General features: G+C 53.9%; 6 protein-coding genes across 9 annotated transcripts in view; 1 reads left to right on the plus strand and 5 right to left on the minus strand.

Moving 5' to 3' along the window:
- APLNR (apelin receptor) overlaps nt 1–3,405 on the minus strand; it is a 3,835-nt gene extending 430 nt beyond the window's left edge. The window contains exon 1 of the mRNA XM_045786678.2: nt 1–3,405. This exon is cut by the window's left edge and continues 430 nt beyond it. Within this exon, the coding sequence (XP_045642634.1) occupies nt 1,775–2,917 (1,143 nt within the window). The 5' untranslated portion in view covers nt 2,918–3,405 and the 3' untranslated portion in view covers nt 1–1,774.
- Nucleotides 3,406–41,830: 38,425 nt separating this feature from the next.
- Nucleotides 41,831–66,064, minus strand: CNOT12 (CCR4-NOT transcription complex subunit 12). Of its 2 annotated transcripts, none has more exons than XM_045786680.2 (12): nt 65,913–66,064; nt 62,842–62,950; nt 61,172–61,805; nt 59,694–59,763; nt 54,180–55,694; nt 50,123–52,230; nt 44,533–44,899; nt 44,122–44,272; nt 43,874–44,010; nt 42,990–43,147; nt 42,723–42,795; nt 41,831–42,290 (listed from the first exon to the last, which is right to left on the minus strand). In XM_045786680.2, the coding sequence occupies exons 2-11, from the start codon at nt 62,933–62,935 to the stop codon at nt 42,735–42,737; spliced, it is 5,295 nt and encodes a 1,764-aa protein (XP_045642636.2). In that variant the 5' UTR covers nt 62,936–62,950; nt 65,913–66,064; the 3' UTR covers nt 41,831–42,290; nt 42,723–42,734. The 2 variants fall into 2 exon arrangements, with proteins under 2 accessions (XP_045642636.2, XP_045642635.2); XM_045786679.2 differs by lacking the exon at nt 65,913–66,064 and adding an exon at nt 63,276–63,419.
- Nucleotides 66,065–67,035: 971 nt separating this feature from the next.
- Nucleotides 67,036–76,920, minus strand: SSRP1 (structure specific recognition protein 1). Of its 2 annotated transcripts, none has more exons than XM_087854863.1 (17): nt 76,822–76,920; nt 76,196–76,348; nt 75,080–75,265; nt 74,417–74,522; nt 73,939–74,129; nt 73,604–73,834; nt 73,357–73,460; nt 73,125–73,253; nt 72,636–72,857; nt 71,830–71,902; nt 71,280–71,418; nt 71,105–71,150; nt 69,291–69,420; nt 68,732–68,902; nt 68,480–68,568; nt 67,768–67,954; nt 67,036–67,515 (listed from the first exon to the last, which is right to left on the minus strand). In XM_087854863.1, the coding sequence occupies exons 2-17, from the start codon at nt 76,247–76,249 to the stop codon at nt 67,444–67,446; spliced, it is 2,130 nt and encodes a 709-aa protein (XP_087710989.1). In that variant the 5' UTR covers nt 76,250–76,348; nt 76,822–76,920; the 3' UTR covers nt 67,036–67,443. The 2 variants fall into 2 exon arrangements, with proteins under 2 accessions (XP_087710989.1, XP_045642639.1); XM_045786683.2 differs by having other exon boundaries at nt 76,196–76,331; nt 76,822–76,886.
- Nucleotides 76,921–78,999: 2,079 nt separating this feature from the next.
- P2RX3 (purinergic receptor P2X 3) lies at nt 79,000–107,184 on the plus strand. The gene is made up of 12 exons (XM_045787042.2): nt 79,000–79,130; nt 86,079–86,214; nt 86,635–86,706; nt 86,941–87,004; nt 87,713–87,806; nt 88,107–88,184; nt 88,799–88,940; nt 89,426–89,562; nt 102,665–102,758; nt 103,060–103,125; nt 103,742–103,819; nt 104,272–107,184. The coding sequence occupies exons 1-12, from the start codon at nt 79,012–79,014 to the stop codon at nt 104,383–104,385; spliced, it is 1,194 nt and encodes a 397-aa protein (XP_045642998.1). The 5' UTR covers nt 79,000–79,011; the 3' UTR covers nt 104,386–107,184.
- Nucleotides 107,185–109,522: 2,338 nt separating this feature from the next.
- On the minus strand, nt 109,523–113,551 carry PRG3 (proteoglycan 3, pro eosinophil major basic protein 2). The gene is given in 7 exon segments (XM_045786509.2): nt 109,523–109,583; nt 110,337–110,446; nt 111,262–111,314; nt 111,317–111,389; nt 112,061–112,376; nt 112,814–112,866; nt 113,474–113,551. Coding segments are annotated over 7 exon segments (744 nt in total).
- Nucleotides 113,552–118,141: 4,590 nt separating this feature from the next.
- On the minus strand, nt 118,142–121,296 carry PRG2 (proteoglycan 2, pro eosinophil major basic protein). 2 transcript variants are annotated; one of them, XM_045786684.2, is made up of 7 exons: nt 121,228–121,288; nt 120,875–120,907; nt 120,584–120,653; nt 119,641–119,951; nt 119,214–119,345; nt 118,609–118,720; nt 118,142–118,313 (listed from the first exon to the last, which is right to left on the minus strand). In XM_045786684.2, the coding sequence occupies exons 3-7, from the start codon at nt 120,639–120,641 to the stop codon at nt 118,255–118,257; spliced, it is 672 nt and encodes a 223-aa protein (XP_045642640.2). In that variant the 5' UTR covers nt 120,642–120,653; nt 120,875–120,907; nt 121,228–121,288; the 3' UTR covers nt 118,142–118,254. The 2 variants fall into 2 exon arrangements, with proteins under 2 accessions (XP_045642640.2, XP_087710991.1); XM_087854865.1 differs by lacking the exon at nt 120,875–120,907 and having other exon boundaries at nt 121,228–121,296.
- Nucleotides 121,297–122,931: the final 1,635 nt, after the last annotated feature.

A 122,931-nucleotide genomic window follows, 5' to 3' on the forward strand; every position in this document is an offset into this window, starting at 1 on the left:
AAGAACAAAACCTGGAACATACACACCCCTGCCCCCAGCTGACAAAGGCCCCGCCATCAATTTTGTCCTTGAGGCCTCGATGGTGGCGTGAAGTCAGGCCCTCAGCCCTGCTGCAGCTACTCCCGTCACGGTGCCCAGCCCCCCAGCCCAGCAGGGGAGGCCAAGGGGTCCCATCCTGATGGCGAGGTGAGGAAAAACCCACCCAGTGCTTTTCACCCCAGGCAAGAAGGCAGCCTCCTCAGGGAGAGGGCCACAGGCCCTGGAAAAAGGGAGAGTGGCAAGAAACACACTCATAAACTCAGAGCAGGGTGGGGAGGCGTGGGGAAGGGGCCGAGGGAAGCTCTTACCCCCTCCTGCTTCCCTCATGGAACTAGGAAGGGTGGGACCCAGCACACCGGGTTTCCCCAGGCCTTGGGGAACAGATCTCCCCAGAGGGGCCCCAGCACTAGCATAGACTTCTCTCTTAGGCACGGACCAGCCGTCAGAGCCCCCAAATCCAGTGGGGGCGGGGTGGACTCATTTTACTCTATATTGCCTCAATATGTCCCTCTTCCCTCAAGGATATTGTGTGAAGAGTGGAGAAGTGGTAGAGAGTAGGGGGGTAGTTCACCCAAGTGACGAGTGACTTTCATCCAGGTATACACACGTGTACACACACACGTACACACACACACACGCACGCACACACATAATTCTTGGCACCCAGCAGCATCAGTGCCTAAGAAAAGTGTCCTGCCTGTGGACGCCAGGCTGTGATACAGAGGACTGCAGCTCACAGTTCGGGAGGAGGCTGGAGGGGTGAGGAATTGGAGAGGGAAGCCAAGCAGCATGTAGACTAAATACGGACTCCCTTCTTCCTCGATGTTCCCTTCCCAACTCCCCACTGGTATAATGACACCAAGGAGCCCGCTGTCCCTTCACCAACCCGTAGCCTTCTGATTGCCACAGGAAATAGAGGCTGAAGAGAGGGTCTAAGAAAATCTGCAAAAAGTACATCTAATTGGCATCAGGGAGGGGCTGCAGGAGGGGAGGCCCCCTTTCTGGGATCCTTAGTGCCTGAAACGACAGTGAACTGACCCAGTTTGCAGGAAAGTTCCGCAGCTCCCAGCTGCAGAGCCTGGAGCTAACTTGGCTGACACCAGCCCTCCCAAGCCAGCCCCGATCCCTGCTGCACTGTCAGGGAGCCCGACAGAGCTGGAGCAGGGGCCATGTGTGCAAGCTGCAGGATTCTTAACCCTTAGGAGCCCTGCAGAACCAGGAGGTGAAAGGAAGGAGGGATTGAGGGAGGAGTGTGCTATGGGAGAGGGGGTTGGAGCCAGCAGGTGCGGATTCAGAGTGGAAAGTGCAGATAGAAGGGAAAGCAGGGGCAGAGAGAGGAGAGAGGACATTAGGAAGAAAGGAGGGAAAAGAAAAAGCTGGCGATCCAAGAAAAGGAGTGGGGGCAACAGGCTTCAGTTTAGACAGCCTGACTTCCCCTGTTTTGTACAAATGGGGAAACTGAGGCTCAGAGAGGTTAAGAGTCTCGTGCCAGGTCCGTCTCACAGATACAAAAAGGCCAAGCAGGAGTCCTCAGGGCTCAGTCTCCTTCCACTAAACCGCAAACGTCTGAACAAGACTCAAGGAGGAAGGAGGACAAGAGGGGGCAGGGGGGCAGGGAGAAGGGAAAAGGGTCAAGTGCAAGGGAGAAGGTGCTATCATGCTACCTGACTCTGAGAGAGCAAGGGCAAAGGCGGGGGCAGGGCGGAGGGCACCGGGCTCCTCTCGGACCCCCACCCTAGTCCACCACCAGGGTCTCTTGGCTGTAGGGGATGGACTTCTCATGCATCTGCTCTGCACCCTTCCCGGAGTTGGGCCCGGGCCCCTGGCTGTGGCCGGAGGAGTAGCTGGCCGACTTCTCCCCACTGCTGCCGTGCGAGGCACCCCCGCACCCGCTCCGGCCGCAGCAGAGCACGGAGGTGCAGGCCTGGCGGAAGCGGGGGTCGAAGAAGGCGTAGAGGAAGGGGTTGAGGCAGCTGTTGACGTAGCTGACGCAGGTGCAGTAGGGGAAGACGTTCATGAGGAAGATGTCGAAGTCGCAGGGCCAGTGCAGCAGGCTGCCCAGCATGTAGAGCGTCTTCACCAGGTGGTAGGGCATCCAGCAGAGCGCGAAGGTCACCACCAGCACCACGATGATGCTGAGCAGCCGGCGCCGCTTCCGCAGCCCCTCGATGCGCTCCTTGCGGAAGTGGCCGGCGATGGTCTGGGCGATGAAGAAGTAGCAGGTGAGCATGACGGTGAAGGGCACCACGAAGCCCACGGCGGTGGACGAGACCCCCAGGCCCACCTCCCAGGCCCACTCCGAGCTGGAGGTAGCCACCATGGAGTAGTCCATGTAGCACTGCACCTTGGTGCTGTTCTCCAGGTCCCCGGTGGAGCGGAACACCATGACCGGCACGGCCAGGAGGGCAGCCAGCACCCACAGGACGGCCGTGGCCGCGGCCCCGCTGACCCGCAGCCGCAGCCGCGCGTTGGCCACGGGCCTCACGATGGCCAGGTAGCGGTCGAAGCTGAGCCCGGTGAGGCAGAAGACGCTGGCGTACATGTTGACGAAGATGACGTAGCTGCTGAGCTTGCAGGCGAAGGTGCCGAAGGGCCAGTCATAGTCCCGGTACGTGTAGGTGGCCCACAGCGGCAGCGTCACCACGAAAGTCAGGTCGGCCACGGCCAGGCTGGCGATGAAGATGTCCGCGGAGCGTCTCTTCTCGCGGCTGCTGCGAAACACGGTCCAGAGCACCAGGCCGTTGCCCGTGGTGCCCAGGAGGAAGACCAGCACGTAGATGGCAGGGATGAGGGCCCCCGAGGACTTCCAGTCCGTGTACTCGCACTCAGACTGGTTGTCGGCCCCATAGTAGCTGTCGAAATCGCCAGCCTCCTCCATGCCGGGCAGCGGAGAGAAGACGGGCAGGGGGGCCCCGGGTACCAGCTCCGGGGCTGTGGCACCAGCTCCGCGAGGGCCCCGAGCTTCTGGCGGGAGCCTCAGGGGGCGGGTGAGAAGGGCTGAGGGTGTCCAGAGCCCTTCCCAGCAAGCGGGAGGAGCTGCCTCCGGATTCTGGAGGATGCGGACTCCTGCAGACTTCCCTCCACCCTCTCCTGCCTTGTCCTGGCCTCCGCTAAGACACTTCCTTGCGCCCTCCTGAGTCTCTGTCTCCTCCTTGTCTGGTCACTCCCTCCTCCCACCTCCAGACCAACCCCTCACTTGGGAGTCTTAAGATCTTTAAGTTACAGCCCACTTGTTTTTTTCTTTCTTTCTCCTTCTTCTCCCTGGGCAAGTGGACCAAACTGAGCCCTGCTGTGCTGGGCAGAGTATTATCTGGGGTTTGCAGCAGCTTGCTCTCCTCCCGGCCCCGCCTTCACCCTCTGGCTACCACCCACCTTCTCCCCAGCCTCTATCCCTGGTTTCCTCTGGCCTTTGGAGCACCCCTTCCCCAGTCCTCCCCACCATCTCACTCTCACCCCCTCCCATCCACTCTAAATGGGGCAAATTATGCAGATTGAAATCCAGCTGAAGCTGGAGCCTGGACGGGTGGGGGGCAAGGAGGGTGTGAGATTTCGCAGGATGCTCTGACCATCTGGCAAGCCCTCCTGGCAGGCCGGTCTGTCCCCTCGGGTCTGGCCCCCACCCTCCCTTCCTGCCCTCCCAGCCCCCACCCAGACCAGACTTCACTCCTCCCTTCACGGTCATCCTCCTTTACTCCTCCACTTTGACCCCCTCTCTGGGAACTTTCATGGTTTACAGACACGGTTAAGGGGATTTCTCTAGAATTCATAAGCAGTTGGCAGACTGCAGTTTGCAGGCGGCCTAGGAAGGTTTAGAGGGTTAAGGACAACGTCCCAGGAGAAAGAAAACCCAGACAAAAGTCATTAAATCGAGTCATTAAATCTGTGGGGAAACTGAGGCCTAACGAGGCAAATGTCTTGCTCAAAGTCATAGGATGAGTCTCGTTACCATTCTGTTGTTTGCTTTTCTTCTTCTCCAAGCACCTGAGGTGCTTGCCAGATAGTAGGTAATCACTAAATGATTGAGTGAGTAAATGGATGGATGAACGGGGGAGCGAGTGAAAAGAACCGGCCGTATGTGCTAAGAACCTAAGTGCATTTCAGTCTTTGGGGACCATGTCTCTAGGAGACCATGCAGCCAGGGCAGGAGGCAGAGAAAGGGGGCGGCCACTGAGGGGCTGCTGTGGGCACAGTCCCACACAAACTCACTTTGCCCTGTCTGCTCATCTTTCCAGGACCTTTGAGCAGGAAGAGGGAAGGATACACAAGACGTGATTTTTAAATATACCCCCTAAGAGTAGAGAAGTCCGTCTAAGGTTGGGCAGGGATAAGATGGGACGAAATGAGGACATAAGTCATAGCTCCATCCAAAGCAAAGGGCTTATAAAACCAGAATCCCTTGTCTCGAAGGAGGGTTGGTCAGGAAACCTTCTGCAGGGGTCTTAAAGCCAGGGCCTCAAACTCAAATACCCGTAAGGACCTGGTTAAGAGTCTTCTACATCTTATATGTGCTTACTATCTCTTTTAACTGGCACAGCGGCTTTCGGAAGTAGGCTCCCTTACTAATCTCCACTTACAGACAAGGAAACAAAGGCACGGGGAAGTGAAGTAACTCGGCCAAGGTCACTCAGCTACTTAATTGTCAGAGCCAGAATTTGAACCAAGGCTTGCGCACATGCGCTCACCCTCTAAGTTCTCCTCCCCGCCCCCCAAAAAAAAGAAAGAAAGAAAAGAAAAAGGAAACTCCAGCCCTTTCTAGATTGGGGGTTTGTCATCTGCTGAGCATTATAGAAATGTAGGCTAGCACTAGGACACCTGTCATTTACTCTAAAAGAAGCTCTCTTGAGTGAAATTTTTTAAAGATTGATGAAAATATTTTAGAGATCCTCCCCACTCCCCCACTCCCCCGATTGAGAGGTTATGAGAACCCTGGCCAGGCAGTAGTCTGTACCCTTAAGATTGGCACCATAACCAGATCCAGAAACTGCCCTGTGGACGGCCGTTCCCAAAGGGGATTCCTGGGCACCCGAGGCCCAGGCAAGCTAACAGGACCCAGCCTCTGGAATCTTGGAAGTCTGCAAAATGGTGGTTAGGACCCAGAACAGGAGCCTCCCGGACCTCATAGTACCCAGGGTAGGAACTGTTTGGGGCCCGCGTGCTCCAGCATGTTCCTCTGATAGAAGTCTGTGCAGGTGGCAGAATGGCTTTCATTAATATGGCAGGAAGCTTGGGTGAAAATGGTTAACCTTCAACCATGTCAGATTACCTTAGCCTTGACCTGTCAAAAGGGACTGGAGAGGTGTGCAGGAACCAGTTTGTCTCAGGTCAGGTCACAATTGATGGCACCTGTTACGAATTAGATTGACTGCTCAGAACCTTCCAGGATAAAGGCCAAGTACAAGGCCCCCAGGTAATCCAGATCTTCTCTGGCTCTCCCAGAAAGATGTAGGCACCAGGGCCCTTTGCAGCTAGGAACATAGAAGGAGAGCCAGTGAGCTTGGAGTGTTCCCAAAATCAGGTCTCTCCCCCAAGCCGTTCCCACTTGGATCCTGAGCAGGATAGAGACCCCGTGGGAGAGGTATGGGCCCCATGTCTTTAGTCCTCTGGCCGCCAGACTCTCTGCCTCTGAGGGAATAAGAAGTGGTTCATCTCACCAGAGGAACCAGACTAGTTGAAATGGGAGGGAATTGGGGGCCAAGACTGGGAGGGGGCTACTAATTAAGGCTGGACTGGGTGAAGTACAGATACTATCTGTGGCCTGAGTGCCCCCAGCAATGGCAGCCCGAAACGAGCAGAATCAGCCAGCCTCACTGCTCACACGGCCTGGCACCCAAGATCCCCGTCCATCCAACACAGAAGACAAATGTTTAGTGAAGGGGACCAATAGCTGAAGGCTGATCTCACGGGCCCCCAGGGCTCCGAAGGAATTCCTTGCCAGACAGAGCACACCTGGACAGACACCTGCTTTCATTTTGGTCACCCCCTCCCCCACCTCAAGCTGGAGCCTGGTAAATGCCTGTTGAATGAAAGCTGTAGGAACACGCACTCAAGAAAAGACAGGAAAGGCTGGGTCTTCCCTCCAGGGCTGCTCTCCTAGCCTTAACAGGGGCAACGTTTTTGCTACATTGATCCGGAATAATCAGCCCTGAGCCATCTGGCAAGGCCGCAGCTCGGGCAGGGCTGTTGGCAGGGTCCCCCGGGCTGGCCTGCCCTGGAGAGGCTGACCGGTTTCCCCGGACACTTGGCCCTTTCCCGGGTGATTTCTTCAGGGTATTGTGAGGAGCCTGGCATGAACGGCTCCTGTCAGAGCAGCACCCCAGCCCTGCTGCGGGTCCCTTTGAGGAGAGTCCAGACTGCTGGGGGACCTCTGGAGTCAGCGATTCAATAGCCCTCACCCACCCTGCCCCTGGGTTTGTTCCTGGCCTAGAAATGGAGACTGGCTTGGCCCCACGCCCGTGACTGTGTGTGTGGCTGTGCACTCACGGGCAGGGCTGTTGTGCTGTGGGTACAAGTGTGCATTGGTGTGGGCACGCTTTCGGGAGCCAGTGTATGCTGGGGTCAGGGACTGGATAAGCCTCCTGCTTAGAGGGACAGGAAAGGGTGGTTCACTGGAACTGGATCTCTCCAAGGGCTTGGGATGAGGGAGAAAGCGCAAAGCCTCCGGTCTGCAGGGACCTGCCCAGACCTTGCCCCAGGCTCTGGGTGGGGGACATCAAAGTGCAAGCTGTCTTTCTCTGCCCCTTGCTGACTTCTCACCTCCTCCCCCAGCCCCGCTCCAGCCCCCTCACTTCACAGGTCTGCTTTGAACTCACCCAGGGCCACAGGGCCTTTTCTCCCCTTCCCAAGAGAAAGCACAGCTGTCCTGAACAGCTGGTGGTGTTATCTGAGGGGAAGGGGAGGGAAGGACCGGGATGGGGATGAAACTGGGCTGCCCAGCCCACTGTGGGATTCCTTTCCCCTTTCTTCAGCCACACAACGCCCCCTTCCCCGTCCCAGCCCTGTGCACACTCACGCACACACACTCACTCACAAGCCCTACCTTAGCGGCTTATCTGAGCAAAACCAAATGGCCAGCTGCCTCTGACAATTAAAGCAGAACCACACCCTCCAGCCCCTCAGCAGTCCCTTCTCCCCTGGCCATTTGGTGTACTTCAAACTCCCAGGCGCACTCCAAACACCGAGGACACCCGGGGCTCTGGGGACAGCAAATGCAGGAAAACCTGCTGGCCCAAGCACCAGGACATGTAAGTTCCAGTCCCATCCTGTCTACTAATTCATTCATCCTGCAAATATTTATTGAGCAGCTACTATAAGCCAGACTCCAGCCGAGACCCTCGGCATGCACTGAATTGTGTGACCAGCTCAGCCCACGTCCCTGGTTCCCTGCACATACGCACTAGAGGTAGAGAGCAGACCAACGAGCCCAAGACGAAAGAGTCAACGATCAGATAGTGAGAAGAGCGGCAGAGCAAGCTCACCTGGCCGTGACTTAGGATCAACGGCAGACAGGGTGGACCCCCAGAAGAGGGCCTACTTGGAGTGGCTGACCTTCTAGCTAAAATCTGAACTAACCGTTTGCTGTGTGACCCTGCACGAGGCTCTGCCCTCTCTGAGCCTCAGTGTCCCTTACACGTACATGAGGACATTGAACCAGCTGGTGATTCTGGGAACTGTGGCCGTGGCTCCCACAGGTGCTTGGAAAAGTGGATTTCTTGCTAACGGGGTTAGGACAGGGAGGCAAAATGAGGTCAGAATCCGTTCTCCCTGCCATGGCACCAAGTCCCACCTAATGGGTTGTTTATTAGGCTGTGAGTAACTGGGATCTGAAAGCCTTTCTTTTTTTTTTTTTTTTAAGATTTTATTTATTTATTCGACAGGATAGAGACAGCCAGCGAGAGAGGGAACACAAGCAGGGGGAGTGGGAGAGGAAGAAGCAGGCTCAAAGCGGAGGAGCCTGATGTGGGGCTCGATCCCATAACGCCGGGATCACGCCCTGAGCCGAAGGCAGACGCTTAACCGCTGTGCCACCCAGGCGCCCCTGAAAGCCTTTCTTATCTCCTCAGCCACCCACTCACCCCCCACCTGATATTGCCCCCCCCATTATTTAGCACACCTCCCTATACAAGGTGTGACCTCCAGTAAATGTGTGGGGATCCTTTCTCTAGGCCATTGACCCCCCACACACCCAAGCTGAAGCCCCAGAAGACAGTAATGGGGTGGGGGGCAAGGAGGTCACGTGCGGGCAGGATCAGCATTTCATCAAACCTTTTGGAAATGGCGCACCCCCCACCCCTTCATAAGACGGCCCTCTCTAAATGTCAAGGCCCACAGGCTTGGATTTTCACAACCCGTTTTGGTGGCCTGGTTCCTCCCGGGTGCTCAGGACGGCTTTGATGAGTAAGAACTGAGAATATGAATTAATTATAATTTCACAAGCAGAGTGGATTAGAGAAACAGAATCCTTCCAAAATGACAGCTCACCGCTGGGGGAGAAGGGAGAGCAAGCCAAGCGGCTCTGCCGGTGCAAAGGCTCGCGCCAGTCGTCCGTTGCACACACTGAGCCTTGCTGAGGAGGAAAGGGAGGCCCACGGGGGAGAAGGGAAGTCATCCAGGTGTCCCCACCGGGTCAGACCCACCGTCCCCCGTGCCACTCGGCCTTCCCCTCCCATCCCTAAAGATCAAGTCCAGAGGAAGCCTTTCTCCTTGGAGCTCACTCGCCTTTGTTAGCCTGACAAGAGGGCTTGGGCAGGAGGCAGCTAGGACAGGAAACAGAGCGGAGGCCGGAAGGAGGTCAGGAAGAGGTGGACAGGACCCTGGCCCCGCTCACACCCAGCCCTACCAGTCTTCAGGAGAGCAACAGGGTGTTTCCAAAAATATTTACAGTGAGTCTAAATTAATGAGCTACTGTATCAGCACTGACAATGGGAGGATGTGGAGCCAGCCCTGCAGGGGAGAAGACCAACGCCAGCAGCCCATCGGCTGCACAAGGGATCTGGAGCTTGGGGAAGGACCCCCCACGACCACTAGAGGAGGAAGTCAAGCCCTCCACCCTGGGGCCAGAGCAGGCACTGGAGATAATGGCTCCCCATCCCTGCTGCCCGGACCACAGCCTCCCCGGGAGCAGGAAGACTTCCTGGACCCCCCACGACTGCAAAGAGCATCACCAACTTGCCTCCCTGCTCCAACCCAGCATGGAGATCTCCTCTATTGCACCCCAGTCTGAGGGCCATCTAGGGGCTTCTTGAATACCTCTGCTGACCAGACACTCACTCCTGCCCCTGGGAGCCCATTCCCACTCCAACCAAATACAGCACTGCTCATTCACCAGGGTCACGTCAATAGAGCAGAGGGGTTCAGAGCACAGTGCTACCGCCCACAAGTCACGTTGCCATGGGTAAAGGAGCCATTTCAAGGCTCGGTTTTCTCATCTGTAAAATGGGAGGTGATAGAATATGTACCTAATGGGGTCGGTGTGAAGATTCGACACGAGGTAAAGTACGCAACACGGGGGCGGGGGGCACGTAGGCAGAAGACAAGGCAAAAGTGCAGAGATGTAAAACGAAGCGTTTCTTTCTTCATTTTGCGTCTCTGCAAAACATCTTGGGGCTGAGGTTAGATACAGCTGGAAAAGCCAAGCACCATTCCGCTGCCATTAAAGTGGCACCGAAGGGAGCCTGGGTGTTTCAGTCAGTTAAGCGTCTGCCTTCGGCTCAGGTCACGATCCCGGGGTCCTGGGATGGAGCCCCACATCGGGCTCCCTGCTCATCAGGGAGCCTGCTCCTCCCTCTGCAGCTCGCCCTGCTTGTGCTCTCTCTCTGTCAAATAAATTAATTAATCAAATCTTTAAAAAAACAAATAAATGAAGTGACACGGAAAAGCTCAACCTGTGCTGTCCTGTGTGTTCTCTGCTCAGCAAAGGTGGCTACTGAGCCCATGCAACGTGGTCAGGACCCGTGGGGAAGAGCTACGGGCATAAAACACTTGCTGGGCTGGACAGACTCTGCACAAAGACAACGTAAGACATCTCATTAGCAGTTCTTTATATTGATTACTTGTCCAAATGATAATATTTTGAATAATTGGGGTAAACAAAATATGTTATTAAAATGAATTTTACTTGTTTCTTTTACTTTATTAATGTGGCTATTAGAAAATTTTTGAATATATATGTACTTACATATCATGTTCCTGCTGGACAGCACTGAGCTAGAAATCAGCTCTAAGCTTTAAGACGCCCACTCCAGAGGCACCTCGGTGGGGGGTTCGAAAGGGGAAGTAAATGCAGTTGTCCAGACCGAAGTTCTGTATTAAGGGGAGGACTCAGAATTTTTTTTTGGGGGGGGGGTCGAACGGCACAACCCAAGAAGGATGTGATTTCTTCTTCCTAGGTTAGGGTGCCAAGTAAACACGACTTCTAGTAACAGGTTAAAGCTTATCACATCCTGATAGGTAACGTTGTCAGGCACTGCAGAAGCACCTCTAAACGCTTCCCCAACGTAACTGTCATTAAAATTTTCTTTTATTTTTGTTTAAAAGTTCATCAGATAGTTTCCATTGTGATTCCCATTTTACAGATTAGTAAACCAAGGTTCGGAAACTTACATCGCGGGCTCAGGAGCACTTGGCTTACGAGTAACAGAGAGGAGACGGAGGGCTGCCATCAGGGCTCACAGGCGAACATTCACAGGGCCATGACAGCAATGGAATAATTTGCAAGACCTGCAAACGTGCTTCGCACTGATTACGAGAGTAAACTCTGAGGGAAAAACACTTGAAACACCTGGTTTCAAATCCTAGCTCTGCTACTATATCCCTCCGAGCCTCAGTTTCATTAACTCTACAATGGGCTAATAGCACACTGTGGTGGTCAGAATCATGAGACATGAGACAAAAGACTAGGTCTATGCCCGGCAGAGAATTGCTCCGCAAACATTGCCGATTACAGTGATCTTACGTAAATCCTCACAATCACCCCATGGGACCGGAAGGGTCAATGAAAATGAAGAGGAATGATAATATTCCCAGCTTACAAATGCAGAAACTGAGGCACAAAGACATCGAGAAACTTGTCTAAGCCCTGCGATTCCTCAGTATTGGAAGGAGAATTCAAACCCAGGATGGCTGGCTCCCAGGTCTGCAGTCAACAGTACGGCATGTAGTTCATTATCTCAAACAATCTGCGAAGTCCTATTTTTTTTCTTGTTCTTTTTTAATGGCACTTTCTATCCTAGTTTCTTGAGGTATGAAAGTTGCCTGCTGTAGCTGCCCAGCGTTTTGATGGCAGCCAGTGGGACGGTCCCCAGCTTGATGTGACCGCAGAGAGGCTGCCTCTGGATGCCGCGGAGCTCCGCTGCTGGGTTTCCCGTGAGCGCCAGGGCTCCACAGGTACCGCAGGGATCCGGGGCAACCTGCCTTTGCCAAGGAGGCATGAAGCCGTTACTACAGCATCTCCTGCCCCTGGGACTGCTCGGGGTCTAGGAGTGGTTGGGGAGATGGAAATAGGCACTGGACCGCAGTGTCACTACCAGACCAGAGCACAGGGCGGCCTCCCAAGCTGTCCCCTGGCCCGGCTGGTAGCTGCTGTGTGCTTGTGACCTGGGAGATGCTGACATCTGGTGGGGATGAGCTGCTACTCAGCCTTGACCTCCCCTGAGCCTGATTCCCAGCCCTGGCTTGCCTTGCCCTGGGGGCAGAGAGTCCCCAGAGGGCTCAGGTAAGCCAGACCTCCCCTTCCTCTGGGCTCTCACGGCATCTGGCATTGCCAACCCCAGAATCTTCCAGCTGTGGGGTTGTGCTAAGAATCCTTAGCACAGGGGACGTACCCACAGTCCAATCAGCTGATGATTCTGAGCCTAAGTGGATCCTAGCTCCCAGCTAGCACAGGGGCCCGGGGTCCTGGAGAATCAAGCACTAGGTCCCTACACCCAGCACAGCGTTTCGAGCTACATGTTATCTCCTGAAATGTGGTTACATCGCGCTGTAATTATCCAATATCATATTATGACACTCATGTAGGAAACGAAATGTTCTTGTCATTTCCACTTTGGGTGAAAACCAGAGACACTGAATCATCCTTGATGTTATTCGTGACACTTCCTCAAGCATGTCACCGTGTAAAGACATATAAAAAGGGGAAATGTAACTCTCTGATTAAAGAAAATTATGGACTAGAAAAACACTCAGGAAACTTTTTAAAATAAACTGACAACTGATAAGAAAAAAGTTGGTCCTGAAGTCCCTGGAGGCAAGACGCTCATTGCTGGGCACCCAGCGCCACCTTGTGGTAACTTGCACAACAACACCCTCAGCCTCCATTTGGCTCACGTAGCCATCGAAGACTTGTTGAGAACTTCTTGTCTGAACCTTTTGTCTCGACGGACTTTGTACTGAAATGTCTCCCGCTACACCCACAAATTTTAACATGGAAAAAAGATGGACATACAACTGAGCGGGCCCGAGCAAGAAGTATGAATATAGAAATATTCTTCATTTGGAACCCCGCCAAGCTATTGCAACCCAAGCCCAGGGACCCTGGAGGCTACATAGAAATTTAACTAAACATAATTTTTTCTACGGTGTGTGGGCTCTTTCTCTTTTCCTCTTTCTCTTTCTGGAAAGATTTTCCTATGTCTCAGGCAGCAGCCGCTGTGATAAGGCAGGTGAACTTGGCACAGAGGGGATGGGGGACAGAGCCAATCAGTGGCCGTGCCAGGGTGGGAGCTCCAGGCTCCCCATGACTGGCTCACGTAATGAATGAGTGTTGCCTTTTCCTGTGTGGGGATCCTGTGCTAAGCTCGGGGATGAGCCCAAACACTACCTAGCCCTCTACCTTTGAAAAACAGAGACTAGTGGGGAAGCCCAGCGTCTGCTAACTGACATAATGAAAAGTGAAACTGTAGCAGTGAAAAGCAGTGAAGGAGAGTTATATCCACAGCCAGAGTTTTGGGGTCTGACACTTAGAGGCTCCAAGTACAGAAAAGACTATGATCTCCTCCACAATCAATTTTTTTTTAAGATTTTATTTATTTATTTGATGGAGAGAGACAGCCAGCGAGAGAGGGAACACAGGCAGGGGGAGTGGGAGAGGAAGCAGCAGGCTCATAGCGGAGGAGCCTGATGTGGGGCTCGATCCCACAACGCCGGGATCACGCCCTGAGCCGAAGGCAGACGCTTAACGACTATGCCACCCAGGCACCCCGATCTCCTCCACAATCAATTTAAAATTAAAACAAACAAACAACAAAAAGACAAGTGTAATGAAATCCCCAGAAAGTCTTGTCTTGTCCATGATGACTTCTTTGATGTTATTTTCTTTTTGAAAAGTTAAGTAGCATGTTATGAAAAATTAGGAGTGACTCTGTTTCATTAATACCTGAAATACCAAATACATACTTAGTCTGCCTAGTGAAGAATCCAGGACCAGATACATATATAAGAAGGGTTTGATCTAGTCAGGAAAATCAAGAAACACTCCCCTTGAGGAAACGATCACTGCCCTGAGAGCTTCAAGACGAGAAGACAGGTCGGAGAAAAGGATGATGAACAATTACAGCCAACCCTGGGCAGAGCACATGCAAAGGTCCTGAGGCAGCCGGAAGCTTGGGAAAGCCGAGGCCAAAAGTAGGCGTGTGAGGACAGTAGAGACTGTGTTGCAAGAGGAGGCTAAGGGCCAGGCCACATGGGACTTTGTGGGCCAACTTGAGGAGTTTTGCCTTTATCCTCCCAGCAGTGGAGAGTGGTAAAAGGATTTTAATTTGTAGGGCATGGTGACAAGATCTGGTTGGTGTTACAGAAAAGGCACTCTGGCTGTGGGTGGAGAATGGGTATGAAGAAGGACAAGAGTTCAGTTAGAAGACATTTGTCCCCACGAGAGACGATAGAAGCTTTAAGAGTGTGGTAGTCAAAATGGAGACAAGTGACCAGATTTCAGAGATATTTTGGATTGGATCTAGGTATAGGGAAAAGGGAGATGTCAGGGTGTGTCTTAGGTGTCTCACTTGCTGGAACCAAATGAATGGGGTGTCACTCATGGAAACAGGGTGCGGCAGGAAGTGGTAAGTGAACCCTGATATCTATTTTCTCCTTCTCTATTTAGAGATTGCATGGGAGTCTTATCACAGGTTCAGATCTTCTCCAGTTCCCCTGCCCTTGTCCCCACTCCGCAAGGGCTCTGATGAACTTGAAGCAGGTGGTCTGGCAGCTCCTCATCTCCGGCCCATGCTCTGCCTCCTGGCCTCCCACTCTTGAGCTCCTCACGCCCACATCCTTGCAGACATGCCAACTCAGAAAAGCAAGACAGCACCCCAGGGGACGAACTATTGACCAATGGGAAACAAGCCAGCGAAGAAATCCTTCCTGCATTCTCTCCCAGAGAGCTGGTCCTCGGGAGCAGTTTGTACAATTTACAGTAGTCGTCCTACAGATTGGCCAACTCATAATACGCACGCTCATCGTATCTCTCCCTCCCTCCGGTGCCACTCGCCTGCGACTTACTCCTATTCCCTGGGAGTTGGTTCCTTAATAAAATAAGAGCACAGAAGCCCCTGCCTCAAACGTTGCCCCGAGGGAAACCCAGTCTAGGCGGTAATATGTCCCCTCATGTGTTAACTCGGATCACGGCTGCATGACTAGAGACTGGCATGTCCAGCCTCCCTCTCTGCAGCTTACTCTCTGACTGTCCACAGGGTATGGGTAGAAGTGGTATGTACTTTACCCGGGTCACAGCCTTTAAAAGAGACATTGCTTACTCTTCACTTCCTGGAACAGGAACATGGGCTAGTGAGCCGGCGTTGACCATGTGGATGAAGACAAGATGTGGAGGAATGGCAGGATAGCTGGACACCTTGTGGAGGAGAGCTGAGCCACACACAGTCTTGTCTCACAGCTTCACTCTACCAGAATGAACGCACAGGAAGACGAGGTTTGGGGAAAACCCACGAGTCCAGTTTCAGACATTGTGTTTTTGAGCAGCCTTTGAGAAATCGGAGTGAAATGGCAAATGAGATGTGAGCGTGGAAGTCAGAGGGAAGGCCTGGGCTGAAAACATAAGTTTGCGAATCATCTCCCTCTTCTTTGTGGCTGGTAATGAAAGTCTCGATGTGTCTGAGGTGGTCTAGAAAGAGGGCAGAGAATGAGAAGAGAAGGGAGCCTGTAGGAGGGAGCTTTTAAGATGGCCCCAGTCATCCCCACCTCCTGTATTGAGGCCCTTGTGAAACTTCCCTTGAATGTGGGCTAGACCTAGTGACTCGTTCTAAAAAACAGAATATGGGAAAAGGGATGGGATGTCACTTCCAAATCAGGTCACAAAAAGACTGGCTTCCATCTTGGGTGCCCTCTCTCTCAATCGCTCACTCTGAAGGAAGTCAACCACCATGTTGTAAGCTTCCCTATGGATAGATCCTCACGGCAAGGACCTGAAGGAGGCCTCTGGCTAATAGCCTAGGAGGGACTGAGGCCCTTAATCCAACATCCTGTGAAAACATGAATCCTGCCAATAAGCACATGAGGGAGATTGAGAGCGGATTCTAGTTCTGGTCAAGCTTTCAGAATATTATTCAGCCCCAGCCAATACCTTAATTGCAGCTTTGGGAGACTTCACTCCAGAGACATCTAGCGAAGCCACAGCCGGATTCCTGATCCAGAGAAACCATGGGATAATAAATGCTTGTTTTCTAAGCTACCGGGTTTGGGGATGATTTGTTTCTCAGCAATTGGTAACGAAGGCAGAGCCCATGCTAGAGCCTTGAGGATCTGTACCCCTTTATTTTTTTTAATAATTTTTATTTTGTTATATTAGTCACCATACAGTACATCCCCAGTTTTTGACGCAATGTTCCATGATTCATTATTTGCATATAACACCCAGTGCACCACACAATACGTGCCCTCCTTAATACCCATCACCAGCCTATCCCCTTTAATGGCTGGAAGTGGAGAACATGCCAATGGAGGAGGCCAAGAGCAAGCAGCCATGGGCATAGGAGGCAATCCAAGTGGGTGCCAAGGCACAGAACCCAAGAGAAGATAGGAAGGGTCAGCAGTGTTGGGATGCCACTGACAGATCAAATAAGACAAGAGACAAGTACTTGATGAACGTCGAGATGTGGGGATACCAGTGACCTCTGGATCTAAGCTGCTCCCTCAGGACCAGTGGGCCTGGACAACCTGTTTAGAATGATTGAGGAGAAAGCTGGAAAACAGGAAGTATAGAATTTTACTCGAACTTTGACAGTGAAAACAAAAATAGAGCAGAAGTTAGAGCAGGACAGAATTTTTTTAGTGGCAAAGACTTGAGCTTGTGTGAAAGCTAAAGGGGGCTTCCAGGATGGCAGGGTTTGGAGTGCCATGGACCCACTCCTCAGGAAAGAACCATCACTGGTGAAAATCATTAAAGCCAACCACTAGAAGTCTCTGGAAGTTGTCATAAGGGAGGATAGCAGACAAAGAAACATTTATTTAGGAACTAGATCTCAGTAAATACTGGGAGAGTCTATGAAACTTGAGCTTCCTTCCCCCATTCTTCATCCCAACAAGACAATGGAAGCTCCAATCTGAGCAGGTTGTGTGAACAAAGTGGGCCTCCCTCTCCAGTAAGTTCCCAGTTGAGAGATAGAGTATTTAATGGGGAAAGGCAGACTGCTAGCATTTCCCCAAACTCCAAGAGGCAGAGGCTAAGCAGAGATGGCCAAGCTATCAGGGGCTCACTTCCTCCACTTCGTCCTCACTCATAGATCAGAGTCTTAACCCCAGACACAGCAGGCTAAGAATATGGGGGCCTGATTGCCCTCTCTCCAGTTCAGTTTCAGGATGGAGGTTCCATACCAGGAGAAGCAAGTCGAGAAGACTTGAGGCTGCCATCATCACACAGTGCCCCGCTCCTAAGTCAGTCACTCCAAGAGAAGTGACTGTCCCAGCCCTCACCTCTGAAGAAATGATTCAGAGATTTTACCTAGGATGAGAGGCAGTTAATACAAATGGAGAGCTCCAAAGCTCTTCCCAGAGAGACTGAATTTATTTGAAATGGAGTGTGGAGAATTTCAAGCCTAGGAGTGCTCACAGAAGCAATGCAGATTTTGGTGGCAAGCAATGAGGAGGAGTCTAGCAGCTCCATTAGAGCAACAAGCTAAATCCCAGGCCAGCTGGTTTACCAGAAGCAATCAGGGTAAGAGACAGCAAAGAAGAGCCTTCCTGGGTCAGAACAAACCTCAAAGACTTGCCTGTAAAGCTACCTCTGCGAAGGTGCCCAAATCTAACTGGATCAGACGGCAGAGCAATATACGCCCCCAGGGCATTGTCAACAACAATAGAGCAATCAGAAGAAAAGGAGCGGAGGCCAAGAGCTAGACGCAGTAATAGCAAAGGCAAGAAGGTTAATAGAGATTTTAGAGAAAGAGAGCATCAAAGACAGCCCTGCTAAAAGCCACCATCCCGGGGTGACTGTGTGTAACCTCAAAGCTACGCTCTGTGATGAGCAACATCAGAGGCTTCATATTAAGGCAGAAATATAATTTGCTAAAACAGTTCAGCCAAGTCACTAAACAAACACATGAGCAACAACAGAAACAAACCAGAGAGGGAGAGAGTATCGGTCTCCAGAGCTGCTACAATATATCACCTAAAATGTCCAGACTTCAAGAAAAAATTACAAGACATGCAGAGAAACTAAAAAGTGTAGCCCATGCAAGGGGGTGGGGGAGGGAAAGAAGAAGCAACAGAAACCATCTCTGAGACAGCCCAGATGTCAGAGGTAACAGACCTCAAAGCAGCCGTTATAAATACGTTCAGAGAAGTAAAGGGAATCATGCTTAAAGATGTAAGAGACATGATGACAATGTTCCATCAAAAAGAGACTATCAATAAAATAAATAAAATCTGACGTTAAAAAGTATGATAGCTGGGGGCGCCTGGGTGGCACAGCGGTTAAGCGTCTGCCTTCGGCTCAGGGCGTGATCCCAGTGTTATGGGATCGAGCCCCACATCAGGCTCCTCCGCTATGAGCCTGCTTCTTCCTCTCCCACGCCCCCTGCTTGTGTTCCCTCTCTCACTGGCTGTCACTATCTCTGTCAAATAAATAAATAAAATCTTTAAAAAAAAAAAGTATGATAGCTGATATGAAAAATTCACTAGAGGGAGTCAACAATAGATTTGAACTGACAGAAGAAAGAATCCATAAAGTTGAAGATAGGTTGATAAAGACTGTAATCCAAAGAACAGAGTCTCCAAAAATAAACCCTAACATTTACCATCAACTGATTTTTGGCAAGAGTGCCAAGACAATTCAATGCGGAAAGGAAGATCTTTTCAACAAATGTGAGGACAACTGAATATACACATGCAAAGGAATGATGTTGAATCTCTGTCTCACACCAGAGAAAAATAACTTGTAATGGACCCAAACCTAAATGTAAGAACTAAAACTATGAAACTTTCGAAGAAAACGTAAGTATTCATGACTTTGGATTAAGCAAAGTTTCTTAAATATGACACCAAAAAGCACAAGCAGTAACAACAAAAAAATAGATACATTGGACTTCATTAAAATTGAAAACTGTGCTCCAAAGAAGACCATCAAGAAAGTAGAAAGACAACCCACAGGAGAAAATGTTTGCAACCATGTATCTCATATATACTTGTGTGTCTACAATATATAAAGAATTATTATAACTCAATAATAAAAAGACAAGCAACCCAATTAAAAATTGTCAAAGGAGGGGGCACTTGGCTGCCTCAGTTGGTGGAGATTGCAACTCCTGATCTCAGGGTTATGAGTTCAAGTCCCACATTGGGTATAGAGATTACTTAAAAATAAAATCTTTAAAAAAATTGACAAAGGATCATAATGGACATTTTTTATATACAAATAAGTGTGAAAAGATGATTAACATCATTAGCCATCAGGGAAATGCAAAGCAAAAGTCACAGTGAGATTCCATTTCACACCCACGAGGAAGGCTGTAATAAAAAAGACACACAGGAGGGATGCCTTGGTGGTTCAGTCAGTTAAGCGTCTGCCTTTGGCTCAGGTCATGATCCCAGGGTCCTGGGATCAAGTCCCAAGTCGGGATCCTTGCTCAGCTGAGAGTTTGCTTCTCCTTCTGCCTGCCACTCCCCCTGCTTGTGCTCTCTCTCTCTCTCTCTGACAAATAAATAAAATCTTTTTTTAAAAAAAAGACAATTAACAAGTGTTGGCAAGGATGTGGAGAAATTGGAAACCTCACAGAGTGCTGGTGGGAATGGAAAACGGTACAGTCACTTTGGAAAACAGTCCGGTGGTTCCTCAAAAGGTTTAACATAGAATTACCATATAACCCAGCAATTCCACTCCTAAGTATATACCCAACAGAAATGAAAACGTCCATACAAAAACATGCACACAAATGTTCGCATAAACATTATTCCTAATAGCCAAAAAGCGGAAACAAACCCAAATGCCCATCAGGTAAAATGCTGTATAGCCACACATGGTATATTATTCAGCAGTAAAAAATATACAAAATAAAATAAAGTACTGATATATGCTACAACCTGGATGATTCTTGCAAGCATTATACTAAGTGAAAAAAGTCAGTAACAGAATCACACATTGTATGACTCCGTTCATTTTAAAGCATCTGGGATAGGCAAAGCTACAGAGACAGAAAATGTATTAGTGCCTGCCCAGGGCTGGGTGGGGAGAGGAGGTGGAAGGGGAATGATTGCTAATGGGAGAGGTGCAGAGTTATAAATATGCTCTAAAATTGATTGTAGTGATGACTGCATAACTCTGAATACATTAAGAACCGTTACATTGTTACACTTACATAGACGCATTATATGTATGGCATGTGAAGCATATCTCAGTAGAGCTGTTATTTACAAAATAAAAGCCAACAGAAAGGATCGGGTGGAAAGGAGGGAACCAGATGAAGGCAGAAAGGGATAAAGGACAGTCTAGGCGAGGGAGCTGAGCAAGGCAGAGGTGGAAGGACTCCCTTTCAGCAGCAGGAAGGTTACCTATGAGCAGGGCCAGCTTCACGGGTGCACAGTGTCTGCACTTAAAAAGGCCGCGTGGTGGTTTTCTGCTTTGTGGTCAGTGTCTGGAAATTCTTAATGATGATTGAACAAAGGGCTCCACATTTTCATCTGGCACTGGGTCCCACAAATTAGGTAACTTGTCCCACTCTATAAAGAACTATCCAGAACCCGGTGATGAATGACTACACAAGTAAAAGTGGCTTCTATTCAGCTAGAAGTGGAGTGGGGGGGATTACAAAGCTCAGACTTAGATTAACCCAAGAATGAATCCTCAGATCTTCTCTCTCCCTACTACCATCTATCTCCCTGGCCTGCTTACTCTTACTTTACACAGAATTTCAGTAAGAAACTGGGGTCGTTTTCTTGTTCAAATAGATCTACTGGGAAGGAGGAATGAGGCTTCCCCACCCCACTGACATCTGGCTTGGCCATGTGACTTGCTTCGGCCAGGAAATGTGTCACTTCTAAGCAGAAGCCGTGAGACCCAGCACGTGGCTTACCAGGGTTTATTTTCCTCTGTTACTAAAGCAGTAATGCCCCAGATACAGGCCGCCCTATCGGCCAGATGCTGGGATGAAGATACCATGGGGGAATGCTACAGCCAAGCCGGAACTACAGCGTGTGCAAGAGATCTTCGTTGCTTTCAGCCGCTGGGATTCTGCAGTTGTTTGTGACTGCAATGTCACCCACCTTATACGGACTAGTCAGAGTGGCCTCTGTTTTCCAGGACCACATCCACTAAGAGCAACACATTAGGACATGCTCTAGGGCTTTTCGCTCACCTCTACAACTGACTTGACCCATAATATGTATTTGTTGCATTCATAGTGGGGAGCTTTTGTCTCGTCTGAGTGCTATCCAAACTCCTTCGTCTGTGTTCAGAACTCCCCGCAACCAAACTTGACGGCTTTATCTCCCACTGACCCCCCAAACGACTGATCTGCTCACTCATCACACACTTTCCATCTGCTCATTCATTCATTCTTTTATCCAATGTATACTGGTACCCAGTCTGTCGGGGGGACTGTGTTAGGTGCAGAAATGTTTACCAGAAGAGTTCTCCCTGCCCCAGGGATTGAGTCCCCAGACCTTGGTCATGCTATGTCTCTCTGCCAGAAGCATCCTTCTGACCCCTCTCTCTGCCTATTGGAGCGGCTAACCATCCTTCCAGACACAACCGGAAACCCCACCTGCTAACCTGCCCATCACCCCATCACTCGGGAGCAGCCTCTCCCTCTTCTCAAATCCTGCACTCATCATTTTCTTATAAATTACTCGGCAATCAGTTAGATCCTGCCTGACGGCCTCTCTCCTCTTGTGCTTTGAAGGGCTATTTAAATCTCATTATTAAAACATTTATACTTTCTTTTCTCGCGTCCTTAAATAGATGCATAGAAGAAGCACACTGCTTAATACAGACTTAATTAATTAAAGTCGAGTCAAGTGGCCCTTATTTATTTCACATGTCTTGCTTATATTCGGCCAACTTTTGACCTAGAAAAATGGCATCCTCCAACCTAATAGTTCTATGGAAAGCAACCTGTTGGTTTTGGAGACCTTTCCGTCGCTTGGGTTCTAGGGAAGAATGCACGCGACGAGTCCTAGAAAGGGGCTTGTTCACTGCCTCTCCTGCTCTCATCCTAAACCTCAAAGGCCCCAGGACCCCAAAACTATACCACCCAGGAGAGTGTGGGTAGGTATTAGGGGAGAGAACTGTTTCTGGAACATCAGGTCCTTCCAGCCTTCCAACCAACCCTTCCCTCTCATCCCAAATTAGGAATGTCTCCAAAGATCCAGCAGAAAGACAAGAAAACCGAAAGAAGGGGAGGGTGATATGTGCAGAGCGTTCACTGCGTGCTGGGCATTTGGGCCAAGCGTTGCTTGCACACGTGCCCACTCAGTCTTCTGAACAGCCCTCAGACATGGGTGTTCTCCATTTTCCAGAGAAGGAAGCAGTCTTGCAAGACACGAAGTGCCATGCCCAAGGTCACTCAGCAGCAAGGACCAGCGTCCCTGTGTCTGGGACATCCGTGTGGCCAGGCCAACCGTAGTTCTCTGGGAGTATTTGCCAGTCTGCAAAGCCTCTCACTAGCCGCTCACAACTGTCCCGCTCTGTGGGCACGGTCTCCGTCCCGCAGATGCTGCGCCAGGCCCCCGAAGACGTTGAACTTCACCTCTCCCATCGCGCAGGGAGTGACAGGCCGAGAGCCCCAACAGGGCACAGGAATCCTCCTCCTCAGCCCGGCCAACTTGGCACAGCTGAGCTGGCAACGGGGTGCTCACGCCGTGCGGCTGCATGATTAGAAACGGCACGGCCTGAGCTTTACCACTACCATTTTAAAGACGATTATTCAGTTATTTCAGCTAATTAAGCCTTGACTGCTGGCCAGCTCAGCTTCCAGCTCAGAGAGGAAGTGCGGGAGCTTGGGCTCGGCTTCCCCTGCAGCTTTTCTCGCTGTCTTGCTGGGGCTGGAGAGCTCGGGGCCTGAAAGGATGAGGAGGAAGGGGAGCAAGAAAGGGCACTCAACCTACCACCACCCATCAGGGAAACGGGAGGTCTGGTGTCCGTCACAGAAAAATCCCCTATTCTCAGGACTGGGCAGCCTGTTCTCTACAGGCCCAGCGGGGAAGAGCCTGGACTGGCTCGAAGCCTGGGTTTAAGGCCAGGAGCAGTGCATTGCAACCTGGCTTAGTAGCTGCGGGGGTTTGGAGAATCCCGTCTTTACTCCCCTGCGTGCCATTGGAAATGTCGCAAGAGCATCTCCATCAGGAGGCAGGAGCCTAGTGCTGTGTGTTTTAGTACGGCAGCCAGGAGCCACATGGAGCTATCTAGATTTTAACTTCAATTACTTAAAGTTTAATTAGATTACAAATTCGGTTCCTCCGTCACACTGGCCACATATGCGGGCTCTCGGGCTAGGTACCAGATAGGCACCTGAGGACCATCTCCGTCAGCACAGAAAGTTCTCCTGGACTGCACTGCCCGGTGATGAAAGGTGTGAGCGCCCGTGCTCGACTCACCGAGGCAAATCCCAGCACCACAGCTTACTGGGAGTCTTGGGCAAATTACTTAATCTCCTTATCCTCAGTTTTCCCATCTATAAAATGGGGAATTACAGGGCCAAGCTCACAGAGCTGTTGTAAAGACTAAATGAGAAATATACGTGAGGCACGGAGAAGAGTGCCGAATCAGGGTAAAGACCCCATTGTCGGCTCTTACTACGTAGATATGAGGCTTCAGTCTTACAAAGTGGTTTCACATGGGCACCTGGGTGGTGCAGTCGTTAAGCGTCTGCCTTCGGCTCAGGGCGTGATCCCGGCGTTCCGGGATCAAGCCCCGCATCGGGCTCCTCCTCTGGGAGCCTGCTTCTTCCTCTCCCACTCCCCTGCTGTGTTCCCTCTCTCGCTGGCTGTCTCTCTGTCACATAAATAAATAAAATCTTTAAAAAAAAAAAAAAAGCAATTTCACAAATGCAACTTTACTTGCATTTTACGATGAGTCCGAGGCTGGCAGGGACAGGAGGGATCCGCTGAGCCATTTTATAGAGAGGCAAACTGAGACACAGAGGTGACGTGACTTCTCCAACAGGTGCCAGAACCAGGACTTGACCCGAGTGAGTAATTCAACAGCTAAGATGCGTGGATTCTTTCATGCCCGGTACACCGAAACATCTTGGCACATCCTACTTCAGCCTTCGCCTAATCTCATGAGGCCAGGAACATTTGTCTCATGTTAAGAGTGATGTTCTAAGAGGGGAGTTATCCTAATGCTCTCTGGCCCTTACTCTGTGCCAGGCACCCTTCTAAACATTCATTTAATCTCCACAGCAGCCCAATGGAGTAGGTACCCTTCTTATTCCCATTTCAGTGATGAGAAAGGTGAAGCACAGAGAGGGTCGGCAACTTTCCCAAAATCACACAGCCAGGAAGTGGTGGAGTCAGGACACGAGAACCCAGAAAGTCTGCTTCCAGCCTAGTTGGAGAGATGTCCCACTTCACTCACCCAGATCCCAGCACAGGTGAAGGAAGCAGGAGGAGGACAAAGGCCCTTTGTTCCCAAGGCCTGTCTCTCTTTCCCGCTCCATCACCAGTGTTCAAGGGAGAAGAGTGCAGGCTGCTCTTGCGGCCTCAGGGGGCTGCAGGTGGGAGGTGGAGCAGATAGGAGCCTGCCTCGAGGTGTGTGGCTGTGACCCATGGGCCCAGGTGCCTTTCTGTACCTCTCACTAGGCCCCTGTCTCAGTCTGCTTACGTGGCCGGGACAGATACCAGGGCCTGGGGGACTCAAACAACAGACATTTATTTTCTCAGCTTGGAAGGCTAGAAGTCAGTGGAAGTCAAGGTGTCAGCAGGCTTAGCTTTTTCTGAGGCCTCTGTCCTTGGCTTGCAGGTGGCTGTCCTCCTGTGTCTTCCCTCTGTGCGTGTCTGTGTCCCAATGTCTTCTGCTTGGAAGGACTGGCATATTGGGTTAAAGACCAACCCCAATGACCTCGTTTTAACTTAGTGACCTCTTTCAAGACCCTATCTCCTCACATTCTGAGGTCCACGGCATTAAGACTCCAACATGGATTTGGGAGGTGGGGGGGGAACCCATGACACACCCTGTCTCTCTCCATGCTGCCTGACCCACGGAAGAGCCCGTGGGAGCAGGTCCTGGGGCAGAGCTGTGGGGAGCAGATGAATGGGGAGAAGGGTTCCCAGAAGGAAAGTGAAAACTCTGGGAACCAAATGACAGCCTAAAGCACACTCCACCAGGGGTGATCGGGGTGGGAGCTGAGCGGAAGGAGGACATTGGTCATCATCCCTGTTTGCTGACTGCCTTCCCTCTGCCAGGCCCTTCAACAATTCTCCTCAGCGAACCTCCCTCAACAAGCCTGCTAACTGAGTGTTGTTACCCCATTTCACAGATAAGAAAAGTGATAGCTCAGTTTAAAAACCACCTGGCATTGGGGCACCTGGGTGGCTCAGTCAATTAAACGTCTACCTTTGGCTCAGGTCACGATCCTGGGGTGCTGGGATCAAGTCCCGCATCGGGCTCCCTGCTCAGCGGGAAGCCTGCTTCTCCCTCTGCTGCTCCCCCTGCTTGTGCTCTCTCGCTCTCTCCACCCTCCCCCACCATCAAATAAATAAAATCTTAAAAAAAAAAAACCACCTGGTGTGAGAAAGCCCTTGGAGTTAAGGATCATGGGTCTTCACTTCGCAGGTAAACAGCCCAATCTTCTGTTGTGTTTGGTTGTCTTGCCTCTTCTCACCACGGAAACTTCGCAGATGCTGTTCCCTTCTGCCGAGGATGCCTCCCCCTCCCCACTTGTCCTGCTTAATTCCTGCTCCTCCTTCCTCTTCGGAGAAACATCCCCTACATCCCAAAGCCAAGTCTAGCTCCACGGTTACTTGTTCTGACAGCACCATGATCCTGCCCTGTACCCACAGGTGATTCTGAGAAGTCAGGTGCCCCTGCTCCCCCCAGACTGTCAGTGCCTTGAGGTCAGTCACCGTGTCCCTACAGCCCCAGTACCCAGGACAGTATATGGCATAGAGCCCCATAAATGCCTGTTGAAAAGAATGAATATTACCTCCTCTCAACAGTCTTACTTAACATGCCTTTCCCACTGAAATCCAGGCTTCCTTTCTCCTCTTAGTGCCCATAACAGTTTTTATTTTATCTCAGCACATCTTACGCTGAACCACTCTAGTTATATCTGTCACGGTCTCTCAACTATGAGTCTTTGGGGCTAAGGCTCAAGTCCTATTCATGTTTCTATCCTGGGAGCCCAGCTCCTAAGCTGGTATAGAGTAAACAACTGTGAACTGGGAATGGAAATGCTTCCTGGTGGTGAGATCCCGCCATCTGCTGTTCAGACAGCCAAAGATGCTTTTTGGAGAACCGGTGTAACAATCAGGACTCTCAAATAATTGAACCATTCAGGCGGCCTTCAGGCATGGTTGGATCCAGGGGCTCACACACAATGGCATCAGGATGCAGCCTCTGTTCTATCAGTCCTGTGTTTTGCTATATTAGCCTTAGGCAGATTTCCACCTTGGACTTACTGGTTCCAGAAGGTCCAGGCCCATATATCCTCCTCCTTGTGGGTCTTGTCAAAAGAGAGATTCTATATCCCAAGGGTGCAAACAAAAGTTCAAAAACTGAATCCTACGGGGCCAGTTTGGTCACATATCCACCCCTGACCAATCACAGTAGCCTGGAAGAATTGATATTGTGAGTGGTCAGGCCCCTGGACATGGAGTCAGCCCTGCTGAACCCACAGGTTTAGAGCTGGCTCAGTAACCAGGAGACAGGAAAATAGGTGCTGGGTAGACAAGACCCACCACGTTTCCTGTGACCAGCTTTTCCCACTCTGTTCACCTGTGCTCCCCGGAGGCAGCCAGAAATGTCGCTGCAGACTCTCGATGCCCCTTCCCACTGCCTGTGGCTCTGAGATTTCAGTAAAGCACCGCCCAGCTTCCCAGACCCGGTGGCCTGCAAGCCGGAGACCCCCTGACCACAGTGCCCGGGATAGAGTCCACCACCCCTCCCCACTGAGCTCCTCACACAGGGGAGAACGGGCCCCAAGGAGAGGCACTTCGCCTTGATGTGGTTTCCTGTTGCTGCCCTTCCTACCGAGACGTCACTGGCCTTGGCTCCCTTCCTGACTTTGCTATTTTTTCTAGCTCCTGAGAAGGAGGCGGCAGGAATGGGAAGCGTTTCTCTAATAACCTCGGCTTTTCAGGCTCTCTCACCCTGTTGGTTATAGACTCCCTCACATACAGAGAATGACATTTTTTTTTAATTTTTTAGTTTGTTGGATGGGTGGATGAATCCATTCTAGGTGCCTCAGGACTCCCTATGTCCTTGTCTCCTACATTTTACCATCTTAGGCTTCAGATGACTGTAAGAATGGAAAGCACTTCTCTTTGCCCTGAAATCGGCCTCCTAGTCCTCCCTTAGCAATAACAACGACTGAGATCGAACATAGCTAACTTTTATCAGGCACTTACCCTCATTTAGGCACTGAGCTACGCACTCACTCCATCTTCCAGCAGCCCCATTGGCTGGTCTGGGCGCTGTGATCGCCTGCAATGTAGAGTTAAGAAAACCAAGGCTTGGTAGTCATTTGTCCAAAGCACACAGCCAGTCAATGGCAGGGCCAGAACTCAAAGGTGTGGCCCTAACCGCTATGTGACAGGGCCCTGTGATCAGCTCCATCACACCAATGTTCTCCTTCTCCCCTAGCATGACACATCTTTACTCATGCTGCTTTGCCTGGAAGAGGGTCCTCCCTCCTCCCCTCTGTGTAGACCGATGGCAGGAAGTATATTGGTGGGGACAGTGCTAGGCTACATTGCTTCACCAATTAACCCCCAAACCTCAGGGGCTTGCTACAACAAAGACCCGTTTCTTGTTCATGCCACACACTGCCGTGGGTCACATGGCCTTCCTCTACCTTACAGATGGCCTCCAACGGGACAGGAGACACAGAAGGGGAGCATTAGCTCTTAACTGCCTCTGCCTAGAAGAAACACATGCCTCCATTTCCCTGACCCCAACCAAGAGTGTGTGGACATTTGGCGAACACACCCTGTGTTTGCCACAAATGTACCACGCAGCTCCTGCCCGGGGGCAGGCAAAAGGTAAAGACAGCCAGCCAGTACAGATAGGAGCAGGGGTGAAGGTGAAAGGGCCAGGATCCAGGCTGGTGGTGGAGACGTGGGGACAGGTGGGTAGGATTTGGGGACTAACCATGTACCGCCAACTCCAGACCCCAGCTCGGGGCGGTGCTACTTTTCTACCGTCCTGAAGAAGTCAGCCACCGCTGAACTTGGCTGAGGCTCCTATCTAGGTTTGGGGCCGCTAATGACAGGATTTGACCTGAGCCAAGGGAACAATGTAATAAGAATAACAATCCCTGACTTTCCAAAGTTTAGAGTTTACAAATCAGACTCACAGCCAACATCTCATTTGACCTTCACAATAACCTTGTGACGTGGGTATGCTATCTCCATTGTCTGGTAAGGAAATGCAGAGAGAGATGATGTAACAGACCCGATTCACACAAAGCCCATGCGTGCTAGAGTCCTTCTCCGTGCCAGCTTTCTGGGTCCACGCTCAGGGCTCTTCCGCAGCTCAGCTGCCTCCCGTGCAAATTTCAATGGAAATTGACCACATGAAAATGAACATCAACAGGATTTGGACTCAGGAGCGTGGGTGCTCCGGGCACCACAGGGAAGGGCAGGTGCTCGGGCGGATCCCAGCTCTGCCACCTGCTAGCTGGGCGAGAGGGGCAAGTCGATCCCTGTGGGCTCACCGTCCTCACCTGGAGAAAAAGGATGACTGGTACCTAGCCCATAAGGTGATGCTGGAGAATTAATGAAATAAGGAATACCGAGAGATGCCTGGGTGGCGCAGTCGTTAAGCATCTGCCTTCGGCTCAGGGCGTGATCCCAGCGTTCTGGGATCGAGCCCCACATCAGGCTCCTCTGCTGGGAGCCTGCTTCTCCCTCTCCCACTCCCCCTGCTTGTGTTCCCTCTCTGTCAAATAAATAAATAAATAAAATCTTTAAAGAAAAAAAAAAGGAATACCGAATGCTTAGCACAATGCCTCACTCCACATCAGAGCTTCATGAACACGGAATAAACACTGAGCGATGCTGCTGATCCTTCTTAGAGATAAAACGATGTCAGTATCCCTTCCTCCCCGGCGCATGATCGCGTGTCACTGTGTTACACTGCGCTTCGGCCAGAGGACAATCTGACCCCCTAACCCAGCTGCACATGCAGCTTCCTACAAGAAGAGAACATTCTTCAAAAACAAACAAACAAACAGGGGCTCAATGAGTTACGCGTCTGACTCTTGATTTCCACTCAGGTCACGATCTCAGGGTGGTGAGATCGAACCCTGTATGGGGCTCCACACTCAGCAGGGAACCTACTTGAGATTCTCTCCCTCTCTCTCTCTCTCTGTCCCTTCCCCCACCCTGCTCTCTCTCACTCTCTCTCAAATAAATAAATCTTTTATAAAAACACATTTTATGTATGTAAAAAAGTATGGTTGGCATACAAAATTCTGTAACTATTTAAACCATACAACTTGATGAGTTTGGGAATACGTACACACCCGCGAGACCATCACCACAACCTATGTAGGCCACAAACACACCCATCTCCTCCAAAAGCTTTCTCCCGCCCTCATTCTGTGCGTGTGTGTGATGAGAACACTGACCCAAGATCTACCCACTTAGCACGTTTTTAGGTATATAATAGAGTATTACTAGCTATAGGCACTATGTCCTACAACAGATCTCTAGGACTTATGAATCTTGTATAACCTAAACTCTGTACCCCTTACTTAACACTTCCCCATTTCTTCCTCCCCCCAGCCCCCCAGCACACACCATTCTACTCTCTGCTTCTCTAAGTCTGACTACTTTAGATCCCTCATGTAAGGGGTATCAGGTAGGATTGTCCTTCTGTGTCTAACTTACTCAACATAACATCCTCCAGGTTCACCCATGTTGTTGCAAATGGCAGGATCGCCTTCTTTTTTAAGGCTGAATAATATACCTTTATATACATATACACACACATACACACACCATATTTTCTCTTTTTTTTAAGATTTAGTATTTATTTGAGAGAGAGAGAGAGTGAGGGGAGAGGCAGAGGGAGAGGAAGAGGGAAAGAATCTCAAGCAGACTCCCCTCTGAGCACAGAGCCCAACGTGGGGCTTGATCTCACAACCCTGAGACCATGGCCTGAGCCAAAATCAAAAGTCAGACGCTTAACAGACTAGGCCACCCAGGTACCCCATGTACCATATTTTCTTTATCCATTCGTCCATCCATGGACATTTCAGTTGCTTCTGCATCTTGGCTATTGTGAATAAGGCTGCGATGAACACAGGGGTTCAGATAGCTCTTAGAGATCCTGATTTCAGTTCCTTTGGCTACATACCCAGAAGTGGGATTGCTGAATCATATAATAGTTCTCTTTTCAACTTTTTGAGGAACCCCCATACCGTTTTCTTTGGGGATCGGCACTGGTCATTGACACCAACCCCTGGCCCTTCGTCTCAGCTTTGCTGCCACCCAGGGGCCATTTCATGCCATGCCAGGGCTTGTCTCCAAGTGTCCCTTTCAGGACAGTAGTTCTTGAAAAGAAAGTGAGGGTGGAAGGAAGAAGAAAGAGCATCTGAGGACACGCTCGAGGAGCCACGAGACTCTAAGAGTTGCAGAAGTCCCACAGGTGATTCTGCCACGTGCCCCCACCCTGTGCTGTTAGGGACCCACGGACTGAGGCAAAGCTCCAGAAACAAGGAGGGGAAGGGGAACCAGGACAGTCCTGTCTGTTTCCACCAGCACCAAGAACACATGTGAGCTGTTGCTTCCAATGGGGCTTCTGCTCCGCCTTATGGATGAGCCAATGTTTTGTTTCTGACACAATTCTCCAGCCAGTGAACCCAGGAACAGGGAAGCTAAGAAATGGCCTTTCCTAAAAATTCGTAAAGCAAACCACAAGAAGGGACTCGTATCAAGAATATATAAAGAACTCTGACACCTCAATAATAAAAGACAAATCAGAAAAGGGTCTAAACAGACGTTTCTCCAAAGAAGACATACAGAAGACCAATGAGCAAATAAAAAGATGTTCAACATCATTAGCCATCAGGGAAGTGCCAAGCAAAACCACAAACACGCACCATTTTAGTTACATTGGATGTTGAGTGTCTTGGTTCTTTATATATTTTGGATACTAACCTCGTATTGGGTATGTCATTTGCAAGGATCTGCTCCCATTCCATAAGTTGCCTTTTAGTTGTGTTGACTGTTTACTTCGCTGGGCAGAAGCTCTTCATTTTGATCCCAAGAGTTTATTTTTGCTTTTGTTTCCCTTGCCTCAGGAGACAGATCTAGAAAAATGTTGCTATGGCTGATGTCAGAGAAATTACTGCCTGTGCTCTCTTCTAAGATCGTTATGGTTTCAGGTCTCACATTTAGGTCTTTAATCCTTTTTGTGTGTGGCGTAAGAAATGGTCCAGTTTCATTCTTTTGCATGTAGCTGTCCGGTTTTCCCAACACCACTTGGTAAAGAGACTGAGAATAGCAGTGCTTTTGTCGGGAACATCTCTTGAGTGTGCTGGGGGCTGGATTACACCCTTTCCTGGCACATACCAGAGACTGTCTGAACTCCCAGATATCCTATACGCTCCCCACTTTGGGAGGCTCTGATAGGGAGGCAAAGGTGTGTGGGAGGAGTCATACCCTTATGCCTTTTGCTTTTGGGGGATGGGAGAAGCAGAGAATTAGTTGACAACCGGCCTGCATCAGATCAGAGCAGGTCTGAAGAAAGGAGTAAGGATGAGGGCCATGGCAGGGCTGGGGGCACGGAGGGCTCAGGAAAGCAGATTCTCTTGCCACTTCCCAACCACTGAGAAGGTTTAACTCTGCCTTCCCAGATCCAGCTCCTTCTCACCCCATCTTCTAGTTATAATCGGGGGAACAAATTATCCCAAAACTTAGCAGCTTGCAACAGCCATTTTACTAGGCACCTGTATTCCACGAGTCAAGGATTTGGAGAGGGCACAGGGTGGACCGGTGACCAGAGGGGTGAACTGTCTCTATTGCATGAGGTCTGAGGCCTCAACTGGGTGGATGTGGAGGCAGGGCATGATTTGACAGCTGGAGGCTGGAATCTTCTAGCGCCCATTCCCTCGCATGTGAGGTGTCTTGCCTGGGTAGACTCAAGATGGACTAACAACAGAGCGCCTACATGTTGGCCTCCCCGTGCGTCTTGGCTTCCTTGGAACATGGCGGCCGCAGTCTTCCAAGGTGGCCCAGTGCTTCAAGCCCCAGCGTTCTAGCACATCAGACAGAAAATGCATCACCATTTATGCCTGAGCCTGGGAAGTCCAAAGCATCTTCCCCATACACTCTATTGATCAAGACTGTCACAAGCCCACCCAGATTAAAGGGCACAGATGTTCCGACAGGAGGAATGTCAAGAAGTTTGGGGGTCACGTTTCAGGGAGGAGGCACGCTCAGTAGCATACGTGGAGCAGACTCTTTGAGGAGGATCTTGCCTGTTTGCAGCAGAATCCAGTGGGAGAACCTCTCAGATGTAATAGTGAACAAAAGAAGCCAGACACGTAAGAGTGCACACCAGGACCTGAACAGACATTTCTCCAAAGAAGGCCTCCAGATGGCCAACAGACACAGGAAAAGATGCTAAGTATCACTCATCGTCAGGGAAATGCAAATCAAAACTACAGTGAGATATCACCTCACACCTGGCAGATGAAAAACACAAGAAACAACATGTGTTGATGAGGATGTAGAAAAAGGGGAACCCTCTTGCGCTGTTGGTGGGAATGCAAACTGGCGTAGCTGCTCAGGAAAACAGCATGGAGTTTCTCAAAAAATTAAAAACAGAACTCCCAGGGCACCTGGGTGGCTCAGTTGGTTAAAATCCGACTCTTGATTTCGGCTCAGGTCATGATCTCAGGGTCATGAGATCAAGCCCCGGGTCGGGCTCCAAGCTTGGCGGGGAGTCTGCTTGAGATTCCCTCTCTCCCTCTCCCTCTGCCCCTACCCCCACTCATGCGCTCTCTCCCTGAATAAATAAATAAAATCTTAAAAGGAATAGAATTACCGTTCGATCTGGTAATTCCACTTCTGTGTATTTACCTGAAGAAAACAAAAACAGTAATGCGAAAAGATACATGCACCCCTGTGCTTATAGCAGCCTTATTCACAATAGCCAAACGATGGAAGCAGCTCAGGTGTCCATCTATAGATGAATGGACAAAGAAGACGTGGTCTAGGGGCGCCCGGCTGGCTCACTCCGTAGACCATGCCACTCTTGATCTCAGGGTCATGAGTGTAAGCCCCACACTGGGCGTAAAGCTTACTTTAAAAAGAAAGAAAGAAGATGTGGTGTATATATGTATATATACAATGGAATACGACCCAGTCACAAAAAAGAATGAAACCTTGCCATTCACAACAACATAGATGGATCTAGAGGGTATAATGCCAAGTGAAGTAAGTCGGACAGAGAAAGACAAATACCATAGGATTTCACCCACACATGGAATCTGAAAACACAAATGAACAAAACAACAACAACAACAAAATAGAAACAGACACATAAATATTGAGAACAGACTGGTGGTTACCGGAGGGGGGGGAGGGGGGTACACTAGGTGAAGGGGGAGGGGGTAAGAGGTACAAACTTCCAATTATAAAATAAAGAAGTCACAGGGATGACAAATACAGCATAAGAAATAGAGTCATGATACTGTAATATCTTTGTGTGGTAACAGATGGTGACACAGTTATCATAGTGAGCGTTTCATAATATACGTAATTGTGAATCATTACGCTGTTCCCCTGAAACTAATATGTCATACTTCTAGTTAGCATTGTTTAAGAAGGGTGCATACTGTAGGATTCTACGTATGCGACGTTCAAGGATAAAACTAACCGATGGTCAGAACAGTGGTTGTCTGAGGGTGGGGTACAAAGGGGTACGAGGAAGGGAGCCTTCTGAGCTCCGGTATGTTCTGTATCTTGACCTGAGTGGTGGTTGCCCAAACGTATTCATGCCTAAAAAAAACGTCATGCTCTGCACTTAGAATTCATGAACCCGACACACTAGGTCAATAAAGGATTTTGAAAGGCATTATGTAGCAGGAGCACTCAAGCCCATTCCCTGCTGCAGGCAGCTCTGTGTCCTAGGAGAGTAGATTCCCAGGCCTCCCTGTCCCGGCTGGTGGGTGGAGCAGGAGCTCGGAGGCTCTCCCTGGGGGCCAGTCGATTCCACCCCCTTCGCTGGCCCTTCTGCCCCTACTTCCTTCTCAGTTGCAAGATCCCAAAGTCAGTGCTGGAAGGGCCAGGCCCTTAGGGAGTTTATTCCCCCTCGTTTTATGGAGGAGGAAAGCAGGAGGCAGAAGGGTGGCCTGGCTTGCGTGTGTACCACACCAGGAGAGGCGGGCAGCCTAGGACCAAGGCAGGCAGCCTGGACCACAGACCTCCTAGACTCCCAGCCCAGGAGGCCTCACCACCGAGGGGCAAGGCCCAGATGCAGAACTCCACTCCCTCCCCTCCCGACCCTCACTGGAAAGCTGAGCTCTCCAGTGACCCATCCGACTCAGATTAGTGAGGTCTTTGTACAGCCCTGCCCACCCAGATGGGAGTTTCTGGAAAGCAGGAAGGTTTACTACTAGATAGGATGCTGGGACCCACCCAGCTGGGTGGGGCTCCCACTGGGCAGGGCAACCAGCCCCCGCTGGCCCCTCCTTGGGCACGATCCAGATGACGCGCTCTGAGGGCTATGAGCCTGAGCAAGCTCACCGCTCCCAGAATTTCCAGCGCTTTGGGGACAGGAAGATGAGATGCTTTCACTTTCCAGCGGACCTCCTCCGGAGGCCAGAGCAGGTGCGGGCGTCCTTAAGTGCTGAAACGCAAAGCTTAGCTGGGACAGTCAAGGCCTTTCCTGATCTGACTCATCCCATCCTCAGCCCGCCCTCCCGCCAGGCCCATTTCTGCGTGTTCCACAGTCAACTCCTGTTACTGGCTGAATTGTGATCCCTGCCCAAATTCGTGTGTTGTCCTCATCTCTATACCTCAGATGCAAATACCTATATTTGGAGATAGGGTCTTTAAAGAGGTAATGGAGTTAAAATAAGGTCCTATGGGTGGGCCCTAATCCAATAAGACTGGTGTCTTCTTTAAGATTTTATTTATTTATTTATTTATTTATTTATTTATTTATTTATTTGAGAGAGAAAGAGAGAGAGCACGGGCAGGGGCAGAGGGAGAAGCATACTCCCGGCTGAGCAGGGAGCTGGATGTGGGACTTGGTCCTGGGACTCCAGGACCATGACCTGAGCAGAAGACAGACACTTAACTGACCAAGCCACCCAGGCGCCCAAGACTGGTGTCTTTTGTAAAGAAGAGTTTAGGACACCGAGTCTCACAGAGGAAAGAGCACGTGAAGACACAGGCAGATGGCGGGACTGTCTGAGGCCTCAGAGGAGACCCACCTGCCAGCACTCTGATCTCAGCCTTCAGCCTCCAGCACAGTGAGAAGCCGTAGTTTAAGGCACCCGGTCTGTCGTATTTGGTAATGGCAGCCTGGACAGATCAAGACAGCGCTCACCGTCGAGAACATCCCATGCTCACACCTGGCGTTCGCCCAGGCCGACCCCCCCATGCCACCCTGGGTGAGGCCCCTCCCTCTTCCTCCCAGGCTCTGACAAATCCCACCTTCCAGGCCTAGCGAACTGCTCAGTGCATTTCCCTCCAGGATCCCCCGAGTCAGCAAACTGCAGGGTCGGGCTGGGTCCACATGTCGCCACCGTAATCTCATCTCCAGGACACCGTACTCGAGGTTATGGCCAGAATTTTACCCCGAGACAGGGGCTGTTCCTGCCTTATCTCCACAGGCCCAGCGTGAATACCAGATGGCCCGATAAAATGCCTGCTGGATGGAACTGAATCGAGGAGTTTGCCTAGGGCCTCAGCACAGCTGCGGCAGGGAGGGTCCCCGACCCTCAGACCCCATAGCTTCCCTTTGGTGCCTCTGCCCTGCTTCCCGCACAAACTGAGAAAGCCTTTAAGGTCAGAAGAAATTAGCACTGCCTTAGAGATTGTATATTCTAAAACAGAAGCCCATGGGCCAGGGGGAGGGGGCAATGCTTAACCCCCAAATATGGGTTGTGAATGATGACAATACAGGCTGCCAGGGGCTGCAAACTGCAGACTTTAGGGGAGGGAAGTCAGTCCTTTCCCACCTTCCGAGCACCCAAAACTCAAGTCTATGGTTCCTTCTCATGCTGGGTAAGGCCAGCCCTAACCTGTTATGTGAATCTGAAGGACAGTGTGTGTGTGTGTGTGTGTGTGTGTGTGTGTGTGTGTGTGTGTAAGGGAAAGAGAGAGATGGGGATAGGGATAGTTATGGGTGGGTCCTGGGGTAGAATAGACCCCAAACTTACCTGCGGGGTGAAGCAGGGATAGAAGCTTCTGGTACCCTGGGGGCGCCTGGGTGGCACAGCGGTTAAGCGTCTGCCTTCGGCTCAGGGCGTGATCCCGGCGTTATGGGATCAAGCCCCACATCAGGCTCCTCCGCTATGAGCCTGCTTCTTCCTCTCCCACTCCCCCTGCTTGTGTTCCCTCTCTCACTGGCTGTCTCTATCTCTGTCAAATAAATAAATAAAATCTTTAAAAAAAAAAAAGAAGAAGAAGCAGCTTCTGGTACTCTGGAGAGAACAGCGTCTGAAGCTCGGACAGGCCTGGGGCTTGACATCTTAGCTGATGCAGTGAGCCAAACATTTCGATGAGAGGACCCAGCAGAGCCGCTGGCCCTTGCTGCGTGCCCGTCATCCACAGGGTGCTACCCTTTTCCTGACTGGCTGGACCTAGTGGTGAGCCCCGAACACAGAAAGAATCCTGTTTGGGGCCAGACTGGCAGGGGTTAACAAAGAAAGGCAGGTTGCTTCTCGAAAACAAAGGGCTGGGTCAATAGATCTGCAGTTGCAGATCGATGAGGGCAAAGGCTTCACTGGCTCTGCCAGTGTCTCTGAAACCTCTAGAACAGAGCAATTCAGGAAAGCCAGGCTGAGGCTTGAAAGGCCTGTGGTATATCTGTCCTGGGGCCAACATCCTCAGCACCCAGGGCTCCCTCTCCCCACCCAGAGGACCCCTGGGGATCAGACTCACACTGGGCAGAGCTGGAAGGACCCCAGGCATCCTCCACCTACGTTCTTAATCTGGGGTCCGTGGTTAACAATTCAGCCATCTGTGAACTTGGACTGAGGGGAGAGATGTTCACACGCCTGTAACTGAAACTTAGCATTTTTTTCCTATTATGAACACAAGCATCAAACCACAGAAGAGTCCAGAGTACCTAAGGCTTTGTCACTAAGGATAATGACAGGTTTTTTCATAGCTCATTAGTCATTGCAGTATTCTCAAAACATTGTTAATATGACCACCTCAAAATTGTAGTAGCGATTGGACCTACCACTGGATTTTGTTTGTGTTACTAAATAAATACATATACCACAAATTTGTTTTTTAATATTTCGATAGCTGTGTTTCAGTATAATTAGTTTCCTTTGTGATCCTATGTATTTTATCGGCCTACCAGAAGGGTCCATGGCACAAAAAGGGCTAAGAACTCCCACTGTGGTTCGACACCCATTATAGATGGGAAATGGGGGCCTAGGGGAGGCAGTGTTTTTCCTGGATGGATGGATGGATGGATGGATGGATGGACAGACAAATGAAAAAATACCACAGGAATAACAATAATAATAAACCTCACTGACTGCCTCTCCTAAGCCAAGCATGTTTTCAAAGCAATTTAAGCCTTGGGGCGCCTGGGTGGCCAGTCGTTTGGGCATCCAACTCTTGATTTCGGCTCAGGTCATGATCTCAGGGGTCATGAGATCAAGCCCCACACTGGGCTCTGCACTGGGCGGGGACCCTGCTTAAGATTTTCTTTTTTCCTGTCTCTGCCACTCCCCACTGCTCACGCACTCGCTCATACTCTCTCTCTCTCAAAAATAAATAAATCTTAAAAAAATAAAAATTAAGCCTCACGACAGCCCCATCTGGAAGATGTTATGTCCCCACTGCACAGATAAGAAAACTGAGGCATAAAGATGTGAAGTCCTGGGGACTAGGCTAGTCAATGGAAGAGCCACAGTTGAAACCCATGAGCCCGCATTCTGAACCTCCCCGCTCTATGACTAACCAGGCCGAGTACGCACGATTTGGTCCTGAGCTCTGGAGTCACAGACCAAGGTCTCGATTCCAGCTCTGCCACTTGCAAAGCTGCACGACTCTGGGCAACTTACTTCTGCAAATCAAAGTTTTCTCGCCTGTACATGAAGACAGGAACATCGTCTCCGTCACTGGGTCGTCTGGATTCACCAGGCATGGGACGCACCCAGCACAGGGAATGGCGCATACTAAGTACTCAAGAGTTTGGTTTTCGTGGATGAAACTAAGATATAGACGCATTTAAAGTGGTAATGGGTGCCCGCGTGCTAGGAGCTCCAGAAATGATGAAAATAAAAGTGTCAAGGCTAACCCAGATCCCAGCTTCTGGCAAGATCCTTAGGGGTCAGGAGTTAACAAGAGCCCATTGGGACTTTGCTTTGGGGCTGAGGGGAAAGGTTGAGACTGCAAGCACTCGTGTGACTGCGTCCGAGCTAGGTCTTCCTTACCAAGAGTACAGCAGGGAAGGGGACAGGACAGCTTTACAGCAGGAATCCTGACAGCACCGCCTCGGCCAGCGGGGCACAGTTACAATGAACAAATGACAGGGGGGCCTGGGTGGCTCAGCCGGTGAGGCGTCAGAGATCGGGCCTCAGGTCAGGCTCCGTGCTCAGCAGGGAGTCTGCTTCTCTCTCTCTCCCTCTCTCTCTGCTCCTCCCCCTGCTCACTCTCTAATAAATGGATAAATCTTTTTTAAAAAATGAACAAATGAGAGGTCATGCTGAGACCAGGTACCGTCAATAGAATGAGAATGGCACTTTCCTTCTACCTCTCGAAAATCTCTCATCCCTTTCTAATCACAGGAAAACCATCAGACACTCTCACATTGAAGAACGTACAACAAATTACCAGACCAGGACTCCTCTCCACCGTCAAGGTCACCAAAAACAAGGAAGGTCTAAGAAACAGTCCCAGGCTAGGGGAGCCTAAGGAGATGTGACAACTAAACGTAATCGGGGTGTCCTGAATGGGATCGTGGAACAGAAAGGGGGAGGCTAGGTAAAAACTAAGGAATGTGAATCAAGTGTGAACTTGAATAAGTAATAATACACCAATATTGCTTCAATAGTTGTAACAAATGCATCATACGAATGTAAACTATTACAATTAGGGTTAATTAGCTGTGGGTTGAGAGGAACTCTCTGTATTTTTGCAACATGTCCATAAATCAAAATCTATCCTAAAATTAAAAGTATTCTTTAAAAAAAAAATGTTAGCAGCGTATCTGGGCAGCGATGTTACAGGCAGATTTCTGAATCTTACTTCTCCGCGTTTTCTGGGTGGTCCACGATGAGTGTTCTGCTTTTGCCATCAGAAGAAAATTCAATAAACTTTGTTTCAAAAAAATGAATGAATGGGTGTTTGGCCCTTTGGAGACAGTGCTATCTAAATAAAAGTATAATTAGAGTCCTTTCTCTGGCAGCGATTAAAACCCACTTTATCACTCTGCGCCCAGGAGGCTCTAGCCACGAGGGCCTGGCTCGCTCCCCAGGGCAGGGTGGTGTGCCTCTGAGCCCTGCCAGCACTTTTCCTGTCTGTGAGCAATCAGCACTTGCTGGCAGAGGAAGGGAGGGAGCCGGGCGGCTGTAGCAGAGGCCAAAGGGCTTGTCCCAGGTGAGCCCGTGCTCTGGCTCAGTGAGACTCTAGAGGCAGAGAGATCCTGTCCACCAGCTTCAGCCTGTTCTGGGCCATCGGCTAAGGAATGACTGCTCCATCAGAACCAGCCTGTCTCCAACCCTCTCGGGACAGGCAGTGACGACGGCAGATGGCTGGACCGCATCTGGGGACAGGACACTGGAGGAAGGTCCTAAGTGGGCAGCAACCCTTCAGAAGATTCCCCCCAACACCCGCCACCCAGATCCCAAGGACACCATGGGCAAAGGCCAACTTGTTCTCAGGCTCAGCCCGATCCAGAACCCCAATTCCAGCTCCTGGGTGGCAGGGAATGTGGGACCACTCCCCAGGCTCCACTCCGGTTCAGTTCCCAAAGGCTTCCTCTGTCATCTGGAATCCCATTCATATGTGGCCGGGCTCTTGGTGAGGGTCTCAGGAGCAAGGAATAGGGGAGAGACGGTGTGGAGACATTTCTAATGGTTATGAGATTGGGACAAGGTTCTCTGAGAAGGAACAGCTTGGCTTTCTAACATGTAGGAGAAGGGTTGAAAAAGGTTTGATTCCTTTATAAACACACTGAGCTGTTGCCTTCGGCCCAAAAGGCGGTACATTTACTCTAGTGACTCTCCCAGAGCTCATTCAAGTCTTCAGAAAATGCCTCCCGAGCCACCTTTGACCAAATTGATCAGCTTCTTGACTGCCCGAAGTATTCCCCAATGCATGCATCCAAGTGCCTTTCAGCTGTTTCCAAAATCCAAATCCAGGCAAAAGACCAACAGCACCTGCCCCTGAGGCCACTCCCGAGAACCCCAGACACAGCCAGAGAAACGGCAGCACCACAAGAATGTTACTATCCCAGCTGTGGTATTTGCCACACACCTGCCTTTCTGGTCAAAGCTTGAGTGGGTTGCCCTCTCTCCTAGGCTCCCAACAAAGGTCCTGAACCACTCCACAGGCAACGGGTGAGTGTGGGACACCCCCGCCCATACACCAGATCTGGCTCTGCCTTCCCTGGGAGCGGGCCCATCTCTTCTCCCTCCCAGCAGAGCCTGGGCACTGGGACAGCCCAGGCTCCATTTGTCCCACTAATGAGTCTTAAGTGTTTGGCTTGGGCTCCTGCCAGTCCTACTCCTACAAGGCAAAGAGAATGGGGGAGAACAGGACAAAGCTCATGCCAGCTCAGCTCTGCTGAGCCCTCGGAGGGCTGGCACTGGGGTTGCCTGGCACCGACTCACCAGGTGCTGACTTGGGGCCCCCCTTTCTTTCCCCTCTATTTCAGGGGGCTTCCCAAAATGCAGATTCCTGGGCACAACTACTGGATTGGAAGTCTGGAGGTGAGCCCGGGAATGTGCATTTCAGTAAGCACCCCAGGAGATCGTGATGCCTGACGAAGGTTAAAAACCACTGCTCTGGGAGGTCCGTGATGCGAATTCCAGGCTAGTGTGTATGTGTGTGTGTGCATTTTTCTAGGCAGTCCACAGCTTTGGTCAAATTCTCAAATTAGGTCAATAGCCCCCATACCTCCCTAATGGAACATAACGTAACGTAATGTAACGTAACATAACATAACAACATAACATACATAACAACATAACGTAACATAACAGAGCAGGCTAAGCTTTTGCGAATGGGATGATTTCCAAATTCAGGTGCAGCTCTGATCTCTGACTCAGTTCAGACCCCATCAAGGCGAGGCCCACAGGAGCCACTCTTCTCAGCAGCCTCAGAGAAAGCGGTTGGCAGGTCTGGGGAACCGGCCGAGGAGGATGTCAGGGCCCGGTGGACACTGCAGGATGCATGGACTAAACGGGCCCTCAGGGATCACACAAGCCAAACCCCCCGGCAAGAAGGCTGACTCTTCACCAACACCTAGTCCTCTGTGGCCACACAGCTAAACTACACTCCCAATACAGTACCCCCTGCAGCTGGCGGGGGCCAGGAGTTGAATTCTGGCCAATGGAAGAGTCTCCCGTCCTGTGGTCCCTGTGGGAAGGCTCTCCCACGAGACCCTGCCCTCTCTGCTGGGGGCTCGGGGGGGCGGGGGGACTCCAAGGCCCCTGCAGATAGCCGAGCCACCACAGGGAGGAAGCTGGGTTCTAAACGACTGCAAGGCGCAGAGCGTGCCCACCACCAACCCAGCCTGGACTGTGCCATGAATGGAAAATAACCCTGTGTGTGTTCAGTTACTGGGATTTGGGGGTTGTCTGAATCAGCAGTCAGCCTCCTGTCACCAATGCGCCCTCCTCAGTGACACTGAGCCCACGAGTGCAAGGGAGGCGAGTGTTGAGTGTCCCAGGGAGCTCCCGGTGGGCCAGGGCTAGAACCAGCACTCCCCAGCGATGGCCTTGCACGGGGACGGGGCACCACAACCACACACCACAACCTGGGCAGCACCAATTCCCAAAAAACTTTATTGTTTCAAGTGGTAAAATGTTATTGGTCTCTGTGGGGCACCTGGCAGGACGGAGGGAGGCCTGGGCTGGGGGATGGGGCTGGGGCAGGGCTCTGCCCATTACAAAAATCAAAGGCTTTTATAAAAAATGCTATAAATTGGTATCAAAAGAAAACCCGAGGGAGGCTGGAGGAGGAAGCAGAGAGGAAGGTGTAAAGAGAGCGAGGGAGGAGGGACCAAAACCTTCAACCACTAATGCCTGAATCTGGTCAGGAGGGAAGGTGGGGGCAAGGTGGGAAGGGAGGGGATACAAAGTGCATAAATGTGCCTCCCCAGACGCTCCTCAGACGTGGAGGGGGACAGAGGCTGCAGCCTGGGGCCTGGTGGGGCTCCAGCCATCTCCTCGCCAGGGACCCCACACAGGAATGGGCACTGCCTGAGACTGCCAGATGGGAAGGACCTGCAAAGGGGAGGGGAGGGAAGGGGAGGGAAGAGGTCAGCAGGGAACACTGTGACAGCCAGAGGAGCCGCCTCAGCTTCCTCTCCCTGTGCCCAGTCTGGCTCCCCCAGCTGAGCCTAGCTGTAAGGAGGGTCCCAGCTGGGGCCCTTGAGCCCGGTAAGTGACGCCAAAGGTCCCAGACCGGAAGGGCTGGCTGACTCCACTTGGGCCAGCCACGGGGCAGGGGGCGTGTGGGGACCGTCCATGAACCCAGGGAGGAAGGCAGGATGGAAGCCCTCCCTCCTCATCCATCCCAGGCCAGACAATGCCTGTTCTATGGGCAAAATCTAAGGGGAGTCAAGGGGCCCAGAAAGGCCTAGAAGAAGGTACGGGGCCTCCTGAACCGTCCAGGGCAGGCCATCCTCACCCCCGAGCCCGGGAACCCACCCTCACCTCGAGGACTTCTCAGACCTTCTTCTTCTTCAGCTTCAGGGCTTGTAGCCAGTTGGGCGATGATCCTTCTGACCTAGACGGCACAGGGCAAAGGTCATAAGGCAAACCTTAGGAAAGGTGAACAAAGTGAGGAAGTGGCAGGGAGGGAAACCCCGCCCTCCAACCGGAAGAGGGAGTCTGTGACTTCACTGCAAAGCCAGAAACTCTAGTGCCCACTTCACATAGTTAATTCAGGCCAACCCAGTAAGGCCAGTCAAGGTCACCTACCCTGAGGATTTCTCTGGCTTGGGAGGTAACGCAAGGGGCTTCCCCAGCCCCGGGACCTTGCAGGACTTGGAACGCTGCACCGCGGACTCCTTCTGGCTCGGCTTGCTCTCCACAGGCTCCCCCTCCTCAGCTGAGCGGTTCCGGGGGCGCAGCTTGGCCTGTGAGACGAGCGCCAGTGCCAAGAGACATCAGAGGAACAAGCGGGAGGATCCCCAGAGGGCACGACCTTCTCCCCAGAGTACGCCGTCCCCAGAATCACGCACAGACCCTGCTGCAGTCCTTCTACCCAGATGGATGGGAAGTCGCTTAAAGATAAGCCTCCAAGAGCTGAGCCTCGCCCTGCACAGAATAGCTGCTCGAAAAGATTCTGCTACACTGACTTCAGACTAATGGGGCTGGACAAAGCCAGTGATGACTTCGCAGCCCTGGGTCTTTGTTCATTCTGTTCCCTCTGCCTGGAACACCTTCCTGTCACCCCACCTTCCACAGCCAACTCCTACACATGCCTCAAAGCCAAGATCAAATACTTACATGAGGCCTTCCCCAATATACCCTCCCATCCTGCACCGTATGACCCTTAGGAAATAAAGCCCAGCCCTTATCTGTACCTCCCCAGTGACACCTGAACACCTCCCCCTTCACCAGAGCTAATCAGAGACATAGCTTGTGTCCCCACCCCCCACCGCATGAAGTCCTGGGACACGAATGCCTTGTTCTTCCTTCCGTCCCACTTAGCACACAGCAAGGCCCTCAGTGGAGAGCAAAACGACAGGAGGAACGGGAAGAAGGGCACAGGGAATGGAGGGATGGATGGATAGACAGAAGAAACGCTGGACGCAAGGTGGCTAGTGGATGGATATGCTGGCTGAAGGATCAGATGGTACCTTCAGGGCTGACGGACTCAGGCCAGGAAAGAGGTTGACTTTCAGCCCCCTGGTGCCCAAGGACATCCGTGTCCGGCGGTTCTGGGGCTCCTCCACCACCTCCTCGTCTGAAGACGGCACCCGAGAAGCTCGAGGCTCTGCAAGGGCCCAGAGCGGGGCCTCAGCACAGCTGCCAGCCCAGACCAGCCCTGCCCTGCACAGCCCCCAGACAGCGACGCAGACGTCACCCAACAATACAGGGGCCCTACCCGTAGAGTCCTGGAACAGGCGGGCCTCCGAGTCTGCTGCCTCTGACAGGCCCAGGGTACCCCCGGGCCGAATGGCTGGGGCCCGGTGCCCTCGCTTACGCCCCAGGTTGGCACGGCTCCGATACATGGCACTGTCGAGGATCTCGGTGTCCTGTTCGGGACAACGGCAACCCCACTGCCATTGCTGTCCCGTGGCCCTCCCCATCCCGCAGGAGCCCTCAACAGCAGCGGGCTATGAGCTGATCCCTCCAGCAGCCTAGAGCACCCCTTTTGTAGGACTCACCCACTGCCCACTTCCTGCCCCCCCCCGGGGGGGCTGACACGGCTCACAGAAGCCCCAGGGCCAAGGCTCCGGCTGCATCACTGCCCCCCAACAGCCCAACCACTGCCCTGGGCTCACCCTGCACTGACCTCAATGAAGGAGAAGTCCTGACTGGGAGAGCGGGGAGGAGGGCCTTGGGGGGGCCGCCGAGGGGGCCGCATCGGGCCCTGCTCGCCCTGCCCAACCCCTGAAGGGCTCCAGGTGCCGTCCACCTCTTCTGTCTGGCTGGCTTCACCATCCGGCTGAGGCCTCCAGGAAGGCAGAAGGTCCCCACTAGGCTCCAGGGGCTCCCCTTGGTCAGCACCTGCTGTGGCTCCTCCCTCTTCCAACAGGCCCCTGAGGCCCGAGGCTGCGGACTCCCTACGGGCTGCTGCCCTGGAGTTGCTGGCAACCAGCATCCCCTCTAGCAGGCCCTGGGAGCCAGAGGGTGGGGAGCGGGCCGGGCACCCGCCAGGACTGCAAAGGAGACAGACCAGAGGACAAGGTCACCCCTGAAGCCCCATCTCCCTCCCCCAAAGCCCACTCCACAGCACCTGTGCCCCCCACTTCCCCAACCTCTCCCTCTCCCACCTTTCCAGGCTTGCCCAGACTCCTTCCGGAAGGACACGGTCAGGGCCTTGTACACAGCACAGCACAGAGCGGACAAGGTGGGCAGCCTGGCAGGTTCAAATCCCAGGTCCTCCACTTACGGAGGCTTTGGATGAGTCCCTCCACTACCAAAGCCTCAGGGTCCTCTAACTCTAGAGTCGCTGGGGAATGAAATGGGAATCAAAGTGCAAAGCACAGTGCCTGGCCCCCAGCGTGTACCCCATTACTGACAGCAACCATGACTCCTGCCGAGGCTGCCGGGGCTGCTGTGGACGCTGTCAACGTGCCCTCCTCGGGGCACCTGCTTGGGTGGCCACCCTCCTTGGGATGATCCAGGCACTGGCCCGTCTGGCTGTGCAACCTCTTCAGCCCTCAGCCCCCACATCCTCCCTCCCCGTGCCCCAGTCTCACGGAACAGCCAGGGACTCCCAGAACATGCCAGGCCTTTGCAGACTGCAGTGTATGTGGACAAGCTGCTCCCTCGCCTGCAAAGCTCCCCCACTGCCCCTCTGCTCACTCTCCCTGCCTCTCAGTTCCTCTTCCGAAGCTGGCCCGCTCCCCTCCCCCCAGCTTCAGCCCCCCCCCCTGCACCCCTGCACGCCCTGGGCTCCCACCTGGACCAGCCCCTTGCCTCAGAGCCGGTCCTTGAGCAACTCAAGGGCAAAGATGGGCCCCTTTTGCCTTTGTGCCCCCAGCACCTGGGAGAGGAGCAGGACTAAGCCAGTGTTTGCCCAGTGACTGAGAGGTTGGGTCACCTTGCACCTTAACACAACCTATGCATCTCCAAACACGACACAAACACACGCGGCACAGCACGCACACTAACTCACATACCTCACCCCTCGAGCTGCTGTGCTGGCCAGCTGCCACCCCCTGAAACAGGGACATGCCCTGCACACACTCCACACTCACCACACACCTCCCTCGGGGCACATCTAGGACCCTGCCCCCCTACGCACAGCACAGCCACACCCCAACACACACACACACACACACACACACACACACACGCACAATGACACGGTGCAGAGTGGCGGGTGGGCGGGCGTGGGAAAGTCTGGCAGGGGCAGGGCCCGGAAGCCAGGCCTCAGAGAGTTGCCAAAGGGACTGGAAGGGGAGGGGAGTAGGGCAGGTGAGTCAGTAGCAGGCCGGAAGCAGGGAGGGCAGGAGAGAACATGTGTCAGTCCGTCCTTCCAGAAGCTGCTGACAGATGGAAATTAAAGCGGTCTAGGGAGGGAGGGAGGCGGAGGTGGCAGCAGAAGCACAGCAAGGCAGCGGAACGGAGCAGCCCTGGACGGGGGCCAAAGCCAGCTCACCCTGCAGCTTAAAATCGAGGAGGCTGGGAGGGAGGGGGCAGGGGCGGCACCCCCACCCAGCCTGAGGAGGCCCTGCCCAAAGCCTCTCCCTGGGGTGGGGCCGACACAAGGCTGAGGGCAGGCCCAGAGAGTTTTAAGGGAATGTGGAACAGCGGATGGGTGGGTGGAAAGAGCCACGTCCAGAGCCAGACCTGGCTCCACGCCACGTGGGCAGAGGGCAGCAGATGAGCTCAGGGCACTCTGGGGGTGGCCACGAGGAGGGGAGGGTGGGAAGAGCACCGGGGAATGCGGTGAGCATCATCCCTGCTGGCCTGGCTCGACCCCAGCTCCAGAGAAGCTTGCCTGCCTCTGAGCACCTAGAACACCTATAACCTGAGCTCCTCCCTGGCAGGCAAGCAGGAGAGAAGAATGGTCGGGACCGTGTGCCGAGTGCCGCCTCGGGCACAGATATGGGCTCCATCGCCTACTACAGCTGGGGTACTTGTCCACTCTGAGCCTCAGCTCTTCATCTGCAAAATGGGGATCATAAAAAGACCTACGCTTTGCTGGGTCCATCGGCAACACGGAAATGTGTGCTAAATTTTGATAAATTTTTCGTTTAATCGGGGCATCTGGGTGGCTCAGTCATTTGAGCGTCTGACTCTTGATTTCGGCTCAGGTCATGATCTCAGGGTCCTTGGATCAAACCCCGAGTCAAGTTCCCTCCTCAGTGAAGAGATTGCTTGAGGATTCTCTCTCTTCCTCTGCCCCTCCCCCACCTGTGCCTGCATGCTCTTTCTCTAAAGAAAGAAACTTTTTTTTTTAATTGTTCCGGGATAATCATCATCCTCAACACAGGTTCCTGGCCTGAGGACTTGTCCCATCTTGCACCATCTCTACCCCTCACCCCATCTGGACTTAGAGTCTCCTGAGGGTCAGGACTCAATCCAACCCCACCCCACCCCACCACGCCATTCCAGGGACAGAACCGGGGAAGGGCATGAAGTAGATGTGCACAAAACTGGCTCCCCAGCACTCAAGGCTCCAAGACCCAAAATGAGGGAGGCTCAGGCCTACAGCTGGAATAATGTGCCTAAAGGGGCAGCAGCTGGCCTGGACCTGAGACAAACAAGACATATGCCCAGAGAGATGATGACAAGGCCAAGGGAATATGAGGGAGCCCAGAACCACCAGATGTGGACCTTGTGCGAGTCACGCTGCGTCCCTGGGCCTCAGTTTCCCCACCCATGAAATGAGAGCGCTGGCCTCAATGATCTCTGAGGAGATTCCACAAACACCCTGAGATGACTGAGAGATCTCAGCATCACTGGGGCCCAGGGGAGGGGCGGGAGATGACCAGAAGGCCACAGACAGGAGAGGGCAGTTCATGAGCTCTCGGGGGACCCAAGAGAGCCACTCCCACCAGGAAAAGGTGGCCCTCGATGCAAAGAAGGGGCCTGAGCGCTCCCCGTGACCCACCCACCTCCATGCTGATCTTGTCACAACTGTGCTGGACAGCATCCCAGCCAATGACCACCTGCCATCAGGGGTACCTTTGTCCCACACAGAGACAACGACACAAATGTCCCCACGGGCCTCACTTTATGGACAGCTCAGATCCATCCAAATTGCCAAAACAGATACAATTACAAGTAGCAAGCATTTTTTTCAGTGATCACCATGTGCCACTCAGGTTTCTATCACTCTATGTGTGTCCGCAACTCTAACCCCATGGGGGGGGGGCGGTAAATTCCTCCCAAGGTACAGACAAGAAATAGGAGGCCCTGAGAAAGAGAAGGAACTTGCCCAAGGTCACAGAGGTGGTGGCTGAATCAGGACCCAAACCTGGCAGATGGACCCAAACCCAGACTACTCCGAGCTATCCTCAAGGACTTCCCAGGGGAACCGCCAAAATTTCCTGCAAAGAGCACTTTTCCAGGGTGTACAATCTGCCTCAGTCAGACGCCCGGAACACCAGCTCCTTGGATGTGAGTCAGGTAAGTCTGGGAAAGCCTGCACTAGGGAAAGGTACACAGGTTTCCTGATCCTGGTGCTTTCACCTGCAGCACGCGCTCAGGTCGAGGTCTCCTGTGTGGCCAGAGAGCACACAGCCTTCCCCAAACCTACAGCACAGACGGAAAACCAGAGCTTCTTAAAGGGAAAACCAGAGCTTCTTAAAGGCGGGCTAGAGACCGAAGCAGCTCAGCCGGCCGAGGACTCCCGGACTCCCTCCTCCTCCGTTCCTACCTTCCTCTTCCCCAATCCAGTCCCTGCAGCCTCCCTCCCCGCAGCCCCCACCCTGTCCTAAACAAAGGGAAAGATACTCCCGCCTTCCCCTTCTCAAGAACCACCGGAGCAGAGGGGAAAGGTGGAGGGCCTGGGTTCTGATCCTTGGTAGCCTGAGACTCTGGAGCACCGGGACCACACCTGACAGCATTTACAACGCCCTGCTGACTGTGACCGTAAGCAGGTCACACCCCTTGTCTCCGTGCAAACTGGAGATGGTAAAAATCCCTTTCCACGGCACAGGGCAGCTGTGAAGTTCAACGAGGTAAGGTAGGCAGCACAGCCCCGGGCCGTGCAGAGTCGCAGAAGAGAAACTGGGAGCAACCACAGGGCACTAGGAATGGGAAAGCTTCCTGAGGCTAACAAAGTGAGGCTCAGAGACGTCCAGGGACTCCTCCAAGATCCCAGGAGCCTCTGGACTCCCCGTCCTGTGAACCCACCCCTGCCCTGCAGCCTTACCTCCCTGTGCTCTGCCCGCCTTCCTCACTCTCTCTCTCCTTCTCCTTAGCCCCAGTGCCTCTCCCAACCCAATGGTTGACACCACCACCATTCCCTCTAGACCCTTCCCCTTCCCTCCCGCCCCCCTGCCACTACCAACAAGCCCTTCCACTCACAACGCGGTCCCCACCCAGCGCCTCCCTTTCCCTTCTTCCCCAACTGCCCAGGGAGAAGCTCCAGCTTCTTCAAAAAGGTATAAACTTCTACCCAGTCAAGAGAATAAAACCAAATCTCAACGAACAGGAAATGTTAACAAAACAGACGCAATGTCTTTCTAGTCCCCTTTCCAGGTGGGAGATCACCTCAGCTGGTTTCAGAACATAAAAATCCCTGAGACAGGCTGTGGTTCACTCGTAAAACCACGAGTCTGTTCCTCTGGAAAGCTCTCCTTCAGCCACTCAGTGCATGGAGACCAAGATCACGGGGTCAGGAGCCAGGTCCCTATGACCTTCAGGTTTTTAAACTGTTGCTCTTCTGGGCCTGAAGACAGGGCAGGCAAGAAGCACCAAGCTCCTAATCTCTGCAAGAAACAACAAGCACCACTGTCCACTCCACTCCTAATGTCTCTGGAGTGGCCCAGGCCAAGTCCCAGAGTCCAGTCCTCCTGCCGACGCCCGTGAAAGCATCCATGTTCCCTGGCCCAGGAAGCTCCTCAGCTTTGGGCCAAGAGACCTGGGGGACAAGTGTGGTGCAGGACAATGGACCCCAAAGACGGGACACACGTCCTTCCAGCACAGTTGTGATACACAGTCACCAAGGAAGCCTAAAGCCTGGGCAGCAAACGAACAACACCTCACACATCACCATCAACTTCAAAATAAGAATCCACCTGTACGTGTATCGCGCTCCAATTCTTAAGAAAAGTAAAATTAGTAATTCAAAGTCCAAACCATCTCAATTTTCCAAACCCTACAAGTCCTTGGGGGAAAGCGGTTTCTTGCCTCTTTGAAAAGGTTACAATGTTTCAGAGCTGCCACACCTTCCCTCCCACACAGGGAGGGGGCTTCCTTACCTGGTTCCAAAGCCTGGGGCTTCTCCGGTCTCCATCCCAGGGTCTTCAGGGCAGGTCTCCAGGGGAGGTGTGGAGTGGTCTTCACCCTGGGTCTCTGGCCCACTTGTCCCGCCAGCCCCCAGCTCTCTGGCCTCCAGGCCCGGGGACAAGGCGCTGTGGTCCCTGAGCCCTAGCTCCGGGCACTGGCTGACCTCTCCCACCCCATGCTCCCTGGCTTCACTCGGGGCCCCCGAGAGCTCCATGTCTCGGAGTCCCAAGTCCTGGGTCCAGTCCATCTGGCCCACTCCACATCCCCGCGGGTCCCGAGAACCTCCAGACTCTAGGTCACATGGCACCTCCAAATTCCTTAGGCCCAGACTGCTGCCCCAGTCCACCTGGCCCGCCCCAAACTCTCTGGGGCTACAGCCTGCCCCCGGGGCCATGCTCCTCAGCCCAAGGTCTGGTGTCCAGTCTGCCTGTCCAACCCCGCGCTCCCTTGATTTAAGGAACTCTCCGGCCTCCACACCCGACCAGTCGGTCTGTCCCACGCCGCTCTCTCTGGCCTGGCCGGGGCCCTCTACCTCCCCGACACCAGCCAGATCTCTGCTCCTCCCCCCGACATTGGAGGTCCAGTCCTTCTTCTCCCCAACCCCAATCCCCTTGGGCTCCTCAGACCCTCCAGCCTCCAAACAGCCAGCCAGGTCCACATCTCTCAGGCCCAGCTTGTCTGACCAGCCCATGTGTCCCACGGCTTCCTCCCTGGCCTCACTCGAGCCCCCAGAAGCCACACAGCTGGACACCTCCAAGTTCCTGAGGCCCAGCTGGTCGGTCCAGTCCACAGGCCCAGCCGGGGTCTTCTCCGGAGGCACGAAGGGGCCACCTCCCATCTGGCCAGAAGGGCTCAGGACGGCACTGCCCGTCCGGTCGTCACCGATGATGCCGAACTGATGGCCTCTCTCAGAGGCCTCCATGCAGAAGTCGCCACTCCAATCTCGCTGCCCCGGGCTGAAGGTGGCCTCCGGCTGGGGGACAACACCACGGCCGAAGTTGCCCGCCCAGCCTCGCCGGCCCACCTCCCTGTCCTCCTGGCCAGTATCGCCCGGGCTCTGGACCCCTGCCTCCTGGCCAGCACCGCCACCATGCCAGCTGCTCTGGTCTCTCTGTCCCAGTGCCCCGTCCTGGGACTGGGGGGTGCTGGGGCCGAACAGGCCCCCCGATTCTCTCTCTTCAGGCTGGCTTGCCTCCCTGCTGGTCTCGCCCGGGCCGTCTCCGCCACTCAGGACCTTCTTCTCAAACTCTTCATCCTGCTGTTGGGCTTCCTCGGGGCTGAAGCCGGCGCTCAGGGCCCTCATCCCGAAGCCTCTGTCCTGGGGGCCCGGGGCTGCGGAGCTGCCGCTGCTGCTGTAGTCCCTCATCCAGGCGCTCTTCCCAAAATCCTGATCCGGCTGCTCTGCACCCCGGCTGCTAAAGGTGCTGAGAGAAGGCTCTCTCTTCCCAAACTCCTGGTCTCGCCCATCGGCATCCTGGCTGCCGTACCTGCCAAGGTGGTCCTTCTGCCCCAATTTCTGGCTCTGCTCCTCTATATCCTGGCTGGCATAAGCACCCAGAGAATCTCTCTTCCCAAACTCCCAGTCCTGAAGGCTTACATCCCGACTGCTGTAAGTGCCCAGCGAGTCTCTCTTCCCAAATTCCTGGTCTTGGAGTTCCGCATCCCGGCTGGAGTAAGTGCCCTGGGAATCCCGCTTTCTGAACTTCCAGTCCTGAACATCTGCCTCCTGGCTCTGCTGAGGGCCAAGCTGGGCTGGCTTTCCAAGCACCCAGTCCTGGGCGGCAGAGCCCCCTGGGGCAGACACTCCACTCCCATCCCGGCTGGCGACATCGATGTCCTCCTGGCCAATGCTACACCTGCTGGCCCACTCCCTGGCACTCCCTTCCCCTGCCGCTTGCCCACGCTTGCTGGTCCAGTCTCCCTCTCCAAGGCCTGGTTCCCCTCTAGGGCTTGCACCCCCAAGGCCATAGTTCTGAGAAGTGTCCTGGGACCAGCTAGAACGACTAAAGCCACTGGGAGGTGGATCGGCTGCAATCCCAAATTCACTCTGCAGATCTTTCTGAGCCCAGCCAAGGAGTCCCTAAGAATCAGGAAAAAAAAGACACAAAGAAACAATGCTTAGAGTCCATCAGGGTGGGAGTCCAGAATGAGACTCAGCACTGCCAGTGTCTGAGCCCCACTTTGGCAACAGAAAGCCTGGGTTTAGATCCCAGGATTGTGACCTTGAGCAAATCACTTTACTCTGGACCTGAGGGTCCTCACCCTTAAATGGGAAGAATTCCTATTGCATGGGGTAGTTTGGGAGAATTAAACAAGATTGTTTAAACCAAACCTCAGCATAGTGCCTGGCATGCTAGGGGCATTCGATATGGACACTCAATCAATGATCCCATGGTCATGTTTACAGCCCTTGGGCAACACTTGGCTAACTGCCAAGAGAAAGGCAGCTTGGTGGAGTGGTCTTCACAAGGGCTGTGAAAAGGGTCCACTTTCTATTAGGAGTGATCTAGACTCAAAGGCCCTCCACAACCCCCTCTCCAAGGGAACAGTCCGACCCTGCCCCTGGCCCTACTCGCCCCTTCCTAAAGTTCCCAGCTTCTTCCTCCCTATGGAAAGCACCCTTCTGCCTAGCGCTTCCCAGGAAGACCTGCTAGCTCTCACCTCGTCCCTGGAGGAGACAGAGAAACAGCCTCTGCCACAGGCAAAAGAGCCAGATCAGGACTCCCTGCACCCCCCACCCCGTACCCCGACTCACTCCTTCAGGCGGGGGAGCCCTGGGCTCGGGGCTGCGGAGCCGGCCAGCCTCATCCCTCAGTGCCGCATTGGCTAACAGCCTCTCCAAGACAGACATGCTGGGTTCCCGGTCCCCAAGCCCCGCCATGGCCCCTGCCCCCAGCCCGCCCCGGGCTGCTGGGTGCGGCTGGGCGCAGGGACAGGGCTGGACCGCTCCCCTCGCCCGGACCTGTCCAACGACTCTGGCTCCCGCTCGCCCTGGCCCCGCTCCCTTCTCGGCAGCTGCAGCTCTGGCAGCCCCGCCCAGAAGCTAGTTGAGTCACCCGGAGCCCGGGACACACCTACCAGGAGCCAGCCCGGTCTTAACTCCTTCCTGCTCCTCCTCCACCTATCCGCCCCCTACCCCTAGAGGCCGCCAGGCTCTGCCTTCCTTCCAGCCCCGCCCCTGCCAGCCCCAGCTGGCCTTGAAAAAGACATTTCAAAAGCCACCTGGACCCCGGCCCTTAAATTCAGAGCAGCCCGGCAGGAGAAAGGGCACTGGCCAGGGAACTGGCACTCGGACCGAGGCCCAGCCACCAACTTGCTGGGTGATCCTGCACAAGGTTCCGCCTCCTCTGGGCCTCAGCTTCCTGTCTCCAAGGCAAGCCTTGAGTTTAAGGGTAAGGGCGTTCATAAAGCCAACACTTCCTAAACACTCATGATGAACTACGTGCTCTTCTTAGTGCTGTACAGGTGATACGGTTTCTTTAGTCTTCGCCCCGTGAGGGAGAGTTTATGGTCACCCCCATTTTACAGACGCAGAAACCGAGGCACAGGACAGTAACCCATTCAAGGTCACATCTGGGCAGAGAGCAGAGAACCCAGGCAATCTGGATCCAGAGCTCACGCGCTAAATGGCTGCACTGTGTTGCCTTCCACAATCCTGTCTGTAAAGACGGACTGAACGCTCAGGATAGGTCAAGCACAGCACCGAGCGCTTTCCACACCTCGTTCTACCCGCAGTCTGACAAGACGCAAATGCTCTTATCGTGAAAGGTCTCTAAAGCTTAGAGGTTAAGGTACCTCAACAAGACCGCTCCGCTGCTGGGAGCTGGAGCTGGATATGAACCCACGCCGTCCGGACCCTCTGCTGGATCCGCTCTGCCAGACTGTAGGCTGTGAGGGACACAGCTACAGGCGCCTGGCTCATGGCTGTATCCCAAGCTCTTGACACATTAAATCCACACTCCAAGAAAGCCCACCCAAGCCCTGGCTCCCATCCCGAGGCCCTCACCCTCCCTGTGCCCCCATCCTCACCTCCGAGCAGGCACCTGGGGTCTGTGTGTCTTTCAGCTCAGCTCCGGCTCCCCGCCTTGCGCTGCCCGCACTAGGTGGTGGAGAGGCCAGGAGCTCATCCAGCCAGCGGGAGCTGCTGTCAGGGCCTGCCGGCTCGGGGGACACACTACAGGGGTCTCGACCTTCTGTCCTGGATTGGCTGGCCTCAGCCTGGGCCAAGGTCATGGCCTCCTCCTCAGCAGGGGATGCCTGCTGGGGGTCCGGCGTATCAGCAAAGAGGACACAGGGCTGGTCGGGGGGTGCTGGCTGCTGCTGCCCTAACACGGGCTCCAGGACGGGCAGAACGGCCTCCCTGGTGGCCAGAGGGAGCGGGGACTCCTGTCCAGCCAGGGGCTCCCGCTCCTCATACCTCTCCTCTGCCTGCAGCAAGGCCACTCCAGGGGGGCCCCCTGCTGTTGATAAGGGCTTGAGGGGAACGGGGGACTGAGGCTGACTCTCCCCATCCCCCTTCTGGGTTGGGGAGATGCCCGGATCATCCACCTGTACCCAGGAACCAGGCCTTTCTGGCCCCTCTGGAGCTGACTGGGCCCCTTGCCCCTGCTGGGACTCTCCTTCCTCTCTGCTGGATGCAGCCCAGTCACTAGCCTCGGCGGCCTCAGCAGCCTCAGTGGCTTCAGTGATGGGGGAGGGAGGTGGGGAGTCCAGGCGCCACACCCCCAGACCCGAAGGCCGAGTAGGGAAGGTCCATTCAAAGGACTGTGACAAGCTCCAGTTGGACTCTGTCCCACTCCCAAAGGGACGATCCAGGGCAGACTGGCTCCCCTGGGTTTGGGGCAGGGCAGCCAGCGAGCCCCCCAGCTTCTCCTGGTCTTGGCCGGGTGGCCGGAGCACACCTTCAGAAAACCGGCGCTGAGCCAGGCTGATGGGACGGTCTATGTCACCCTTGGCCACCACATCCCCAGATGGAAACGTCCGAGGAAGATCCAGTAACTCACCCCCCTCCATCAGGGGCTGGGCAGAGGTAGCTGGGGGTTGCTCCAGGCTGTAGTGCCCCGAGACCTTCTCAAGGGCTGGGCTGCCAGGTGTGGGGGCCTCTGGGGCTTCCACAGCAGGGAGCCCTAAGCTTGGGGGGCAGGAGCTCTGACCCTCATCTGGCAGGACTACAGTTGGGGATGCTGGGGTCACAGGGAGGCAGGGAGAGGGCCCAGAAACTGCAGGACTCTGGGCTTCTGGAAGCTGAGAGTGGCAGAGAAAGCTCTCATCAGGTGAATGAAGTCGGGGAGACCCCTCATCGTGTGAGTGAAGTCGGGGAGACCCCTCATCGGCTGAGTGAAGTCGGGGAGATCCCTCATCGGCTGAGTGAAGTCGGGGAGACCCCTCATCGGCTGAGTGAAGTCGGGGAGACCCCTCATCAGCTGAGTGAAGTCGGGGAGACCCAGGGGCTAGGCCCGAGACTTCAGTGGGGAGGCCTGGGCTGGCAGAGCTTCCATTCTCTGAGCCAGGGCCTGGACTGGAGGGCTCCCAGGGCTTGGACATCTGCAAGAGAAAGGTCAAGAGCCATTACCTCACCTCCCAGCTGGGGAGGAGGACCCTGCCAACCCCACATAGAACCCAGGTCAGCTGCCTCCTCACACTCTCGCTCCACAGAACAGAGAAGGAGACAGGAGCTCAGAAGGTGGGCCTCTCAGGACAGCTAGGAGAGGGACCAGAAGTGATTTACGGCATCCTATGCTTCTCAGGGTTCACAGACCCCAACCCCAGAAAACACACACAGCCTCACTCATACAATTTCAAGTGGATCCGGTCTTCCGTCCCACCCACCCCAGAGCTCCACTAAGGATAAAGGTCTGTGCTGCATGGGTCAAGAACCCTGGCCTGACAAAAGGAGAACGAAACTAGGGAATCTGCCATCTGGGCAGGCGGGGGTTTGCCTCAGAGCAGGTTTGCCAGCCCAGGGCGAGGCCAGACCACCCGCGGGTGGAGCAGCTACTGGGAGGCGTGGTGCCCCCCGACCCCCGCACCCCGTTCTGCGTATCCACAGGTCCCAGCACTACCCACGACCAGAGGAAGCAGGCAGGCCTTGCCTCAGGACTCAGGCAAAGGCACCGAGGGGCGTGAAAGCACAGGGCTTGGAGTCACAGGCACTGCCTCTTCTTAGCCATACGCCCTCCCCACGGTGGTCCTAGGGATCTCAGAGCCTCAGCTCTCCTCTCTGTATGCTGGGGCTACAACCCCCATCTCAGAGACTTAGGTCAGAATTAAGTAAAATCTGTGCATATGGCCTCTTGGGATAGGACTTAGAGAAACAACGGATGCGACGGGATGGGGCCGGGGGAAGAGAAGGGGCAGAGGGGGCACCAAGCCCCCGGCATCCCAGCATCCACGACTCCACTTGGCCTGTCCCTAGACAAGGAAGGAAGCCTTGCTCCTTTTGACCTTTGCCCTCCCCAGGGGTCGCACTTTCCCTGCCACCCTCTCTAACGGGGTGCTTTCTCCCACATCCTCCCCTACTCGGTCTGGGCAAGCAAAGGTCCTGCTTGCTTCTCAAGGTAACCTCCGTTCCCTCCATCCTCCCTTCTCTCTACAAAACTCCAGTTTTCCGGACATCTGAGCAGCTCAGTAGGTTGAATGTCTGACTCCTGATTTCGGCTCAGCTCACGATCCCAGGGTCCATGATCGCAGGGACCTTTGCGCGGGGCTCTGCACTCAGTGGGGAGTCTGCTTGGGGTTCTCTCTCTCCCTCTCCTTCTGCCCCTTCCTGCCATGCTCTCTCTTCTCTCTCTCCCTCTAAAATAAATAAATCTTAAATAAAAAAAAAACCCTCCACTGTTCAACCGCATGCCCCTAAACCATACCACCCACAACCCCGCCTGCTCGTGCCCCCTGCAAAGCCCTCACTCCTAATCACAGCACCCCTCCCCAGCACTAGCCACCCTTTATAACCCACAGTGATTTCAATGGCCACACAGGAGACATTTCTCGCGTCAAGGCTGTCTGTTCCTTGACCTCCTCTTGACTTTGTGACCCACCTGTCCCAGGTTTCCACCTCCCTGAAGCCACACCTGGGGCTGGACGTGGCTGGAGAAGAGCGAGCAAGCAGAATGCTTGGTCTCACGACAGCCCGACCCTTACTCGAACCCCCAGCACCTCAGATGGGCCTCAAGTGCCCAGCAGTCCCCCAACACTTCCCCTCCCCTGCCCACACTCCCAGGCAATGCTTTTGCCGTCCCCCGTCAGCCGCCAGCCCCACGCCCCACCACCTGCACGGGAGCCCAAGCACTGTGCTCCCCTTCTATGCTTGTGAGCTGTCTCGCTCACAGCTCTCCCTCCTGCATCACAGATCTTTCCTTCTCTACCGCCTCATTTCCATCAGCATACAAACTGCTCTCGTTCTTTCTGCCTTAAAAAACACAAACACATGCTCTTGACCTGACCTCTCTCTAAAGCAACCACCCCGTTTCTCGAATGCGTTGCCTACGTTCATATCTATCCAAAGAGTTCCTCTCATCCCATTCTCGCCTAAACCCACTCCAAACAGCTTCTTCCTTCACCATGCGGTAATGCTCTTGTCAAGGTCACCAGCGACCTCCCTGTAGCTAAATCCCATTCCCAGGGCTCCCCTGCCTTCACTCGGCAGCAGCCTGTGAGCATGGATCATGCCCTCCTCCAGCCCCAAAGGTGGCTGCTGGCTCAGTGTGGCCTCCAGGACTCCACCATTCCCGAACCCCTCCAGGTTTCCCTTGCTACGCCCTCTGCCCTCCTCTACCTTCCCTGCCCCTCTGGTGACCTTAACCTTCCTGGTGACCTTAGCCATCTTAACCGCCATCTGTACGCCGACAACTACCCAGCTGCCCCCTCAGTACTTCCATTCGATGTCTAAGAGGCATCTCAAACTCAACAAATCCAGAAGCAAACTCCTCATATCCCCCTGATCCTGCTTCGCCCTTCGCAGTCCCCATCTCAGTGAATGGTAACCTCCCCCTTCTGCTGCGCAGGCCACACGCCCTGCCATCGTCTGGGACTCTGCACCGCTCGCTCTCCGAGCAATCTACCTGTGAACCCTGCACTTCACACCTCTCAACCCCACCCGGAGTCGACCTCCAGGGTCCAGCTACCATCATGTCCCACCTGGATTATGCCCCACCTGGTCCCTGCTGATGCGCTTAGCTCCCTGCCACCAAGATGACTCTTTACAACCAAGCCAGCAATGTGTCACTGTTCTCCTCCACACCCCTCAACAGCTTCTTCCTCTCCCTCGAGCCCAAGTCCTTCCAGGGTCCTGTGAGGCTCCAAGCAATCTGACCCATCACCTGGCAGACCTCACTAGCACACACCCCTCCTCTCTCACTGCGATCAAGGCGTCCTGGCTTCCTAGCCAGGAACATACCAAGTTCTTGTACTTGCAGTTCCCTCTGCCCAACACACTGTTCCCCGAACACCCATGCAGCTCACTCCCTTACCTTCACGGCAAGGCCTCCCCGACTGCCCTCAGGCCAGAGCTCTCTCCTCTGCATTGTCTGACACGCTGCGGATTCACAGGGACGCCTGTGCTCATGGCTTCCTCCCTGCACTAGAAGGTGAGCTCCCTGAGAGCAGGACACAGTGAGTTTTGTTCTCGGCTGTGTCGCCGGCACCCAGCTCATGGTAGGTGCTCAGTAAATATTTGTTGGCTGGACAAGGGAATGTGGTCAGGTCTCTACTGTGAGGGAGACGGGACAGCCTTGTCTAGCAAGGGCTCTGTGAGCAAAAAGGGGTATCAATTACTTAGGAAAGCAGGCGGGGGTAGGGGGTGCCTGGGTAGCTCAGTTGGTTAAGTGTCTGCCTTTGGCTTGGGTCGTGATCCCAGGGTCCTGGGATCGAGCCCCACATCCAGCTCCCTGCTCAGCAGAGAGTCTGCTTCTTCCTCTCCCTGCTCGTGCTCGCTCTCTCCCACTCTCTCTCTCTCTCTCAAATAAGTAAAATCTTTTAAAGAAAGAAAAAGAAAAACAAAAACAAAAAGCACGCTGAGCCTGACCACCCTCTGAGCACGCTGTGGGGAATGGTGAGGATGAAACAGGAAAGCCCCCTCTTCTGAACCCCAAGAAAGAGCCCAGACAGGGAGAACAGTGGACTCAGGCACCTCAGATCCTACTTCAGCCTCTGGGTACCTAACCCTTTTCGAGTTGTGGTATCCACATGCCTCCCATGGGACCCGGAGCCCCCACTGGCCAGACTTATCACACCGGCTAAGCTAGTCATTGCTCCTGCAACATGCCCAGGTAGGTACCTATCAGGACCAGTTGTTAGAGATACTGTAATTATTCTTCATAACGACCTGTCTCACGGCCTGAGCCACACTTAACCACCTCGGTGATCGAAAACACTGGCCTGGGAGTCAAGAAATCTGAGACCTGGGGCCAGACCTAGGGCAAGCCACCTCCTCCATCGGCCTCAATGTCCCCATCTGAACTACGGGGAGGTAACACAGATAATCTCAGGTGACCCTTCCAGCTCTAAAACACTAGGATTGTGATTCGTAACAGGAGGCTAACTCACGTCAGCAGGTGGGTCCAGGCTGGCTGGCTGAGCCAGGTCCCCGTTGAAGGCCAGGTCCAAAGGGGCATTCCTGTGAGGGAACAGGAAACAGAGGCACAGAATGGAGCAGCCCCACACTGATGGACAAGGGGCGAGTGGATCTGTGTGATTTCACTAGCACCCAAAGTTAACCTCCCCCAGACCATCTATTACTGAGCCCCACCTGGAATCACTGAGGACGGAAATGCTCTACAGTTTCCATAGAGAAAGTGCCCAGGGAAATAGCCCCATTCCCTTCCCGCACATCAAGGGTTAAATGCCCCCCTCCCCCACCACAACCCGCTCCTCTAGAAGAAACACCCTGCATGCCCAGACCCCTCAGTGGTTCCCCAAGGAGAACTCCTCCTTCCCCAAGCCCCTAAGGGGTTAATGTTCTCCTCCCGCCAGGGAGAGTGCAGCTGGTCCCGGCTGCCCTGCCAATACTTCTTGAAGGATTGAAGGGGGAGGATGAGGGGGAAGAGTGATTTTCCAAAGTTGAAGTTGTTCCTCTTAAGCTCTGCTTAGAGCAAGGAAGGGGAGGAAGCTAGAGAGCAGACTGGAGGCAGGGTGTGACCTCCCAGAGGCCGGGAACAAAGAAGGGTGAACTGGGGCCCCTACCCTCCAGGCAGGTTCAGAGGGGAGAAGGGCAAGGCTGGAGGGCAGGGTAGGGCGGGAGCCTTCAGCTTGGGGCTCAGCCCACACCACAACAGCCCTGCCCTGCAGAGCAGCAGGAAGAGGAGGGGAGGCTCTTCCTCCAATGCCTAGTGCCCACCACCCCAAGGGGCACAGCCTGGCCAGCCTTCCTTTACACTGGCCCCAGTTCCAGAGAAGGGAAGCCCACGTAACAGTCTCCAACCTGGCCGTAACCTCTGTGCAGAGACGCGAGCTGGCCGGGCATCGAGGTGCGCTCCTGCCTTATCTGCTCTATCAGCCTCCTCCTCGTGGGCAGACGGCACCCTACGCACCCTGCCCCCCGCCCCCCCCCACACACACACCAGCACCTGCACACCGCTCCACCCACCGTGGGAGCTACACTTCAGAGAACATGCTTTGGACTCAGAGAGACCTGAATTCAGATCCCAGTTCTGTGTCTTAAGTGCTGAGGAACCAAGAAAAGGCGCTTAAGAGACTCAGTTTCCACATCTCTAAAACAGATCTAATATTCTCTTCACTAAACAGCATGGCTGCCGATTAAGTGAGGCAAAATTCAACTCTCGGTAGAAAAGACCTAAAAATAGACTTCCCTATGGTACATTTGAACTCCGCAGTGACCGTCCGTCAAATCTGTAAACAGCATTACAATTATAAAAAGAACATCGTAAGGACGACGCTGTCTACAGGGGGAATGTTTTGTGACTCAGACCGGGGTCCGCCTGCACTCACAGCACACTAACCTGAACTGACCTAAACGTGAAGGTCCCAGTCCCCACGTGTCCTCCAGGCTGCCTCCCACCCCTCACCTCTCCTCGGGAGTCTTCCTGTGCTCTTCCTGGCACTCGCTGGGAGACTTTACTGGACCCTCCTGGGACCATCCCCTGGAAAGGGTCACACCGTCCTCATCCCTGGGACCCGCGGCCACACCATAGGTCCTGGGGCCATATCTCGAGCTGCCATCGTGGTTAAAGGTGAGGCGGGAGCCCCAGAGGCGATCGGGGCTGGCAGGGACCTCCTTCCGAGGCTGCTCCATCTTGGCCAGGATCTCCTCCACGGTGGTGGCTGCAAAGCGCTCTGAGGCTGGACGAAAGGGGGCAGGGGCCTTCCGTACACCTCCTGGGGCAGCGCACCGAGCTGGGGGTGTCAAAGGGGGCGCCTCTTCTTTCCTAGCCTCCTCTTTCCCAGTTTCTCGAGTGGCTTCTCCTCCAGTAGAGGCCTCAGTCGTAGGCCTTGGCGCAAAGGGAAGGGGACGCTTGCTGCCGCCGTAGGGTTGGGGTCCTGCCAGCATGTTCATCTTCCGGGCAGAAGGCAGCTCAGCCAGGGGACCCCGCGGGGGACGAGGCCCAACAGGCACCAGCAGGCTGGGCTTGGCAGGCAGGGCTGGCTTCGCAGGCAGGGCCCGGGGTTTGGGCTTGACGGGAGGTTTGGCCCGAGGGTCACCTACCAAAAGGAAAGGGTTGGTTGGGGAGCCATCAGAAGAACCAGGAAGCAGAACTTCATCTCCCACCCTAAAAACTCAGAATGTTCACATCCTTCAAGGTACAAGTCAAATGTCACCTCTTCCAGGAAGCATTCCTTGATTTTCCATACACATCTCAGAAGCATCTTCTCCCAACCCCAAATTTCAAAAATGTTAGTCAACTCCCTTATAAGCTAAAGCCACTTAAGGGCCCAGCTGGCACGTTATTTCTCCTTGTACCCCATTTTGCACCCTAGTACATGTTCTTCTCAAATGAACAAACAATAAACGAACGAGAGCCAATAAATAGATGCCGGACTGCCCATGTCAAGCAGCCAGGCCACTGTGTCCCCAATCCAGTCCTTCCCTCTGACATGACATTCTACTATGCTACCACCCATAGTAAACGTAGCTCAGCTTCCCCACTCTGTCTCTCCACTCCCCCCGCCAGAGTGCACACCCAGGCCACCTCCCCGCTGTCATCTGGTGTGTGATCAGGAATGCAAACTTACTATTGACCTAAGCCAAACAGAAGTAAATCTGCTACAGGAAAAAGAACAAGACCAGAAACCTACCTTCTACATAAGGCATTCCAATGCCAAATAAAAGACTTGGAATTACTCATGGCCACGGCCCTTCTCACAGAATCCTGTATCACCCACTCATTGGGCTCAGCCCAAGAAAGGAGTCTAGACAGAGCCAGGAGGCCTGGGTTCAAACCCTCCCCTAGGTGCATGCCATTTCTCCCCTAGACCTCAGTGTCCTCCCCTGCAAAACACACAGTTTAATCTGCTTGACCTCAAAGGTCAGTCTGCTCTCATCTGCTGGGGATCTAGGTTCTCAAACACTTCTGAAAGGTCTCAACAGGGGTGGACAACCTTCAGAACTCATCCTGCATGTCCCCAGGGTGCCTCCTACCCTCGCTCCCCCACCCCCTCCAAGACAGAGCTGGGGTTCAGCTGCTGCCCCTCCCGCCCTCCTCCCAGCCACCCTGCTCCACCCTGCACCCATAGGTACCTGGCTCCGAGCCAGCAGATACCAGCCCCTCCTCCATCTCCCGGGGCGGTGGGGAAGCCATGGCTGTGCCTTCCCTGAGAGCGGACAGTTTCATCACATGCGGCAGAACCTGCACGAGAATGGGGGAGCAGAGGGGTTGTGAGCTGGGTGGCTAGAGACCCAGGAAAAGAGAGAGATTGAGAAGGCAAAGGGGCTGGGCACTGGCAGCAGGCTTAGCTGAGAAGTCTCCTACTCCTAGCAGAGACAGACTGTGGGACAGGAAGCGGGAACTTCAGAGGGGGTTGGGGGAGGTCAAGGGAGGTCCCCAGCAGCTGTATCCTCCACTCTTCCCAGACGACTCTCTAAACTCCAGGCTCCTAACCCCCAAAGTCCTGGAGCTTCAGGGACCCGCCCTCTGTTCCCTTTGGCAAGCTCTGGCAAGGCACCCCACTTACCGTTCCCAAGGCACCCCGTGGGGCTGGCAGCCCTGCCTGAGATATCTACTTGGGGCAGAGGAAGAGGGCCTGAAGTCTGAGCTCTCTCCGTGAATCACCTCATGGGAGACGGGAAAAACCCGCTCCTCCCCAACCTGGGGCTCCGCCCCACCGCCTGCCTCCCCCTTCCCGCTCACCCTCCTTCCCCCCTCCTGCAGCTGGGAGTGGTTCCCTCTCCCCCCCTTCCCCCTCCTCCTTCCACATCCCAGCTCCACTCCCACCTCCCTCCGAGCTGTCTCATCCAAACACGGAAAAATAAGGAATAAAAAGTAAACATCTGGAATACATTTTTTTTCTTTAATTTCTCAATCGCTTTGGCTTCAGCTTGGAATTTGATGAGGTAAAGCCAGGGCCTAGTCCTGTTGCCATAGCAATGGCCTCCCACTGGATTTCCAGAGCCTCGCCAAGAGGAAGGAGGAGCCGGCCCAGGCCTGGGCTGGGAGAATGGGACAGGACTTGAGAACATCCGGGGGGTGGGGTGGCTTGGGGGAAAAACTCCCTGGGGTTCCCCCTTCTAGGCAGTCAGGGTGGGATAGCCGCAGCCTACAAAAGGGGGATACTGGGCATCACTTACCAGCCCAGGGTTAGCCTGAGGGATTTTGAAGGGGACGGAAGAAGAAATTTTAAATCAAGCAACACAGCCCTATGGCAGGGCCCAAATGGTGCCCCTCCTCTAAACCTGTATGTAGCAGGAGCTTTGGGGTCTGTCGGACCAGGGTTCAAATGCTGAATGGCTCTACCACTTCCCAGGTGTGACCTTAGGCACACTGCTTACTGCTCTAAGCCTCAGTTTCCCTATGTTAAAAACGGTGTACCTGAGGCTGGTAGGAGGCCTATGTGAGATGGTGGGTGCAAACTTAGCACATCGCCCAAGCCGTAAAAAGTAGCCAGTAAATGTTGGCCATTATTAGTATGATTCCATTCAGTGTCACCAATGAGCTAAGATCCGTGGTAACTACCTCCTCCTCTCCCCAGGCCATGGGCTGCCAGCATTCCAGACCATTCCTTCACTCCTGCGGGGCCCCAGTCTTGTCACCTGCTGCTCAGATACTCCACCACCTCCTCAGTTCCCATTCTGGCTCCATCCCACCCACAAGACCCTCCCCCCAGGCTCCAGAGCCCTGCCCCTCTCTTTCCAAAGGCAGGAGGAGGTTTCCCAGCCCGTCACCTGGTATGCACACAACCCTGAGGACAAGCCAACCCTCTCCCACCTGCAACGGGCACTGCCTTCCTCAGCGTCCATTCCAGCTGGCCTGGGGAGACAGCGCCAAATCCTGAGAAGGGACCCCTGGGGCCCAGCCTTTGGAAAACCTACCCACCCCTCACATTTGACCCTGCCCCAGCGTGCTTCTAAGACGAGAGAAAACGCGAAGAGGATAAAGAGAAACCCAGGACCGTCAATCCCTTGGTCAGCCAACTACAAGGGAGGACTGCACGCTGTGGGTGGGTGATAACTGTGCAGAGCCAGTCCGAATGTGCGTGGGGGAGGGGCATAGGCCAGGAGAAAAATAATTAAAAAAACACAAGACTGTTTCCTTGTCCTTGAACATTATTTCAAGGGACATGGTGTGGGTGGTTAGAAATGGGGACAAATTGGCCCAGAACCATAAAACCCGTTTACCTGGGGGCCTGATGGATACCTCTGCAGTATGAGGGGCTGCAGCAATGAAGTGGGGGTCTCGGCTTCCCCAACTGAGAGGGGCCACAGAAGCTCAGAGGCCCCAGCCAGGAAACCCAGGTGACCAAAGCCATAGCCAAAAGCTGTAGAATCGCAGCAGCACTGAGCACTCCTGACCCCCAAGAGTCAGGGGAAGACTAGCTGACCCCCGGGAGCAAAGGCCGCCAGAGGGGCTGGGGAGAGGCTGGGCAGCTCCAGCCCGGGGGGTAGGGGCCCAGAGCGCCAACGGCGCAAGCGGGGTCGTCCCTATGGACCCTGGGATCTCCGGCCGGATCCGGGGCCAGAGAGGTCGGCAGGGACAGCACGTAAACTGCTGGAGGAGGGAGGGCCAACGGGAAGACGGAACAGCCCGGGGCGAGGGGCCGTCTGGAGGGGCCCAGTGGGGAGCTCTGGACACAGAGGGGACGCCGACAGCCGAAGAGGAGGAGGAGATGAGGGTGGAGGAGGGGGCGGCGGCGGCAGAAGCGGAGGACCTGTGCGCTGGCTGTGAAGCAGCCGGCGAACAGACGAGGGACTGGGGACGCGGACCGGGTGGGGGCGGACTGGGGTGGCTGGGGGCGTGCCGAGGGAGCCGGGGGAGGGGGCGAGCGCGGGTCCGGGGAGGGGGAGGCGGGGGTCCCTCCAGCAGCTCCGCCCGCCCCCGGCCCCGCCTCAAGCCCTCGCCCCCTCCCCCCTTTCTTCTAGCTTGGCCAGCACGAGCTCCAGACCATGCACCCTCCGCCCCCGCGCACACGCGCGAGCTCCCCAGCGACCCCCGCTTCCTCCGCGCCCCCGGCCCCTGCAAACTTTCCTGGTGACCCCCCCTCCACCTCAACCCCAGGTCCGGGCAGGAAAGCGCCCACTCCTTCCATGCTTCTCCCCCGCCCCCATCCCGGACCCCGCCCCCTCCTTCGCCCTCCTGCCCGCCCCCGCGCACTCACGCGCTCCCCCAGGATCCGGCTCCTCTCGGCTCGGGCTCTGCGCCCCGACGCCAGTCCCCGCCGCTGCCGCCGCCGCCGCTGCCGCCGCCGCCGTCACCGCGGGACCAAGCCAGCGCGAGCCCCGGCGGGGCCCCGCCCCTAACTCCGCCCAGGCCCACGCCCCCAGAGCGCCTCATGAATATCCATGAGCCGGTGGAAACCGGGAGTGGGAAGCCCGGGCAGAACGCGCCGAGTCGTATGCAAATAGGCGCAGCCCCGGTACTCAATTATTTATGAGTCTTGCAAATAAGGGGCCTGTCTCAGTCTCGGACCCCGGAGAAACTGCCGCAACTCGGCGGCTAGGAACGCTCGAGTAAGATGGCCACCGAGATGACTGCCTAGAGAGGCAGCCTGAGGCCAACCGGCTTGGGCCTGGCGGCCGGCACTGATTGCGGCACCATAGAGTCACAGCGAGAAAGAAGGTCACCGTTGGCGGACTGGAGAGGCTTCCTGTGGCAAACACCTGAGAACGCACGCAACGTGTCCGCTCCACGTGTATCAATTCAGACGTGGCGTGGAGCCGCCGTGAGGACGGCTGGAAGCTCTGCTTCCCTAGTTGGTCTTCACTTAGCTGCTGTTATGTCCCCTTCCCAGAGGAAAGTTCCTCCCAGTTCCCCACAACAAAAGCTTCATCCATACTCCACACCTTTCCTGCACCTCAACCCCCCCCACACACACACCGCTCCTCGTCCACAACTCTCCAGGCTCAGGTTTCAGTTGCCCCGCGCCGCAAGGAGGCTGGTCAATCCTGATTCCATTATCTAAAGCCGTGGAAGACCCTTGACTCATAGGTGATTAAGGACTGAGCCAGAAGCTGCCTCCCCTCAGCTTGGCTAATGGAGTGGAATTGTGAGAGTGACTTCCTAATCAGATCAGCTCTCATTTCTAGACTCTCAGGTGGCCCATCCCGGCAGCAGATTGTGAAAACCAATGCTTGTCCAACCGGGAACAGAACAGGATGTACCTGGAGGCTTGCTTCCCGGCTGGCCTGCAGGGCCCTGCCCAGTCACAATCGTATGGTAAATACCACCCCCCAAAAATGGGTGCGATACAACAGGGCTAGAGAGAAGGCATTAGGACATGGTTTCCAAAGTCAGTTCCCTTTATTAAATGTTGATTTTTCACAGACCAGAAATACAAAATAAAAGTAGAAATAGGCCCCCGCTAGGAGCTATAGGCCTGACCTCACATGAGCCCTGCTGCAGCAACTTGAACAGAAGCAGCAGCCCTAAGGTCAGGAGAGCAGGCCCAGGATTCCACCCTGCACTGCGCTGCCCACCCAATCTCTCCCCAAATGATAAAGAGCCATCCTTAGGAAGCAGAAGAAGACGCTCCCCTGCTGCCTCAGTGAAGTGCATTCCACCAGGAGAGCTTGTCAAGATGGCACAAAATCCACGGACTGCATCTCGTATGAGAAACTGGTACCAAAACATGGGTGGGGAGACCGCAGATGTGACAGGGCAAGCCCAAGGAGAGAGAATTTTCCTCCTCTCTACTCATCAGATCCCGATGCCGAGTCTTCTGAGCTAGGGGGAGTACTGGCCAGCTCCTCTTCTTCAGAATCCTGAAAATCAAAGGTCTCTTAAGGGGAAAAGGTTTAGAGTCCTGGCTGCCCTCCCAGGGAGCCACTTTACAGAGGTGAAGAACCCCTCCTTCCATACCTCACCACCCCCCCCAAATGTAGGGGCCTTCAGAACCTCCAATCTGCACCCTTCCATTCCACTCATTACTCTTACAGACCTACCTACAACAACCCAACCCCAGACATCCACCCCCTCTGCCTCAGGTACCCCTCGCCACCAAACTCTTGCCGCACCTCACTCCGCCTTCTCTTCTTTTTGCTCTTGTTCTCTCCGGAAGAGCTCTCATCACTGGACACAAACTCTTTGCTCTTGAAGCTCTCACTTAGCTGCCTTGACGAGGACTTGGATGATGACCCCCTCGAGGGTGTTGATTTCTTTTCCATCTTCACTTTTACTTTCTTCTTCTTCTTTGACTTGTCCCTACAGCAGCAAGGAGAGGGGCCTGGGCCTTCAGGTTCACCCATCAAAGCCAATCCACCCCTACCTTTAACAGGGCTTTTCTCACTCCCAGCCACACTGCCCATCTCACTATAAATGCAAACGGTCAACCAGGTGAGCCCCAAGTGCCCCAAGGGAGAAGCCTCCTAAGTAAATAACCAGAAGAATCAGGGGTCATAGGCTGAAGCAGTCTCACATGCAGAACCTGTTTGACATCTCTTGCTTTATCTCCAAAAATCCGTGTGAATTATGTTGTCATAATTTTTTGTTAATTCCCCCACACCTTCAAATAAAACTCTCTAGGAAAAGGGCCCCACTTATCCAGTGACCTCAGGAATTCCCAGCACATTACCCATACTTGGGCAACTGCCTACCCAGACTTGAGAAGCACTGCCCTACTGCAGTCAGAGCATATCTATTATCTTTAACACCCCAATTCTCAACCTAGACCTGCAAAAATAGATGCCGAAAAAGCACTTACTGGGCCATTTTGTTCCCAACACTCACCTCTTAGAAGACTCACCCCGGCCCCCTTCATATTCTTTCATGGCTTTTTCATATTCCCTCCTGGCATCCTCAGCCTTCCGATCCCACTCCTGTCTCTCACACATACACATACACACACACACGAAAAAGAGAGAAGAATGAGGCCTCTTCCCTGATGGAGGCAAAATCTATACAGCAAAGATGCACCGATGGCCCATCCCTGCCCCGCTATCAGTTACTAAGTCGCCACCCCTCATCTCTGCTGCCATTCACCTCTTTCTTCTCTTTGGACATTCCCTTCCAGATCTCGCCTGCCTTCTTGGAAAGATCCGTGATACTGATGCCAGGATGGTCTGACTTGATCTTCTCTCGGCTGGCATTGAGCCACAGCATGTAGGCAGACATCGGCCTCTTGGGAGCATTGGGGTCTTTGCCCTTCTTCACCTACATAAAAACCCAAATGCCTTCAGCCATCTATTTCTCATAGACCCCCATCTTCTCCAAAACAAACCATTTAGATCACCTGCTCGGGGGGGGGGGGGGGGAATGAGAGGACTGAATAGGCACAAAGCTAGATTAAGAGCTCCCAAGGCCAGGAACCCTGTCTTCCTCCCCCTACCTCACTCACTAGGGACCCCTTGCCTCAGGCTCCTGTGACAGAAGCTGGTCTAATTCAGATCTCCCAGAAGCGAATTAGCCCAAAGGCCAGAGAGAAAAATTTCCAAGGAGATACTCAAGGCCATATTCGTTGGCTACAAAAAGCAGCCCCACTGGTGGTGGACAGAAGATAAAGGGAATGGCTCCCCAACACCCTCCCATTCTGAGTGTGCACCTCCACAGGCTTCTTGCGGCTTTTTCGGTCCTTGGCCATCTTGGCCTTTTTAAGCTGCTTCCGTTTCTTTTCATCCCGGTCACTGTCACCCTCATTACTAGAGGAGCTGGCTGAGGCGTTGCTGTCAAACCTGCCAAGGAGAGGGGGGCTTACACCCAGGAGAGAGGAGAGTACCCCACGGACTCAGGACAGGAGGGGAACAAGTCTAAAGCTACCTGCCCAAAAAGGGGGAGGTGGGGCCACAGGACAGCCTCCTGGCCACCAGTCCCCACCCTGCTTCCTCCTCTCAGCTGAAGTGGCTTCAGGATCCAGGTACTTGAAGCCAATTATATCCCTGGACCCTCCAGTGGGGAGGGGATGACTGAAGCCGTGGCATCAGTCAACCAATGAAACATAAAACAACAAGTGGGCTTCAGCTGCTCTCTTTGCTCATGGCCTGACCCAAGTCCTATGCCATCCCCATACTCTTGGGGACAGGCACTTGGTCTTGTCTTGCCTGGAACACACCCCAAATACTCTTCACCACTTCCTTTGAGTTAGCTGTCTTAATCTACCCTAGAGTCTTTTCTGATAAAGAGATAATTACTATAGAAAAGGGAAAAAATTTTAAAGATAAGTAAATATAATAAAATAAAATCTAGGAGCACGTGACTGGCAGTTGGAAGAGCATGCAGCTCTTGACCTTCAGGGTTGTGAGTTTAAGCCACACACTGGGTATAAAGATTACTTAAAAAAAAAATATATATATATATATATATATATATGGGGAAACTGACCTCAGTGCAAGTCTGTCCATACCCACATAATTACGTTCTATCCAATGCACACGGAACGCCTCAGAAGATAAAACCTACGTTACACCTGTATGGTGCCAGACAACCTCCAAGGGATTTTTGCAAGCATCTGCTCACTGACCTTCATAAGTATGTGGCCAGCAGAACCAGCAGACGCCTACATACATATACTATATACATATCATGTATCTACATATATATATATGTATCTATATATCTATCTGGGGGTGTGGGGAGAGGTTGGGGTTTTGGCTGCACAACATTCATTTCCAATTCTTCTGGATAAAGAAAGAAATTCTTTCTAATTTTCTGTGGGAACCACCTTGCCCCCATTCAGGAGGGGCACACTCCACCCCAACTTCAAGGGTGGGTACGTGCTGGTAACTCAGGAAGGGGCAGTGACCATGCTGTTCACTGCTGCCCTGAGAGAAGAGGCCCTTCTGGGCGTTAAACCAATAGGATTAAGCCTGCCCAGAGCTTCTGAGGGTCATGTGACACTGCATGGGCCGAATCTACCTAGAAACAAGAAAATCACAAGAAATAAAACAGACTCCCCACAACTTTTGAGCATCTGGATCCAGGTACCTGAAGCCAGTTATATCCCTGGACCCTCCAGTTATGTGAACTTGTAAAATCCCCTCTTATGCTAAAGGCAGCTTAAGTCACGTTTCTGAGGTTGGCAATCAAGAGCCTTCATCAGTACAGCACGGGGGGACCACGTAAGGTTGCAGGTGAGGACACGGAGATCCAACGACTCACCCCAAAACTCCCAGGGAGGAAATGGGCGGGCGCTGGCTTATTCCCGTTTTCTCCCCACTGTTTTTTTGGCTTTACCATGTGCCTTGCACTTGCAAAGCCCTCGACAATTTCCAAAGCATTTCTGTGTATTACCTCGGTGGAGGTCACTTTTCCACCCTGGGTCAGTAGCTAATGTTAGGACATGAGAAATGTCCAGATATCTTCTGGTCCCTCAAGCGTACAGGCCTCCACCTCACCCCTGTGAGTGGAACCAAAACTCACTCCTCTGCCACGTCTTCCTCCTCTTCACCTGGGTTGAATGACTCATCTGAAAAAGAACAGGATGTGTCAGCTTTGCCCCAAATGCAGATCCTGCCCCCTTCCCCAGATGCCCAGCTCTGGCCCCAGGCAAGAGCCTGACCGCCCTCATGCCCCGGCACTGCTGAGGCTAGCCCACCGGTTTCTTCTCCGGAGTCATCGCTGCTGTCGTTGGCATTCTCTTCCCGGATCTTGCCCTCCTCCTTCATCCGCTCCAAGTACGCATCATGCTGGTCCTCATCAGAGTCGGCGTACTCATCGTAGCTCGGGTTCATGCCCTAGCCAGGGCAGAGATGCGAGTGAGGGCCAACGCACCCTGGCGCCAGCGTCCTGCACACTCAACAGCACTCCCCCCATGCCTGTGAGTAAGGTCAGCTCCCAGAAGACCCTGGGGCTGGATTGTCCACACACAGCGACGTGCAGGGCCTGTGCCCGAGGACCTCCTGCCAACCGGGTTAGTCCAAGCCCCTCCCTCTCCCAGCCCCACTTGGGGCCCCTGAGGGGCAGCCGAGACTGATCTAAGGTCATGCTGAGGAAACCTGCACCGGGAAGGGGGGAGGGTCACACGCACCTCTTTTTTCTATAAGGGTAAGAAGAAAAGAGATAGTGAAAAAGAAGGCAGAAGAATCCCTGCTCCCTCCAACCCCGACAGATCAGAAGAGGCTCATCCTTCCCACTCGCACAGGTACCTCTTTTAGTCCTCGGTTTTTGATGTTGAGTTTTTTGGCATTAACAAAATCAAACAGCTTCCCATACTCCTCCCTGTGAGGCGAGATACTCCAGGTTACTAGACACGCGGGGCCCATGCCCAAGGTGGGCTGCATGCTGTTCTGACACCCCCAGGCCAGGACAGCCTGTGGGGCCTGGAGCTGCTGACCACATTACCCAAGCTAAGGGCTCAGAGGGCCCTAGAGGATGGTGGTAAGGAAGAGTCAGACGCTAGTCTCGAAAGGAACCTGCAGAGTCTCAAACGTCTGGGAAAGAAAAGGGGGGGAGGGTGTGTAGCTAGTCACCAGATATGCCCAAAGCGGGGGGAAAACGTCGGAGAAAGGGACACCTTCACTTTTGAGCAAGTCTGAATTTCGTACTTCACAGGGTTGTCATAAGGATGAAGAGGGAAGATGTTTGGAAGTCGTTTAGCCCACAGCGAGCACTCAATAAACATTAGCTGCTGTTTTCTCGGGCACAGAGCTCATTCCAGGAAAGGGAGAGATAGCATTTCCATCATGGGGGGAGTGGAAAAGAAGGGCTAGTACTGAACACATAATATGGGAAACAACTTAAGTACAGAAAGAAAGCAAGGGAGAGGCTTTCAAAGGCTGAGCACTCCAAGAAGGACCAAATCCCAGGGAAGCAAAAGAAAAATTCTTCTCAAGGCTTGAAAAGTTGGGGAAGAGTCACAGACCCAGAGAAGGGCCCCACGCCATGCCAGGCTTCCCAGGGGAGGCTCGGTCCAGACCAGGATGCCCAGGAAGTGACTGGCAGAAGCTCTCACCTCTCAATGCTACTGAAGGTATATTGGGTGCCTTGCTTGGTCTCAATTTCAAAATCAAAGGAACGAGTGGTGGTGGTACCACGGGCAAAGTTGACAAAGGAGATCTCATCAAAGCGGATGTGCACAGGTGGCTTGTGGACGTAGATGAAGCCCCGCTCCAGGGGGTAGAGCAGTCCCGAGCTCGCCTTGTACGAGCAGGTGATGCACTGGGCCCCTGAGTGCCTGGTGGAGGAGGCGGGGGTCCAGTCAGTGCCTCAGTCAGGAGCAGGTGGCACAGGGCCAAAAACACATCTCTCAGCAGCGACACACATGTGCTCAGGCCCTCGCGTGAGTACACCCCACTACACTGCTCTGACGGAGACAACGAACACCCAACGTGCTCTGACCCAACCGGACTTCTAGGAGATTGCGTTCCCAGGCCAGGAGGGATTTACCAAGAAGACACAGCGTGGTGCCCCCCGGTCAGGCCAGGACCCCAGGCACTCTCACCCTTGGAAGTTGCCCGGCACTGTGATCTTGCGGTTGACCAGCGCTTTCATGACCCGGCTGACCATCTCGTACAGGGATCCCGACATGTTCTTAGTGAGCCGCCCCTCAAAGCGCTTCTCCACCTCTTCCCTACAAAGAGAGGAAGGTGAGGTCACAAGCACTGCTGCCTTCTCATGGCACACCGGTCTCCTGCCTGGACAGTGGAAGGACATGAGTTCAGAGACACACTCACTCGTTCATGTTGAGAGTCAAGGAGATGTCCTCATCCTTGGAGAAGAGGAGGATCAGGAAGTGGTAACGGGTTTGGCCCTGCTTGATGGGGGGATCTAGACTGATCTGGTAAGGAAGAGCCGACAAGGTTTCACACCAATCAGTGTTCCTCAAGCACTGCTCATTAACCAAACACCAGCAAGACCGATCGATCTACTGGGCAAAAACCAGGACGAGATCCACCCCCCCCCCCCGTGGTTTCTGCTTACCACGAAGAACATCTGGCGCTGGTCTTTGTGGGGGAGCAAAAAGAGACGCAGCACCGTGGTATAGGGGATCTTGTAGTCGAAGGTCTTGCCGTGAAGGTGCAGAAAGGTGGGGTAGATCCGAATGTCGTAACGGCCTCGGGGAGTCAGACACTGCAGCTCCCGGAAGATGCAGATGGCGTCTCCGGTGGCCTGGATCACATCCGCCTTAGACAGCACATTCTGGGCAAAGGCCTGCAAAAGTACACGCTGGTAGTCAGGCAGCAGGGATCCTGCTCCCGGGCCAGCCAGGGCCTGCTCAGCACCATTGCTCTCCAGGCGACCGGGGGAGGCCTCACCTCAACTGGGTCTACGCCATCCTCCTGGGTGGGAGGCACGTAGAAGCGCACCTCCATGAGGGATACCTCTGCGTCATCGTTCTGGTGGAATTCCAGTGTCACCTCATTCTTGCCGGTGGTACACTGGGACACATTGCTGAGGGGTATCTCGAAGACCGGCTGGTCGCCAATGTCGAAGGAAAGCAGCTGCCCTGCGGGGAAAGGGCCCATCAACCACCAGCTCCTCCCCTCAAGTCTGCATAAACAACATTCCCACCAGACTGTCGATCCCGGGAACAGGGCACTGCGCTATTTCGTCACACTGCACCCCCAAGACCAGGCACAGTGCCTCATACGCTATTGGTCCTCAATAAACTTATGATGAATTACAAACTGATAGGAAATCAGAAACGGTAACAGAAAAAGAGCAAAACAAGGTAAAGGCTGAAACCCTTCATCCTACCTTCTCCTCCAAACCTCAGTCTTCCCCAGGACTCACCACCGAACTTCACCGTTCCCCAGTTCCAGCCCTTCACACAGAGGTCTTTCTCCATCAGTTCAAGGCGATAGTGAGTTTTGAAGAAATCCGAGAGTTTCTCAAACTCCTGTGGGCAGAGGGAAGAGAGCAGCCCCTGTAAGCCCTGGTGGCCTTAACACAAACACTCTGGGATTCTCTCTGAGAAACTGCCCCAATCTACCTTCTGTCGGAAACCCAGCTGTTGAAAGAAGCTACTGCTGGGGACTGGATCTCAGAGTGGGGACGGATTAAATTATGGAAATGACATTCCTGGTCACGAGCCTCACATGCTCTCTGACTTTGTATAGGCAGTGCTTTGATGAACGTGAAATTAAAATGCAGTGAAGTCTTTAACTCAAACAGTTCAAAACAGAAAAACAAACCTCAAAGTAAAGCACTGAGACTCTGGATCTGGACAAAGGCAATGAGCAGAAACCACCAAAAATCCCAATGGTAGAAAATCTTCCAGAGTCAAAGCACAAGACACCCAAAGCTGAACACTGCTTAATGGCCGCAATGGCCCTGCTCTAAGGAGCCAAAACTAGCAAGTACATGGTTATCAAAGGAGCCCCAATTCTTTCTAGAAGATGAAAAATAAATAAGGTGGCACAGTAAAAAGGGGTTTATGGCCACAGGACACCTCACCGATTCTCGGAAGCCGTCATACTTGTAGACATGGCCATTCTTTGTAAGCAGTTTAAGTCCGTGGCCCAGGGCGACACGGCGCCAGATGCCTTCCGTCAGCTCCCCAGCCTGGATGTTGTCCACTTTGCCCGTCTTACTATTCTTGAAGATGATACCCTGGCGGCTCAACCTCAGCCGACCATCATTCTGTTGGGAAAACAGGCCCCAATGCAAGGGTACAATACACACTGTGTACGGGGCACAAACAGTCCCACCCAACACCTACTCTGGGCTGGCCAGACACAGATGCAGGACCAACAGCTGCAGGGGTGAGGGTCAGAAAGAAGAGACAAATAACCAGGAAATCTGGATCCTAAAACCAAACCCTGGCATCCAAATCCCCTGTAGTCCCTCAGGAGGGAGCAGCATGAATGGTCCCTTTCAAACTGGGATCCCAGAACTCCTATACAGAGAATTTTTGAGTTACACTGGCTCAACTTAGAATTTTTCAACTTTATGGTGTGAAAATGATACGCATTAAACAGAAACCATAATTTGAGTTCTGAATCTGTATCTTTTCCCAAGCGAGCAACAGGTGGTACAATCCTCTCAAGATGCTGGGCAGTGGCAGTGAGCCAGAGCTCCCAGCCGGCCACACGGTCACCAGGGTCGATCACCAGGGTTTATCACCACAGTCAACAACTGATATGCATACGACCATTCCCTACCTGTTCTGTTTCACTTTCAGGCCAGTATTTAATAAATTACATGAGGTGTTCAAACTTTATTATAAAGTAGACTTTGTGTTTGATGGTTTTGCCCAACTGTACACCGATGAAAACATTCTCAACCTAAGGCTAAGCTAACCTACAATGTTCATCAGGTTAGATGTATTAAATGCATTTTCGACTTTAGTATTTTCAACTCATGGTGAGATTTTGGCGATGTAACCCCGTTGGAAGGGGAGGAAGATCTGTATGCGCTGCCTTTTGCTGGGGAAACACCAACTACACGTTATCCTCGGGCTCCTTTTCTAAAACAGCAACATCATCAAAGCACCAAGCTCTTACTAATGGACAAAAAGTCTACCCCTCCTTCCCTCTCTCAGCCTATACTAAAAGCCCAGGTCCTTCTTACCATGGAGCCTTTCACCTCCTGATAGACGTCGTTGAACTCCAGTGTTTCCGCCATACTGATCTGCCCCTGTTGGCCTCAACTGGGAGCTGGGCCCCAACTCCTGGGTGGGTGTGCAGACACTCAGCAGGTTGGGAATCTGAATTCAAGAGGGGGCTAAACAAACATCAAAGACTACATCTCACTGGGCCCATGGATGGAGCCAGGTGGCAACCCCGGGCCAAGCCTGGGATGTCTCAGAGTCTCCTCTGCCTGGGAACCTACAGCAGGCCCTGCAGACCTCAGGGAGTCGGGCCCAGCTGGGGCTGGAGAACCCGGCCTGGAGTAGCTCTTACAACAGGACCAGGCACCGGCTCGGGGCGCTCCACCGGGCGCCATGGCAACGAGCAGCAGAACCCCGGGGCCTGCCCGGGGCCTGCACCTCAGCCGCGCCCCGACCCAGCTCCGAGTGCAAGGTTTCCCTCCCTGCGCTCCCACCGCGACGCGGCCCTGGATCCGCGGCTCCCCCGCCCCCTAAAATGGATTCGCCCGCTGCCCGTGGATTCGAACGCGGAACGGTCCATCTTGAGCGTCCCGCGGGGGGAGCGAGGCCCGCGCCCTCCCAGGGCACGGGGCCGGCGACCACCCACCTCCTCAAGCTGCAGCCTTGCGATGGCCCAGGTGCGGGCGGTGGGCGCACTGGGGGACGCGGGAGGGGGGGCGGGGACAAGGGGGATGGGGGGACGCTGGGGAAGCTTTTCCCGCGTGCGCGGCCCCGCGTCCCGCCACCGGAAGCCGAGCATGGACCATAGAGAGGGCGAGCTAGCTAGAGAGACGCGAGCGCGGCCCCTACGAGGCGGCTGCCTAGAGCGTCAACAGCTCTGGAGGACCTGAGGGAAGCGGAGCTGCGGTTCCAGTCGCACCGCGTGGGACCTAATGAAAGGATGGGAGCGGGAGCGTGTAGGGCTCCTTTTTTAAAAATTACACCTCTTCAGTGGAGGACTAGGTTCTGGAGAGAAATTCTGTAGTTTTCGCTTGTCAGACTTCCCACAGAGTCTGTGTGTGCCTGTCCCTCCGTCCTGCACGGGAATGGCTCCCGGGGAGTAGAAAGGAGTCTGTGGGGCAAGAAGACAAACGTTTCGAGCTGTGGAGAGAAGTGACCCGCCCGCACCCGGGGTGTCGGCGTCACGGGGACTGTCCTGCGCTCCCCCTGTCACGTGGGACTGGATCCTCTTTGAAGAGTTCTCTGTCCGCACCCAAAAACTTCACTCCCGAAACCGCGGCGCCGGGGGGGGGGGGGGGGGGGGGCGGGGCTGGAAGAGGCTGGCGGACGGCGGTGTCGCGTTCAAGCGCTAGTGTCAGTCTCCTCAGAGCCGGCCCTGATTCGAAACCACGTCCGCGCCGGGCGCGTCTCGCAAAATCAGGGGAGGCCAGGCCCAGGAGAGATGTTTGAGTCTGTCCACCTCAACCTTCCTTTGCAGATGAGAAAACCAAGGCCCAAAGAGGATTTGCCCAGGGCCCCAAATCTCCTTACCCCCATCCTGTTCTCTTCTGTCCTAATCACGGTGACTCTACCTCCAGAACGATTGATGATACCTGTCCTGCATGAAGACATTAGGACAATTTTTTTTTAAGATTTTATTTATTTGAGAGAGAGCACAAGCAGGGGGAGCTGCAGGCAGAGGCAGGAGGAAAAGCAGGCTCCCACAGAGTGGGGAGCCCTATGCCCTCTCAATCCCAGGACACTGGTATCATGACCCCAGCTGAAGGCAAATGTTTAACTGACTGAGCCACCCAGCGCCCCTAAAACAGAAATTAACTTCAAGACTTTCTTGACAATCTTAGTTATGCTAGCTTGCTAACTGAATCCTGGGATAAGAGACAGCAGGAATGCTCTGTTGCTCCCTGAACTCACGACTTTAACCTCTGGAAATGGCTATTCCAGCACTGTCTAGGAACAGACATTCAGCTGGATTCAATAAATACAGATTGAGCGGCCACTCAGTTCCGGGATTTGAAGAAACTAGTAAACAAGAGAGAAACAGCCCCAGCCTTCCAGGAGCCTGTTATCAAAAAAAAGATTCAGACAAGTAAACTCACAGTAAAAGAAAGCAAAATAAAACAAACACCCCAATGTGATAATGCTGTGCGGCAGGTTGAGCTTCAACCACTGCCAACCTGAGTTAGGGACGTGAACTATATGACTCTTTACTCACCCCCCCCCCCCACCCAGGACATCGAGAGAACTATTCAAGAGACCCTTCCCCCGGACCCGTGCTATTGAAGGCAACTCAGGAAGGGAGCAGATGGCCCCCGAATTGAGTGGCTTTGGGAAGACACGAATGAAGGGGGTACTCAGTCCGGGGAAGGCTGTTACGTGGCTGGGGCTGGGGCATTGCAAGGGGCTTTAAGGAGAGCATGAAGAAGCTGCCGAGCAGGGTGAAGATGCGGCGTAAGACAACGGAACAGAAAGGGTAGGCAGAGTGCAGATAAAACATGACTCCCAGAGGGCCCTAGCCAGCTGCATCCCAGGCAATCAGGAGCCGCGGATTGGAGACCCCACCCCTGCCGTGACATCACAGGGGAGTGGGGTGGAGACGAACAAAAAGGGGTTCCCCCCGCCCTGGCCTTGGACTCTTGGCAGCCCAGAGTGTCAAGGGCAGAGAGAGCCTGGGCACTGAGCTAGGGTTGCCTGACTTAAAGGAACAGGCTCCCCATTCCTCAAGCCCCTCCAAGCTGTCCCCTCCAGGCTTTGATCTCTGTCTCCCTGTCCTGAGGACCTCTCCCTCCTGAGGCCACCATTGGGTCCCTTCTAAGTGGCCCCTGAGTGCTCTCTCAGCATGAACTGCGTGTCCGATTTCTTCACCTACGAGACCACCAAGTCGGTGGTTGTGAAGAGCTGGACTATTGGGGTCATCAACCGGGCAGTCCAGCTTCTGATCATCTCCTACTTCGTGGGGTGAGTCCTGTGGGCCTTCGGGTCCTAGCAGGGGAGGGCTCTCTGGTGTCCTGTCAGTGTCGCTGTCCAGCTGCCTGACCCTCTCCTCTCTTGGAGGAAACAGTCTCTACTCTGGAGTCCAAGGACTGGACTCTGCCACCCCTGCTCAGGCATCTGGTCCCCAGGTTAGTTCTTTTCCCCAGCAAATCCTCTGGAGTCAGAGAGTGGTTTCTAGGCACACACCCCAAGAAGTGGAGTTCTTGCCCTGGTGCCACCCTCCACCCTCCAGCAGGAGAGGTTCCAAGTGACCATCTCCCCTCTCCCTTCTTTCCTGCTCCCATCGGAGAAGAGACCACCCTCACATCTTCCCATTCTCCTCAGACGAGGCTTTGGAGTCTCAAAAAGATAAGGGAGCACAGGAAAGAGGAAGGGAAGGCACTGACATGAGGGAGACGGTGATGGGTTGATCAGGTCGATGGTGGGGTGGGAAGGAGAGAACTGGACCACTCTGGAATGAGGGATTTCCCTCCTGGCTTGAGGAGATGGTGAAAGAACGGGGCAAGGGGAGAAGCTCTTGCTCGTGGAGGGTGGGACAAAGCCGGGTGTCTGCTCCTTGGGGAGGGGGGGAGACATGGGCACAAATAACTCAAGGGAAGAATTGCTCAGGGGAAAGGTGGCTTTTCTAAACATGATCCAGGATCCCTCCTCGTGAATCCAGAAACACTCCCCTTTGTCAGAAAGCATAAATTCTGTACTGCTACCTGATTTTGTACCATATAACCCATCCTGAGAGTTGCTTAAGAGCCAGTGGTCCCAACACCCCTTCTCAGCTCCCACCTTTAGAGGCACCCACTCCCCTCCCCCCCACACACACACGTATGCACAAAGGGCCATGGAGCAGACAATGGCTGGGGGAAAAACACAGGTTCCATCCTTCTTGTGGTCATTTGCACACACTGGTGGGTGGGCACCAGAAATGACAGGCAGAAACCTCCAGAGTTTTCCTTCCTGGTGTGCCGGTCTCCAGTCTCACTCTGTTCCTGAGACAATGGCTCTGTGTATGAGAGACAGCAAGCCACTGACCACTGTCATGAGTTAATTCAAGTCAGTCAAAGAAGACATTCGGTGTGCATGTGGGCTGGAGCTGCGTGTGCGTGGGCCTCCTTGCCTGAAAGGTCGGAGTAGTGTGTGAGTGTGTGCATGGAAAAGTGGGCAGGCGTGGATTAAGGGATTTTTTGCTTTGCATGCTTTGTGGGAACCGGTAGGACTCCTTTCTGTGGCTGCCGTAGGCAAGGCTGTACATCCAGTGCTCCTCTCAGGGATATTAGAGAAGGTATTCAAGCTTTGGGGTAGGAAAATGGCCTTGAATCTTACTTCCAACTTCGAGGTTTTGTGAGGTATGATGTTTGCAAACGTTCCATGTCTGCGTCTCCAGAGCCTGTCTCCAAGTTGGTTCTTAGACGGTCCGTGTTCACGTGTATATGCGATGCTGTCACTGTTTATAGCCACGAGACGGTATGGTGGTCCAGGTGAGGCCAAAAGCTGCCTCAGCACATTCCTGGCTCTGTTGGCTCCAGGCAGAAGGTTGATGGAGGGTAGACAGCGGCTCCTGGACCAGCCTGCTCTGCTCTCCCCCGCCCCTGTCTCTCCCTCATCGCGATATGATCCGATGCTCTGATCCTCAGTGCTGGAGGCCGGCCTGCAGGAACAAGCATGAAAGGCTCTTTGGCGTCTTGATCTCCAGCCCCATTCATCTCCCAGCCTGACAGCTCCCCACGGAGCAGCTCCTTCCAGTTACATCCGTGCAGTCTGTAGCCCAGCCCCCTGGCCGGAGCCCCATCTCTGTGCACGTGAGCCCATGCACCATTAGCACTTCATGAATCCATTGTCTTTAATGTAGCAGAAATTTATCGAGCATTTCTTCATGCCAGACATGGTGCACCAAGCATAGAACTTGGGCAAAAGCAGACAGGGCCCTCACCCTCGTGGAGCTTACAGTGCAAGAGACGCTCATTCATCAAACAATCTCCACAAGCAAATGTAAAACTTCAACTGTGGCTCAAGATTTGAAGAAAAGGAGCACCGTGCTAGGAGAGCTGCTAGGATGGAGGTATCTGACCTGGTCTGGGAGCTAAGAAGTTTTTCTGGAGACATGACACCCAAGCCAAGATCTGAAGGATGAGTAAGAGCAACCCAGCAGAAAAAAGGAAAGGAAGAGGATTCAAGGCAGAGAAACCCAGCTCTGCAAAGGATAAGAGCCAGGCAAATGGGAAGAAGAAAAGAAGGTTTCTATGGGTACAGCAGAGGGAGCAAAGGTGAGGGTGGTCATAAGATGGGGGTGGGATTACACCCAGCCAGACCTCAGACATCCTCAGAGCTTTTGTTTTTATACAGGGCAGTGGATGGGAACTGTGTGTGTGTGTGTGTGTGTGTGTGTGTGTGTGTGTGTGCGCGCGCGTGCCTTTCTGGACTGGGTGGGGCAGGGGGAGAGAGACGATGAGATCTGAGTTGGGAAGATCACTCTGGCTAATTCCCCAAGGGATTAGAGTGCTTAGGAGTGGATGCAGGATAACCTGTTAAGGGCGCTGCAGTCATATTGAGAGAGATGATGGTGGCCTGGACTCAGCAGAGTTTGAAAGGATTTTTAATGCTGGGATATTAACATCTAACTAGCACTTGAATCTCTTCCATATTATCCCTGCGAGGTAGACCAGATGCACAACCTTACTAGGACACAGGTAACATGAGCCAACCGTTTCTCTCATGCATTTATCGCAGCACCACACCAGCTAATTGTCTCCACATGTGCCCTCACCCCTGTTCCAGCCTCAGCTGCTTGTCTGGAGTGGACACCACTTCACGCTGGTGTCCGTTACCCACCCAGGTGCACAGAGAAGCCAGTGTTTCTCACATGGCTTTCCCAGGGCCCAGGTGGCAATCAATCCCCAGTCTCCTCTGTGGGGTGGGACTTCCTAAGAGCCAATCTCTTTTTGGTATCCTATGGGGAGCTGAGGAGGAAACAGGGGATCCCTGGGGACTGAGTTTCCAGAAGTGCTGGCTGTTCCAGGGCCTGAGCTACTTTGCAGAGCCTCCTGGAAGGAAGCCACCTCCCTGCAAACCAGCAGAGGGGCATTCCCGGCCGTCTGATGCTCTGTCATCAGAAGGACCTGTGGTGGCGGACGGTGCCTCGCACCCCTCACAGCTCTGCTTTCCCCATCCCTTCCTCCCCCGCAAGTCCTGACCCACAAACTCACTATTTGCACAGCTGTCCCATTTGATTCATAATGTTCAGCCTCATTTTAAATCTTTTTAAAAAAGATTTTATTTGTTTATTTACTTATTTATTTTGGGGGGGGAGAGTAGGGGGAGGAGCAGAGGGAGAGGGAGAAGCAGACTCCATGCTAACCATGGAGCCTGATGCGGGGCTCCATCCCATGACCCTGAGATCACGACCTGAGCTGAAATCAAGAGTCGAATGCCCAACCAACTGAGCCACCCAGGTGCCCGAAGCCTCACTTTGAATCTTGTGAAGAAGCTTGATACATAAAGTGGTTAAACAGGGGAGCTGCTCTAGTTAAAGAGAAGGGCCTGGAATTCCACCTTTTTGGCCCACCACCTTATTGTTTCAGCCCAGGGTAGCACCCTGAGGCACCCCGTGGGACACAAGGTGACGAAACTATAGTGGGAAGACCTGTTGGAACCCTCCATCTTATAGGTGCAGAGAGAAGTGCCACTCTTGTCTCCCCCACCCCTCTCTGCGGCCCCGTGATGGGGAGACTGTGGAACAAGGACCCTCTGGTTAGAAGCCTTGCTGTGACACCAACTAGGAGTGGGACTTAGACAGGTCACCTTACGTCTCTAAGTCTCAGTCCTTGTATCTAGAAAATGCGTTTAGGAATGCCTCCCCCAGGGATTACAGCAAGGAGAACTAATATGTCAAGAGCCTCGCCTGAAATGGGAGACCCACTAAAAGACAGCAACTATTGTCATTTCCTAGATTCCCCAACACACCTGCCCCTCCCCCACCATCCAGCTCACACCTTCCTAAGAGACCCCTCTCCTCCAGGCGCACACAGCACACGCTCCCCGTGCCCACCCCCGGCCTCCTCCCTGACTCCTTGGGGGTGGACAGAAGGGTGCCGGGACACCGCTCTGGCCTCCTTCCTGCACATTCCACCTGCCAAGGAGCTGCCACCCGCCTTCCGCTCTATAAATAATAAACCAGGAACACGAGAAAAAAAATAAGTCAGAGCAGCAGAGTAAATGCCAAGAACTGAAGGCTTAGTCCTGCCCCATCTCCTCAGCCCTGGCCTCTAGAGACAGACTCAGCCCCTCTGTTCTGGAAATGAAGCGTCCCCTTATTTTGAGCTGCCCTGATGACGTCCTTGGGCCCCAAGGGGCCACTGAAATTCTTCCGCTTATTATTTAACTCAGAGAAAAAATTCTGATGTGGCCTCTCCTACCCACTGGGCACAAGAAGGATCCTTGAAGGAGGAGAAAGGGGGGGAAAGAGATAGGTTAATTATTCTTCTGAGCCCCAGGACCCTTCCTCCTGAGACTTTCCCAGGACTGGAGATGTTCCCCAAGGCCACCAGCACCAGGACCAGGATCCTGTTCAGGGTGGGAGGTGGTTCTGTGCAGTCTGCCCGGGCTGGAACTCACCTACCAGCTTGGCAAGTTAGTACAGCGCTCTGTACCTCTGTTTCCTTATCCGAAACATAAGGAGAACAACAAAGGAGTCTCACTGAGTCATGGTAAGAACTCAATGAACCCTTACCGCATAGAGCACTCAGCGGGCTGTGTTGCTTAGATGATAATAACCTGAACCCTGCTTCTCATCTGCAGATGTTCCTGGACTTTAAGGACAGGGTAAGAGGCCTTATGAAACATGTCATTAGATCACCACTCAGAGATGTGTCCATTTCATGGCGAGGCACACTGAAACTCTAGAGGGCAAATTGCCACTCTGGCTTCTACTCTGGACAGAGGTGCGCTCCGTTGGGAGCAGGGAGATCTGGGCCCTCGGCCTCACTCCCTCCACCGCACAGGGCCCCCTGCAGGGAGCTGATAATACTCATTTGGACGTAAGGTGGTGGATGAGATTTCTGTGTGAGCTGTACCTCCTTATGAGACTTGGTGAAACCCCTCCCCTTCCAAAAAAGAGAGAAGAACAGTGCTGGGAAAATAAAACACACAGCACCACAGATGTCCACACGAGCAGGGTGTTTGTAAGAGCCTTCTATGAGCCTGTGACCCTCCTAACGGTGCATTCCTCAGGACACTGCGTGCCAGACAGCAGCAACAATAAAACGGGACAGGTTAGGGAGCCATCCACCAGCGGGGGCTGTGACTCCACCCTTTCTGGGAGAGCATTCGCATTGGGAGTTCAAGCGCCTGAGGGAAGCCCCGGGATGGGGATAACTCCCAGCCCTCTCACTGAAAACAAGAGTCTCTTGCAGATGTCAGCCTGTGTGCATGAACAGGACGGGCAGGGGCCCATCCCACAGGTGACTGTGACCCCCAGCATGATCCCGGAGCTATTCCCCCCTATTGCGACCCCAGAGGTCATCCAATCCAGCCACCTTCCAACTGAACACATCTCCTTGAGTCTCCCCAGGCATGTGGAACTCACCACCTCCCACAGCAGTCCACTCTTGGACAACTTTCTGGGGCTGGAAAGCTCCTGGGCTTGAAGTCCTAACTCCCTCCTTATAAAGTCCTCAGGTCAGCTTGCCAGCCTAGCGCGCCCCCAGCTTTGTGTTCTCTGCACTACACCATCTCCAGTCCCTTCCTTCCGCTCATCCTCCACCTTGTGCCTCCCTGGCTAGCAGCAGAAAATGACCTTAATCCAGTGTTTCCAAAAGCACACTCCCTGATTCCACAACATGTCACCAGCATTTCTCCAAAACTAAGAGTGTGTGGCACTTTCCAAACGCATTTGATGACCTTTTCTCATCTGTGCAATGGGGACAGTGATTGCATCTGCCTCCCAGCATGCTGTCTGGCACTAGGAAGACCGGCCACAGGCTGGAAGCGTGCTGTCGAGGCGGAGAGTGGCTGGAGCCTTGAGGGCTGTGATGAGAAAGGCAGGCACCTCACAGAACTGCAGAGGGAAGAGTTGCCTGCAGGCTCTTCTTGCTGCTGGGGGAGGCTGCCAGAGTCCGCGGAGGGAGGTGAGGGTGGAAGGAAGGAAGGGAGTCCTCCCTGAGCCCGGCCTTGGGAAGAAGGCAGTACAGGTAAATGTCCACTGGGTGGCAGCACAATCCAAGAAATAAGATTTGTGGCCTCTGCCTGCTAACCCAACTCCTACCTGCCAGGGAAAAGTTCAGCACTGCCCCTCTCCTCCTCCTGCGTCTTTCTCCTCTGGCTCCTGCGTAGATGGAGACTCCAAGCTCCCAGCTCCCAAATGCCTTCACTGACTTGTTTACTGAACACCCGCTATGTGCCCGCACTTGGGATACACCCATGAGCAAAGCCTGGGATGCTCAGGGTCAGAGGCTCGGGATCCTCTGCCCCTTCTCTTTCCAGTGGCCTGCAAAGAGGTGGCCTCCCAGCCAGCGGGAATGACAATGCTATGGCGGAGGGGAGCTGCCGCCCCCCGGGGGGAGACGTTACCTTCAAGGGGGTGAAAAATGTGTTCTTCATGGATTTAAAAAAAAAAAACTCACTTTTCTTATGTGTAAAACACAAATATACATACAGTATATAAGCTGATATCTATAGTATTAAAATTTCATGATGGAGGCGTTAGGGGGAAAAAGTCTACAAATGGTCTTGAAGCAGGAAATGGGAAAGATGGAAAAACACCATTCTAAGCCAACCCAGGGTGAGGTCCCTCCCCTCCAGCACAGGCCTTCCCCTGGCCAGACACCTAACGGGGTCTAGTGCTGGGGAAGGAGACGTCTCCCAGCCTCTGTCTGATGGGCCTAGACCCTCCTCTCTTGCTCTCCATCCTGCTCTCCTGCCCAGGTGGGTTTTCTTGCACGAGAAGGCTTACCAGGTGCGGGACACAGCCATTGAGTCCTCGGTCGTCACCAAGGTGAAGGGCTTTGGACGTTATGCCAACAGAGTCATGGACGTGTCTGATTATGTGACCCCACCCCAGGTATGGTCCCCCTACCCCAGGGCCATGTGTGGATGCCCAGATGCTGGGGCAAGGCAAGGAGGGTGCCAATGGGATCCCCAAACCAGGGTGTGTGGCATCAGTGATCAGAGAACTCCCTCCCCAGCGGCTGGGAGGTGCTGGGGTGGGGGGTGGGGCGCCCTCCAGCATGCAGCACTAGGCATCAGGACAGCAGGGTCCTCCTCGGGCCTGTGATCAACACAAAACACAGAGGAGCAAGAGAGGCTGGGTGGGTAGGTTGGACCTGACTTGGACCCACCTCTGCCCTTTGTTAGCCCGGTGACCTTGGCCAGGTCTCTTACCCCACACCTGAGTTTCCCCATCTGTAGAATGGGGATTAGAGCAGTACCCACCTCATAGATTGGTCCTGGTGCACTTTTTTCTCTCCCTTCTCCTACCAAGGGCACCTCTGTCTTTGTCATCATCACCAAGATGATAGTCACTGAAAACCAGATGCAAGGATTCTGCCCAGAGGTGAGGGGAGGGAGGGAGGTTGAATGAAGCAGGTCAAGGAAGAAAACATTGGGGGTGGGGGGCGGTGGCAAGGAGGGGCGTGGGTGTATGAAGAGGTCTGAGTTCCAGCCTTGGAGCTGGGTCTGACCTCCACTTTCCAAAAGTCCCTGGTTATGGGGAAGCATTGGGAGCCAAAGGGCTCATCCAGGGCCAGCGCAGGGTCCTACACCCACCTGCAGACCTGTCTACCCACAGAGCGAGGAGAAGTACCGCTGTGTATCAGACAGCCAGTGCGGGCCTCAGCGCTTCCCGGGTGGGGGTGAGTGCAGCCCTTCCCCACCCCCTCACAACCCCAGAACGTTAGTGGGACCCTGGAAGGCAGCACAGCCCCCATGGGGGAGAAAGTGGGAATTGGCCTGTTCCTTGTCATTCTGCCAGCGTTTAAGATGCTCACTGTGTGCCAGACCCAGTGGGGGCTGTCCCTGGAGGAGCTCGCAGCCCAGGGACGGTGGTGACAGACAGGTGTGCTGTGAGGGAGCAAGGGCTGTCAAGGGGCAACAGTGGGTGCTGGGGAAGGGAGAGGGATTGGTTCCAGGTAGAGGGACCCACATGGCTTCCTGGAGGCAGTAACATTTTAGATGGATCCTGAAGGGTGGGAAGGAGTTGGTAGGATAGAAGGGCTTTAAAAAGAACATTCTAGGCAGAAGGAACAGCTGCAGCAAAGACTCGGAGGCAAGGAAGAGCATACTGTGCCTGGGGAACAAGAACAGCGCCCTGGTGGCAGGGCCTGAAACGTGTCAGAGGAAGGCCATCACCTCCATTTGGCTTGGCCTAGGGCTCAGGAGGAGAGGAGGGCAAGAGCTTGGCAGGGCTCCTGTACCACAGGTCCACCTCCCCTGCCCTTCCTCTTTGTCCCCTCCACCTGCAGGGTCCCTGAATGAGGGTGGTCCCTGATGAGAGGTGGGTGGGGGTGAGGGAGTAGCAAAGGGCCAGGCAGGCACCCAGAATGTGTGGCTCCCCCCTGCAGGGATCCTCACGGGCCGCTGCGTGAACTACAGCTCTGTGCTCCGGACCTGTGAGATCCAGGGCTGGTGCCCCACCGAGGTGGACACGGTGGAAATGTGAGACCCCTGCCCTGCTCTCCTTTGCCAATAGGGGGAGCTCTGTATCTCTGAGCCTGCAGAGGGTCTCCTGGGTACCCCTAGTAGTAGCCACTCCTGGGCGAGAAAGTGGCCTCAGGATGGCACCTTTCCCCCACCTCACCTGCCACCCCCCTCCCTTTGGCCCTCTGCCGCATAGCGGCCATGACCAGGTGCCGGGAGGGAAACGTCCACCAGGAAACGTGGCTCCCCGGGGCCAAAAGCCCCTTATTTCCCCTTCCTCTTCCCAAGAAGCTAAGGCCCCCTTGTTCTCACCCACAGGCCTGTCATGATGGAAGCCGAGAACTTCACTATTTTCATCAAGAACAGCATCCGTTTCCCCCTCTTCAACTTTGAGAAGTGAGTCCCAGCCCCCTCCCTAAAGCAGAAAGAAGGGCATCCACCCCACCCTGCCAGCTCATTTTCAGAGGGGTAGAGAATCCTGTCCACGCGGTTCTCCACACTTTCTCGCCCTCTTCCCATCCCCCTGGGGCTCCTATTCCCAATCTCCCAGCTGGCCTTGACCACCAAGTATTAGGTGGGCTCTGGGGCCAATCTCGCTGCCAGCCTCCTGCCCTGGGGCTTGGAACCCAGATGGGAGTTCTGCTTAAGGCAGATGAGAGACAAGTTTAGCCTGGGCCTGGAACCCAGATACCTCCAAAGGTCAGGGCCCGAGGCGGCCATCCCACTCTTTCCACCGCACCACGGAGGTGCTGAGAGAACTCAGGTGTGACTCCTGCCCCCTGGGCCCCCCAGCCTGGGAGCTGGGGGATATGAGACACAACACTCAACCCTGATACGGAGAGGGGGGGATAGGAGTTGCAGGGAAGATGCAGGAACGGAGGAGACGAAGCCCATGAGTGTCCAAGACATCAGGTCCCAGATCCCCCTGCCTGGGCTGGGGAAGGCTAGAGACCTTTGTGCATGCCCCATCACGGCAGTGCCGGGCCTGGCTTCTCTCCTTTTTTCCGCAGGGGAAACCTCCTTCCCAACCTGACAGCCGCAGACATGAAGACGTGCCGCTTCCACCCTGACAAGGCCCCCTTCTGCCCCATCTTGCGGGTGGGGGATGTGGTCAAGTTTGCAGGGCAGGATTTTGCCAAACTGGCCAGCACGGTGAGGACCTAACCAAGGACTGGGGGCGCTTTGGCAGGCGGAGGGTGGAAATACCAGGAAGACGGAGCAGCGGCCAGGCAGCAGCGCCACCTAGTGGAAGCACACCAGGCCTGCAGCGGGCTCCGTGACTCACCGCGGGCTCCCAACCCTGTCCTGAGGGGCCTTGCCTCCCTCACCCTTCCCGCCAAGACTCGGGTCTCCCATTCCCGCCTTCACACTTGACCTTAGAGCTCTGAAAAAGCACACACCATGGGAAAGTGGATCCTGGATTGCTGCTGAGGGACACAAGACAAAAGCAGGATCTAGAGACCCAAAGGCCCACGCCCCTGACAGCAGTCCTTTGTTTACTAAGCAACTGTTCCAAATCACTTTACCTCCACCTAGAGAATGGGAAGAATCACGTGTCCGTGTCTCATGACCCCCAGCCCCCACCTGGCAGGCCATGGAGACAGCGCTTCCTCCTCATAACTGGCCCCTTTCCACAGGGTGGAGTCCTAGGCATTAAGATCGGCTGGGTGTGTGACCTGGACAGGGCCTGGGACCAGTGCATCCCCAAATACTCCTTCACCCGGCTCGATGGCGTTTCCGAGAAGAGCAGCGTCTCCCCAGGCTACAATTTCAGGTAATCCCCGGTCTCCTGGGACCTCGAGAGGAGGAGGCAGGGGCTGTTCTAAGGAGTCACACCTCCAGCAGCAAGGCATATCAGGATGAAGAGGCCCCATGCACCCCCATCAGGTGTTGGCTCAAAATCAGGAAGGACTTTCTAAGGGACAGGCCAGGTCAGCAGTCAGAGCACGTGACCGAGGTCTCCTAGAATGTGCGTGCTGTGATTCTGAGCCCTTCTTGACTCTGGCTCTGAAGCTGTCACGTGCCTAAGGAACGCCCAGGCAGCCCCTCTCCGCTACCTGCATTCTCTAAGGTTTCTGGATCCACAAAGCAGGGGCAATAGCGGGACCAGTTTACAACATGGCAAGTCTGTCTTTCTGTTCATAACCAGTACGTCTCGTTTGAGTCCCAAATAATAACCACAGTGGTCATTAGTGCTTCCATGCCGTTCCAACCAAGAGCTCCAACCAGTCTTTACATATGGCCTTGAGCCATAAGGAATCTTTCCCTGATGCCCCCTCCCATCACCCCCATTTTGAAGAAAAGGAAAGAGAAGAATCCGGGGTTAACTATTTGGAAGCCGCTGAAACTGAGCAAGCCCTTGACCTTCTCCCATCCTAATTTCCCCGTCTATGAAATGGCAATAGTATCATTATCTTGGGATCCTATTGGCCAAGGTATGAAAAGCTTCAGCTCTCTGTTTTGCTTTTCCCTTGAGTTTTGAAGGCCCCGGAGTTTCTAGTAGGGCTCTGATTACATATGACAGTGATACACACGAAACAGGTGACATTGGCTAAACAGGCAGTGATGAGGGGGGAAAGTACACGTAAGAATATACTTCAGTCGCATATCCGAAGAATTGTTACTCGAACTTGGTGTTTGCCATATAATGGCAGACAGAAGCAAAAAAATAATCATTTCACTTTGTTTTTTACATTTATTTGTAGTTTTTAAACTACATCTAAAACTATGTCCCATTACACTTTATATTTAATAGTTTAAAATATATATGTATATTCTCTGGAGAGAAGAATTTTTTAAAATTGAAAGTGCTTTCATAATCAACTCCAAACTTTAAAAAACCATAGGAAACAACACATATTTTAAAGTAGGTTAAAAATACTGTTCGGCTCCCTGGCAGAAATTGGCATATTTATTCAGTGGGTACATCACACAGAAATCAATACAAAGGATATTTGTATGGTGGCTTAAAATAGCAACATATTAATAAAATTCTCAGGATCTAAAATGCAAAGTTTTCATCTTCATAACTTCCCTGTGGCCAGTGGGAATTCTTCAATTTCCCAAATAACTTACTTGGCAGGAGAGCTTAGGAAGCATGTTGACGATTATGAGGACCCCAACCCCGGATACCACACAGCTTTAGAACAAGCTCTTTGATTTAAAGAAGCAATGGTGTGGAGTTCTTGATCTCCAGTTTATTGTGCTTTGACCACCCCTCTACCCCGACTCCCCTCCCCGGGACCCCCACACCCATCCCACAGAGCAGAACTCGAGGTGGACCTGGTCCCAAATCAGCTTGGGTTGCATTTGGGCAGACAGATCTGAGGATCTCTGAGCCTACCCCCCGGGGGCCTATGGGGAGCTGTCTGAGAGGTATGGACCCAGATAACTAATCCCCTCACCAAAGACCCCCAGGCCAGAGTAGGGAAGGGAAAAGCTGCTCGTTTTGAACCCCCCTGTAGTTTAAAAGATTTGGGCTCTGCCCAAGCCCCCTCAGATCCCTCCCCTGGGTACCCACCCAGCATCCTCGTGTTGCCTTCAAGCTACTGGCACCACATGGACCCCCGAGGCTAAGCCTAGCACCCACATTGGGGAGGCCACAGAGAATAAAGACCACAGCCAGGTTCAGCATAGGCCACACTGCGGTTTCTGATAACGGTAAAGCTTCCGATCCCACAAATCTTCTGATCTGTGGGTACCATACTCACCGCCCTGGGGGCCGAGTTTCGTGTGGTTTTGGCGCGTTGTTCCTTACCCGCTCTGTGAAGCAGATGCCACAATCCCCCCACTTCACAGATGAGAAAACAAAGACTTGGCAGAGTGAAACAAGTTTCCCCAGGTCACAACAGCCAGTAGGCGTAGGAGCCTGGACGCAAACACATTTTCCTGGATGATTTCCACGCAGCCAGGAAGGCTGGGGACATTCATATTTGTGAATCCTCAAAAAAACATGCCCATGTGGTTGATACTCTCGTCGCTTAAAAATTAAGACCCTGAGATCCATGGAGGCTAAAGGACTAGCGGCTGCTGGAGGCACAGTTCAGGGCCTGGCCTTTTGTCTCCCAGACAAATGAGTCTGCTGCTCCCTTTCCAACAGAGGCCAGAGTTTTTCAACGTCCTACTGTTGCCATTTGCTCTGGAGGAAATGCAGTCATTCAGCCAAGAGTCAGCCTTGTTTTAATCTGCACACTCAGGCAAGAGACAGCTAGAGATTCTCATTTCCATCACTAATTACTTCTGCAGCTCCTTTCCAAATGCCCCCCCCCTTGCAGCGCTTTGCCTGTAGGATCAGAGATTTAGAGAATGTGTAGTCATTGAGGACCCCTGGGATCCCCCTAGGCTGAGGTGGCTGTCTTACCAAGGAGGAAGCAGAAATTTCAGAGGGGAGGTGACTTGCCTGAGGTTACAGGGGTGTCCTGAGGAGCCTTCGAGGTCATTTGTCCCCACTCTATCTGCATCAGTCTCACTGTGACACAGCCCCAGACATGGGGCCGCTTCACAAGATAGCCTGTCCCTCAGTGACAGCTCCAGTGATTGGAAAGGTGACCTTGTATTGAGCCAGAATGTGTCTCCCTTCGACTTCCACCCAAATTACCCGGTGCCGTCCATCTAAATTAATCTTTGTTTGTGTGATCTCTGAAGTTGCCATCTGTCCCTACCTGAAACTTGGTGGAAAGATTTTGTTTTTACTCCTATATCTTTCTGTACAGCTAACCTCTCCAGGAGCCACTTTGATTTGGCCCTCTTATGAAGCCTCTTTCCGAGTCCTTGAGAATGTGGCATTGGTGGGTCTGTCCGGATTAGTAGAGGGCAAAGGACAGCATTTCTAAAAACTAAGAACTGGAGAGAGTCACCAGGCACCCCAGCGGCAGGGGGTGTAACAAGGGCCCGGTTCTCGCATCACAGGGGGACCCTCCGTTCACCGGAGCAGGATTTTAACCAGAGAGCCACATCCCCCAAGGCGCTGGGAGAGGCAGCGGCGCTGGGAGAGGCAGCGGCGCGTGAATGTGAGTGTTGTGTCTTTGAGTGAGCGGGTGTGTTTATTAGTGGATGAGTCTGAGTCTGTGGGTGAGTGTGTCAGTGTGGCGTGTGCCTAAGCAGGGAGTGTGTGTGTGTGAGGGTGTGTGTCAGTGAATGTATGCGAGTGCGTGTGAGTATATGGGCAGAGATGGTACAAAGACAGATTAAAAATACTGTAGCAGTCAGGGTCCCAGCAGGAAACAGATGGCACACGCAGACTGGGTAATGTGAGGAGAGTTTAATAAAGGGACTGTTTCAAAGGTGTGGGCAGGGTGTACGGAAACCACGGAGGACAGCGCAGGGCCTGGGACCAGCAACGGGACGTTGGTGACTGCCCAGGTCTGAAGGCGCGAGGGCAGGAAGCAGTTCGTGGAACCCGGAGGAGACACCGCGGTGAGGACAGGAGCTGTGACTCGGCCAGACTGCCAAATGAGGCAGCCCAGGGCAGGTGGGGAAGGCAGGAGCAAGGACCAGCACCATCCTTCATGAACACTTGGAGGTCTCTAATCCTTATATGCCCCTGATGAGCTCATGGACCGAATGTCCGGTAAGATGCATATACTCATAGACATGAGCCGTTTTGCAGGCATTTTCTTTGTAAAAACAAACAAAAAACAAAACCTGATTCTACAAATAAGATATAAATACATCCTCAGAGTAATAAATGCAAGTGATCCTGATACATAGGCATGAAGATGTGCAGACTCCCTTTCCTTCTTTCAGTCTTTCTTCCCTCGTAGGAAGTTAACATCTTGGACAGTGGGGCAGGCTTCCCTCTAGGGCTTTTTCTCTGCGTTTATGAAGCATAAAGTTCTGGGACTCTGAAGATCTTTAAAAGTCCATCCCCAGACCTCAGACTGAGCCCCTAGACTTAGGTTTGCAAAGCCTTTTCGTGCCTGTTTTGATAGGACTCGCAGCTCACCCCCACACCCCCATAGTAGGCTCGGAAAGACGGAGACTTGCCCAAGATTACACAGCTTAAGTAAGAGGGACATCGGAACTCAAACGCAGGCACCGATCTGTAGACACTGCTTCCAGCACACCTTCCACCGGCACATGGTTTGCAACAAAGAAGCGAGCGGGGGGGGGGGGGGGGGACGGGGCCCAGCGGTGACAGCGGGAACAGGACGATGGGACAGAGGCAAAACGGTGCGTTTAGCGACGCTGGATTCGGGATTCGTGTTTCTCCTCCAAGCACTCCTAAGGCAGCTTTGCTTCGAAAAGGCAAGGCAGTTTTGGATTTCCTGTCTTGGTGTCTGGGACAAAAAACACTTGTTCAGCTGCTAGATGTTCCTCGTGCTGGAGGTGTTTCTAGTGATGGCTTCGTGTTGGAAATGTACCCACAGCAGCTTTCCTGGAGCTCGGAAATTTGGCGCCTGCGCTGCTTCCAATGCAGAAACGTGCAGATCAGCAAGATCTTAGGCCAACTGACAGAGACGGAATCGAAAGTGCGCCCTTGGCTTTGACGCTTCTTTCTGCAATCTGGATTTTTCTCCTTCCAAAAGCCATAGAATCTGTGTTAAAAAAGCAGCCATTTCCCATCATCTCCACAGAGACGCTTGAAGGCCCCCTGACGGGGGTATATTTCTCTTGCTTTCGCCGTGATCCATTTTCCTCTTTGTGTAGGTTCGAGTGGGAGGAGAGGCCATCAGAGCAATCCTGAATTCACACAGCCTTTTATAATTTTCACGTCTAGCCTGTCCTCATGACAACCAACTTCACTGGCAGAAAACAGCGGCTCGCCCTCATTGAGGGCTTACCAGTGAGCCGGGGACGTAGCAGGTGCTCTTTGTGGATTATCTCGTCACCTCTGAAGAGAGACAACTTTATAACCTAACACTCAGAGCTTTCGTTAGCTGCCCAAGGCCGCACAGCAAATAGTGCCGGCCTGGATGTTAAATTCCAACAGCCTCCGGAGCCTGTGCTGGTAACGGCGAGTATCCTGCAGGACCCGTATGGTTACCCCCATTTTACAGACAAGGGAACTGAGGCCAAAAAAGGTTACGCCCAGGAAACATCTAGCCACCTGGCTCTCGGGTAGATCCCATCCATCGATCTTCCCCTGCCTCGTTAAAGATGAACTAATAGTAATATGTTTTAAAAAATCAACAACAAACCATTGTTTAACTGTCCGCCCCTGAAGCTGACTGGGTTCCTAGAATATGCGTAAGTGCATAATGCCTCCGGGTCCTCGCTAAGGGAAGGAGTCCCAGGCTGATCCAAGGACGTCGCCCCACCCCCACGCAATGAGCCTGCCAGGAGATATTTTCCTATCAGTATAAAATCAACTGTAAAGTATATTTCAGCTGGCAAAAATCGCTTCTCACCAGGCAAAAGCTTCACAGAGAACACCACTTCCTTCACTTAGACACTCAAATTCCAGGCCCAAGTTTTCCCTCGCAAGTCCAACCCGGATCCTGCAAGTTTGTTGCTATTTTTCCTGCAACAGTTACGTGTCCCTGCTTTAGGAAGGAATTTCCATCACTCCATGGGATCGTTTCTAAACAGATGTCTGAGAGTTTCCAAGGGCTTCGTACATTGTGATAAAAACCTTCTCCATTCAGCCGACGTGTATTGACTGCCGACTACTGCAAATGTCAGTCCAGCGTGGAGAAGCATTCCTGAGGGCCGGAACCTCCCAAGGCTGAAATTGGGCTGCTCTGAGAGGCTGCGAGTTTCCTCTCTCTCTTGGGGGGGTGGTCCAGGCAGCAGCAGCAAACCTCTTGTAGCTCACGAGGGAGGGCTCTGAAGATCTCTTCCAACACCATATTCTGTCAGGCTTTGTGGCTGATACAAACACGAACGAGACCAGCTCCTTTGCTCACGTGGAAATGATAAACCTGAACCCAAGTAACAAAATATTTATACGAAAAATATTTTGTGCCGGAGCAAGCCGAGAGTAATTAATTATTCATCTTAAGATGAAGCTCTTTCTTAAGAGAGAGCCCAGGCTGTGGTTCAGGCCTCGCCGCGAATGCTCAGTGTGATTTTCAGCAAGTCCCAGCCCTTCCATGGGCCTCGGTTTCCTCTTCTGTGAAATGGGCTGTTTCAAGTCGATAAGGTCCCCTCGAGCTGGGAAAGTCTGAGTGAGTGTGTGTGGGTGGAACGGCCACTGAAGCGTGCGGTATCATTTATAGACCTGTCACATTGGAACGTAGCTTCCACACCGCCCAGCAGCAGCACACCTGACAAATGATTTATTACGGTAATTGATGTTTGTACTTACTCATTCTTTATCTGTTGCTGCTCGTGACATGAGGGATCACGTGTACATACACACACACGTGCGCGGAAGTGTGTCAGCCCTGTCAGGCCTCAGCTTGTTGGATTCGGTGCCGTGTTGGGCTTGTCCTGTCTGTTCGCAGCACAGGGGTGTCGGGGAAGGTCCCCGTGGGAAGGCCCTCTCGGCGGGGGTTTGTGAAGAAACTCACCCGGCAAGGGAGCTGAGACACTTACAGCCTAACACAGTGGGAAGCCATTCCCACCGCCAGCCCTGCACGGCCACGGCAGCCACGGACCGAACTACAGCCATGCAGGGAAGCAGTGGGCCACATGCCGGCCATCTCCCCGCCCCTCGAGGGCCCCCATTCCTTAAAGGCCCACATTTACCAAAGAGGAAGGGAGGCAGGCAGGCGGCCTGTGGAAGTCAACCGTCGAGAGTGGTGGGCACACCAGGGGCTATCCGCCTTCCTTCCACTGCTGCGCCAAAGCTGGGCCAATCAGACAAGCTCCAGCCCTGCTCCCCCCTTCCTCTCCCCTCCGGAGCTCAGTGGCTGAGGGCACCCGCTGTTCTCTCCTTCGGGCCCTGTGGCCTCTCCACAGCAGCTCAGGTGTTCTCCCAGGCACCAGCTTCACACGTCCCTGCTCACTGAGGCCACCCTGAAGTCTCCTTTCTGGCTCGTCCCTCAGGAACGGCAGGGGTGGGCACGGAGTTCAGATCCCAGCGGTGCCCCTGGCAGGCCCAGGAGCTTCTACAGCCACCGGCCAGGCTTCTGTCCAGCCTGATGAGCACCGGCTGACGTGCCCCGAAAGCTCTGCGCGTCACAGCCAGCAGCTCATGGAATCCTCCGTCACAAGCCCGCCGCTCTCGCTAGTACCCCCATTTCACATCTGGGGAGACTGAGGCTCAGGGAGGCGAAGGACTTTCCCTCAGCTTACGTAAGCTACTTCGGAGCCAGGGTTCAAGCCCAGGACTGCCTCATTCCAAAGCCCCTCCACCCACGGCTGCACCGCCGAGCCGTCGTCACGAGGCCTGAAGGAACAGGTTGCAAGCCTCCAGCCTAGCGCTCAGCAGGGGTAAGCATGCACACGGAGTATGCCTCTGCTCTCCCCACCCCATTGCCCCTCCACAGGGGCCGGTTCCCACCCAGCCACCTGCCAGATCTAAATGTTTTCTATTTGGGAAGAAACAGCCTGATGCTACCGCCTAACACTGGCTGCACCCGAAGAATGGGAGAACTTAGAGAAGCCGAGTCAGGAGGAGGAAACACGGAGCCAACGTTGCTAAACTCAGTCTGGGAGATGGCAGAAATCCACTGATGCCTTCAGAAAGCGTTTACCTTGCCCGTCACTGCACCAGGGAGGTCCTCGGGCAAAGGCGGTGAGATCTGGCGCGCGGTCAATAGTGCAAACTGTGAAGTGCAGTCAGGTGCGCAGGTACGGAGGGAGAGGCCTGGGCCCCGCAGAGGCAGGAAAGGTAGTGCAGGGGGATTTCACAGCCTCTGCCCCCCACTGATAAACCGGCTCTGGAGAAAAAGGAAACAGACAAGGGAAACACCTGATTCATCATTTTGCCAATTTCCTGGGTCTAAATACACCCCCCTTGTCAATTTCAAGCTACATGCATGAAGCCCTGAACGTTGGGAAGGTGGACCTGGGAAGAGATGCGAGCACTGACTCTGCCAGCCAGGAGGACGTGGACCCGTCAGTGTCCTCCAGGCCACCAAGGTCCTGTAGCTTCTCCGGAGACACCATGTCCTTTCCCAGGAGAAAGGGCTCGCGACTCCCTCAGCCAGGAAAGCGGCCCCCACCTCCGCCCTTCGCACCTTTCCACCCTCCATCCCTCAGGCCTCAACTCTGACATCACTTTACACGAAGCCTTCCTTGACTCGCAGCCTAGGTCTGATTGTCTTTGCTAAATGTGCTCTTCCAACAGTGCTCTCTCCCCTCCAGCCCTTATGTCAGATTTTAGCTATTGATGGGTGTGTGTGTTTATTAATATTTCTCTCCCTCTGATGAGAGCAGAGCCTGTTGCCAAGGTGTCCACAGGGCCTAGCCCAGTGCCTGGCATAGGGTAGGTGTGCTCTAAACACCTGCTGGGCCCTAGTGGGTGAATAGGAGTTTGCAAGGTGGGAAGGGGAGGAGGGGGAACAGCATGGGCAAAGGCAAGAAGTCCGCGTCTGTGGGATCAGGCGGTGTGGTGTGGCTGGCACTTGAGGTGCATGGTACTGCGGGGCTTCTGCCAACAGGCAAGGAAGGTGGACTGGGCTGGGCTGCGTGCTGGTGATGTCGTGCTCGCCAACTGCATTTCCCAGCCAAGAAAACCAAGGCTGGAGAGGTAGGCATCGGGGGATTTGGGAGAAATCAAGGCTGGCCAGGGGGTGTCGCTCTGCCCATCCCCTTTGCAGATGAGGAGGCTGGGGATCCTTCTTCCCACACTCCATGGCTCTTCCTGTTCTGCACCCCACCGATGACGCTGGGTGTCGAGACCCACCTTGCCAATGCAAAGGGGCCCCCAGCTGGAGAACAGAAAGAAATCAGCCACGACCTAACAGAAATCAGGCAACAAAAAGACCAGTCCAGAATGCTGGCTCGGAGTGTGAACTCTGACACTGGACTGCCTCAGTTTGAATCCCAGGTTTGGTTACAGACTGTTGGGTTTGGGGACCTTAGACAAACTGCTAATCTGTGTGACCCTGATTCCTCATCTATAGCGTGGAAAGAACAACAGAACTCAATTCCATGGGGCTGGGTCTTAGAAGAGGTGGTGAGTGTAAAGCACTTGGCACAGTGCTGGGCACATAGTAGGCGCTCAGTGTATGCCGGCTGTTGTTACCGCTGATACGATTCTCTCCAGGAGGCAGGAGAGTGTAGTGGCAAACGTCAACGTAAATATTATTTCATTTATCGTGATCCTAGGAAAAGAAAGAAAAGGGACAAGCTTTAGGAACTCCCGATATATTAACGTCATCTCATTCGTCCTCCCCATGGCTCTTTCTCTTCTCGCTGCTCAGTTGCAGTAGAAAGCTCAGAGAGACTTTGCTGGTCCAGCGTGGGAAAAACTACTTAAAGATAACAGAACCACACCCAGACCTCCAAGACTCTTGGAGGGAATAAGCCTAGGAATGTGGCATCATTGGGATTTGCCCTTTCTCTGGCTAATCTTGAAAAACTCCCCAATTTTAACTCCCTCTTCATGCTTTGGTAGAGAACTTCTCTTCCCTGAACCCCAGGTTTCTCAGCTGGGTAACTAGGGGTGTTTGTAACAGTCAGGGTAAATATTGGTAGCTGCTGTAACAGCTCCCTCAGCTCAGAGCCTTCACCCCAATGTCTGTGTGGCTGCTGGAGGTGGGGCGCTGGGGAGCGGGGCTCCTGTCATCTATTGAATCAGTCTCCCCTAGGGCCTGAGTTCACCCCTAGCTCCTGAGCAGGTGGCCATGAGGGCGGGGAGGGTGAACAAGGCACACGGCTCTGACACTCCTCAGCCCACAGGTGACAAACCTCACTTCCATTCACATTGCACTGGCAAGAGCCAGTCAAGGGCCCCACCTAGCTCACGGGAAAGGGGTGGGCAGTATAGCCCAGCCGTGTGCCAAGAGAAAAGATGACCCAGACCCCAGTGCCACATGGTTGCGCTGGATTCCGCTCACGGGTCACACTCGAGGGCAGCAGTCAGGACTCCTGGGCCCTTCCCTCCTGCAGCCCGGGCCCTCCCTCCCTGAGCGCTGTTCTTCCTCCTCCCTCCCTCCCAGGAAGAGAACCAGTCCCTGCCAACCCTCCTCCGAGGGTGGGTGGTTGGTGAGATAATGATCTTATCATACTTATTGCCTCTTGGAAGGCAGGTGCTGGAGAAAAACCAAGTCCGCTTTGGTTTTTCTCCCTGTTCCTTCACATTCCTTCCCAAGATAAATTTAGCTAGCCAGCTTTGAACATAGTGCCCAGGATGCTGACTTTTTGTTCTCCAAGTCGAAGTGAGAGCATTTCTCCCGGCTGCAGCCTCAGGCCTGAATGCAGACTTCAGGAGCACAGTCCTAGCCTCTGCCCCGCCCCAAGCACCTGTGACCCACCCTCCCACCCCTGCCCGGTCCCCAGGGACGTCAGGTGCCACATCTCCCAGACAGGGAACCTGAGATTTCCAGTGATGTGAAGAGAACACAGAAGACAGAAGGGCTTTGAGATCTGGGTCCTTACCGGCTACTCAGGGGCCTAGAGGCAGCACATGCAGGGTTAAGGGCAGAGGCTGGAACCCAGTTCAGACAAGTTACCTTTTCCTCGTCGCCCCATCTGTAAAGTGGGACCCCCTGCTGGTGTAGCCCGACCCACTCCATTCTGCCTTGGTCTGTGAAGCCGTCTGGGGCCACCACCCAGACCATAACTTACCACATCTTTAAAGTTGGTCCAGCCCCTCCCCTCTCTCCTTGTCCTCCAAGTCTTTGCTTCTTTGGCTTAGGTAGTTGGGCTTCTTTCAGCCTCCTTCCTGGGGCCACTCCCATTTTTACTCTGGGTCTCAATCTCGAGAAGATCATCCTGCCTCCCTTGCCCCCCTCCCTTTGGCTGCAAAGTCCACCAGACACACCTTCCCAGGTCAGCTTTCCCTCACTGACTAGCTTTCAGCCTTTCTTTTCAGCTTGGGGCAACAGGTGCACATCTTGGGTACACACGCTCCAGCCATGCCCAGGCATAAGCAGGCACGAAAACATGCAGCCCGGACTCCTTCCTGACCCAGTTAAACTCTTCCTCCGTTCCCACCCTCTGATGGCCTGTGGATGCCTCCCACTGCTGAGCCCAGTGGCAGGGAGGGCAGGGAGCTTGGTAGAGGCAATGTCTGCAGACCAGGCTCCCAGGCCCTGTGGAGAAGGGCGGGCAGAGAACGGGTGTGGAGGGACAGGCAGAAGGTCCAACCCCAGGATCGCGACAGTGCCTGTCTCAAAGGGTGGGTCTCAGTGTTTACCCCTCTAGCTAACAGACCCACGGACGGGGGGAGGCATGAGCACTCCCATGTCATAGACATGAACAATGAAACTGTTCTGAGTCACGTAAAAGGCCACACTGCCAGCAAGGGGTGGAACAGCATTTAGACTCGTTTCTGCCTGACTCTTGAGTTCCGCACAGCCAGAGCAGACAGTGGCTGACATTTTATGAGTTTCGATGACTCTTCCGCAAAATGATCTTGCTCCCTACATGCCTGTGATCCCTCTGTGGTCTGCTCTGCACTTGGACTGAGCAGTTCCCTCTCCCTGCCCTGCAGGCTCAACTGCAAATAGCCCTGGGAGGGGCGTCACAGTCACTGAACAGCTTCGGGGGTAAGGAGTTCCTCAGACCCCTCTCTCTGTGGGAGAGGCCTGGGAAGCTGGGGTCATCGGAAACACTGAAGGGGAGACAGCCAGCACTAAATAAGACCCACGTCAACCCCACAGAGTTATGAAGCTCTCTGAGCCCTTTCACCCCATCATCGCACTTAACCCCCACCGTGCTCCTGGGATACTGGTGTCGGGAGCCCGTGTCACCACTGTGGGTCCATGGAAGTCCCAAGAAATTACACTTTGCTGATACTTGAGTTTTGCCTACGATGGGCAGGGCCGTAGGGGGAATGTACTGGCTTTAGACAGATGCAGTCCGCATGCTTGGTGACTGTGAAGCCATAGGTGGTCCCTTCCCTTCCCTTTCCTTCCCTTCCCTTCCTTTCCCTTCCCTTCCCTTCCCTTCCCTTCCCTTCCCTTCCCTTCCCTTCCCTGGGCATCTTCACAGTGAGATGCTCGTGCCCCCATTTTGGAGGTGATCATTCTTATCTATCCCCAGCATGGTTCCTGGCACCCAGCAGCCCAGGCAGAGAAGGAGTGGAGCATATAGTCTCGGGCAACTCTAGCATTGAGTCTCAGCCAGCTGGGTGACCCTGGACAAGTCTCTTAACCTCCTCAGAGCCTCACTTGAAAAACAGAGCAGTCACATCCCTATCCCTCAAGGCTTTTCAAAAGTGCTCTATAAATGCAAATGTGTTTCTTTAGCAATAATAACAGCCAACACCAGCAAGCATTCCCTGGGTGCTGACTGTGTTCCAGGCACTGTTCTAGACCCCTGGTGTGTGTGCTTTCACTCAATTCTCGTAGCACCCCTGTGAAGCAGGACTTCTATATTACTCCCAATAACAAAAGCAGAAATTGAATCTCAGAGAGGTTAAGTAACTGGCCCAAGTTTGCACAGCTGGTAAGTGGCAGAGTCAGGCTTTGAACCCAAGTAGGCTGAGAAGCCTATGGGGAGGGGAGCATCTGCAGTGAGCTGGGCCCAGGGGCACCCAAACAAATAAAAGTGAAGAAGATTAGAGTCTAGCAAGACTCAGACTTTTGCACGCATCAGAATCATTTAGGGAAATTACTTAAAAGGCAGAGTTCTGGGCCCCACCCACCAAGATGCCGGTTCCACAGGTTCAGGGTGGGACTGGGAATCTACCTTGATAACAAGCCCCCAGGATGATGTCTGCGCAGAGGGTCAGCTAACCACACAGGGAGGACAGTGGCAGGTGTCCCGCAAACCACCCGTAAGAATTGCTCAGTGAGTGAGAGCTGTAGGCTCTAGAGGACCTTGAAGGTTCAGGTAGGAGCCCGCAGTGGGACCCACCTCGCACCTCTGGCCTTCAGGTTCGCCAAATACTACAAGATGGAGAACGGCAGTGAGTACCGCACACTCCTGAAGGCTTTCGGCATCCGCTTTGATGTGCTGGTGTATGGAAACGTGAGTCCTTGGGCCGGGCAGACTGGGGGAGGACAGGGGAGGAAACCCAGACCAGTCTTGGGCCCTCAAGAGCCTCCTCCAGGGGCGGGGGTGGGGGGCAAAGTCCTGCACTGACCAGCTCTGAGAGCCTCAGTGAGTCACATCTGTAGACTCTTCACCACTGTGGTCAAGGGCTGGGGCCTCCTGGTCTACCAAGAGCGCTCCGCTCCACGGTCTTTGGCTGGGAGTCCACGTTCAGCCTCCAGCCTCAGGACCTCGTGCTGGACTCTCTGCCCACCCGCCTTGGTCTTTCTGCTCGCAGGCTGGCAAGTTCAACATCATCCCCACCATCATCAGCTCTGTGGCAGCCTTCACCTCCGTGGGAGTGGTGAGTTCAGCCCCTCCAGCCTCAGACAGGAGGCCAGTCAAGGTGGGGCCCCAGCTGCGGGGGTGGGGGGGTTGGGGAGAGTGACCCAGGTAAGCCCCGCTTCTGCCTAGAATGGAAAGCCCGACCTCTGGCCCCGTGCCTCAGTCTCCCTCAGCGCCTCCCTGCTAGGCTAGTCCTTGAGTGAACAACCCCAGTCACAGAGAGCTCACTGCCTCCTGCAGCAGCCTCCCCATTTGCAGGAGGCTCCACCTGGTACAAAGTTCCTGCTCCCCACCGTGAGGGTGAGGGAGGAGACTCCAGGGTTCCACAGGTCAAAGGAACAGAGCCCTGCTCCCAGGGACTCCTACCCCCTCACCTTCTGCTTCTCCTGCCAAGTCCTCTCTCTCTGCATTTTGGTCTGCGGTCCCTGCCAAGACTAGAGAGGTGGGTGATGAAAACATTCTGCAAAGCCCATGGACGTTTTGGAAACATCAGTCAGGTGTCTTTGGAGGACTCACCCCAACCTCTGGCCTGCTATCTGCTTGAGGGCAGCCCTGCCCACTGCCCGGCCGCTCAGTGGCCACCTGAGCCTGTTGCTTCCTGCCATACTGAGCCCGTCCTGCCTCTTCTCCTCCAGGGGACTGTCCTCTGTGACATCATCCTGCTCAACTTCCTCAAGGGGGCCGACCAGTACAAAGCCAAGAAGTTTGAGGAGGTGAGCTGGAGGTGTGGGGGCGGGGCACGAGATGTAGAGGGACGGGGCAGGGAGGGGCACTAGAACCCGGGGGCTCTCAGTGGCTCTCCCTTTTGGGGGCTTCTTAAGAGGAGTTCATGGGGCCTCGATGCAAATTGGGGGTCCAGAAGAGAGGGAGTTGGCCCAGAATGGGCTCTGTGGGGGCTCTGTGGGTCATCACTGCCAACGCCCCATCCACTCACTGCCCCCTCTCCATTTCTGGGGAGGGACAAATCCTGCCACGGGTTAGCTCAGGTATCTGTTTGCCCACAAGGTTCATGGAAAGACTGTTGGGATCACACAGACTTGCTGGAGCTCCCTGATAACGAGGCCCTGAGCCTTCTCTGCTGCATCTGTCAAGAGGAGTCCCATGGTGGTGGTGGGGGGTCTTGCCCGCAGTTAGAGCACGATAGTGCCAGCCCTTCTGCCTGCAGGTGGACGAGACAACGCTGAAGGTCACGGCCTCGGCCAACCCAGTTTACCCCAGCGACCAGACCACCGAGGAGAAGCAGTCCACAGATTCGGGGGCCTACTCCATCGGCCACTAAGGCCCCTTCCAGGGCCCCATGCTCACCCTTGGACCCCAGGCCTCCCCATAGGGCACTCCACCTGGGCAAGGGGGGATGGAGGGGGAGGGGCTTTCATTTCTGCTGCTCACCCCATGAAGCCACGCCGGACCCAGGTGTCTGGGCCTCCCAGTGCTCCGGCAGACAGGTAGTACCCCCTGCTACAACCTCGATCTCCCTTCACCCCTTGCCTTGCCCTGTCTGCTTCCCAGGACCCCCAGGGCAGCAGCACCTGAGTCATCCCCCTTCTGAAGAGTAGAGAGCATAGTAGTAATAGAAAATAGCCACAAGGCACTACCAAGTGCCAAGTCACATACACCATCTCATTTAGCCCTTAGAATAATCCTATGACGTAGATCTTAGTTGCCCTGTTTTGAAGATAAACTGAGGCTCAGAGAGACTGAGTCATTTGCCCAAGGCCACACAGCTAAGAAGCAAGAGGGCTGGGATTTGAACCCAGGTCTAACTCCACAAGAGAAGAGTGCACTCCCCGCCCCTGCTGCTCAGCCTTCCCCACGGTGACCAGGATTAGGTTCCGCGTAATAAAGAGAAAGCCCCATGCTTTGGACAGGAGCTCAGGCCCCATTTTAGGGGAGACCAGTTTGACAGTGATACGGGTCTCTCTCTGGCTTGGGTGGATCCCCAATTCAGAAGGAAACAGGAGGCATGACTTAGCTCTGTCCCCAACCAGGGAAGGACCATTCTGTTCTCTTTCTGGGACCCCCACATACTCACACACATCTGGGCCCCCCCCCACTCCACATTAGGCCACCCCCAAGGGTGGGGCATGATTCCCAGACCCGGGCCCTTTTCTCAGCAGGCAGAGCTGCTTTACGAGGCTGGTGAACAGGCTCCTATGAGGCGTGAAGCCCTATGAGCAGCTGGCCAGACAGGCCACCCCCGACAGGGTCCTAATCGGTGGTCAGCCTTCAAGTGCTAGAATCCCGCTTGTCCCACTCTCCTATTTACAGATGAGCAGACCAAAGCCAGAGAGGGGAAATGACTTGGGTCACACGGTTAGTGGCCAAACAAGAACACAGGTGTCCTGGCACTGAGGGAAGGAGGCAGAGCATCCTGTGGGATGCTGTGGGAGCATCCCAGTCCCCCCACACCTCTGTCAGCCTGGTGTCCCCTCCGCTTTCTGGGCTCTCCTCCCATGAGAGGCCGGGACTCTCCCCAGGGCAGAGCTCAGGAGCAGACCCAGGACTTCGGAAGCCTGAAGGATATACAATTTGGGGCATCTTTTTAAAATAATACGGTATTAGGTATTAGAAGGGGCTCATGCATGAGGGTGGCCCTGAAGAGTGAGTTTCATTAGCCCCAGAGTCTGGAGGTGTCTGGAAAAGTTGGAGTGTAGGCATGACCATGTGGTCTGAGCTACGAGGAGCTTGCCTGTGTAGATGGAGGGCTGGCCCCGCTACAGAAGGTACAGGGAGATGGGGGTGGGCAGCTTTGGGAGTCATTTAGAAGGAACTAGTTTGGGAACAGTGGGCCCTTGCAAAGGCCTGACCCCAGTGATTCCCCCCTCCAGGGAAGAAGGGGTCAGATTCCATCGCACAAGCCCATCACCCCTTCCCCCGCTCGGCCTTCACCCCCATCTCATCCTCTGGCTGGTGGGATCACACCTCCCCAGGGGTGGCCTCGGGCATCAGGTGGTGTCCCGAGATCTGACCAGCAGAGACATCAGTGGAGGCCGCGCCCTGCATCTGGGAGACCCACAAGCATCCCCGGCAGGGATCACAGGGACGTTCCCTGCTGAGGAGACCGAGGCCACGTGGCCTCCCTTTCCTCTGGACTGGGGAGGTCCTCCCGTGGGGACAGCAGCCACTCCTCCTGGGCCTGCCAGCAAGTGTGTGAACTCGGGACGGTGAGCCTGCCGTGCCGGCCACACGGAACGGAGCCTGGGCTTCTGGGTGCTAGATGGACGGCTGTCATCTGTAGTAGTAACAGCAGCTGCCTGGGCCCTGCCGCAGCATGGCGGACTCGGCACAGTCACCCACACGACCACGAGCCAACCCTGCTGCGGTTGCCGTGGCTTGTCACTAATCCTATTGGGTGGAAAATGAAATCTGGAGTCCACGGAAGTTCGAACTGGAGCCCATACTCACTCCTAGCAGTCCGTTGTGCCTGTAATTACTCAGCATGAAAGCTAACATTTAGAGATAACACGGCACTGCGGAGCGATGGGCGGGGTGCGCGACACGGGTCGTCTGCTGTGACCCTCCTTTTACAGAAGGGGGGGCTGAAGCTTGGAAAGGGGAAGAGACTGAGCCTGCAGAGCTGGGCCTCCAGCCCCGAGCTTTATGGCTCCAGTGTCTACGATCTTGCCTTCTGTGCCACGGCTGTATGAGAAAAGCCAGATCATCCGTGGGCACCTTCCTTTCTGTAGCTGTTGGGTCACACGAGGCGTCTAGGCTGCAGTACCAAGAAAAACGCAGAACCTCAAGGTTTCATGTCACAGAGTGGGTCAGACAGCCCGCTCTCTCCACCCGGTGGCTGTGCCATCCGAGACACATGGAGGCCAGGTCACCGGGGCAGGGGAAGGGGGGACAGGAGGCTCGCGGACCCGGGAAAGACCAGGCCCCGAAGATGCTCACAGCACCTCCAACCCCACCGCACTGGCCAGGCTCCGCAGCAGGCTGCAGAGCCCAACTTCGTGCCAGGAAGCCTGGGAAACAGTCCTCCTGGGTCCTCCGGAAGAGGAAACGGTGCACATGTACCCTCCACCCCATTAACCCCCTCTTCTCCACAACCCCCCAGCCCACGGCCACTGACGTTACACACACCCTTCCCTTCTGTGTTCCTTCTCACAAACCCTTGTTCCCCACAAGTTACCCATCAACCTCCCAGAGGTTTTAATAGATAACTCCCTCAGGAGCTTCTTCTCCCACGAGTTTTAGCTTTTTATTCAAGGGCTATTCAAGACTGAAAGGCCATAAACAGCCAAAGATATAAATGCATAATGGTTGAAGTTGAGGCCCAGTAACTGACAGTGATGGACGTTTGAGAGATATCTTATCTCCCCTGTCCTGCCTCAAGCGAGCCTCAGTCTTGAGAGGCCTGAGCCCCGCTCCATTCCCCTCCCTCCCTCTATCTCTCGTGTTGGCTGTCAAGATGTTGGGCTACTGGTGTTGGCTACAGCTCATTCCCCATCCAGGAGATAAGTGGAGGCTGATAAAAGCCAAGATACAGGTCCCAGAGCTCCCTATGCAGATCTTCCCTTACGGACCATCCTCCCTCCACCCACAGTGGGGTTCCACTGTTCTCTTAGAAGCCAAGCATCAAGCATTAGCTTGGTAGAGTATGCAAGGAAGGGACCTGGGGGGAGGTCTAAACCCCAGGCAGCCCCCTTTCTTGTCCCTGGGAAGACCAACACGCTGTGATTAGAAGCTCCCTGCCTCCGTGTCCATCCAAGGCAAATGGACAGTCCTCTCCTGAGGAGAGGCCTCTATGCCCAGAGGCAGTCCCTGGGCCTGGCATTGGCGACGTTCATTGCCGTGCCCAGGCCCGTCATCCTGCTGCGGGAGGGTGGGGGGGCCCTGCTCATGTGCAAGGGACTTGTCTCCTGCTTTCTCACCACCTCCTTCCCCTGGGGTCTCCATTCTTGTCCCGTTCTGTTAGCTCCGGCCCCTTTAGCAGCAAAGCCGGTCTGAGAAGACCATTCTTTTTGTTCCTGAAACTGTGCACCCCACCACATGCCTGGACAGATACACACATGCACACACAGACACAGACCTGCACACATGCATGCCACACCTGCACATGTACGCACGCTCACAAACCTACTGGCACACACAGACTCGGGGATATGAGGGGGCGAAGCTACACAGACGTGCGCAGCATCCAGGCGCATCCATAAATACGCAGAGGTGTTGAAGATGAGTGCACACTCAGCACACTGATACACACTGACTCGTGCAGGCTTTTGCATATTTATAAATACCGATTCGCACGTACACAGACAGACAGGTATACAACGATTGACTCTTGTACACACCAAGGTACATATACACACATGTGCGTGTGCACTCACAAACACACTTGTACACTCTCCCTGCACCCATTTGGAACTACACGCTCGAGAAGTATGCAAGTGTATCGTCTAGCTGGCTAGCCAGCTCTGTGCCTCAATCTCTCTCTCCCTCTGCATCCCCACCCACCCCACCCCCCGCAACAACCCAGGGCTCTCTGCCCTCTTAATACCCAGTCTCGGCCCAAGCTTCCTGCTTATCAACCCCAGCACCCTGCCTGGAACAAAGAGCACCAGCAGTGTTCTCTGTCCATGCCCCCAGGGTCTGAGACAGTGAGGTGAGGGAACGCCGGGGGGGGGGGCCTGGGGCTGTGGAGTGGGGACGGGAGCCACACTGCTACCAGATGCTGTGACTTTTGCCCCAGGGCCCTCTGGGTGGGAGGCAGTCCCCCTCTGAGAATGTGTTCCCTCTAGGGGGGATCAGCTGGGAATGGGGGAGAGGGAGAAGGGATTGGGGTGGGGGACACCTCGGAATGGAGTGGAGGAACCCATCTCAGGAGCTGGGGACTTCGAACTCAGCCCCAGGTGTCTGGGAGAATAGAAAACAGGACAGCGTCCAAGAGGCCAAGAAGACCCAGGGCTAGAGGAGCCAGCTGCCCTAGACAAACGAGACTTCCTCCTTCCCACGGGGTTCCCCCAGGTGGGATGTCACTACACCCCGTGCACACCCCAATTCTTGAATGGGTGACATCCCCTCCACACTGGAAAGGTGTCCCTCTTCCTCCTCCACCCCGCAGCCCATACGGGAGCCAAGCAAAGCAGGAGGGCCTGTCTCCAGCTGCACACCAATGAGGCGGTCCCCTAGTGCCTCAGGGAGTGGGTGAAGGTGGAGGAGGACTGGCAGAGAAGGGCCGTGGGGAGCCCACCAGCCCACTGGGCAGCCCGGCCGCTCCAGCCGCACATTCCAGCCTGCCACGCAGCTCCACCGGCAGTCCTCCAACGTGCACAATAATGAGACAAAGTTGGGGAATGCTGTGCGAAGTCTGGGTTTATGGCCAGGAGAGGCTGGGGGACAGAGCCTGGGGGCCCAGGGGCTGCCAGGGGGTGCGAAGGGAGGGGGCTCCGATGCAGGGGCTCTCCGCCTCGGGCTTAGAAGGAGCAGACGAAGGGCAGACACCTTTCACATAAAGTCGGCTGCCAGTGCCCCCCCAGCAGTGGAGAGCATGGTGACGTCAGCTGCCACCGGTGTGGCGTGTGGCCCTCCTTCCCTCCTCGGGCTGGCCGTGGTCAGGACTGTCAGCTGTGCTTCCCATGTGTCCCTCCCAGCTAAGGTGCCCCCAGCTCTTCCCGAGGGAGAAGGGGGGCAGCCAAGTGCTTCACGTGGGCTACTGCACTCGATCCTCACAGGACCCCAATAGGTACATGTTATCGTCATCCCCATTTCACAGATGCGGAAAGTGAGGCTTAGTGGGATTAATACCTTGCCTGGGTCTCCTCCTGCAAGAGGCAGAGCCGGTGTGAAGGGCGGCCAGCGTACTCCCGCACATATGGCCCTAGCCACGCTGCTAGCTCCCTCACATCTGGCTTCCATGCTGTTCAAAGCTGGCGAGTTGTCTGTCAGCCAGCCCTAATTCCCACATCTTCCCTTGTTCCTCGTCCATACCTTACATTCGCATCTGCTCCTCTCATCTGTCGCATCAGTCGCTCCTTGTGGCAGCCCCCAAGCCCCGAGCCTAACGCTGTCGATGAAGATGGAGAGCCCCCATCTTGCTCCCATCTGGGGCACCCCATCACCTGGACATGCTTTGAGGAATCCCTATATTTCAGCCCTCCTCACAGAGGACGTGGCTTCTCCAGTTGGGGGAAGGTGTGAGTGTGGGGAGTTGTGTTCAGGGAACTCAAGGGAACAGCATGTAAGAGTCTACTTTGCTCCCCTTCCCCTTGCCCCCAGCACCCCTCACCTCTGGTGCATAAGGCCACACAGTTGCCTTCCCCATTCGCAGGCTGCCCTGGGGCCCAGTATCCAAAATTCCAGCAGCTCCCTTCAGTCCACTGAAATCTCCAGCACAGGAACTAAAGAAGTGAGAGGCTGGGTCAGAGGGCTGGGGTCCAGGGAGACAGACCCAGGAGCCTCAGGAAAGGCTCACCGAGCATTCCTTTCCCCTCTCCCTGCCCACCCAGCTAGGAGCCAGATTCCCTAGAGACCCAGGCCTGAGGGTTTGCAGGCAATGACCATGCAAGAGCAGCCAGCGCTCCCGGCCATCGCAAAGAGCAGGCTTCTCCGCCTTTACTGTGATTACAGATCTCCTGGCGAGCTTGTTAAAATGCAGATTCTGATTCAGGAGCTCTGGGGTGGGGCCCAGGGTTGGGCATTTCTAACAAGCTGCCCGGTTTGCCGATACTGCTGGCCCAGGGACCACATTCAGTAGCAAATCTAATGGCACTTATTCACCCACAATCCCAGCGCTGCCTTGAGAGAAGGGCTCCAATTTACAGAAGAAAACACTGAGGCTCCAAAAAAGTCATTCAGCTAGTAGGTGACCAAGCTGGGCATGGAGCCTGTCTCCTGACTCCAGGGATGAGCCAGCTCTGGGGGACAGTGAGAACACAGAGGGCGGGAGGGACCCTGATCTGCAACAATTGCCCATTTCCTTGGCGTGCATATGTCCACTGGGCAGATTTCAAGCTACAGGCATGAAGTCCCTGAGCATGGAGCTGGGACGAGAGGCCCGAAATCCTCGGTCCTCCTGACTGGGTCCAAGCCAGCTGCAGCACAATACTGCCCACGGCTTGAGGCTGCAGAGAGATGCGGCCAGACGCCAGCAGGGGCTCCCTGGAGGCAGTCAGAGAGAACTTCCTATCCCTGGGGAGGTTGGTGCCTCACTTACCCAGCCCTTGAGCGCGCATCTGATCCAGACCTGGCCTTCGTTGACCCCTCTGTGCACAGGATGCTATAACCTAAGTAGTAGTTGTGTACGGAGATGACGTTGCCCCTGTAGCATCTTCGGCAGACATTCTGCAGAAAGAAGAAAATGTAGCGTAGAGAATCAGCTGGTTTTCTCAAGTCTCTGAGTCTCCAGGAGAGAGCTTCTCATCCCTTTGAAGGTCAGAAATCAGTGACTTTCTTGCCCCTCTCAATCCCATCTTGTGTCCCCATTCTGTGGTCAGGAAATTTTTGCAACAACTAATAATACTCAGAATGATCATAGCTACCATTTGCTGAGAGTTTTAGTGACCCAGGGACTATTCCAAGTACTTCCATGTATTATCTCATTTAATCCTCAACCACATCCCTAACAGGTTGGTACTGTACATCTTCATTTTACAAACGAGAACTCTGAAGCCCTAAAAGGTGAGCAGACTTGCCCAGTAACACAGCCAATGAAAGGCAGAGTCAGGACTGAACACAGGCATATCTAATCCCAAAGCCTTTCATCCAGACAGTGGTTCTCAAAGTGCAGTCCTCAGACCAACAACACCATCATTACCTGGAAATTGTTATAAATGCAAACTCTCAAGCCCCGCCCCAGATTTGCAAAGCCAGAAACGTATTTTAACAAGACCTCCAGGAGATCCTGACACACACTAGGCTTTGAGAACCACTAATCTAAAAGGGAAGAGAAGGTTGACTCCAGTCTCTTCTCCTCCCCGCCCCCAGTCCTCCACATTAGCCTCCCTGCCACTTACCTAAGTGTTTACAAATTTCCTGAGGTTCTGCACCAACAGGAAGTGGCAAGTCTTGCACCCAGGACTGCCCGGGATTTAAACTGTGTCCTCTTCCTTGGAGCACTGCAAGTCCTTGTCTAGGACAGCTGGGTCAGAATCCATGGCCTCCTCATCCTCAAATGTGTCCCGATAGCCAGAAGGCTTGGTCTCCTCTCCCTCTGACTGAATCACCTTCTGGGTCAGGGCCGAATCTCCCTCCTGCTCCCCTGAACATTCCAGATTCTGACTCAGGTCTGCCTGGGTGTCTCAGCTGTCCAGACTGTGGGCATCATTCTCTGGGAAGAAGAGGTAACCTGCTATCAGGTCAGGGGTCTCCCTTCTTCCAGGACCACGGACAGCTCTGAAGGCCCACGCAAGCCTTCATAGAGCCGCCATCTGGAGCCAATACTGGAAGGATCTCCTTAACATTGGTGAGGTGAGAACACTTGGGTCACAGGCACAAATGGATGAGATGCTGACTTCTGGCTGACACCACAGGTGTGTATTGTGGGGGTGGGAGGAGGCACCTGTGAGAAGCCCTTCATCTTCACAGCTGGGTAGGTTTTCCTGTGAGGTAGCCCTGACAGAAAGTTTGGGTCACAGTTCCCAGTCCAGGAGAAATCTAATCAGAGATGGGCTGGGTTAACTGAAGGGGGGCAGCTGTGGCCCTGGCCCCATGAGGCAAAATGGTGCAGGAAAGAGAAGAAAGAGAAAGGTTGGTGAGACGGGAAGGGGAGATGGAGAGCAGCAACTGTCCCCAGCTAGAGAAGGGACAGGAGCAGGGGGGCCTTTCATTTCCACTCAGGCTTGGGACAGGGACACAGCTCCCCCTTCCCTCCGTGTGGGTGTCTGCACAGCCCCTGGCACATAGGGGACGAAATACTTGTTTAACCAGTTGATTAAGGGGTTGATTAGAGCACTGCTTCCTCCCCAGTGAACAGACCCTGAACTGGAGAAGTAGGAAAAGGACGTGGGATGTCAGCTCAGGTACAAAAGTCTGTTTTTCCTGAAAGCCCCATCACTGCTCCCTGGGACAGCCCTAAGCTCAGACCCTTGCTCCTGCAGGAACAGGCCGGCTCCGAGTCAGGGCCACGTTCCTTCACACCGGGAAATGAGGGGAAAATCATGGTGGCCATTATAGTCCTGAGGACGGTCTTCCGAGGTACATGCCATATTGGGTCAAGCACTCACCTCCAGGAGTCTGAGGCCTCCACTCTCAGTGCTTCTGGCTGTTGGGCCCCGGAGGCAGCTCTTATACTGGGCTTCCGGGGAAGTGGGAAGAGGCCAGGATGATTGCCCCAGGCTGGAGTGGAGAGCAGAGAAGCTGGTAAGAAGAGTTTTGCTCAGTCCTCTCACCCTTGAGCCCTGCTGTCTGCTGGAACTGCAGAGACCTACCTCCCGGGCCCGCTTCACATGTGGGTACCCAGACTCCCTGGTGCTCGAGAAGACCCCAGCTGACTGTTGTCCAGGCATTATTACTGCCCCTAAAGTGCCCCAGTCTGAACAACACTCCTTAACCCCAGGAGCAGCCTTCCCCTGGTCAATATCCCAGCTAATGAGGAGGGGATCCCCGGGGAGCTGGGAGACCATGTGGGGAGGAGGTAGGAGGCCAAGGGAGACTCAGCCTTCCTGAGCACTTATCTAGACCAGGTCCTTCATATGCATCACACCCCTGAATCCTCACCTTCACCTCATTCCACCAGAAGCTATGCTTATTCTTACTTCACAGTTGTGAAAAACGAGATTCAGAGAGGAAAAGCAACTTGCCAAGGTTGCACAGGAAGTAGGAGAACTGGAATTTCTAAGTCTTTTTGGCTCAAAACCCTTCTCTGTCTCTCTCTCTGACTCTGCATCTCTGTCTCCATCTCTGTCTAACTCTGTCTCTCTCTCCTTCACTTTCTCCCTTTCTCTCCCTCTCCTCCTTCTCCCTTTCTTGTCTTTAATATGTGAAAATTTTTATGCTTGTTCTTTCATGATGTGGTTGTATATCAAGGTTCTCAATCTTCATGCTATGACTATTTGGAGTAAAATCATTCTTGGGGGTGCTGTCGGGTGCACTGTAAAAAGTTTAGCAGCATGCCCAGCCTCTACCCACCAGATGTCAGTGGCACCTCCCCCAGCCATGATGATCAAAAATGTCTCCCCACATTCCCAAATGTCCTGTGGGGAGCTAAATTGCCCCCGCTGAGGATCACTGACCTAGAACATATAGATCATGCCATTTGGTCCAATCTCAAGGCATATCTTCCAGCCAGGAGGCAGCGGCTGGAATGGAAAACTTCGTGCAGCGTTATTCAGACACTCTGGGCCATCCTTCTCCCCAGCCCCACTCCCCATCTCCCACCAGCTCTCTATCCCCACCAGGGTCAGGGCTAGGGGGATGTACACAAGGCACTTGCCTCAGTTGCAAAATTTAAGAGGGCACTAAAGAATTCAGTAGTCAAGAGAACCAATAGTTTAACGTGGTCTTTCTTAAAAATCAAAATACATGCAAAAACTCCATGATGAACAAAATAGCAAAATTTTAATCCATCAAGCTCCAGCCAAATTCACTGCAATCCAAGGAGAGGCCAGCAAGTGCTGAGCCCTGATTTTGGTTGTGCTGGGTATCACCGCCGAGATGTAGAGGACTTGTTGAGTGGGTGTCTCAACTCCGTGCCACCCTAGCCGGGCAGTGCGTATTTGGTTCTTGGATTCCAGCCCAGCCCGCCAGTACCCAGAGCACCAGACAGGTAGTCCAGAAGGTGAAAAGGCCTGGGTCATCCCCTCCTCTGCTCTCTCAGGGAACCTACAAATGGAGAAGTGTCTGGGAGAAGGTCTGAGAGCTCATTTCTAAATGTCACCGATTACAGTGTAACGGTCTTGCCCATTATCTCCGCAGCCCAACGGACTTGACTCTCAGTTTCTCTTCCTGACTCAGGGGCTGGGGGCTGGGCCAATTCCTGGCCCCCAAAACCCAGCCTCCAGATTTTGAACTTGAGATCTCCCTGGTGGGAACACTAGACCTCCTCTCCATTTTTCTTGCCCATCCTGGGGCCCAGCCTAGGATATCATTTCATCAGTGTTTGGGGTGACCAGCAAAGTCAGCTAGCACCATGATAAGCTTTACATGCATCTTTTCATTGGAACGTCCAGTTCATAGGTGAGGGAATGGCATCTCAGAGAGCTTAAGACACAGCAAGTCAGGGACAGGCCTAAACCCAGGTCTTCCAGCCTTTTAGCCACCCCATGGCTCCCTTCCCTCTGCCTCTTCTCATGGACCTCCCTTCTCTACAACTTGCCCCTCTCCACATTCACCCCATTTCCTTTACACACAAACCCTGGGCAAAGACAATCCATTGACTTCAGTAACCTCCTCACAGACCACAGTGAAGCTTGTCTATTTCCAAAATAATATTTCTGAAGGTCCACCACAGACCAAACACTATGTTTCATTAAGGCGTTTATATCCATGATCCTACATACTTAATTTTTATAACCATCTGCAAATTAGGTATTGTCATCTCTAGTCTCCATAACTACTGCATGAGCTCAGAGAGGTTAAATGACTTGCCCAAGTAGACACAACTAGTAAGAAGCAACACGTGCGACCCTCGTCTGTCAGACTCGTACATCCTTGCTTTCTTTGATAGGCCCAACTGTGTTAGCCCCAGACGTTCTGGCCAGGGGAGCCAATGTGTCCAGCATCCATGAGACTCCAATCCTCTGGTTTATTGCTTGCATTTCCATTCATAGGAGTTCCAAACACTGCCTCTGTCTCAAGATTCAGCCCTGCCCCACACTGTGCAGAGAGTGGGTCTCTGTCCTGAGGGCCAGTGTGATGTGATGTGTCTTGGAATCCTGAGTCCAAAATCAGCCTGTCTGTGGCTCCGTTTTCTCCTCTGAAAGCAGCAGCTCATGACAGGACCTCCATCTAATGAGTCAAACTCCCAGGACAGCGTCTCGCTCATGGGGTTGGGAAGCGGCCTTTGTCAGGAAGCCGGGACTGGAACCGTGGCCCCCGTCAACAAACAAGCACTGTGTGTTGCTTGAGCTCCTGCTCTGTGCTTTGCACGGTGTAACGAACTCCAGGGATTCTGTCCTAAAGATGCAAGTTAACTTCACAGAGCTCAGTTACCATCTGGTTGGAGATGGAAAATGACACACAAATCCACACTTGGGGAGGCAAGGCCAGTCCTCTTATTTCATTTTTTACTTTTTTTAAGACTTTTCTTGTGGACGTATAACATGCATCCTATAAAGTGTGCTGGAGGCTGGGACCGCTCAGGGGATTTTCACAGAATGAATGCACCCTTGGAGCCACGCCCAGATCAAGACCCAGAATGTTACCAGGTGTCCAAACGCCTCTTTCATGGCTCCTTCTTGAATGAATCCCCCACAGGCGGCCTCCATGGCCTAGAAGGCCCACTCCTGTCACAACACACAGCCCCACAGAAGAGATGGATGAGGAACAAGACAAAGTCCACTTAGCACTTGGCATAAAGCCTGGCACCTAGTAAATGCTTAATCAATGGGAAATAGTGTTACTCTTTCTTATGCTTATTGGAATAAAGGTTAGCCATGCCTTCCCACAGCAGAATATCGTCTACGAGGACAAGGAGTGAAAGTCAACTTCAGCGGCATCCTCCCCAGCACCCAGCCCAAGGCCGAATCAGAAGCGCGTTCCAGAATTCCAGTCTTTGAAGTCAGTAGACTGTCATAGAACAGCAGTTACAACGGGCTTCAGTCTGATTTCTCTCTTTCTCTCAACTAACTATGCAGCCTTGAGCAGGGGGCTTCCCCAGTCTGAGCCACACTCAAAAAATTCAAATTCTTCATTTGCCTCTGGGGCCTCTAGAGCCACCTGTAATTCTGTGTATTTGAGGAGCCTGGGAGGAAAAGGGGCTTTAGGGCATTGACTCCTTACTTTCTGCTCACCTCCTTGGTGGGGTGAGGATTCAGAATGCCTTCCTTCCCCACCTCTGATCGGGACTCCCTCCTGTCCAGCTGGGTTGGAGTCCTATGCCCCAAGACAAACCCAAGGGTAAGGGAGTGTGTCCTGCCTCTCCACGGGGCTCCATCCCTAGACGACTGCGTCCTGGCAGCAGTCAGCGCTACCAGCCACAGGATCCTAACGGTTGAAAGAACACGCTCTGGAACAGATGGCCGAGTCACAACATTGGCTGCACTGAGAGGTTCTGCCTTGGGCCAGTCTTTGCATAGGGCCGTAACTTCTCTGAGCCTGGTTTCGTACAATGGGTAATAATTATCCATCACACAAGGTCATCTTTGCAAGGTGCCTGCCATGGCAGGGGGTATTTTGTGGGTGTGCAATAAAGCAATAACAATTAGTAGATGTTGTTGTGCTTCTATTACAAACAACTGTATGTTCCCGAATGGCAGGAAGCTGGGTCTTGCATTCCCAGGTCTTACAGAGAGTTGGACCTAGGGGATGCTGTCTTATATTGCGTTTCCCCAGGAACAGGCCCTGAGATGAGGATTTGAGGGCAAGTAGCTTATCTGGGAGGTGCAAGGACACTTGTAAGGAAGAGGAGAATTCAGACAGACGACAGAAGACAGCCAATAACATGCGTGCTACAAAGCCAGCCGCCTCAGTGGATAACTGGAAGTTGATCCCCCTGGGAAACAGTAGCCAATACATGCCTTAGAATTAGTCCATTTGAAGGGCAAGGGACTTGGGCCCTCATACTCCCACTCCTGCGCGTTGTGGACTGTTCCCAGGGACATGTTAATTTCCTGGCACATTAAGGTAGCCACACTCTGTGGGAAGGAAAAAAGGCCCTTGGTGTGCAGATGCAAGCACGGGACTTGGAGAGTCCCCCTGGAATGAAGAAACAGGTGGAGTCCCGACAGCACCTGCCAGGTGCCAGTAATTAGGTGTCAATGTGAAAAGAACTACCTGACCCCGTTCTTCCATTTTCAGGAAGGCCCCATGGATCCCACACCATGCTCCAGCCTCCTTGTTAAGAGAGGCAGTGGAGGGGGGGAGGGGGGGTCATCGTAGGACAGAAAGTTCGTGGGTGGAGCTAAGCAGAGAGCATCAATGACCAGAGGGAAAAAAAGTCCGTTTCAGGAAAGCAATTTTATTGCCAAGGGCTGGAAGCAGGGGCAGCAGGCAGGGGAAGGGAGGCAGCTACCCGGGAGGGGGTGGCTCTGGACTCCTGGCTGGGTCCAGCTCAGTAGGAACAGAAGAAGGGGAGGCGCCTGTGGCAGGGAGCACGACGCCAGCGGCCTCCTGTGAAGGCAGAACAGGAAAGGAGCCGTCAGCTTCTGGTTCTCCTGACTCAGCCCCAAGAAGGCCTCCAGTGGCCCCCCACCCCGCCCTACCCCGCCCCACCTGACCCCATACCTCCATGGAGAGGGAGTCTCAAGACTCAGCAGGCCCCTCCCCTGGAGGCACAGGTCCCTCCCAGCATCTCTTCTGTGAGCCCCTCCCACCGCCCCTGCCCTACCCCCACACCCCCACCCCCCTCACCCCCTCACCCCCCACCCCTGGGCCTTCTCATCCCTCGTCCCCACTCCCACCTCACCTTGGGTACACAGGGCCACACATCTGCCACCCCGGATCCTGGGTTCACCAGCAGCCCAGTATCCAAAGTTCCAGTGACTGCCATCAACCCAGCGAAAGCGTTTGCAGACACCCTAGAGGAGGCAGGAGCAGAGGAGGTGGGCCGGGGGCAGGGGAGCAAAGGGAGAGCAGATAGGCAGAGCTGGAACTGTCCCACCACGCATTTGCCCTTGACTGCTGGGCCGTGATGGACACTGTCCTGGTCAGCTACAATACTGATCCCCAGTGACCATCACCATCACGTTCTGTGCATGGCAGTGACCCGCTCCTCCTTCTGGCCCAAACAAGAGATAAGCGGGCATCGCCACCCCATCCTAGAGACCCAGAACCAGGCTCACGGTCTCACCCAAGTCCAACAGACAGACAGTCAGAGGCTGAGCAGAACTTGGCCCCAAACCTCCTCACTCTGAATCCTTGGCTAGGCAGCCTCCTGGGTATCTCGCCCCCGTTGTCCGTCTGTCCCCAGTTCTTCAGAGGATCAGAGGGGAAGCACAGATCGAGCTGCAGCAAGGTGGGCCCTAGCTGGGCTCAGGATTGCTCCCCGCTTAGAGCCAGTACCCCTCTTACCCAGCCTACGATCCTGCCTCCGATCCAGACTTGGCCTTGGTTGAGCCCTCTGACTGAGCACAGGAGCCGGTGATTGAATTGGAAGTTGTGGATGGAGACGAGGTTACCCCTGTAGCACCTCCGGCAGATAAACTGCAGGGCAGGATAAGAGAGCAAGAATGGAGAGCCCCCCTCGAGGGAATTCATGTGACCTTAGTCGTGGGTCTCTAAATCTCCAGAACTCATCCTCTCACCCCCATGCCCACCTGCACAGCCATTTGAAGGCTGGAGATCTGTTTCCATGTGCCGCTCCCCTCTTACCCCAACACCTGGGCGGGTCCCAGCCCCTGCTGACACCCCCAGGCTCTTCAGTGAGACAAATAGTGATGCAGAGGCTGGAGACATCTGTCCCCGTCCCCACCCCAGGCCTCAGCCCCAGACCACTCACCCGAGCTCGGGAAAATATCCTGGCCTTCCTCACCAGGAGGAAGCGGGGACAGTTCTTGCACACAGGGCTGTCCCCTAGTTTCACTGTGTCCTCTTCTTTTGGGCACTGAAAGTCCTCGTCCTCCTGATCCAGGGCCGAGACAGACTCTACAGCCCCCTCCTCCTCCGGGGAATCGTCACTTCCAGAGTACCCCTCCTCTTCTTCCTCCAGCAGCGTCAGCTCCCCCGGAGGGGCCTCCTTGTCTGGCATCTCCCCATCCTGAGGCACGGCCTCGTCCCCCAAAAAGTTCTCAGAGTTAGACAGCACGGTCCCTGGCAGGGAGAAAGGCCGAGTGTCCCTTCTTCACATCTACCCCTATTCCTCCCCAGCACCACGGACAGCGTCTGCCTCTCCCCAGGCAACTGAGAGTTCGGTCCACGAGAGAGAGGAACCTGGAAACCTGGAAAAGGGCCAACAGGAGGAGACACCCCCTCCCCCGGCCCCCCGTAAGGTCAGGGTGTTAAGAGCAAGGACTTAGATTCAGGCAGCTGTGGGTTTGGATACTGGCTCCATCACCTATGAGCTTTATTTTTTCATTTGTGATATGGGTACACCGTACTATATACCTCACAGGGATGCTGTGATGTTTAAAGTCAATAACGCATAGAAAATGCTTAGCATGACATGCTCAGTGAGCTCAAAGTAGAAGGAAGCTACTATTATATTCATCATGGGTATCACACAGAAAGGACAAAATCGAGAATGTCATGGTGGAACCAAGACAGCAGACACAGATGCCCTGAGTCCCTTCAACTCCTGGCTCTAGAGCCTCTATTCCTCTGGGTGTGCAAAGCTCCTGATGTAGGGGAGGGCCACCAAACGAGGTGGCTCTGTGGCTCTGACCCTGTGTCCTCTAGAAAGGAGCAGAGCAGAGAAAGAGAGACTGAAGGCCAAGGAGACTTACCCAGCTGGAGAGTTGAAACTGCCCCAAATAGAAGAGCCAGAAGTAGGGGGACCTTCATCTTGGCTTCGTTCTGCAATGAAGAACACAGTTTGTGACACACACACACACACACACACACACACACACACACACACACACACCCTGGGAGTGGGGGGGGAGAAAGAGAAGGCATGGCAAGAAGCCCCTGAAACTCCAGGATGCTGGTACCCTTTCTGAATGGAGGAAGGCAGACCGTGACAGGCAGCCAAGTCTGGCTTTCCTGTGAGCCTGCATGTGAAGAAGGAATACTACCTTTATTGGTTTGTACTGAATGGACCCCTCAGTCTGTGAAACAAGAGAGAACCGAGAATCAATGATTGTCAGCCTTCCCAGGAACGCACGGCGCTTAGTGCGTCCCTCCTCAAAGCTCTGAAAGCCGTACACACTCCCATGTCCTCCAGGCTCTGCCTTCCCCTGACAAGGAGGGCTGTCCCGTGCCTCGGGAGTATGAGAGGCAGGGTTGAGAAGTCTTGCCCCTGCCAAGCCCTGAAAGCCACGCACAGTCCCAGCCAGCCGTCCAGAACCTCTCAGCCGGGGCCAGGTGTCTTCCCAGAGGGTGAACATGTACCCGAAATCAGCTCCACCACGACAGGGAAGGCGCTTACCTGCCCAGAGGTCTTCCCGGTTCCTGAGGAGCTGACGAAGCTCAGACTCTCCTTCGCTCCATCCCGCAGTGGCATTTTATAGGGGGATGTTCCCCAGAGAAAGGAGGGTTTCCCCAACCTAAGGAAATGGGAGGGCTGATAAGAAATGTTTCCTCACTTCCCTGGGGAGCCCACTCATCTCCTTCCAGATTCTCTCCTGACACCCCTTTCAGGAGCCTGGGAGCCATTCTGGGCCTGCCTTGAACCGGTGGTTCTTATCCTGGGCTGCATGTCAGAATCTCCCACGGAGCTTTTCCAGAATACACAGCTCCTCTGCTTCACTGATGGGAACGCAGACTGCCTCCGGCATTTGGGAAACAAATCTGTCAATATCTATTAAGATGAAAGGTGTACGTATCACTCGCTCAATTTCACTCTCCGGAGACCCTCCTCTGGAGATAAAGCACCTATAAGGAAGATCACTCTTACAAAGTTGCGTGTTGCTTTCCCATTTGTAAAAACAAAAGTCTCCATGAAAACAAGGAGCTGACTCTCCCCTGGACGGATAGGTGGTGAACAGAAGGGAGGGAAACAGGGCGTTCTGGGCATGAGCAAAGGTGTGGTGATGGAACGACCTTGGCATCAGCACAGGACAGCGTCCTTCTTGTGTAACTAAGGTTAACAGAGTACACGTTGGAAAGGGGTGGGGAAAACAGAGTACATCCCATCCTTTAAAAAAAAAAAAAAGATTTGTTGATTTATTTTAGAGAGAGACAGCATGAGTGGAGGGAGGAGCGGAGAGAGAGGGAAAGAGAGGGAGAGAAGCAGACTCCCCGCTGAGCACAGAGCCGGACTTGGGGCTTGATCCCATGTCCCAGAGATCACGACTGGAGCCGAGATCAAGAGCTGGTCACTCAACTGACTGAGCCACCCAGGTGCCCTGAGGACATCCCATCTTGAGCCAAAGGATGGAGATATCCTTCCCCCGTGTCCACTGACTTAAGGGGACAGAATGCAGGAATCAAGGAAATGACTCAAAAACAGTCTAGACAAGGAGCTTTGAGCTGAGTCCCCAAGCCCCCCTGCGGGGCCGCTTCGCCTGCTGGAAAAAGCTGTTTCATTCGGACAATGACAGGTTAGAGCCAATTCTTGGGGGCCTGTTGTGGCTCAGGCACCCCAACCCTGAGGGAAGTCTCTCCTTTAGGCCACACAATCCAGGGTCTGAAATCCACAGCTTAGTGACCTAGAAATTCCATTTCATCCACATCCACTCAGGGGTTAGAGCAGAGGCTGAGAGTGTGGGTTTGGCAGTCAGACAGCCCAAGCTTAAATCTAGGGTCTATGACTTCATAGCTGTGTGACCCTGGACAGGTTCCTTAACCTCTCTGTACCTCATTATCATTGTTTATAAAGTGGGGATAAGTATCCCTACCTCATTGGGTCATCAGAAAGAACAAATGAGATAGTGTGTGTGTGGCGGACATGCTGGGAGCCATCCAGCCCCCTCACTGCCTCCTGGTTTCTAGAATTCCACTTCCTGCAAATCTTGGTGGGGGGCAGGTCTCTTGTTCTTGAAAAGAAAGAGCCAAATAGACTCCCAGCCTCCCTTGCAGCTCAGGCATATGACAAGGGCTCTACTGAACGGGACCGTCCAGTCAAGACTTGGCCTCTGGAGCGTGTGACCAAGAAGTGGGTGCCAAGAAGACTTCTTCCTGGTGGTGCTAT

Source organism: Ursus americanus, chromosome 24 (assembly GCF_024610735.1).
Source record: "Ursus americanus isolate L20-20 chromosome 24, mUrsAme1.1.p, whole genome shotgun sequence".
In the NCBI taxonomy this organism is placed as follows: Eukaryota; Metazoa; Chordata; class Mammalia; order Carnivora; family Ursidae; genus Ursus; species Ursus americanus.

Excerpts from the sequence above, each read along its gene's own strand:
- CNOT12 (XM_045786680.2), bottom strand. The coding sequence starts at position 62,935 with ATGAAACTGTCCGCTCTCAGGGAAGGCACAGCCATGGCTTCCCCACCG. Across the intron at positions 61,806-62,841 it reads ATCTGCTGGCTCGGAGCCAG|GTGACCCTCGGGCCAAACCT; the intron begins GTACCTATGGGT and ends TCCTTTTGGTAG. Across the intron at positions 44,273-44,532 it reads AGGACTTCTCCTTCATTGAG|GACACCGAGATCCTCGACAG; the intron begins GTCAGTGCAGGG and ends TGTCCCGAACAG.
- SSRP1 (XM_087854863.1), bottom strand. The coding sequence starts at position 76,249 with ATGGCGGAAACACTGGAGTTCAACGACGTCTATCAGGAGGTGAAAGGC. Across the intron at positions 75,266-76,195 it reads AGGAGGTGAAAGGCTCCATG|AATGATGGTCGGCTGAGGTT; the intron begins GTAAGAAGGACC and ends TTTTCCCAACAG. Across the intron at positions 73,835-73,938 it reads ATGGCGTAGACCCAGTTGAG|GCCTTTGCCCAGAATGTGCT; the intron begins GTGAGGCCTCCC and ends GTACTTTTGCAG.
- P2RX3 (XM_045787042.2), top strand. The coding sequence starts at position 79,012 with ATGAACTGCGTGTCCGATTTCTTCACCTACGAGACCACCAAGTCGGTG. Across the intron at positions 86,215-86,634 it reads ATTATGTGACCCCACCCCAG|GGCACCTCTGTCTTTGTCAT; the intron begins GTATGGTCCCCC and ends TCTCCTACCAAG. Across the intron at positions 103,126-103,741 it reads CCTTCACCTCCGTGGGAGTG|GGGACTGTCCTCTGTGACAT; the intron begins GTGAGTTCAGCC and ends CTTCTCCTCCAG.
- PRG2 (XM_087854865.1), bottom strand. The coding sequence starts at position 120,641 with ATGAAGGTCCCCCTACTTCTGGCTCTTCTATTTGGGGCAGTTTCAACT. Across the intron at positions 119,952-120,583 it reads AGTTTCAACTCTCCAGCTGG|GGACCGTGCTGTCTAACTCT; the intron begins GTAAGTCTCCTT and ends TCTCCCTGCCAG. Across the intron at positions 118,721-119,213 it reads GAGGCAGGATCGTAGGCTGG|GGTGTCTGCAAACGCTTTCG; the intron begins GTAAGAGGGGTA and ends TGCCTCCTCTAG.